General features: G+C 36.4%; 2 protein-coding genes, 1 non-coding gene and 1 pseudogene across 13 annotated transcripts; 2 read left to right on the top strand and 2 right to left on the bottom strand.

Moving 5' to 3' along the window:
* The first annotated feature begins 552 nt into the window (after positions 1-552).
* On the top strand, positions 553-41,470 carry SLC7A9 (solute carrier family 7 member 9). 3 transcript variants are annotated; one of them, XM_007474776.3, is made up of 14 exons: positions 593-946; positions 1,196-1,548; positions 2,342-2,443; positions 11,918-12,065; positions 13,778-14,020; positions 15,766-15,891; positions 16,622-16,721; positions 28,170-28,214; positions 29,670-29,793; positions 32,116-32,219; positions 34,523-34,619; positions 35,227-35,376; positions 36,538-36,712; positions 41,067-41,470. In XM_007474776.3, exons 3-14 carry the CDS (start codon positions 2,357-2,359, stop codon positions 41,129-41,131), a joined length of 1,464 nt encoding a protein of 487 aa, XP_007474838.1. In that variant the 5' UTR covers positions 593-946; positions 1,196-1,548; positions 2,342-2,356; the 3' UTR covers positions 41,132-41,470. The 3 variants fall into 3 exon arrangements, 2 of the variants coding, with proteins under 2 accessions (XP_007474838.1, XP_056668183.1); XR_008915289.1 differs by lacking the exon at positions 41,067-41,470 and having other exon boundaries at positions 553-946; positions 34,523-34,722; positions 36,538-36,673; XM_056812205.1 differs by lacking the exons at positions 593-946; positions 1,196-1,548; positions 11,918-12,065 and having other exon boundaries at positions 2,378-2,443.
* Positions 41,471-41,924: 454 nt separating this feature from the next.
* TDRD12 (tudor domain containing 12) lies at positions 41,925-121,109 on the bottom strand. Of its 9 annotated transcripts, none has more exons than XM_056812197.1 (33): positions 120,552-121,109; positions 118,986-119,048; positions 114,569-114,730; positions 114,081-114,217; positions 112,924-113,043; positions 108,292-108,347; positions 106,223-106,308; positions 103,048-103,234; positions 98,336-98,454; positions 91,019-91,095; positions 88,749-88,826; positions 87,587-87,647; positions 87,137-87,241; positions 80,869-81,054; positions 77,196-77,352; positions 76,635-76,762; positions 76,219-76,410; positions 75,840-75,968; positions 66,691-66,808; positions 64,177-64,316; positions 63,819-64,039; positions 61,508-61,607; positions 57,713-57,900; positions 56,521-56,731; positions 52,149-52,241; positions 50,337-50,509; positions 48,464-48,567; positions 48,035-48,202; positions 47,736-47,802; positions 46,699-46,812; positions 46,402-46,555; positions 46,187-46,253; positions 41,925-44,502 (listed from the first exon to the last, which is right to left on the bottom strand). In XM_056812197.1, the coding sequence occupies exons 2-33, from the start codon at positions 119,007-119,009 to the stop codon at positions 44,411-44,413; spliced, it is 4,014 nt and encodes a 1,337-aa protein (XP_056668175.1). In that variant the 5' UTR covers positions 119,010-119,048; positions 120,552-121,109; the 3' UTR covers positions 41,925-44,410. The 9 variants fall into 9 exon arrangements, with proteins under 9 accessions (XP_056668175.1, XP_016283518.1, XP_016283520.1 ...); XM_016428032.2 differs by having other exon boundaries at positions 48,464-48,591; positions 120,552-121,107; XM_016428034.2 differs by lacking the exon at positions 120,552-121,109 and adding an exon at positions 120,384-120,532 and having other exon boundaries at positions 48,464-48,591.
* On the bottom strand, positions 50,696-50,802 carry LOC130456819 (U6 spliceosomal RNA). Its single transcript, XR_008915840.1, has one exon. It is a non-coding gene; the product is annotated as a U6 spliceosomal RNA (small nuclear RNA).
* Positions 110,292-111,857, top strand: LOC100011838 (eukaryotic translation initiation factor 2 subunit 1-like; annotated as a pseudogene).
* Positions 121,110-121,786: the final 677 nt, after the last annotated feature.

Raw genomic sequence — 121,786 nt, forward strand, 5'->3', positions numbered from 1 at the left:
TGGCTTGTGAGCTGCATCATTGGAGGGAATATCGACATTGATGAGATCTTGGATCTGTTTGAGCAATTATCAATGCCATGTTGACCATCTGGCTCCCGGTGGGACTGGTTATTTGAGGGTATCATGCTTGGCAGTGCAAACTTCCAAATTATATGGACCCTTTGTCCTGAAAGCTCCCCCTGTGCTTTGCAAAGCTCATTCTCACGTTAATTTTTTGTTCAGAGTTCATGAAGAAAGTTCTCTTTTGCACCATGTTCCTTTACAAGAATATCCAATTTGAAGAAAGCCTCCTCTAGTGCTTAGGAAAGGCAGATAACTTCCCTAGTTGTGAGTATCTGTTTTACCTCCAAGATAATTTTGTAAATAGCTTTGTTCTGTGACCTTTTGTACCCTAATCTAATCTGTTTTACACAGTGAAACTTTTCCCCTAAGAATCATTGTTAATAATGATTAGGACCTTCCTAATTGTACTTTGATACCTTATCTCATTTGTTCTCCCAGAAATCCTCTTGAAAAGTCAGTGGCAAAAGAGGCTGAGACTTCAAGAATAGCCTTTCTCTTCATCTAAGGATTCCTTTCCTGAAGTCTCTTTCTTTGGTTTCTGAATCATTTTGGATGTTGACCTCCTTCTTGAACTTCCTCTGAGATTTTGTGCTGTGCAGCGTGTGGAGCTCTCTTTGAGAGAGGCAAAGGGGTCTCTAGGAACCATTCTGTGGTTTTAAAAAGGACTTTTCTAGAAAAGAGTTCACTTCGTAGCAAAACCTTGGAATTCCAGTCTTGCCCAAGAGCTGTGGTATCTTGTAGAATTCTAGAAGAGAAGGAAGATGAAGAGCTGCCATAAAAAGGGCACGTATAAGCAATCTACTCTAAATTTCTTGTGAGAAAGTCATCTCAAAATTACAAGTTCTTGATTTGGAGTGAAAAGGAAAAAATCCAATTGGAAATGGTAGGTGATCCAAAAAATCTCCTATCTTCATTTCACCTACTTGGAATTCAATCATATTTAAAAACAAACCAATAGCTTTGGGCAAACCTCCTGACCAAAGCAAGGAGGAAAACATCATCTTAACCAACGAATTTTATGAAATGCAGTTAATGTTTGTAGAATTCCTCCTGGGTGAGCTGTAAATAGTCTTTTAAAAAAACAACAGTGTAGTAATGAATGCTAATGTTTATCTTCATTTTATTCTTACAGATTGGGAAGACAAGGTATCTCCACTCTTTCTAATGAATCCTCACTAATGTGACTTGAGATTGTGGAAACTGGTAGAACTTTGGTTTGTATTCAAACCAAACCCAAAGGCATTTTTGGAAAGAAGCTATCTTGCCTCAGCCTCACATCTTTGTTTTTTGTGTGTATCTCAGCTTCCTTGCAGAAAAAAAATGTGTTTAATAATTACCTCTTGACGACCTCTGTACCTTTTGGCTTCCTCTACTTCTAAGCACAAGACATGGGTGTTCCCAAGAGAGTGATTTAGTGTAAAAGGAATCCAAAACCTTAAAGAAGGAAAAACTCAAATCCTAGATCTGTAAGGTCAAAGAGAGAAGGTAAGTGTGTGATGGAATGATGGAAGATTCTTTTCAGAATCAAGAGTCAGGAGGGGGTTTCTTTGGGGAAATGGGGAATTAAACTTTTAACTTTCAGCTGGTCTTCCTCAAACATTCTTCCATTTTATGATATATGAGTTTAACGAGCATTTTTCTGAGGATTTATGACGTGCAAAGTAAGGAGCACAGATAATGTGCCTTACCGGATTTCTGTAAGGCACTGTATACAGATTTAGCATTCAGTATTTTTTTACTTAGAAAGAACACAATTTGAAAATAGTGTCGAAAGTCTTCTTGGCAAATCAGGACTAGAAACCATCATGCTTTGCCAGAGGTATGTAAGGTACAAAAAGATTGTGGTCCCCCAAAAGGAAGCAAATCTGAGCTGATTTCATAACAAGTCTTGATAGGCAAGAAGGTCTAGCTTGACAGAGATAAATGAGTTTCTAAATATTTATGCAACGGATGCTTTGAAATTCTTGATGATCAGAATTGTTTCATTTCACTATTAGAATCAAGAGGTTCGCTTGTCAATGACAGAAAGCTGCATGGACCTCCCTAAAATCCTTTCATTTTGAAGTTAATTAGGATAATTAAACTTCCTACAACTTCACTGGAGTTTAATTCTCAAAAATGTTAGCAGAACCTCTGATTTTTGTCAAGTTGCCATTAGACAGTAAAAGGCTAAAGAAAACCTTGATGCTATTTGTGTTTGCTTATTAATCCTTCTTTAGTCAGTAGAGTCTGAGTTTGATGAATGGTCTATTTCTGTTCTCCTTGTATCATCCCAAAGCCTAGAGAAGTTAAAATGGAGGAAAAAAGCATAAGAAAAAGAAGAGAGGATGACCAATCAGTCCAGAGTAAAGAACCTAAATCTACAAATCTACAAAAAGAGGTGAGTGGGATTCATCCTTCTAAAAAGTTGATGCCGTCCTCTTTGGGACAGGCAGGAGCCAGTATAGAAAGAGCTGCAGACAAAATCCCATGGAGGAATGTTAATTAACCTTTTTTAATGTTTAATTAAAAAGTGCTGTGTTTTGGCCCCGCTCCTCTCTCCTATGACAAGAGCACATTATTTCCCTCCCAGGAAGTGCATGCTTATTGAAAATCTGTAATGGTAACAATTTCTTCCATCTTGTGGTCTTTACATGCATCTTTTCCTGTGATATTCACAATTACTCTATAAGAGAAACAGAACTTAGCCATCCCTATTTATAGATGAGGAAACTGAGGCTGCAAGAGGACTTAGGTTCTACCCCAGGTTATGTGGATAGGAAGTGGCAGGGCCATTATAACACCAGCTAATGGAAAAAGTGTCAAGAAGGAAATGGCAAATTCAAATGCAGCAGAATGAAGAAAACAGAGATAGGGAAGAAAGACCACTAGATTGAACCACAGAATTAATAGAAAACATTTTCTGCTGAGTGAAAAAGATAGAAGCCTGATTTGTGATGCCAAAGGTAGTGACTAGATAAGAGATGGAGGAAGAGGATATAGAATACCGATTTAGGTTTGATTGTGAATGGAAGCAGAAAGAAAGGATGGTTATCAAAGAGGGAACTTTTTTCAAGAGAAGCCATTTTCAAAATTAAAAAAAAGATCTGTGCATGTGGTGATCCCCAAATTTCCATTCAACCTCCTCATCCTTAAGTAAAGCCATACTAATGGCTTTCATCCTTTCCTATAGTTCACTTGACCCTGCCAAGCTTAAGTGGCCCATTATCTTATTCATTAGCTGCTCTAGAAAAGAAACAAAAACAGAAGAAATTATTTGGGGAATTCAAGCGTAAGTCCCATTCTCCTAAATTGGTTGTTTGCCATGCCTGATATAACTGGATTCAGAAAACATTATTATAATAGCAAGAGTAATGATCTAGAATTAGAATAGAAAATAGAATTCAAATAGAGACAGATCCCTGCCAGTTGGACTTAGAAAAGCACAAATTAACATCATCTATGTTGTATTGTATTTTTATTCATTTTGTTAAACATTGTCAATTACATGTTAATCTGGTTCCCCCAGAGTTTTGCTGGCTTTTTGTAGCCCATAAATTCTAGAGGAACTGAAATTCTAGAAGTTGAAATCCACTCTCTGCCACATTTGCCGCATGATCTTGGGCAAGCCACTCTTCCTCTACAGGGCTCAGTATCCCTCTGTAAAAGTATAGTCGTTTCTGAAGTCGTTTCAATCTTGGTAAAGCCTCAATATTCTAAATACTCGAAACTTAACTTCCATTTTCGAGAATCACTATTGAATCCTACAATCTGAGAAATGTTGGAGGAAAAAAATGAAGTTGTTTGGAGTTCAGTAGGGGGTGTGCAGTCCCTCAGATGAAAGAAATAGCTTGACAGTGAATAATCAGAAGGGCCATTACTTTCCCTTCGGACGCCTCTCTCTTGTCAGATATTGCAGCAAAAGTCATTCGGCCTTCTGTCCAGCCTAGGAACCTGAGGGAGAACAAAGGGAAGCCTGATTTCAGGGCTCAGGAGCTAAGACAGGGAAATCCCCAGCCAAAATGACAGCAAGTCCCAAAGCTGAAGACTCCTCCTCCCTAGAAAACGAAACGGCCAGGTTTTAGCCCTAAGAGACTCTCATATTGTTAGCGCGCAGGACAGAGGTCCAGCAGGGATGAGTAATAGATAAAACAGCCTTAGACGCCGGGCTAGAAACAATCGCACTGGCGCCTTCCACTCCTGATCCGGCGCTTTTATTCTGTGAATCCCCTCGTAGTATTCTTTCCAGAATCAAGTAAGACAAGGGTCAGGGACACAAGTCCCCAGCTCAGGAGTGAGAAGATTTGTTATCATCACTGGCTTTTCTAAGCATGCCATTCTCGCTACTCTTGGCCACAAACAGTGCCTGCAGAATATTTGGCATGAAAGACTGAAGAGAAATCAGGGAGGGCTCTTGCATTTGAGCGCTCTTAGGCTGCTCCGAGATTTTCCGGCATCTTAGCCGCTTCCCGTAACCATCAGCCTTGGGTCCCTTGGAGGCGCTGCCTCAGTTCCCGAATGGATTCCCAGGAGCCCTCCTTAGCAATAGGTTAATCACTTCCAAAACTGTCCTCTGTTTTTCAAAGCTAACTGGAGATCTTCCTAGCCAAGATCAGGTGAGACTGGCAGAGAGCAGTCAACCCTGAGAATTCCCCACAGACTTTGGCCATTCTGCCATTCTGAGGTGAGAGAGAGACAGAGAGAGACAGAGAGACAGAGACAGACAGAGATAGAGACAGACAGAGATAGAGACAGAGACAGAGACAGACAGAGAGACAGAGACAGACAGAGAGAGAGACAGAGAGAGACAGAGAGACAGAGACGGAGACACAGAGACAGAGAGACACAGAGACAGAGACACAGAGACAGAGACAGACACAGACACAGACAGACAGACACAGACAGACAGACAGAGACAGAGAGATTTGTTCTGGCTTAGTTCCGGGGGCTGAGGTTCAGGATTTCTGGGACATCTCCTGTCCAGAAATGGGCAACAACATGCCTTAGGGGGCCTCTGATAGCAGAGACATGATCGAAGAAGAATTTGGGGTTAGCTTAGGACACCTGTGGCCACCCTACCACGAGGACCCTACTAGCTCCAGCCTCATCCAGTCCCTTCAGAGCATTTCTCAGATGGCAATTACCCACAGGCCTTTTGGTTTTCTGGACTGCCCTTTCTGAGTAGTTTCATCACCCCTTCTTGACCCGTTGGGTCCAGTACATGAATTTGGCCTCCGCATGTTCCTTAGACCTCGGAAAGGGAGTGCCAGGCACTCCCTTCTCCAAAGAATTCTTCCAGATTCCAGACTCAGCAGTTAGGAGATTATATGGCCCACATTAAGGGCATAATTATAACTTGAATTCCTCTAAGAACTAAAGAATTCCCCTTATTGATAATAAATTTTTCACTAATTTATCTTTGTGACTCAAGAGTTCTTAGTGTCAAGGATATAGGATTTCAGTGACTCAACTTACAGTGATGTCCTTTTGGAACCAGAGGGCCGAACCTCCACTTTTTGGAAGTGAGGGCTGAATTGCTGTGCAAGGGACCTGTGTAGACACAAATCTACAGCTCTGCAGGGCATTTCTGAGACTCTTTTTTTCAAGCTTACTTTTAGTGATGTTGGCTTTTGTTCCTATCCAGATCCCTTTAAGATTCAGCAACAGAGAATCCTATAGCATCAACCAGAGAAACAATGTTGGGATAAACCCTCTAGGAAGATCACCTTTCCCCCTCCAGTTGTCAGGGAAAGCTAATTTGCTTTTAGCCTAGATTGCCAGAGGAAAGGAGCACAGGAAAGCTGGAGACCCCCTCTCCACCCTCACCCCACCCCTCTGTCCCCTACCCCCCCCCATCCCCAGTGTTGATATTCAGCCTCAAGTAAGAATCTCCCTGGGGAGGATGAATCTGTATTTATCGAAATGGGAGAAATTCAATCAGCCCCCTTCCCTCCCCACCCATCCTCCAGACTGTGCTATCTCTTGATGGGTGGGAACTAGCAACCATTTGAGAATTTTCACCAAAGATAAAGACTTTGCCCCCCTACTGCAGAGCCTTTTAATTGATGTCAACAAACACTCCCAGCCCAGCCCAGCCCTGTTAGGACAGCTGATATCTTTATCAGCCATTTGATCATTCTGATCACAGGATTTCTAGTAAAGGACAACATGGCCTTCCTGTCTGTCCCCAAAACAAAAGGAACCCCTGATATGCTACACTAGACCAGTGTTCCTCTGGCTTTTGCTTGAAGACCTCCAAGGTGGGGAGGGGACCCACTCCCTCTTTTTCTTCCTTTCTTTTGAAATTGGGTCTTTCTATCTTGCCCAGGCTAGCAGGGGACTCAGGGGCTCAATCCCACTACTCATTTGTTCAGAAGTCTTGACCTGCTCCATTCTGATCTAGACTGCTTCCGTTCCTCCTTAAACAGTCTGGTGGTGCTCCCCATCTCCCCTCAGTTCTCAGAAGCTTACCCTATTGCTAGGTGCCTTAGTGTAGACACTCAGCTTTAACACTCCTGTAGCTCAAAACTCCTGGGATCTCGTGGTCCACCATTCTCAGCCTCCTCAGGCACAGGGATCACAGCCTTGGACCACTACCCTGTCCAACCCACCTCCTCTTTCTTTTTTTAAACCCTTACCTTCCATATTAGTTAGCATCAATGCTGTGTATTGGTTCCAAGACAGAAGAGGGATGAGGACTAAGCAATGAGGGTTAAGTGACTTGCCCAAGGTCATACAGCTAGGAAGTAGCTGAGGTCAGATTTGAACCCAGGAATTCCCATTTCTAAGCCTGACTCTCTGTCCACTGAGCCTCCCAGCTGCCCCCAACAACCCATCACCTCTAAGCTACTCCATTCCACTTTTGGACAGCTCCAAATGTTAGGAATTTTATCTTTGTCCTTCTTAAACTGTAGCATGCAAAATTAACCAAAATGCTGCCCATGTGTTTTGACCAGAGACAGCAAAGGGCAGTAGAATTGTGCCTTTCTGGAAGTTAGACTTCTCTTAATGTAACTTTAGTTTTTTTTGGCTGATAAAATCACTCTTATTTAGTTTGCATTCCACCAAACCCCTTAAATCCTTTCCAAACAAACTTCTATCCAGTTCCATTTGAACTCCTCCTATCCTGTACCTATGAAGTTGATTTTTAAAACCAAGTGTAAGACACTATATTTCTCTTTATTAAACTTCATTTTATTAGATTCAGCCAAATGCTAGTCTAGCCTTTCAAGTGACATTGGGAAAACCATTTAACTTCTCAGGACCTTAGCTTCCACAAAATGAAGGTAATTGGACTAAATGACTGCCAGGTTCCCTTCCAGTTCTGAATCTCAGATTCATTTTCATCCTGGATCACAACCAGTTATAGTTATCTATCCTGCCCAGTTTTATGCCAAATGGAAATATCACTAGCATACTATCTATGCCTTTATCTAAGTCATCCTTAAAAATGTTAAATAGTTTGCTTCCTGACTTTTTCCTGCTGACATCCATCTCTCAATAGGCACAACCCAGGGAAATCCATCCTGATTACCTTTGTGTTTACCACTCAAATTTCAGCTGCCACCAGTCTAAGTAAGAGTATAGTTTGTTGGGCTTTGTCGTGGGAGTTGTTCTTTGGTCAGTGTCACCAGTATTTGCACAAACTACATTGCATTCTAGGTATCTTATTTCTTGCAAACCCTAATGCAGGTACTGGGCTTTTTTAAACCCTTCCCTTCCATCTTAGAATCAATTTTGTTATTGTTTCCAAGGCAGAAAAGTGGTAAAGGCTAAGCAATGGGGGCTAAGTGACTTGCCCAGGGTCACACAGCCAGGAAGTGTCTGAAGCCAGATTTGAGTCCATGACCTCCCATTTCAGTCCACTGAGCCACCTAGCTGCCCCCCCCCCAACAAATATTCTTAATCCTTTTTGTGGCCCAAATCCAAGTCAAGACGCCTGTAGGACCTTTCTCAGAATAAAAACAAAATAAAATTAGAAAGGAAGCCAATTACATTGGCAATTACCACCACCAACACCACCAAGTTCATAGACTCTTGATCCTCCTCAAATGTTTCATCAATACCTCCAAGTTTGATGACCCTCCGACTTGAACACAAATATTGCCCTTATGCTGAATGTCCTTTTATTTTTGTCTTTTTCTAATGAAGTAACATGATGCTGCTCTGGCCTATGGCAGAGAAGTAGATAGGCATAATTACAGCTGTCTTACTTTGATATTTAATTTTATTTCTGTGGTTTAAAAACGAATTCTCTTTTGAGTAACCAGATGATAAGCTCCTTTGAACTTAATCTAGCCCTTAAACAGCCCAGCTTGGTAACATCTACAAAGACCCATATTCTGTTGGCACAGCCTTTGAAAAAACTAAGTCATTCTGTACCGTGATAAAGCATCAGAGAGAGACTTTAGTGGATGCCACAAGAATTCCAGAAGATCATCTACTAACTTTTATAAGGATGGCAGTCTGCATTAATGAAGACACTGCTCACACCCAGGAAATTACTTGTCTTTGTATATCTTTGTAAAGTATGTCCTCTTATGGACCATTGCTCCTCTGCTAGGTAGTGCAAATAAAAAAGAGCACAACATATGGAGTCAGGAGATATGGGTTCAAATCTCTGCTTTAAAAATTATTAACCATGAGAACGTCTCTTTCTCTAAAACTCAAATGTCTTATTTGGAAAATGAGGATAATCATTTTTATTCTATCTACTTCTCAGTATCATATTTAGCATTTTGTCAATTATTTTTAAAAATTAATTTAATAGAATTTATTTACAGGTATATTAACCCCTCTTCCCTCTTTCCACACCTTACCAAAAAAAAAATATATATATATATATATATAGTGGCTTTCATGTTTCTATTTTTCAGTTCATTTTCTAGAGGTGGACATTCACAGGTTATTTTTCAAAAATTAATTGTATGGCTGTATATATGCTCTTTCGTCTACTAGTTTCACTCCTTATTATCTCATATAGTTCTTTCCAAGTTTTTTTTTTAAATCAACATCATTGTTTTTTCTTATGGTACAGTGGTATTCCATCGCAATCACACAGCACAATTTCTTTAACTATTCCCCAATTGATGGCCATCCCCTCAATTTCCAGTTCTTTGCCACCACAAAGAGAACTGCTATATCATGGAACTTATTAGTTCTTTTTCTTTTCTCCTGATCTCCTTGGGAAACAGACCCAGCAATGTTCTAAGTCTATACACAGTTTTATAAGTCTCTGGGTGTAATTCCAAATTGCTCCCCAAAATGGTTGGATCAATTCATAGTTTCACAAGCAGTGCATTAGTGTCCCCATTTTTCTACATCCCTTCCAACATTTGTCACTTTGCCCTTTTGCCATGTTAGCCAGTCCGATGGGTGTGAGATGATAACTCAGAACTGTTTTGATTTGCATTTCTCTAATCAATAGTGATTTCAAGCATTTTTCATATACCTATGTATGGCTTTGATTTCTTCATCCAAATACTACCTGTTCATATCTTTTGTCCACTTTTCAATTGGAAGATGGCTGTCATTCTTATAAATTTGACAAAGTTCTCTATGTATTTTAGATATGAGACTTCTGAGAAACTGTCTATAAATTTTCCCTCCATTATCTGCTTTCCTTTTAATCTTGATTACATTGATTTCATTTGTACAGAAACTTTTTAACTTAACGTAATAAAAGTTATCTATTTTACATTTCACAATGCTCTCTATCTCTTGTTCACTCATAAATTTCTCTCTTGTCCATAAATCTGATAGGTAATATGTTCTCTTTTCTTGTAATTTGCTTATATCTCCTTTTATGTTTGTCATTTATCCATTTTGATCTTATATTTTGTCAGTTATAAAGTACTATAGAAATGAGAGTGATTATTATTATTTATCCTACTTTTTACTAAGTAGCTGTCTTGAAGAATGAAATACAAAAACATTCTATACATGGACTAAATTGTCCTTGTTTTGCTCTTTTATGGACTTAGGGAGAAGCTTTTGCCTTGTATGTGAAAGCTGTATTTGAGAGAGGAAGAATGAGTGCAAGGAAAACTTAATAATAATTTAAGCTATCCCAAAATGGAATGCTTCCCCAGGAGTGGGATCCTGCTTACTAGAAGTCACAGGAGGCTGGATGGCTACTTCTCAAGGATGCTATAGAAATGATTCCTGCTTCAGTATTAGGTGGATTGTCAATCAACATTTATTTCACACCTACCTTGTGCCAAACACTGGGATAGGGGATGGTACAAATATAAAAGTAAGACCATCCCTTCTCAATCTTTATAGGAATTTTGCTGTTCTTGTTAAGTCATTCAGTCCTGTCCAGCTCTCCATGAGTACATTTGGGGTTTTCTTGGCAAAGATACTGGAGTGGTTTGCTATTTCCTTCTCCAGCTCATTTTACAGATGAAAAAAGCTGAGGCAAACAAGGTTAAATGACTTCCCAGCATCACACAGTTAATGTCTGAGGCCAGATCTGAATTCAGGAAGATGAATCTTTTTTCTTTTATTTCTAGGCATTCTAGCCATTGTACCATTTAGCTGCCCCTTTATAGGAATATAAGATATCTTTAGGGAGTAGAAACTGTTATGGTAGGATTTGGGGTGAGGAAAAAAACGAGAGGAAACATATAAATAAATTCTGATTTATTGTTTGGGAAGGGTAGGAAGGAATAAGGGTTTCGGAATAAACTTATACTTAATTTAAAAGCTAATATCTGTAACTAACTAAACTATATTACTAAGGTAAACATTAACTTCTCAATATCCAAGTCTCACACCAGGAGCCCAATTCAAATAGGGCCAGGATCTCGAGTTGATAGCTGTCCAAAGTAGGTCCAGAGACCTTTTCACTGATGCTGCCAGCAGCCAGATCCAAAGCCTCCTTCCTCTGCTGGTCACAGGGAAAATCCTTTTCAAGCCTTGGGTCCTTCCAGGAGAGCAGACTATGAGATGAAAACTGTTGGGCAAAAGAATTTTGCCAGATCCCAAGGCTCAGGCTCCCATGTGACCCTAAATCACATGCTCCTGTCAATCAATCTCTAAGGTTTGCATCTCTCAGTTTTTGCAACAGTTTTTGGAAATATTTCATCGTTTTTCACATAGCCATGGAACGAACTTTAGTCAAGGCTGTCACAGGGACTGAATGGAGCAATACCACATGGAGGGAAAGATGAGTTAAGGTGGGAAGGGGGACAGCATGCCATCAAAGGACGGGGTAAACAACTGTGCCAGCTAGGTCTTGTTTCAGCACTAAAAATTCTGCCTGGCACAAAATAGGGCTCAGTAAATACTTGTTGAGGGGCAGCAAGATGGCTCAGTGGATAGAGAAACAAACCTGGAGTTGGGAAGCTGTGGGTTCAAATCTGATTTCAGACAGTTCCTAGGTGTGAGACTGAGCAAGTTACTTAAACTCCATTGCCTAGCCCTTACCACAGTCTGCCTTGGAACCAATACTTAGTATCAATTGTAAGATAGAAGGTAAGGTTTGGTTGGTTTTTTTAAAAATAAATAAATTCTTGTTAACCATTGGATCCTCTGGTAGATGGCTGCATGGTTTGGAACCTGCTAGCCTTAGAGGAATGAGAAAAGGATGGAGATGCTTGCCTTCTCCCACAGGGCAGTTCTCCTTGGCAGAGTCCTAAAGTGGAGGGGAACTAGATCCCCAGGGGTTTGGGGCAGGGGTCTCTGCAGGTCTGTCCAGAGGTTTGTTGAACCAGGATGCCTAGCCAAGCCCTGCAGTCCCATCTTGCCCTGGGATTCTGCCTGGATTCCTGATCCTGGCCTTCCTTTTCTAATCTTTCTAGGCAGCTTTTCCTAATAAAATCCCTTCAGGGCATCTAACATTAACAGTTCTTTTTCTTCTTCTCAATTCAAGGTGGGCCTAATTAGTGGAATTTGTATCATTATTGGCACCATAATTGGCTCAGGAATCTTCATTTCACCCAAATCAGTACTTAGCAACGTCAATGCTGTGGGACCTTGTTTGATCATTTGGTCGGCCTGTGGGATTATTGCTACATTAGGTAAAAAAATAAATCATCTCCATTGTTACCTGTGTGGTACTTAAGACATTTTAAGTACATGAAGTCACCTTGTGTTACCCCCATTCTGTATTGTCTCTCTTGTCGCTGACAACCCCCCTTTGAGGACTCTCCAAGTTAGCTCTATCGGTGATGGGGACTTCTGTAAATCAGTAGGTGAAGCAATAGCGTAGAATGTGAATTCTCAAACAGGAAAGATCTGAGAATGGGTGTTTGTGAAGTACCAGGAGCCCTAGGCTCACCAAGGAATAGGCAGTCACAGGAGGAGAGAGATACCATTAGGACAATCAATTTTGCATTTGGAAATAGACTTTGTTCCTAAGAGTTTCCTTTTCAGGTAATACCATACCTTCCTCTTTAAATGCTAGTCAGTCATCACAGCCATGCCATTAAAGCCTTTCTTCCTATTTTTTTGTCCCTGACATTTAGCTCTGTGAACATCTCTTTCCTTTCTAATCACGATCTACTTAAGATTTGCCAAAAATTTTCCCCAATTTAAAAAAGTCCGTGAGGACTAGGTCCTTTGTTATTTTCTCCATTTCACAAACAAAGAAACTGAGTTTCAGGGGATCGCACTTATCCCAGAGCTTGCAAATGTCAGAGCTTTAGCTTACTTAGGTTCAAGCCTTTCAGGTCTTCTCGAGGTCTAGTGATCTTTCCACCATCCCACAGATAAGAGAAAGCACTCACTAAGATTTACCAGAGAGGAGGCTGGCCTGTGTGCCCTCTGAAGACTTTCTGGAGTGATTTACCATGATTGAATCTGATGGCCCCATTCCAACTCTTTGGACAAAATTGCCAGAGGATTTGAAACATTTTTTCCAGAACTATTGTCCTGATCCAGGAGCGATGTAGAACTGGGAGAGCAGGAGGGGATTCAGATGGAGCCCAGTGATTGAGGAAGGAATAGTGGGAAAATTGAATTATAGAGAAAGGAGGCGAGGAGCAACAGATAGGGCCTGGTCCAAACTAGCCAGAACTCTAGCCAAGAATAGGGAAGAGGAGCCACTAGTACCCCAGGGGAATTTGGACTCCACTTTGGGGTGAATCGTCAAAGGATTTTGGATGCTGAGGAATTTAACATTTGTGACTCCATCCTTGGCCTCTCTATCTCATCTGTCCCCCCTCGAGTCCTTCCTACCTAATGCTGCCAAAATAACTTTTCTTAGACATGGATCTGACTGCATGACTCCCCTACTCAGTCAACCCCTGTGGCTTCTTATTGCCTAGAGAATAGAATAGAAAGAAACTCCTCTGTTTAACTGTTAAAACCTAGCCTCCACCGATCTTCTCAGTTTCATTGGATGTAAGGTCAAATTCTTTCCTACCCTGAGATCCCGTCAAACTGATCTCTCTCTTCCTCCCCTGTGACCCTCCATCTCCCATCTTGGTGCCTTTGGACTGCCTATTGCACATGTCTGCAATGCATTCTTTCCTTGGTTCTGTCTTCCTTCCTCTAAGATAACGCCAAGCCTCATCTTCTCTATAGTCTCTCCTGCTCCTCCTCCCCCAGTTCTAGTACTCTTCCTCCCAATCTACCTTCTATTTCTCTTCTTTCTCTTCTTTTTTATGTTCATCCGCGCTGTGCTACGTCTATTTTTATGCTGCACGTGCCTCTGTATTTACTGTCTCCTCCGTTAAGACGCAGCCTTCTTGCACACGGGGCCGTTTCATCCTCTGTCCTTATTGCTCAGGTGCTCTGTGTTTTGCGGAACTTGGCACGATGATCACCAAATCGGGGGGCGAGTACCCTTACCTGATGGAGGCCTTCGGCCCCATCCCCGCCTACCTCTTCTCTTGGACCAGCCTGATTGTCATCAAACCCTCTTCATTTGCCATCATTTGTCTCAGCTTTGCTGAATACGTGTCGGTCCCCTTCTACAGCAACTGTAAGCCTCCCGAACTCGTCGTCAAGTGCCTCGCAGCGGCTGCCATCTGTAAGTGCCCCCATCGCTCTGCCTCTGCCCCCATCGGACTCCGGAGCCTCCCAGGGTCTAGGATTGCTCAGGACCAAAGGACTGTCCTATAGCAAGTGATTCTTTCCCAGAAGAAATCCTCTAAGTTTGGCCTCCCTGGCCTCCCTGTTGCTTCCCTGTCATAGCCTCTAACTGGGTGAGGAACTCGGCAGAGGCTGGCTAAGGGATGGGGGAGATGGGATAGATGGAGTTTAAAAGGCCCGGACAGGGGCTCCACTCTTCCTCTTTATTTACTTCGGGCAAAGAGTTCCATTCACAGTAGACTACTGGTAGGGAGTTTTCCCCTCCTGAACACACCTTGTTAAACTTCCACTGAACGTCTGATGTCCGAGGCAGGCGTGGGTTCATTTTTTTTTTTCAGGAAAGAGATGGATATTATTTTTTATTTTTTATTTTTAAAGTGTTCAATTTTTTAAAAATTTATTTAGTCAATTTAGAACATTATTCCTTGGTTACAAGAATCATATTCTTTCCCTCCATCCCCTCTCCCACCCTTCCCGTAGCCAACACACAATTCCCCTGAGTATTACATGTGTCCTTGATCAGAACCTGTTTCCATGTTGTTGGTATTTGCATCAGGATGTTCATTTAGGGTCTACATCCCCAATCATATCCCCTTGACCCATGTGATCAAGCAGCTGTTTTTCTTCTGTGTTTCTACTCCACGGGTTCATTTTTAAATGAGAGATGTTTAAAATAATTGTTGCTCAGTCATTTCAGTCATAATCTCATTTGGGGTTTTCTTGGCAGATGGACTGGAATGGTTTGCCATTTCCTTCTCTAGCTCATTTGACACATGAGGAAATCCCGGGGTCACACAGCTAGTCAGTGTCTGAGGGTGCATTGGAACTTAGGTCTTTTGGATTCTAAGCCCAGTGTTCTCTCCCCTGGACCATTTAGCTGTCCTATGTTTAAAACAATCAAAGATATTTAAAATGTTCTCTTGCCCATCTTTTATATATAAATCTGTATAATTAAACATATATACACACTTATATACATGCTTTAAGATTTAAATTAATGCCCAATAACTCCAAGTATTATATTTTATAAGATTTATTAGTAGTCACTTTAGGTAAGATCACGTGAGTAAGCTTTCCTGCCAAGCTCTCCCCCAACCTCCACTGCCACGTTTCGGGAAGAAGAGAGAGCATAGCGGGGTTACATCAAAATATATCCTCCCTATGTAGGCACGCCATGTTCGCATTCCATGTGAGCCTGGGTAAGAGAGTTCTGGGGAGCAAATTCTAATGACATAATACATACATGCAGGTATATGGAGGTATATATTCCCCTCAAAACTAAATAGGTAATATAATTGTAGAGGATATTCCTACTCCTGAACATCAGGGTATTCTTTTTTTTGAAATGTATTTAATTAATTAATTTAGAATTTTTTCCATGGTTACATAATTCATGTTCTTTCTCACCCCCCTTCCAATAGCCAACAAGCAGTTCCATTGGGTTTTACATGTATCATTGTTGAAAACCTATTTCTAAATTATTAATATTAATAAATAAATAATTGTTAATTATTAATTAATATACAATATTTCTAAAATATTAATAAAGGGTGATCCTTTAGTCCTGTTCAGGACAGTCTTCCAGAATCTTCCCCAAATCACTTTCTACATCTTGAGATTAGATCAAGGACTTTGAAAAGTCTAGAATATCAAACTCTCTTCCTCGTCTGACTCTTCTTCCAGTGATCATCACAACGGTGAACGCCCTGAGCGTGAAGCTGGGCAGCTACGTACAGAACTTTTTCACTGCGGCCAAGCTGGTGATTGTCGCCATTATCATCATAAGTGGAATTGTGCTCCTCGCGCAAGGTAAATGGCATCCTTTCCTTCCCACTGCCGAGCATCAGCCGAGCTCGAGTACGGTAGTGTGTAGACCCTTTGAGGGCAAGGGTATTCTTTTTGTTTTTCCTTTTTACCTCCAGTTGGTAGCATAATGCCTGATAACATTTTGGAGGATTTAAGGGAAGACGTGGAGAAGCAGTTTGAACTGCTCAGCAGCTTATAGTCTTAGAGAGTTGCTTGGGGGAACTAAGAGGCTGTGACTTGCCCAAAGTCCGCCAGTCAGCAAGTGTTCGAGATGGGGCTTGAACTCAGGTCCTCTGACACCAATTACTATACTAACTTCTTCTCTTGGAATTGCCTTGGACATAGTCGGCACTTATGTGTTTACTGAATGAGAACCTTCTAAGGAACTGGAACAACTAATCTCTCAAGGGCAGAGGATTTGGTCCAAAGTGTCTTAATATGATAAGATATGATATGATAAGATAAGATAATATGATATGATAAGTATTGAATTGTTTGCTGGAATTGCTCAGTAGTTCTTAGATGTAATTTTTAAATTTTATACAGAAATAGGAAAATGTAAGAAATCAATCTAGCAAATGAGTTCACAAGAATCTTTAGCCTCTCATTTTATTGTCAAAGTATTTATTTTAAATCTGAAATCAGCGTTTAGATACTTCTTTCAAGTGGAAAATAGGGGTGGAACTCTCAGTTTTATCTGTCAACTCCCACCGGATCTATGTTTTTATTTCAGGAAAAACAAAAAATTTCGAAAATTCCTTTGAAGATGCCAGTGTCTCTGTGGGTGCTATCAGTCTGGCATTTTATAATGGACTCTGGGCCTATGATGGATGGTAAGTTATTGTCTGGGTACTAAAAGGCATAGAAATAGCAAACACTCCCGCCCACTGTAACCTGGACTTTCAAAAGTAAGCAGAGGACTGAAATCTTGTGGTTTGTTTCTCTTTTAAGCCTTCTGGTACTAGATTCTCCCTAAGAGTTTGGCTTTATTTTAACTCAAACTTGGGCATTTTGTCAAGTATCAGTTAGAGGTTTTCCTTAAATAAGCAGTTAAAGGTAGAATTCCTCATCTTTATGGGTTTTGACAAAGGAAGAAAAAAATGTTTTCACTAAGTTGAAATGACATTAATGGTGTGAGCCAAACAGGGTTGGCTCTCTAGCTAATTACATTCCATGTTCTCCGATTTCTCTCTGTTATCATTTAACTGGAAACTGTGGATAGGAGGGCTTCAAGTAATACCTTGCAGTTTTAACATCCTTTAATGCAAAGAAACAAGTTTTGCTTCGCCTATGTCATTAAACCAACAAGCATTTATTAAACACCTACTATATACTAAGCATTGGGGATATAAAGACAACTTTCTTTGCCCTCCAGGGTCTGAAGGAACAACATTCCAAATATATATATATACCAAATAAAAACAAGCTAATTTTGAGAAGGTGGCTGGTAATTTAGGGTGGGAGAGGACATAGGGAAGGCCTTTGTACAGCTCTTGAGCTTTGGAGATTCTGTGAGCCTGAGGTGAGGAGGGAGTGCCTTCCATCATGGAGATGGGTAGTCGTTTGTCATGTGTGAATAACAGTCAGTTTGACTGAGCTACAGAGTGTGTTAAGGGGAATTACTTATTAATAAATCTAGAAAGTAAATAAATCTGTAAAAAATAAAATAAATCTGTAAGTAAGAACCAGATTGTGAAGGGGTTTAAAGGCTACAAAAAAAAAGGAATTTACTGAGCAAGAAAGTGATGCTGTTAGCTGTATTGATTAGGAATATCACTTTGGCTTCCTTGTGTATAATATAGACTGTAGAGAGCAGACACTGGAAGCAGAGAGACTAATTATAAGGCTATTAAAGTAGCCCAGGCAAGAGGTGATGAGGACCTGAGCCTGGGTGAGTGGAGAGAATGGAATAGATGAAAGAAACGTTGTGGAGGTAAAATCAACAAGACATGGCAACTGATTGCAATTGGAGGGTGGGGAACGAGCAAGAATAAGGTGTTGAGAAAGACTCCAAGCCTTCAAATCTGGGTTATGAAAAGATGGCAGTTCTTTTCACAGAAACAGAGACGAAGGGGAGAGAATTGAGTTTTGGGGGAAAAAAAAAGATCAATTCTGTTTGGGGCAAGTTGCATTTTAGATATCTCAGGCAAATATCATTTGAACTGTCTGTCTGATGGGCAGTGGGTTATGCAAGAGTGGAGAGTGATGAGGACTAATTATATAGACTTGGGAGTTATCTGCATAGAGATGATAACATTCAGCTCTCAGCAGCAAATGTAGCCACCAAGAAAGAATATACAAAGAGAAGAGAAAATGATTCACTTGAACCTTGTGGTACACCTAACATTAGCAGGTATCCCATGAATGTAGCAAAGGACAATGAGAAGGAATAGTCAGATAAGTCGAAGGAAAACTAAGAGAAAGCAATAGGAGTTTATAGGAGAAGGTCAATTAGTATTTAGTGCTGCAGTGAGGTTAAAAAAAGATAAAGAATGAAGAAAGGTCACAAGATTTGGCAACTAAGGAATCTTTGGGATCTTTGGCATAGCAGTTTCTGTAAGTTATGAAATTGGAAGCCAACTTCAAAAGACTGGAAAATGAATAAGAGAAGAAGTAATAAGAGTAGATAGTTGTTGGGTTTTTTTCTAAGAGTTTAGCCAAGAAAAGAAATGTAAGATGTGGGATTCTTAGCTTAAGGGAATGATAAGGAAAGTGATGGCTTTTAAAGGGTTATGGGAGACCTGAATGTGTTTGTAAGCCACAGGGAATAAACAAGTAAATAGGGAAAAATTGAAAATTAGAGACACAGAGACAGACAGAGAAGAGAGCATCTTGATAGCATTCTTCTGGAGGTTACAGGAAAGGGTAGGATCAAAGGGACAAGAAGAGGAATTGGGTTCAGTGGTGAGAAAAAATAAAGGACAGAATGAGGGATGATATCAAAAGGTTTTGAAATATAGAGCAGGAGAGAAGAGGAAGTCCAAGGTAAATGACTAATTTTCTCAGTAAAACATGAGAAGAAATCCTCTGCTGGAAAGGTGGGGAGGGGAAGGTGCTATTTGAAATTTAAACAGAGAAGAAAAGATTTAGAATATGTTATTTTTGAATCATTTCAGTCATGTTCAACTCTTCATGGCCCCATTTGGGGTTTTCTTGGCAAAGATATTGAAGTGGTTTTTCACTTCTTTCTGTAACTCATTTTGCAACTGAGGAAAACCTGCCTTTGGCCATATAGCTAGTAGATGTCTGAGTTAAGAGTTAAAGTTGGCTCTTCCTGATTCCAAGCCTGGTACTCTATCCACCTAGCTGCCCCTTAAAATCTGTTAGAGAGGGCTAAAAGCATTGCTTTAAAAATAAATGGGGATTTGTCTGATATTAAATAACTTGCAGTGTAGGGGCTCCCAGTCATCACAGTGGAGTGGCCTCCTCCATGGAGGTAGGAAAGTGGGACTGTTGGGGCTTGGACTTAGTGTTGAAGAGAGAGGGGCAAAGGTTTATACAGTAAAGGATAATACAGTCTTGCATTACTTAACTATAAGGTCAAGCCTGAAAAGTGAGAAAAGTGAAATGACAGAAAAGTTGGTGGCCTGAGAGAGCATCACAAGGGAGACACAAGGGAATGCAGTGGAAAGGGTCCTGGGCTGGCTTTCAGGGGACCTTGGGTCTGCTTTAACTTTTTCTGCTCCTGTGATGAGTGAGCTTCAGCAAGCCCTCTCCTCTCTGCATCTCAGTTTCTTTACCTGAAAAACAAAGAAGTCCCTTCCAGTTGTAAAATTCTATAGATCTATGATTTGAGTTTGAATGTAAAATACCTGATTTCAGACTTACATTAGCCTGTTCAGGTGATACATCTAGCCATGGAAATAAGTTAAAAAAAAAAAGTAAACTCTATCTTGCAAATCTTGGTCATTACAGTGAATAAGCATGAGTTTATAGGTTAATCTCTTTCATTTTAAAATATGTTTTTGTTGATACTTTCTATCTCTTACATTACCACCACCTCCTCTCTTGGAGAGCCATCCCATACAACAAACTGTATTTTTTGGAGAGGAAAAAAAGACAGCACTAAAGTCTGAAAACATATGTAGTGTGTGGTACTTGTGGACCTTCCACTTCCACAAAGGGGTGGGTAGAGGGTATCTTCTTACATGTCTTCATTTGAGTCCCACTTGTCTATCATTTTGTTACATTTGATTTTTTTAGTGTGTTGTTCTTCCAATTTACATTGTTATAGTTACTATACTATTTTTTGAGTATTTTAAAAAGATTTATTTAATTAATTTAGAATATTTTCCTATGATTCATGTTCTTTCCCTCCCCTTCTCTCACTCCCTCCCATAGCCAATGAGCAATTCCACTGGGTTTTATATATGTCATTGATCAAGACCTATTTACATATTATTGATATTTGCATTAGGGTGATCATTTAGAGTCTACATCCCCAGTCATATCCCCATCGACCCATGTGATCAAGCAGTTGTTTTTCTTCAGTGTTTCTGCTCCCACAGTTCTTTCTGATGAATCCCTCAGAATTGTCCTGGATCATTGTATTGCTGCTAGTTACTGTATGTTTTTTCCTTGACTACTTACTTAACTGCATCAATTCATTTAAATCTTTCCATGCTTCTCTGAATTCATCACATACAAAATGTCTTACAGTACAGTAGTATTCCATTTTATTTATGTACCACAGTTTGTTTAATCATTCTCCAGCTTATGGGCATCTATTTTGTTTCCAATTCTTTGCTATCACAAAAAAGTACTGCTATAAAATATCTTGGAGTATATGGGCAATTTTTTCCTCATCCATGGTTCCTGTGGAGTATAACTGGAGTTTTTTGTTTTTTTAGTTCAAAGGGTTTGGATATTTTAGTCATTCTATTTGTATGTCAACCTTTAACCTTTTTTTCAATTAGGGCATGGCCATTGGTTAGAGACACATACATATATGCATATGTTTATGTATTTGGATACAAAACCATTATCAGAAAAATTAGATGCATTTTTTCTCATTTAACTACTTCCTTTCCTATCCTAGATACATCATTATTGTCTTTGCAGAAGTTTTTCAATTTTAAGTTCTCTCTTCTGTTGGTATTATGTTCCTTCAATTACTTTATTTTTTAAAAGATAACTTTTAAAGATATTCTTATTCCAACTGGCTCTCTCCCCTTCCCACTGATTTCCACTTCTTATTTGATATCCTATTCCCTTTAGGGATTTCCCCCCCTGTTTTTATCTGGTTATATATTTCTTCTCCTTCTTTTTTCCTCTCAATCAGTTAGATTCCTGCTTTCACTCCTCTTTAGCTTGTTCTGTTCATTAGTTTAAAAAAAATTTTTGCACCACTTTCCAAAAAAGTATTTCTCTCACTCTCTTCATTATCCATTATCTCCTTCTGTTTACTCTAGACCTTCATTCTCTGATTTATGACCCCAACACTTATCTAATGTCTCTCTTTTCTCTGTATTCTTCAGGTAATGAAAACTTCCAAGATATCCATTCTAGACTCTTCCCTCTAGGGGATTTTGGTCACTACTTTGTAGAGATTACTCCAAAAATTCCCTTTTCCATTGTGCCTTTCTTCCAGAACAATGCCAATTATTTCAAGGTTTCTGAGAAGGCCCCTCTCCAGCTAAGTCTGATCTGGCAGCCTTTTATTGACATAATACCTTATTGATATATACCTACCCTTGTTCACCTTTTTTTTCTATCTGTGTTTAGAAATATCTTTTCTGTATCCTTGTCAGTGGCCCCCAAGGTTCCAATTCTTTCCCCCTCCCTGGACAAGTAGACTCCTCAAGGATTTGTCCTGCTGGCCATATCCACTGAAAGGTCCTAAGGACTCTTTATCTTTCCTCATTTTTTCAGTCTTTTCCCCTCCTCCTCACTTATTCTCAGGTAGGTTCTTCTCTTTCTGATACCATAAAGGTCACTATTGTTAGCCCTGGATTTGATTCCAAGTTTTTCCAGCATTCCAGATTCTAGCATTACTCCTTCCTCTCTATCCCTCTGCTCCCCTCCCAGCCCTTTCATGTACCTTATGCTGTAATGTAGTTCCACAAAAAAGCATTGATTCCTCTATAGGTAGAATGTCACCAAGTTCTGTCTATAATGCTGCCTGCCTGCTTTGTCACTATTATTTTTATCAGATTTCCACCATCATTCATGTCTGTCCTTGTATACATAGAAAGAGGTCCTCTTACTGATTTTTTTTTTAATTTTATAGTATTTTATTTGATCATTTCCATGCATTTTTCATTAAAGACAAAGATCATTTTCTTTTCCTCCCTCCCACCCCCCGTGGCCGACGTGTGATTCCACTGGTATCATATGTGTTCTTGACTTGAACCCATTGCCATGTTGTTAGTATTTGCATCCCTCTTACTGATTTCTGCAGTCACTGTTTCTGTTGCAGTCTTTGCCTGCTCTGTTGTTTTTTCACTCCTCCCAAATTTCTGTCATTTAGCATGTAAGAGAGGCAAATAATTCTGGTTTCCTTTCTAAAAATGTTTTAAATTCTTCTTTATTATGGAATGTCTAACTTTTACCCTTTATGGTTAAACTCAGATTAGCAGGTCATCCTGATCTGTATTCAGAACTCTAGTATTCTTTGGAACCCATATTCTATTCTTTTCTTCTTCATCTAGTGGGTGTAGAATGTTACTTAAATGTATTCTCCATTGTATTTGAAGAGCTTCCTCCGGATGGCTTACAGAATTTAGTTCTGAATAGAATTGTTAAATTTAACTACTTTGCTTCTTGGAGTTTGGGTCTTTAGGTTTCTTCTGGAGACAATCTGTGAATTCTTCAATTGGAATTTCATTTTATATATATAGAAGTTCTGGACAGGTCTCTTTTATCATTTCCTTCACTAGTGTTAAAGTTTTTTGTCCAACTTGTCCTTTTGGGAGACCTATAATTCTTAAGTGGTCTCTTTGCATCCCAACTTTAAGTTCCATATGTTTTGCTTACATAATGAACATACTTTCTTTTAACATTTTTTGCTTCTTTTCTTCTAGATTGTCCTTCATTTCTGTATATTTGTATCTTTTGTTCTCCCTTTTGTTTCTTTGGTGAGGCTTTCCATTCCATATTCAAGCTTTTCTCTCCTATTCATTATTTTTGCCATACAAGACATGAATTATGCTCTAAAAATTGTTATTTCTTTTTTAAACTACTCTATAATAGTAGATTGTAGTCCCATATTTTCCTCAAATTCCCAAGGTCTTCTGTCTTGTCAAATGTTAGTTCATTTTCATTTATTTTGCAGTATTTATTCATAGACACCTGAACTCATTTGCTTGATTTAGAGGTCATATTTCCTTCCATTGTTACTGATTTGTCTGCTTATTTATCTGTTTGTTTTTAAATTTATTTCTTCCTGAAATCTTTGGTAATTTCAATCTTTCCCTAGCCTTCTTTATTTTCCTTGTCAGTATCTTCTAGACCTTCCATTCTTGGAAGGTGGTTTACCTTGGGGGCTAGTTTTTAAGATATCTCAGGCTCTACCCATACTGAGCACACAATCCCCAGGAACTGAATGGAGACTTTTTTAAAGAAAATAAAATGATCAGATAAAAATCAATGAAAAAGAAATAAAATAAATAATTAGGAACAATTTTCCTCAATTATATGCTAATAAGATAACACTATAAATGAAATGGGTGTAAAATTATAAAAATAAAAATAGCCCCAGATGAACAGATTAGGAAATAAAATATTTAAATAACCCTAATGTAGAAAAAGAAATTGAACAAGCCATGAATGAACTCCCAAAGAAAAAAGCCTCAGAACCATATAGATTTATAAGTGAATTTTACCAAAAATTTCATAAACAATTAATTATAATACTATAAAAATTGAAAAAAAGGAAAAGATCAGGTCCTGTCAAATTCCTTTCATGACACAAATATTATCTTGATACCTAATCCAGAGAGAATTGAAATGGAGAAAAAACTATAGGCCAATATCCTTAATGAATATTGAAGTAAAAATTTTAAATAAAATATTAGCAGGGAGACAATAGCAACATTTACCAAAGACTATAAACTATGACAAGACTGGATTTATACCTGGAACAGAGGAAATTTACAATAATGATCAACCATATTAGTAGAAAGAACAACAAAAATCATACAAATTTTTGAGATTATAATATCTATTCTTCTTGGCTAAAACCAATAAAAAAAGTGTAGGTTAAATGATACAAGTATTAGGAATCTAAAACCAAGAACTAATATGATCTTTAAGGTAGACAAACTAGAGAACCTTTCAATAAGATTAAGAAAAAGAAATCTTTATTTCTTTTCATTTGATGTCATTTGATATAGTGCTAGATATGAACTATAGAATTAAGACAAGAAAAATGAATGGAAGAACAGGCAAAGAGGAAACAAAATTATTATTTATTGCAGCTTAAATGAAGATTTACTTAGAAAATCCTAAAATCAACTAAAAAAACTAATTGAAATAATAACTGGCAGAGTGGCAGAATATAAAAATAAGCCCACACAAATCATCACATTTCTGAATACCAGCAAAATCCAGCAAGAAGAGAAAAAAAGAGAAATCCTATTAAGATAGCTTGAGAGAATAGAAAATACTTGAGGATTCTATCTGCCAAGACACACATGGGAATTATATGAACACAATTATGAAATACTCTACACAGATAAAAATAGATCTATTTTCTTGTGGTTAGACTGAGCCAATATGATGAAAATGGCAATATAATGGAAATGTAAATAGTTAATTTATTTATTCAGTGCCACATCAGTGGATTACTTTATAGAGCTAGAAAAAATAAGAAAATTCATCTGTAGGAACAAAAGGTCAAGAATACCAAAGGAATTTGTGAAAAAACAAAAAGTGGGTAACAGTACCAGTTCTCAAGTTGTACTTGCAAAGCTATAAACATTAAAACAATTTAATACTACATAAGAAATATAGAAGTTGATGAATGGAACAGAGTAGGAACACAGTATAAAGAAATTAACATGCACAGTGCCCTAGTATTTGATAAACTTCCAAATTCTAGTTATTGAGGCAAGAACTCATTATTTGACAGTAATTATTAGGAAAACTGGAAAGCAGTGTGACAGAAACCAATTATAGACCAACATCTCATATTAAATACTGAGACAATGTCTAAATGGATCTATGACGTAGACAGAAAGAGTGACATCGTAAACAATTTAGAGGTGAGTGGGAGAAAGTACATATCAGATGTAAAATGAATAATTTTGATTATATTAAATTGAAGAATTTCTGTACAAACAAAACCCGCGTAACCAAAATTAGAAGGGAAGTAACAAATTGGGGGAAATTTTTATAACAAAAACCTCTCAAATTTATAAGGAGCTAAATATAAAAAATCAAGCCATTCCCCAACTGACAAATGGTCAAGGGACATGAATAGGTAATTTTCAGATAAAGAAATCAAAACTATTAATAAGCACATGAAAATGTGTTCTGAATCTCTCATAATTAGAGAAATGCAAATCAAAACAACTCTGAGGTACCACCTCACACCTAGCAGATTGGCTAACATGACAGCTATGGAAAGTAATGAATGCTGGAGGGGATGTGGCAAAGTCAGGACATTAATTCATTGCTGGTGGAGTTGTGAATTGATCCAGCCATTCTGGAGGGCAATTTGGAACTATGCCCAAAGGGCACTAAAAGACTGTCTGCCCTTTGATCCAGCCATAGCACTGCTGGGTTTGTATCCCAAAGAGATAATAAGGAAAAAGACTTGTACAAGAATATTCATAGCTGCACTCTTCGTGGTGGCCAAAAATTGGAAAATGAGGGGATGCCCATCAATTGGGGAATGGCTGAACAAATTGTGGTATCTGTTGGTGATGGAATATTATTATGTTGTAAAGATTGATGTGATCTGGAAGCTTTCCATATGAACTGGGAAAACCTCAATGAACTGATGCTGAGTGAAATGAGCAGAACCAGGAGAACATTGTACACAGAAAGTAAAACATTGTGGAAAAATCCAATGTAATGGACTTTGCTAGTAGTAGCAATGTAATGAACCAGGACACTCCTGAAGGACTTATGTAAAAGAGTGCTAATCACATTGAGAGAAAGAACTATGGGAGTAGAAACACAAAAAGAAAAACATATGACTTATCACTTATCACATATAACTATGGTTATGTGATTTGGGGTTTAGGCTTTTAAAAAATTGCTCTATAGTAAAAATGAATAATATGGAGATGGGTATCAAGTGACAACATTTGTACCACCCAGTGGAATTGCTTGTTGCCTCTGGGAGTGGGGACAGAAGAGGGGAGGGAAAGAAAAGCCCCCAGCAGTGAGAGTAGATCCCAGTAAAATCACAGCCATGGTATAGGAACTGCCAAACATGTAGCCTGCTCCTAAACATGAGAAAAATAAACTTTTCCCTATCACAAATACTGTATGTTCTTCCAAGAAGTCACTGGTCAGCAAGAGGATTCCTGTGTGTCTGTCTGTCAGTCTGTCAGTTTGGTCCTCCTGTAATCCCAGAATCACTTTTCTCATCCCAGTTCATTGACTCATGAGTAATTTGTGGAGCTGGGCTCTACAGAAAATGAATCATGGAAACATGGAAAAATATTTTTAAAAATAAATATTTTTTTTTAAAAAGTAAGCACATGTCAGATCTATGAATTGGGAAGAGTTCTTGACCAAACTAGAGATAAAAGAATTTCACAGGAAGTTAAATGGTCAATTTTAATTACATAAAATTTAGAAGTTTGTGCATAAACAAAATCAGCACAGTTAAAATGAGAAGGAAATCAAGCAAATGGGGTAAAAATCTTTCTAACAAGTTTCTCTGATCAAAGTCTCATTTCTAGGATATATAGGGAACTGATTCAGATTTAGAGGAATTAAAATCATTCCCCAGTTGGTAAGTGATCTAAAGATATAATTAGACAATTTTCAAAAAATAAAATTCAAGATAGCAATAGCCATGTGAAAAGGTCTAAATTGCTGATAACTAGAGAAATACAGATTAAAACAACTCTAAACTGTTATGCTCATCAAATGGGCTAAACTGACAAAAATGGGAAATAACAAATGCTGGAAGGGCTGTGTGAAAATAAATATATTAAGGCACAGTGATGGCATTATGAACTTGTCTAGCCATCCTGTAAAGCAATTTGGAACTGTGCTGAAAAAGCTATTAAACTGTGAATATCTTTTGGTCCATTGATATTGCTACTGGGACTAAACCACAGAGAAATTAAAGAGGAAAAGACCCATATTCACAAAAGTATTGTTAGTAGCTCTTTTTATGCTGGCAAACAATTGGAAACTAAGCGAGAACCCATCAATTGGTGAATATTTTAACAATTTATGGCATATGAATAAAATGAAATACTCTTGTGCTGTAGGAAATGATGAAGTGGGTGGTTTCAGGGAAGCCTGGGAAGACTTGTAGAGACTGATACAAAGTGAAAATGAACAAAACCAGGAGAACAACTTATAAAATAACAATGATGTTATAAAGAAAGAGTTAGACCAAGGAATGTTCTAGATTGATTAAATAAATTAATTTTTTAAAAAATTGACTGCATAATAAAAAAAGTTTAAAAAATAGAATAAAAAAATACATTAAAAAAGAAAAAAGAAAGAGTTAGACTCTGATCAGCACAATGACTAACTACAATTCCAGAGTGCTCCAGGATGAAACTATCTCCAGATGGAGAAGTGATGGACTCAAAGTATAGACTGAGATATGCTTTTTTTGGATGTGGCTAATGAAAGAATTGGTTTTATTTGACTGTACAAGTATGAAACAGGCTTTGATTTTCTTGTTTCCCCATTGGAAGTTGGGGGGTGAATGGGAGCTGGGAAGGAGAATGTGGACCTGAAAATGAGCTAAAATTGAATGTTTAAAAATTGGAGCCAGATTGTGGAAGACTTTGAATATTTGGTTATTAAATTTGTTATTTTCTCCCAGAATCACTAGAGAGGCAATGAAGGTTTTTGAGCACGAGAGAACTTGTCCTTTAGAGCAGAGAGCCTGCAGGCGGGGGGACCAATCAGAAGCCATCTCTAGCAGAAAGGACCAGGAATAGCAGAGGAATATGGTAGCCTTTTCCACTGAGCAAAGGGCTTCCCAGGTTGAGCATTTCCTGAAAGGTTGAAAAATGGGTTCCTCAGTGAAGCTAATGTAGGAGACAAGAGGAGTGGAGTGCGTGGCATGCCATTTGTGCTTTGAGATCACAGCTGTAAACCCACAGACATACTAGACATGGCTGTTTTTCTTTTTCCAGGAATCAGCTCAATTACATCACAGAAGAACTTAAAAACCCCTACAGGTAAGTAAGTGCCTGCAGGCCCCGCCAGAGTAAGGAAAAGCAAGCTGTTGTGCCCAGTGTCATCTCTGTGGGAGCCACTCCTCTGCTGCCCCTCTGCTCTCCCTTTGCACCTCTTGAAGATGCTGGTTGCTGTTTTCTTTAAGAGACAGAGATCTCATTAGATAGCACCATATATAGGTTATGGTCTGATAAGGCTTAGGCTGACTATGGTAGACAGAGCTTTGATTTGTCATCTAGAAATATCCAAAAAGTAACTTTACTTTCTTTTTCTTTCTTTTTTTTAAACCCTTAACTTCCATCTTAGAATCAATATTGGGCATTGCTTCCAAGGCAGACAGGCGGTAAGAGCTAGGCCCTGGGGGTTAAGTGACTTGCCCAGGGTCTCACAGACAGGAAGTGTCCCAGGTCAGATTTGAACCCAGGACCTCCTGTCTCTCAGTGCACGGACCCCATCACTTTACTTTCTTTTTATTTATTAATAAACCCATACCTTCCATCTTGGAATCAATACTGTGTATTGGCTCCAAGGCAGAAGAGTAGTAAGGGCTAGGCAATGGGGGTTAAGTGACTTGCCCAGGGTCACACAGCTGGGAAGTGTCTGAGGCCAGATTTGAACCGAGGACCTCCCGTCTCTAGGCCTGGCTCTCAATCCACCGAGCCACCCAGCTGCCCCCCATCACTTTACTTTCTATAGTGCCATACCATTGATCCATATCTTAGCAAAACTTTTCACCTTCTATTTGGGCCAGTGGGTAGGAAAGCTAGATGGTACAGTGGCTAAAACCTTGGATTTAGAGTTAGGAAAACATAAGTTCAAAACCAACCTTAGATGCTTTCTAGCGGCCTGACCCTGGACAGGTCTCTTCACCTCCGTTTGCTTCAGGTTCCTCAAGTGTAAAATGGGGATACTATTCACACCCACCTCCCAGGCTGGTTGTGAAGATAAAATAACAATGATAAAGTGCTATGTAAGTGCTAGCTACTATTAAATAAATGCTAGGGGGGAGGGGGCAGAGCACGCTTTTCCCAGCATTTGCTTGCTGAGGTCCCGCTAAGGAAAGCCCGATTTGTCCCTTTCTGGACAAACTCTGGAGCCGTCTTGACACACAAGAGTGCCTGGACCAAGAGCTGACCCAGTGGAGGCCACACGGCCCTCGCTGCGGCAAAGAACAAATGTTTCAGGAGGTAATTCAGCATCACACACATCCGAGCACACCCACACACAGTCATAGCTCACAGCGCTTTCCGATGTGCTTTTGAAGGTGTGTCAGCTGACCCGCTACCTAAAATTGGATTTTAATGACATTTTGTAAGTTGAGGCAGAATATTATTGAGCCAGAATTTGAGTTTTCTGTGTATTGATTGTTAGTCATATTGAGGGAGACGTAGCCACGTATTTTGAGAAATACCAACAGCTTTGAACGAGACTGCGTTCTCCTGTTTCTGTAAACTTAGAAACTTGCCCCTGGCCATCATCATCGGGATTCCTCTGGTCACCGTGTGCTACGTCCTGATGAACGTCTCATACTTCACCATAATGACATCTACAGAGCTTTTACAGTCCCAAGCTGTGGCTGTGGTAAGTCGTCCAGAATGTTTGCCACAAATTGTCTCGCTTATCATCATCATTATTAATAGTGCTGTGCCTGGCAATGAAGGCCCAGAGGTGGCTGAATTCTTGAATGCTATACTGTCTGATTACCTTGTGCTCCCGTAACCTCTGATGGTTCCTTTCCTTCTCTTCATCGTGGGTAAGATTCAAGCGCCTAGTCAGTGCTAAACAGAGTTTGGTTGACCGCAAGTAAAAGTTTGCCCGCAACATTGCGGGGTGTCGGTTTCATGATCAGCCTCAACCTGAGCATCATGTCAGCCCCGGCATGGGTCTGGAGTCAGAGTGGGATCTGAATCCTGGATCTGTCGCTCCCTGTGTGACTTTGGATAAAATTCCTCCTTGATAAAATCAGGAGGTTGAACCTGACCTTCTCTAAGGTGCTTTTCAGATTTGAATCTGTGATCCCTGAGGAGGAATACATGCCTGTCTCCCTTGAGAATGAGATGACCCCCAACTCAGTGAAAGTGGGAAAACGAATTCTCTTGAATCCTGAAAGATGCTCAGATACTTCTTCACCAGAGATGGAGGCATTAGGGACCATTTCTCTTTCAACCGGACAGCCCTCATTTCTCATTCCCCCACCCCGCCACTGTAGAGCCCAAGTAGAATCAGAACAGCTCACCCACGGTGGTCGTGGCTCAGTGTAGGGGGCAGAAGTAGAAATCAGTGGTGTCAAACTCAGATAGAAACCGGGACCCTTTTAGAAAGCTACACATTAATATTATCTATATATTTCATTATTTTTTTACTTTTTTTGTTAAATATTTCCCAGTTACATTTTATTAATCTGGTTCTGGGCACAAGAGTTTTGTAGGTTTCATGGGCCTTGTGTTTAATATCTCTGGTCTAAATTACTAATTAGAAGAGGGTTTTTTTTGAAAATTATTATTATTTTTTTAGTTAGTCCCTCTCTCCTTTCCCTAAAGCAAATTTTATGGATGATGTCTTTTTGGGTTTCTGAAAGGAACAATCTCCTACTCAAAAAAACCCAAAATCTTGAACTGTGTGGCCATGTGTCAAAGGCTCTTTTATTTCATTTTCAGAATGGGCACTCACGAGATAGTGGTCCAAGTGTTAGCCAGCCAGGGAGAGCAAGATCTAGGAGTGGAAGGCCTCCCTTTTATCCTGGTCCCTGATGCAAAGATGGTCCCTCCCCTCATTCCCCATTGGCTGGTTACTAGAATGTTAAAATTTATATATGGAAGCTTGCTAATCAGAACCCAGGCCAGCAAGACCTAATTATACTCAATATTCATTTGGTTCTAGCCAATCAGAACAGAGTACATTTCCTACTTGTCTGCATAATGTTTTCAACCAATCAGAGGAGGAGAAGATTCTATACTGCTCCTAAGCTGCTGGACAGCCAGATGTACTTCCTGGAGAGGAGGCCATGCTGCCTCTCTTCCCAGCATTTCCACTGCTCAGCTCATTCACAAGTTATTTTTTCATTGATTAAATCTGCAGCTCTATATAATGTTCTCTTGGTTCTACTCATTTCACTTTTGGTTATCCTATCAAGTTCTTAAAAAATTAAATGCACTCATCATTTCTTATGGTGCCATAGTATTACATCAAGAATAGGGGTTCTTCTTACCTTCTGTCTTAGCATCAGTTCTAAGATAGAAGAAGGGCAAGGCCAGGCAAGCCAGGTTAAGTGAATAGCTGGGAAATGTCTGGAGTCACATTTGAATTCAAGTCCTTCTACCTCCAGGACTGGAAATATATCTACTAGCTGCTCCTAGGAACTCAATTAAAAAAAAATGATTGTTTTTTTTTAATTTATACATAACTGGAAAATATTTAATGAAATAAATAAAAAATAATTTAAAAATGTAAAAAACAGGTCTCCTTAAACTGGGGTCCATGAACTTGATTCTGTTAACTATTTTGAAAACTACAGTTCAATATATTTCAATTTCTTTGCAAACCCATGTATTTTAATGTATACATCTAAAAACATTAATCAGAGAAGAAATTCAGAGGCTTCGTCAGGCTACCAAAGGAGTACATGACACAAAAAGAAGTTAAGAATTTCTGAGTTTGAAGGAAAAGATTTCACTGTCCATTAAAGACAAACCTAGTATTATAGTAGTTTTACCTAGTATAAAGAAAACCCTTAAAACTTTAAGATCACTGCAGCATGTGTCAGGCACAAACACACAACAAATACAGAACTGGCTTTAATTTGCAGACCTCCAGGATCTGAAATGAACCAGAATCAAACCAAGTTTGTTTCCATGTCCAAAGAACCTTTAATTTCCTCTGGAGCAACTTCTTTTCTTCTCCTAGACTTTTGGTGACCGGGTTCTCTATCCAGCTTCCTGGATTGTTCCGGTCTTTGTGGCATTTTCAACGATTGGCGCTGCTAATGGCACCTGTTTCACCGCTGGGAGGTAAAGTTTCATGACAACTAAATGAATTAGGCATGGGCAGAGCAAATTAGCTTTGGAATTAAATATTCCACAAATGAGAAAATTAAGGTTATTGCAATAAAACCTTTGTTAAGTACCTACTCTGCAAGACATGATATGAAGGGGAAAAAATGAACTCTACAAGTCCCTGCCCTCAAGGAGCTAATAATAGAATAAGGGAGTCTAGAAGGCATGAATGCAGCCAAATAATAAGATGCTATAGGCAGAAGAGACCCAAAGGGTTAGGAGATTTGGGTGGTACCAGAGGGAATGGGGGGAGGGAAAGTCACTTCCAGGTAGGGGGGATCAGAAAGGCTTCATGGAGGATGTGAGCTGGACCCTGGACACAGAGAAGGCGTTCATTGGGTAGACTGAGGCCAGAGGAGCAGGGTAATATTAGTAAATACATAGAGGGGCCAAGATAAGATCAGGGAAATCTAACTAGTTCAGTTTAGACAGAGCATAGAGTATGTGAACAAATGTGATGTCAGACGAGGGTGGAAAAGTTCAATGAGAGCCAAACTGGGGAAAACCTTCAATATTTTACTGGATAATACAGTTTATTTCTTTCTGCTCAGAATGTAATTAATAAAAAGAGGCAAAATAAATCATAGGAGGGTAATACACTCTGCATTAAAGATCCATTCATCATCCCCCCACCCCAGTTTATCAATAGAAAACAAATTATATGTTTGGCTGAAGTTTGCATCCTTGGACTGTTGTCTATGCTTATACCATCTCAATATTTTAATAAGAAGGTTGAACTTCTATTTAGAAGAGAATGAGGGAGCAAATAGGTGTCTGAATGGTTAGAGCGCCAGGCACAGAGACAGGAGGTCCAGGGTTCAAATGTGAGCTCAGATCCTTCCTAGCTGTGTGACCCTGAGCAAGTCACTTAACCCCAATTTGCCCAGCCCTTACCATTCTTCTGCTTTGTAACGGATATTTAGTATCAAGTCTAAGACAGAGGTCAGAGTTTTTTTAAAAATAGAATGAGCAACTAAAGATTTTAAAGAATAGAGTAACGTGATCAGAATTGCACATTGGGAAGATTATTCTGCTATAGTTATGAAGAACAGTCAAGAGGAGATATTAAAGGCGGGGAGATCACATTGGACATGGTCATCAATTCAATTTCACTCTTAATAGGTTAGGTAGAGGGCCACAAAATGATCATGAGGAAATGGCATTAGCTAGCATTCTCCAGAGACAGAACTGTTAGAGTGGGATGGATGTGGATCGGAAGTTTACTCTCACAAAATCAGTGTATTTACGGTTTGGTTTTGGGCTTTGGCTTTGAATGAGTGTGCTCTTACAACAATGACCAATATGCAAGTGTATTTTGCATGATAATACCAAACACAGTAATTAAAAAAAAGAAAGCCACTCTTTTCACTTCAAATAATTTCTACCTAAGAGCTTGATATAAAATACTCAATTTAGCCCATAGAATATCTATAAACTTTTTAATTTCCCAAGTTCCACACTCTCCCCTTTAGGGAAATTTGGTCATCTTGGTAGTTTTCTGATTATTAGAAAAGATAAATAAGACTACACTTGCCCCATTTTCTCTTAAGGGTCCTGGGAGTTTAATAATTACATTTACAGAATATAGAGTTCACTTTTCCAAAATTCACCTCCTCATACTGTCATGAAGTTGAGATCTCTACTTATTTATCTCTAAATTCAACAGTGTAGCTAAAAGAAATATTCTATTTCTTTGAGAAAATTGCATTATGGGGGGCAGCTAGATGGCTCAGTGTATTGAGAGCCAGGCCTAGAGATGAGTGGTCCTGGGTTCAAATATGTCCTCAGATACAAATCCTAGCTGTGTGACCCTGGACAAGTCACTTAAACCCCCATTGCTTAGCCCTAGCTGCTCTTCTGCCTTAGAACTGATACACAGTATTGATTCTAAAACAGAAGTTTTTATTATTTATTTATATGTTAAGATATTCATATTTATATATCTATTATTATATCACATATTTATTGTTATATTTATTATTATACTATTACCATGATAAATATAGTATTATATTATTTTCATCTATGTTATGGTTATATTTATTTTATTATATTTATGTATCATAACTATGAAAATACATTACATTATATTTATTTAATATATTTATTATAAATATATCATTGTTATATTATTCATTATAAATAGAACATTTATTATATTATGTAAAATGTGTACAAACAGTAAATATGAAAACATTTCTCTGAGGGTCCGTGCAGTCCTTTCCTGAGCTTCCCAACCCGTATTCTGATTTTGGCAGATTGGTTTACGTGGCGGGACGGGAAGGTCACATGTTAAAGATGCTCTCTTACATCAGCGTGAAGCGTTTAACTCCAGCGCCCGCCATCATCTTCTACGTGAGTACGGATTATTCAGGGCCAGCCTCTTGGACAGAACAGTGCCTATCGTCCATCACAAGGGTGTCCAAATACACCGCATTCGCTTCTTTGCGCCTAGGAGGTGGGCTGCGTTCAGGGTTCGGTGGTTCACCCACTTCTCCGCCGCCTCAGTGACTCTCAGCCATTGCCCGCGAGTCCGCCCGAGCCTCGTAACCCGGGTTACGCTCTACTTGAATTTTTTTATTTTGATTTGCGATCACGGGACAGATTCTCTATCTGCAGAGCGAGGGGGGAGTGGGGTTTCAGGCAAAGGTTAGCCTGCGCACTGGAGACCCTCTCTGCCCGGGCCGAGTGACAGGAGTAAGGAATGAAGTGGAATTAAACTCTGGAGTTGATAAGGCGGGTCAGGACGTTGGGTGGTTTTTATCCCTCCCTCTACCGTAGCAACACCAAATCCGTACACATTTGTTGGGCGGCCATTGACGGACGGAAGCCAGCCACGGAAGCCGCTCCCCAGTTTAGGAGGTCCCTCGGAGCACCCGCTTCTCACCGAGGGCTGATTGCAAAAGGAACTTCCAAAACTTGGGTTCTAGTCAATCAAAATTGGTTCTTTCCATTTCTTTAGGGCATCATTGCTATTCTGTACATCATTCCCGGGGATATAAATACATTAATTAACTACTTCAGCTTTGCTTCATGGTTCTTTTATGGCCTGACTATATTAGGACTGATTGTGATGAGGTTTACAAAGAAAGACCATAAAAGACCTATCAAGGTAGGTACTGGTGTGTGTGTGTGTGTTTAAATGAACTAACCCATCCCTCTCCTTCCTTCGGAGTTCCGCTCAAACTCTGCCTCCTTTTAGGTCTTGCTTTTCTTGAGAGTTGTTTGTTTCCTTCTTGCTTCATTTCCGGCTGTCTTCCTTTTGTGGCGATATTTAATCTTGGTTGGAGGGGATTCTCGGGGCCCTCTGAGCTTCTCTGCTTTACTCCCCGCCCTGGCTCCCTCCTGATGACTTGTTCATGGTTTTGTACATACTTTAAATGCATTTACATGCATATGGAGAGTGCGGGGAGGGTGTAGAATGTAAGATGGCTGAGGGCAGGCTCGGCCTTGTTTCTGGCCGCGTGTCCTCGGGGTCTCGTGATTTATTAGCTGTTTCTTCATGGACGGGTCAGTCTTGTAGGTCCCCAGCTTTTATTTTGACCATTTTCTAACTTGAGCCCTTTACTAGTCGGATTTTGTGGCTCAGTTTTTTTCAGTGGTCGTGACTCCATTTGGGGTCTTCTTGGTGAAGATTCTGGAACGATTGGCCATTTAGTTCTCCAGCTTATTTTATAATGAACGGAGACAAATGGGGTTAAATGGTTTGCCCAGGATCCCGTAGCTTTTGTCTGAGGCCATATTTGAAAACAGACCCCCCTCCCTCACTGGGGCCTCGGGCTCTACTCATAGGGCTACCAAGTACCCTCGAGCCTGGAATGCCGTAAGAAGCACGCACCGGCCTCGGGACTGAGAAATGGTAGCCGCGGCGCCCAGAGGGAGACACGTAGTTTTAGGACTCCGTCCCTGTGTGAAACTTTTCTTTGTCCCTGGCCCCACCTTGCCAATAGTGGATGAGCCTGTTGGAGAGGGAAAAATCTATTTTTGTCAACCAAAAAAAAAGTAATAAAAAAAAAACAAATAAAAATGAGCGTTGTTAGGGCTACTAATAAGAGATTTAGAGTTTTGTTTCAGAAAGTTCCTGTCGGCCCAGAACAAAATCTTAACCTCGGTCATTGCAACCTGGTGGCAGTAGTGGTTGGGTACTGGATACAAGCTGAACATGCATTTCACAAAGTCATGCATTTAGCATCTCTTCTATGGGGAAGGCTTCCTTTAAAGCTCACAAGGAGATGCGCCCTAACCAGCCTCAGTTGGCTGCTTTGTTTTACAGGTGCCAATTGTTATTCCCATCTTGGTGACCGTCATTTCTGCCTACCTCGTGTTGGCACCAATCATCAGCAAGCCGGAGTTACCCTATCTCTATTGCGTGCTGTTTATACTGAGCGGACTTCTGTTTTACTTTCTTTTTGTCCACTACAAGTTCAGCTGGGTCCAGAAAATTTCAAGTAAGTAGAACAGATTTGTGAATATTCCACAAGTAAAATAGTGATCGACAATTGATTATAAAGCTAATTGCCTGCAGGAAGCAACTGTTTATTGAAACACATAGAAGGGAGAATTTTAGCATCGCCATTAAATAAAACTTCCACCTAACACTCAAAGGCAAGAAATTCTCCTTCCAATCATTGAATTGCTGCCTTTGGGCAATCACTTGGCACCTATTATGTGCCGGCTACACTGTGCTAATAGCAGTCACTTCTGGCTGCAAATGTAACTAAGGAGGGGCAATTAAAATGGCCCAGTGGTTTGAGAGCCAGGTCTGGAGATGGGAGGTCCTGGGTTCAAATCAGACCTCAGACACTTCCTAGCTGTGTGACCTGAGCAAGTCTCTTAGTTCCCATTGCCTAGCCCTTACCTCTCTTCTGCCTTGGAACAATACTTAGTATTGATTTGAAAGTAAGGGGTTAAAAAAATTACAACTGAGATAATACTAGCACTTGAACCCCTAGTACTATAAAAGTTGACCACTCCAAGGAGGCTTTGGTTTACTTTTTATTTTTCATATATTGAATTTTCTGGGTAGAATTTTGGTGTATGGGATATTATGCATATGATATTCCAATGAACCTTCTTTGGAGAATTTAAAAACTAAGTTGCAAAAGTTACAAAAGATAAGTCTTTGCAGAGAAATCACAGCTGAATTCAATTTATAAAACTTTTTTAAAATTTCAAATACAGGAGATATAAAGTTTACAATGTAAAAATATTAATTTGTTGGCATTGAAGTACATAACACTAATTCCTGCTCTCAAGCTCTATATCTGTATTATTTCTGATATATTTTGTATATTTGTTCATGTAGTTAAATATATTTCTTCAGAACTATCTCTTCTTTAAAAAAATTTTTTTAAAGCCTTACTTTCTGTCTTAGAAGTGCAGTAAGGGCTAGGCAGTGGGATGAGTGACTTGCCCAGGGCCACATAGCTAGGAAGTGTGTAATGCCAGATATTTGAACCCAAGACCTCCCATCTCTAGGCCTGGCTCTCAATCCATTGAGCCACCCAGCTGCTCTCCTTATCTCTCACTTTAATAAAAAAAATATTGATACTTTCTGTCATTATATTATGACCATTTCAGGAAAGTTACCCTTTTCCTTGCAAATTAAACTTCCCACCATAGCCAGGAAAAATAAGCAAAGACACCAGACATACTGACCCAGTCTGTTTACAGCATTCTGTTGTTACTCCCCCTTCTCTGTCCTAAGGGTGGTTTGTGTCCCAGTGTGTGCTCCATTCCGGTCTTTCAGTTAGCTTTCTTCTGGTGACCACCTCATTTACACTGTTGTAATTACTGTGAATATCGTACCTTTGCTTCTCATTTCACTCTGCATTTGTTGTCCAGTTATTTTCAGCCATGTCTGACTTTTCATGACCCTATTTGGGGTTTTCTTGGCAAAGATACTGGAGTGGTTTGCCATTTCCTTCTCCAGCTCATTTTTACAGATGAGGAAACTGAGGCAAACAGGGTAAAGTGACTCTACATATCTAGTAAGGGTCTAAGGCTGGATTTGAACTCAGGGAAATTCTGACTCTGGGCCAGCTCTTGAGCCACTTGGCTGCCCTAAAAGTAAGGTTTATCAATCCAGAACCAACTCTTGTCCTATGTTTCATCCTCCCCAATCTGTGATACATGAGGTCAACTTTGCTTCTTTGCATTAGAATCTCTCATCCTTTTAGCTTGTTTAAAGTTTTGATATCCATGTAGGTCTGTTTTCCTCCCAACTTTGTATTTAATTGCTCATTTTTCTCTTTTGTGGTGGCTACTTCTCTAGTGTACTCTTATCCAGCTTGAGGAATATACATAGGGGGACTTCTTTTTTAAATTGAAAGCCCTTTTGATTAGATTTTCAAGATGCTAAGGCAAGGAAACTTCCCAGCCTGTTAGCAGCCTCCCTCCTTGCCCAAGAGATTGTCAACCATATATTTTAAGTTATCTTTCAGAAATCCAAATTCTATTTTGCCTCTTATAAGGAGTGTGCTTCTAATTTTTTTTCCTTTTGCATTCCCTGCCTTTATTGGGGGAGCAGCAGTGAAGAAAATCTATCTTGCTTCCTTAATGGTCTTCAATTTCTCATTGGTGACTTCATAACCTTTGGAAAGAGTTTCTAGGCTCGTGATAGTATCACTAGTGCTCATGTCAATCACCAGAAGTGTGACATATTAGTGTTTTGACAACTCTTGGGAGGCTTCCATTGTTGTTTTGGACATAATGTGCTCCAGGAAATGATATAAATCTTGGAAATATGACCACTCTTAGGATTTATGACAGAGAGAAAACTGGACAAAAGGTCATCCTTTATGATTTCATAGATTTCCAAGGGTTCAAAGAAAGAATAGATAGGATCTCAGGAACTAAATTCTGTAGGATGTCAGCTTGAAACAATGAGAAGCTATGAAGGATTCTGAGGACAGGAGCAGGAAAAAGGGAAACTGTCTAAATGTCGATATATAATTAAAAAAAAATCTGAGTTGGTCAGTGACTTCTACCTGTAAGGTCGAACCACTATAACCATTCTTTTGATTTTAGTTTTCTTTTTTCCTGGCAAAGAGAATAATCTCTAGATTGGAAAGGACATACAAAAATTGCCTAAGAGAGAACTGAAATCCAAGATTGTGGGTAGAAAATGCTTGGCTGCCCTTGATTAATTCAAGTCACCAGGCCGCATGAATTGCATCCTAAGATATTAAAACCATTTAGTGTTAAAAAGAGGAGCCATAAGATAGGAGAAAGGATCCTTGCTTGGCTGGCTCTCACTATATATTTTTTTCATTTTTGTCAGTGACTTGGATAAAGGTATAGATGGCATAATTATCAGATTAGAAGAAGATGGTACAAAGCTGAGACAGATAGCTAATAGGTTGGTCAACAGTAAGAATCCCAAAAGTTCTTAATAGTCTAGAACAATTAGTCTGGTAACTAATTATGGATTAATACTGCATCATTAAGGAGGGATGAATACAAAGAGTCAGGCTTAAAAAAATCAGTTTGACAAATATGAGATGGAATAGTTCTGACCATACAGAAAACAGCTCATCTAAAAACAATCTGGAGGCTTTTAGTGAACCTCAAGATCGATAGGAATCTAATGCAAACACCAACAACATGGAAATAAGTTTTGATCAAGGACACATGTAATACCCAATGAAATTGTGCGTCTTCTGAGGGAAGGGTGGGCAGAGGGGAAGGAGGGAAATAATATAATTCTTGTAACCAAGGAATAATGTTCTAAATTGACTAAATAAATTTAAATTAAAAAGATTGATAGGAATCAGCAGTATGATTGGAAAGTCAAAACTAAATCTGATATGAAATCAGATTGCATTGGCAAGTACAGTGGCAAGAGCATTGTGCCCTTATTAGATCTATTATCTAGAATATTGTTTTCAGTTCTGGGTATCATTTTAATTAATACAAAACTAAAAAAGATAAGGATAAAGACAGGGTAGAGTTTAGAGATACCTTAGCACAGTGATGGCATACCTTTGAGAGACCAAGTGCCCAAAGTGGACCCTCACACCCACGTGAGCCTCCCCTTTACCCCAGAGGAGGGTAGAAGTGCTCCCATTGGGCAGGGGAATGAGAGAACTGTCCTCAGGCATGAGTGGAGAGGGGGAGGGGGAAGCAGTCCCCTCCAGCATGTGTGCCAAAGGTTCGCCAACACACCCATAGGAGGATATGAAGAAAACATGGATGTTGAGCCTGAAGATGACTTAGGACCCTAGGCTTCAGGTTTGAAGGTTTGAAACAAGAGTGATTGGAGGAATTCTGTTTGAACCCAGAAGGCAGAGCTAGATTTAGGATTGATTTAAGGAAAAACTTCCCAAAAATTGGAGCTAGCCAAACATAGAACAGGCTGTATAGATAGAAAAGTGTAAAATCTTTGAGCAAATATGAAATGACTTTTGGGCAGCTTGTATAGCAGGAATTAGTTTTTCCGTAGAGGTTAGACCAGATAATCTCAGATCCTTTCCAAACTGGGTTTCTAGGAAATGACATCTTGTTTCCTAATACTTTTGAGAGCCTCAAGTAATTGTTATTATCCAGGGAATAGTGTATGCTGGGGACAGTTCTGGTTTTTGGCAATCTGGATGGAGAAGATGGTAAATCAAGGGGTAAGGGCATCCTGAAAGTCATAAGCTCTTTACGACTAATGCTTAAAACTAGTTTGACTACTAAACCATCAGTCTGCACAAATTTATACCAAGACTTTTGGGCAGGAAACAGATTAAAAATCAAAGTCTTTATGGGCAAAATACTACTTATATAGATTTCTAATTATATATCATCTTTGGATTTCAGAACCCATGACCATGCACTTACAGATGCTTATGGAAGTTGTCCCACCAGAAGAAGATTTCAATTAACATTTGATTTCTAGTGCATCAAGCCACGTAACAGATGTATTTTTGTATGGAATATTTGTGATTATGTTGTCTTGATGGGCATGGGGTTCCCCCCCCCCCCAAGAGAATTTTTACAAATACTTGTATCTTTTTTAAGAGATCCACAAGTCTCTCTTGGCCTGGAGTTTACAGCTTAGAGGTGATTGGGGTTTGCTAAAATTAGCAGCTACTCTATCTTATTGAAAATTAGGAGAGTGGCAAAGAAAATACCACAGTTGTGGTGGTGACTTATTTAAGGACAAGAACAATACATTTATTTAAAATGACAATTGTCAATAAAGTATATTCCTTAAACTCCAATGCTTTTTGTATCTTATTTAACTAAATTTTATCTTCTATGGCATCTAACATTGCATTTTGCATAACTGATCCCATCTCAGTTGGGGACATCACTGACTTACAGATCACATCAATTTGAAATCTTGTTATCAACTTGGCAGTCTCAAGTCATTGGCTATTGGGGGTACCCAAATGTTAGCATTTTAGAACAGAAGGGGAAAATTCCCAGGAATAAAATTTGACCCTTTATTCCACTCCCCCTCCCTTTCTGTGCCCCTTCTTATAGTTAGTTATAGCAGTGAGGCCAACTCCCTCGACCAAAGCAGATCAGCAATGGTTCTTAAACTTGCCCTCCTCCAGAGACCCAAGCAGTAAGAATCAGGTGTGACTTGTACAAAGATCTGTTCTTTATTCACTTCACTTTGTCATTAGTCAATGTAAATATTGTAGAAAAAAGAAAACAACGGGAGACCCCTTTTGTAAGAAAACAAGTATATTTTATTGATGACACATTTCCATTTCCCATTACAATCAAGTGAATAAGAGCATAGGCAACTGACAGAAGAAGCCATAAGAAGAAATATGCATGTTATTCACAACACCAAGAAAACTTTTATAGGAGAACTTAAAATGTAGAAGAAGCCTTGTTTCCATTATAAAAAGTTGTAACATCATAGTTTACAAGTCTTAAGTTTGTCAATACTACATGTTCAAATACAAAAATGTTGCACATTTGATACTTTTAAAATAAAATTAAATAACTTAAAAATTCTAATGAACACCGGTGGCTTTAAAATTAAGATGTTTGAACTTAAGAAAAACAACAAATTATATTACCTTAACATTGATTTTGTAAAATGATCATCACAACTTAAGCTACCCATTTGCTTGGTTTTTCTTAGGATTAAACATCTTTAGGCAGTTCTATTACTGGCTTCCAAAAAATGTTTAGTAAAGAATAACCAAAAAAACAAACAAAAAGCAGGCAAGCTAAAAGAGAGAAACTACTGACAGAAAGCAATGAAATCCTATACACACTGGGGTATCACTGGGTACACGACAAGAAAATTCACTGAACAAAGCTTCTATTGTCATGGGCTGCCTGTTGTAATCTGTATATGTATAAACGAATTTGAAGATAAATATTGAAGGACATGATGATACTGGTACATTTTACTTAGTTTTAATTCAAGAAAATCTAATTTCATTTTGAATTCTATGTACTTGCCTCCTTGACTCAGCTCCATCCCCTAATGTATAATATCACATGTAGGGGCAAAAGTATATTCACTGAACTTTAAGGTTAACAAGTGGCCAAAGGGAGGAGAACACACACATGAACGACAGACCTACCTATATATACAAAGTCAGAAAACCCCCACCTATTCTGGCAAAAAGGGTAACCTGTCACTTGATCTTGTCATGGGAAAAATGTCCTCACTTTTTTCTTAGAAATACTCCTTTAAAATGGTGCTGTGATTGTCCCCTTGTGTTCTCTCCTTCATAAGTAGCCCATTTTACAGATGAGAAAACTGAGACTCAAAGTTTAATGTCACTCCACTTCACAAAACTGAATGGAAGAGTTTTTTTATCAAATGTATACAAAATATGTATTTCTATGACCAAATTTTATCAAGACAGGACCTTTTCTTTCTTTTTGCTAAACAAAAAGGAGAATGCCCAAATACTATCTAGTGGTTATCTAAATAGCATACTAGTGTAATGCACCATTCACTAAGTCACGTCTACCTTATAAATTTTAAATTTGTCTTCAATTTGAAAGGTCTATTTTTCTCTCTATGTTCAGTGTGTTCTATTAGTAAACACAAATAACTTTAAGTTTGGTGATTCCAATAAAGAGAAATTTTACAGCTTAAAAAGAAGTCCGTGGTGTATGTACATATTAAGAAAGGGTTTCTGCATACATTTCAACCAAGTATGTGATTTTGATGACTTCAATATAATGCTTTGCCAATTGGTTAAGAACATTCTGATATTCCCAGTATTCCTGAGGGCTAAAATTAGGCAACCCTACTGTGTTTGCAATTTCACTAAAAAAGCAACTTTTGTTTCGCATGTTGGGGTTACTCTATGATACAGAAATACCCGGAGTCCCACACCCGAGTGGTACAAAGGGTTACTGGAAGCTATAGCTTCTGCATTCAGAAATCTCTACAAGTTAGGCCCAAGTATTTTTCTTTCTGGAGATCATAAACTTTCAGCCAATCGCATTCCATCAGTGTATAAGAGATTAATTTAAAATTAGTGATGTCACGGTCAATAGTTATACTGATTCTTCATAAAGTGTGAATTTAATACCACCAGAAAACTGTCTAAACCAGTTATTTTAAGACTATTAAACTATTTAGTATATGCTTATTAATGCAAACCGATTCAAACATCTATACCCATAACAACAATAGGGAGAAGACTCTATATCCCTAAGGCCTAATTAAGGAAATAATGGGATCAATAAACCTGGTTAAAGTATAATTTTATGAGGTGAAATCTGACTCCATTAGAATAGAATTATAAAATCCAATAATTTACATAGGTCAGTGAATCATACAATTTTTAAATCACTTGTTTTACAACTCTGACCTAAAGTAAAATTAATGGACTCAGATTTTTTATTTTGCTACCGGGGTGGGGGAAGGGGTGTCAAAACTTGCTATTTTCCAATCAAATTTAAACCTTGCTATAGCTAAATGACATCGAGGAGGAGAAGAAATTATTACAATACATTACATTAGTACATTATTAGCTGGACATGTATTTTTCAAATAGGGAACCCTTAATTTTGGTCACTTTATATAAACTGGCAACCAGGTAATTCTTACCATCAGTAAATGAAATGACTACTTTTATAGACAAGATGATTTTTCTTCCCTGGCATAAAAAAGGTTAGGAGGTGTCCATGTGTATCTCTGGAAAGCTTCCAACCAGAATTCAATGGGCTTGCTATTCACTATCAGTTTCACTGTCCTCAGAAGAATCATCGAGATCTTCGTTTATCTGCATATCAGTGTTGACTACTTTTCGAGAGCACACAACTTAAAAGAAAATGACACATAATTCAGTAACTCGGCAGTTAATGGGAATTTCAGATTAGGGAGCCAAGCAAGTTCAGTCAATGCTTTTCACATGAAAGCATGTAATAGAACAACATTTTTATTCAGAGGCATATTTTGTAAAGAAATGGTTTATTATATTCCCAAGAACTTTTTTCTGTGTATGATTTCGTGTTCAATTAAAAAACTAAAAGAGCTGGTTAATGTTATGTCCAAAACATGGAATTTCCTATCACTGTACTCTCAGTGAGCCAGAGGAACAGGAAAGCTCCCAGTTTTAGACATGAGCAACAGAGATGGCAGCATTTCTTGTGCCAAAACAAGTATGTCAAATAGCAGGCTGTCCTTTACTTTTCCAATTCTTGAACTCATGTTAGTCCTCTTTTTGAAATGTTTAAATTCAGCTGAAGAATTCTAGCAATTAGCTCCTTATAAGCCATCAGAACCAGCTTTTTTCTCCAAAGGCACATTATTTTCTAGACTAAACAGTTGCATGTTTGTGACTGGACATAGAACACAATTTATATGTACACAAATGTGGATATGCAACAGATTAATAAACAAAGCATGCTTCTAAAGCATTATTATCTATTTTTTTTTAAACCCTTACCTTCTGTCTTAGAGTCAATACTGTGTATTGGCTCCAAGGCAGAAGAGTGGTAAGGGCTAGGCAATGGGGGTCAAGTGACTTGCCCAGGGTCACACAGCTGGGAAGTGTCTGAGGCCAGATTTGAACCTAGGACCTCCTGTCTCTAGACCTGGCTCTCCATCCACTGAGCCACCCAGCTGCCCCCATTATTATCTATTTTAAGAGGCCTGCTAAGACCTTTTTTAATAGCTTACAATATGGTTCTCTAATTGCTCAACTGAGCATTGAGGAAAAAAGAAAAGGTCTCACTACGCTGAACTAAACAGACTTTTATTTTAGTGGCAACAGAAGTGAGAGGTCTGTAGTGCAGTTAGGCATGACATGGATTCGAATTCCACCCTCAGCCCTAACTAACTTTGTAGCTGTGGATAAATTATCCTCCTCATTTGTAAAATGGAGATAATGCCACCTGCACTAATTCCCCGACTGGTTTGTTTAGAGGAAAACTTTTGTAGAAATCGGAAATATTCTTCAAAAGGAAAAGATTCCTCTGTTAAAACCCCAGGCAGTACATAAGAAATAAGGAAGGTACACTTGTCTAAGTCTTGCTAAAAGGCTCAGAATTATCTACATGATTAACAGAAAGCTTTCCAAACATGTTCACAACAGAACGGATATAGAGAGAAAAATTCATATGAACTCTCTAAATAAAATGTCTCAGAGATGAGCAGCTAGGTGCCATAGTCCAGAGTGCTAGGTCTAGAGACGGGGGGCTTGGGTTCAAATCTAGCTGTGACCCTGGGTACATCATTTAATCCCATTAGCCTAGCCCCTGTCCTTCTGCCATAGTGTTATTACTAAGACAGAAAAGCTTAAAATAAAATAAACAAAATGTCTGAGAAATTTTAAATTCCAGAAAGACCACACATATCAAATATATTAACATGTGACTATACATATAATTCCTGAACTTGATTCTTTGTTTTATTTTGCTTCAGTCTCACTCAAGCCCTAGCTAATGAATACTTTCCTCCCCCTTTAAATCTTTTCTTCTTGTTTCCAATAATATAGTCTTACCATTAGAAAAGGGACTTATATCTTCACATTCCTCCCAGTGATCAAAGTCAAAAGACACATTAGGATTCTGTTGAATATAAAATGTAACATGAACTGAGAAAATGGTATTTCTTTCTATCTTTCTATCTATCTATCTATCCATCCATCCATCCATCTATCTATTTATCTATCTACACCAACGATTGATTCAACAATTGTTAAAACCTACTACTTACCCTTTTCTTGAGTAAATTATGCCAAGATCCTTTTTTCTCTTTTACAAGAGTGATTATAGGTTCTTCATTCTTAATTAAACATTTGGATTCTTCTTTTAATATATTTGCATGCAGGTCCATATCAGCCAAGTAAAATTTATCTCCTACCCAAGCACTAAATTAAAACAAGTCAGATTAGCCTTTTAAACACAGTCAAGTGGTTCCAGTTTTATTGGCTAAGATCTCACACACACACACACACACACACACACACACACACACACACACACACACACACACACACACACGTAGGCCTACCTGAAAACCACCCTTTCTCTAAAAAATTTACATTTCTGATCTTTTACATTTCTTAGTCTTATCTTCAGAATTACAACATCTTCTTTTTGAAACCATTTTATTTCTGGGTGGAAACTGTGAGAGAAAGAGAGAGACTCCCAATCAATCAATAGACAAATATTTGTTAAAATTATATCCCAGACACTGTTTTAGCTAAAAAGTGAAATAGTTCCTGCCCTCAAGGAGCTTATAAGTGTGTATGTGTATATATACACACACACACACACACACACACACACATATATATATATATATATATGCACAAAATAAATACAAGGTAATTTTTTAGCATTGGGGAAGGGGATCAAAAAACCACTGATTTTTTGGGAAGGAAACAACTGAACTGAGTTTTTCAAGAAAACCAGCGATTCTAAAAGGAAGGAGAGTAAAGTGTATTCCAAGGCAGCCTGTGTGAAGGCTCCTATCATTAAAAGATCATTTGTGACTTTGGAGATATCAGGTTCAAGCAAGTGCAGAGGGTGGAAGAAGAGGAGGAGGTGTATATGGCTTTTTCTGAGACTCTGGCTATGAAGGTGAGAAGACATATAGGAATGAAGGTCCAAGATCAACGGAAGTGTCTACTGAGGATTTTTATAGAAGAGGGAGAGGAATCAATGAATAGGACTGAACTGAAGGGATGACTGTAGGGGTGATCTACTGGACCACACAGGAGGGGATTGGACCAAAGACATTTGGAGACACTTGTTGGCTGTCATGAGAAGAGTCAGCCCAGGGTCAGAATACAGGAGAGAGAACATGCTCAAGAAGTTTAAGGTGAAGAGAAAAGGGAGCTTACAGGGAATGTCTTCCATTTTTCTCAGTAAAGTTCAGGTCTTTGAGACCCTAAGGGGAAAGCATGGGGGAAGGAGGAGTGTTGGCAGCTTGACAAGAGGGATAACATGTCAGAAGGAAGGAGGAGAGCCGCCGCAGTATATTTATGGTAAAATTACCTAAATAAACTTATTTGTAAAAAATCCTTTCAAATTATGGAGTCATACCTTTTCTGCTGCTGTTGCTGTGTTGTTTCTTTAATACAATGATCTCCACTATTTTCTGATATCACTTCTATGAAAAAAGAAAAGTTTCAGGCTAAGCTTATCTCTGACCTTAACTTTCACTGCATGGTATGAATATTTCCTAACCCTGTTATTTACTGAAGTGCAATGCAATGGCAACGTTCATCAAGGCTACAGACAATGAAATGAAGGGATAAACTGATGGCTCAGGTTTCTTGGGTTAAGTATCAATATGCTTATTAATAATGAAAACTAAAAACCATCAAAGGAAAAAAAATTACCCAGTTCTGAAGCAGCAGCATGATACAATGAAAAGAGACTGGCCGAGTCCTGGGTAATTCCAATTCCCCCTCTGATATTGGACATGTGACTGGGAGCAAGTCTCTTACGTTTCCTTAGCCCATTTCCTTTTTTGTCAAGTAGTGAGAATAATTTTAAGAACCTGCATCCTATATATATTTAGAGGGTCAAATTAAGAGAATTTTTATGTAAAATGTGATAACAGAAGCTATTACAATGCACTAAACCCCCTATGGGTCATTTTAAGAACCTTTGGTAAGATCATGATTTAACAAGTAAAATTGACTATTAAAGTTTACAACCCCTAGTGTAAAGTCTTAGGGCATGACACAAATACTAGCCTTATTTTTCAAAAAGGAATATATTTGAGATAGGAAATTGAAATAGTTGATTCAGTATTAAGTGCTTACCAGACTTTTGATTTTCTTTATTAACTTGTAAGGAAATATTGTTTTCTGAAATTTTGTCATCGTCTGATATTGAACCTTGCAGGCCTCCTGTATCCTCTCTTGTTCTGTTGGGCGTTAAAGGAGGTATTCTATATAGAACACATTGCCATTAATATCATGCAGACATTTACCAAAGGTTATTAATACACAGATTTTTAGAAAGGCAGTCAAGATAAAACAAGAGATGAAGAATGCACATGAGGTATATCATAACGTGTAGCTGGATGACTAGCTCAGAATTCCTTCATCAGTACATGTTCTAAAATTAGTCTAAACTGAGCAAGATATCTCATTCTCGTATTCAGCCTTTACTATAATATGGATGAGATACATTTAACTTATGAAGCTCAGACTAATAGAAAATTACTAAAATGAACCTTTTCCAATACCCCATTGTTTACAATAAAAAGGAAAATAATATTGGTATAAATTCATTTCTGGAAATGTAGAGGCCTAGAAATTTATTCAGATCCTTCACAGTTTCTAGCATATCACTGCCTTGCAAAGAAAAATCTTTTTTCTTTAAAAAGTTCAATAGCAGCAACTAGGTGGCTCAGACGATTGAGAGCCAGGCCTAGAGATGGGACATCCTGAGTTCAAATCTGGCTTCAAGCCATGTCCTAGTTCTATGATGCTGTGTGAAGATGGGATTAACTCTCCCCCCAACCACTTTTAGATTTAATCACCAAAAGTTTATACTCCACTTATCCTTAAGTATGGGGAGGTCTGTGACCCATGTGTGCTATAGTAGGTGATGAATCAAAATTGACTGACTGCCCCTGGGCAGTCCTAAGCAAATCTATAGCTGCAATTGGTCCACATAAAGTGGAAGGAAGGCACAGGAAGTGATGAAAGGAAAGGTCTTTAAAAGTGGGGAAAACTTCCTGTGACCAGCTCTTTCGCTTTCGAACTGGACCTTGAAGAAGCTCCAGCTTGGGACCTCAGACTGCTCTTGGATTTTCCTTTAGAAATACCACATGGGTGAGTGGAAAGGCTGACTCCTTTTCCTGGCTTTTCTGGAGGTACTAGCCTCCAGAGAGGTCCCTCATCTTGGAGGTGGCCTTGTGGCTACAACCCTTGTTTAATTGACCTCTGGACCCCTCTTTGCTTGGACCTCTGAAGCCCTGCCTGGTTAGGACCAGGCCAGAATAATTATCTACTCTCTATTTCCTTACTTTCACTCTTTCTTTTATAAATAAACTACCATAAAAAGTCATCCTGACTTGAGTAATATAATTTCAGCAACTGCATTTTTATACATTTAGTCCAACCTTTTTATTTTAACCCTTACACCTGGCCAAGTCATTTAACTCCAACTGCCTAGTCCTTACCATTTTTTCTGGCTTGGAAATAATACTAAGACAGAAGTTAAAAAAGAAAAAAGGCTCAATGAATACTGTATTTTATGATGGAAACTCTTGCCAAGTTTTGCATTATGAGTTCAGACTAATGTCAAATCTCTTTAATCTTTTAGTTAAAAAGTACTTACCCTGAGCGAATAACAGATCATAGAACTGGATTTAGAGCTGAAGGGGACCTCAGATGTCATCTAACCTCCTCTTTTTCATTTGAAGAAACTGAAGCCCACAGAGATGAAGTGACTTGCTTTGTGAGCAGTGAACAAATAAGACTACCTTGCTCAAGGTTCCCCACATAGGTAGCTGAGCTAGGATTCAAATCCAGGGTCCTAGACTTAGACCCTAGTACTCTTTCCACTGTATCACACACTGACTTGGTAGGATAACTGCAGAAGCACTCCAATATCTTAGTTATCAAAACATAAAGGAGGGATTCAAGCAATAAATGCATAGAGAAAGTTACAATGTTAACTCACATGGTTTGGAATGTGTTCTCTTGCAGGGGAAACATTTTCCCTTCTTGGCACAGTTTTTTAAGTTGATCTATATGTTCTGGATTATCAGTACCCATTCCCATTGATAATATTTCAGCTCGTACATTATATTCAATTACAGAAGTTTTCAAATCTGAAAGCTTGGTGAGATGGACCTTGAATTGGAAAGCCAAAATATAAGCACATATGCCAGAAACACAATTAAAAAATATTTAAAATTACTTTAGTGTATTTACTGATTTTAACAGAGATGACTTATATGAGAAAATATGTTCTCCAAAAATAATGCTCTAAGTTTAGCTTCCTCATTCACAGAGGCAAAGTACAAAAGATTTTTTTTTTAATATATGGAATGCTTCACGAATTTGTATGTTATCCTTACACAGGGGCCATGCTAATCTTCTCTGTATTGTTCCAATTTTAGTATATGTGCTGCTGAAGAGAGCACCAAGAGATTTCTAATAGACAAATTTATTCATTTGTTGACTTTTCAAGAACTTCTTTTTTGATCACCTTTCAATTTTTCTGATTATACAATCATGGAGAAAGCTATAATTAATTTCCAATAGTTTTTGCAATTTGTTCACACACCAGATAACCTACATTTTTTTTTTAAACTCTTACCTTCCGTCTTGAAGTCAATACTGTGTATTGGCTCCAAGGCAGAAGAGTGGTAAGGGCTAGGCAATGGGGGTCAAGTGACTTGCCCAGGGTCACACAGCTGGGAAGTGTCTGAGGCCAGATTTGAACCTAGGACCTCCAGTCTCTAGGCCTGGTTCTCAATCCACTGAGCTACCCAGCTGCCCCCCCCCCCCCCCCCGATAATCTACATTTTTAACAAGTCAAATGCAAACTACCTGGGCACTCTGGCAGCAGCAATAATGGATAGTGATAGAGTTAAGTTAGAAACCAGTGCCAAGAAACAGAAGAAATGCCAATGGAATCTCTGAATCTCTGGGAATTAGTCTTTTCTAAATCTCAAATACAAAATGCAACATAAATCAGTCTTAGGGACAATTAATTTTCCATTTCTACATTATTTTAAGGACAAAAGTCAAAAGATTCACATATTTCATGGTTTCAAATGTGGTATAATTCCCAGAGTTTGATGCAAGGAATACATTTGTAAACAAACCTGGATAAGAAGACCTAAATTTATTTCAAGAGAAAAGTCATTCCTCAAACACCAGTGAGCACAATGTACACTGGGATCTGAGCTAAGAACAAAATTAAGGACGCTGGAAGCAAAAGTCCTTAGCTTTCTAAGTAAAGGTTATTTGGGAATCTGTAGTAGATGGCAGCTAGGTGGTGCAGTGGACAGAAAGCTGGATCTGGAGTCAGGAAGACATTTCTCTGAGTTCAGATCTGACCCCAGACACTATCTGTGTGACTCTGGGCAAGTTCCTTAACCCTATTTGCCTCAGTCTCCTCATCTGTAAAATGAGCTAGAGAAGGAAATGGCAAACCAGTCCAGTGTCTTTGCCAAGAAAATACAACATGGGGTCACAGAGAGTCAGACAAGCTTGAAAAATGATTGAACAACACTGACAATTCATAAAAAAAATTATTGACTAAAATTTTGAATGACAATTTCAGTCCAAATGAATAGTGAAGGAGTGAATAGAGGGAGGGTATTCTCCCCTTTGCAGTTCTAATGGGCATACTGGCATGTCCTTGAAACTAAAAGTACTGTAAAAAAAAAGTCTACTGAAACTGAAGTGAATTAAGATTCTGATTCATATTGGTTCCCTTGTAAATACCAATTATATATTTTTAAGAAAATAGCAAACTTACCATTGGATCAATCCAAACTGTATTTCCCAAAGACAGTACTACTTTTGCCTCATGAAGTTTTCCTATAATTTTATGGTGAATATATCTAGTAACCTGAAAAATTTTAAAGTTCTTTTGTTACATATTGCTTTGAAAGACTGATTTATAATGAGCAATTACTAGAAAAATAAAAGTCATATCCATTCAGAAGATATATAAGTCAACTAACCATACTCTAAATCCATTTAAAAGAAAGTGATATTACAAATATATATATGTATATATATTTTGATCACCACAGTATTAATTTGAAATTATTATTTTTCATCAGAAGTTTTCAATATTGCCAAGTATATTACCTTAGTACTCTTATTTTTACATTGGTCATTATCTCCTTAGCCTATCATTTTTTAACCTTCTACCACTTTTTAAGTCAGCATGGTACCATGAAAAAAGTACTTGCTATGGAGGAAAATAAACCTGGGTTCAAATCCCATCTTTGGTGCCAAACTGGGTGGCCTTGTACAAGTCATTTGGCTTTCCCTGCATCTCAGTTTCCTTATTTATAACATGAGAGGATTATACTAAATACTATCTACAATATCTTAAAGATCAAAAGCTATGAAGACATAAAATTTTCACTATCAGGCAAATAGCATCATTGACATTTATAAGAGTAAACTTTGACTTCTTCAAAATGACATTGCTTATTTAGCTTATTAGGCAACTAGCACCCATGAATCACATATTCAAATATATGAAACATAGTATTCATTTATTCTACTGGGTTACTCTCTCTCTGCTCTTCAAGCAGGCTGATAATAGGAGACCAAAATCACACTGTTGTCAGCATTTGCAGCATTTCATAATAAATGTCAAGATTTGATGTCTGATCAAGATGGCTGCCAGAGCAAAAGCAGATGTTTCAACATGAGTTTGTTTTATTTTTTTTATTTTTTTAACTTCAGAATAACAATAGCTCAGTACAAGGAAACACAGGGCATTAAAACCAGTTCCCATTTTTTATTTAGGGGACATAAAATAAAAAAGGATAATCAGAGAAGATGGTGGAAACAGGTCAGGTCCACTGGGGACCTACGTGGAAGTGGGCACCCTTTTGACAGGTGGAACTGTGAATCCCCAAACAGTAAAGTTTGGTGACTTTTCATACAGTTAACTGTGTTAAACAAGACCAAGTATTGAATGGAGGGAACAAAAAGCTTGGACTGGGTGTTTATTCATACTAGTCAAAAGAAGGAGAGTGAAGACATTAGAGATATTGCAGCTAGCTAAGACCAAAACTCTCTGCCAGTGGGAAAGGGTCTTTTGGCTCTTACTACTCATCTCAGAGAGCGCGACACAGGGAATTCAAGCTTCCCTGGGTTTTGTTTACTGAGGTGGAAAAGCTACTGAGGACTTTACAGCAGACCACACAACTCTTATATACTTTCACAAGCAAAAAAATTGAAATTTGTTCCAGGTCAAAATTATCAAGAAATTCCAAGACAAACTATAAAGTGACTTTCTACCCCTGAAGTTTTTTAAAAAGTCAGCCAAAAGCCCCAGAACAATTTAAAATTAAAAAAGAGATTGCTAGCAAAACCAGAGTCCATTTACAAAGGCAAACAAGCTAGTAATTTTCCAGCAGAAGAAGAAATTATAAAGGGATAGTTTCATAAAAACCTGGAAAAACTTATATGAACTGATGCAAAGAAATGAACAAAACCAGAACACTGTACATAGTAACACTAATATTATAATGGTGATCAACTGTGAAAGACTGAATTACCCTCATCAAAACAATGGTCCATGACAATTCCAAAGGACTCATGATGGGAAATGCTACCTAATTGCATCAGATGAACACTGAGTGTAGACTGAAGCATATTTTTTTCATTTATTTTCCTTGCTTTATATTTCTTTTTTTCTTAATGGGTAGGAGAGGAAAGAGAATTTGGAACTCAAAAATTTTTAAAAATGTTAAAATTTTAAATAAAAGATGGGGGGGGGGAATCTCAGATGTTTCAATGTTTCCTTCCCCCAACCTCCCAACCTCCCCACCCCATCCTATTTCCTATTCCCTTTTACAATTCTCATTCACCACCACTTAGAGGGAAAGGAAAACAAATCTCCTATAACAGATTTAGTCAAGCAAAAAGCAAAAAATTCTCTATTGGCCATGCTAAAAAATGTTATTTTCTTCTTCACACTGAGTCTATAACCTTTCTTTCATTAAATAAGTTGGCATCATGCTCCACCATCAGACCTCTGGAATCACCACTGGTCACTGTTTTGATCAGAATATCTAACTCTTTTGAAGATACTTTCTTTAAGATGTTATTTAAATTGTTCTTCTGGTATTGCTCATTTCACTTCAACTGGTTTATCCATATCTTTCCAGGTTTCTCCAAAACCTTTCGTAATTTCTTAAGACATAGTAATATGATGTTCCATTCCTGTATCATAAGTTGTTTACTCATTCCCTTTAGTTTCCAGTTCTTTGCTATAAAAGAGCTGCTATAAATATTTTTGTACACATGGGTCCATTTTTTCCTCTGTCTTTGATCTCTTTGGAATGTTCAGATCTCTTTGGAATGTTCAAATTGCCTAGCTTTCTCGAATACTGAGCCAAAATTTGCCTCTGGGAAACTTCTACTTGTTGTTCCCTATTCTTTCTTCTGGGTCCAAGGAGAACACATCTAACTTCTATCCATGTAACAGACATTCAGACGTTTGGAGATGGCTATGCACGTCCCCTGATCCTCACCCATTCTTTGCTCTAAACCTTTTTTTGACCAGGCCAAATAATCCTAATTCTTTCAACCAAGGCCCTTCAGCAGTACCATCTATGTCCTTCCATGAATGCAGTAGTCAGGAAGCTGAACACAATACTCCATATGTGATCTAAGCAAGTCAGAGCATAGAAGAACTATCATTTCCCTTACTCTCAAGGGTTGACTTCTCATGTAACCTAAGATTACAATAAATTTTTAGCTGTCATGTTATATTCTAACACAGGACTTGAGCTTGACTAAAATGCCCAAATCTTTCTTAGATGAACTCTCCCATCTTTGTTGAAGTTCATTTTTTAAAACTCAAATTAATTGTGTATTTACATTATTAAATTTCATTTTAGATTCAGGCAACTATTCTGGCATGATGAAATTATTTTAGAATCTGACTCTTTCATTCAACATATCTATTATTTGACTTTGTGACACCTATAAAACTAGAACACACACTAGTTCTTTTTTTTCTCCAAATCAATGATATTCACCAGCATAGGCCAAAGGGTAGATCCCAGGGACAGTGTCTATTGGCAGCCTCTTTCCATTGTGACACCAACTAATTAATGATTACTCTTTGAGTCTGGCCATTTATTCAATACCCAAATCCATCTAAGTATACACCTCTCTCCATGTTGACCAAAAGGAGAGCATGAGAGGCTCTAGTCAATTACCAGGTATTCAACCTTCTATTAAGCCTTTACAAACTTATTCTAATGTAGTCAATCACTGTAGTCTCAAATGTGGTTTAATCACCCGACTGTTACTTAAAGCATTTCTGATTTGGTAGGACTGGATTAACTTTAGACTGATATAACCTGACATAACCATGGGATATGGGAGGGAAGGAAGAGCTGGGGGGTGGGGGTGGGTGGGCAGGGGGAAAGTAACTACAGTTTGTTCTCTATAAGTGCCAAACTATATTTTATTCTTGAAAATCCTTCTGATTACTTATTTTTTTCTTCTGATTACTTATGAAAAATTAAATGAAAAAAATAAAACCAGACACTTTCCTGTCCCTAATTAAATAGCACATTGGACAAATTTTAACATCCTAATGATTCAAACTTATTATGTTAGAGTATAATATAGGTACTGTGCTTTGCTGTTATGAGACGTGTGAATGACAGCTCTTCAACTATCTGTGGGGATTTTTAAAAAAAAACTCTTACCTTCCATCTTAGAATCGATATAGTAAGGATTAGACAATAAAGGTTAAGTAATATGGCCAGGGTCACATAGCTAGGAAGTGTCATTCTAGCTACCCCTTGGGACCTTTTTATAAACCGAGTTCAGAGATGTTTTCTGGATGGCAGAGGTTGCTAAAAATACAAATAATTTAATTGGCATTTTAGTGTATAATAAAAGGATCAGCTTTTATTTTAGCTTCATAGGAATGAGATAACTGATAAAACACTATCAAAATGCATTTTAAATTAAATCAGCTTATACAAAATGGAATTTCATATATATTCAGCTACAAAACTTGTTTCAAACATAGATTCCAAATATTACCTGTACATTTTTAAATCATGTTTACTATTCCAGATTACTAAGTACTTCTATTGGAACTTTAAAAACAAAAAACATGAAAGTATGGAACTTACCTTTGGGTTCCATTCAACTTCATTATCGATAGGTTTTACTCTACAAACAATAAATTCTACTGCTTGAGGAGGCAGATTCTGGAATCTCTGGGGTAGATAAAGCAGCTGATGATTTTTAGTATCACTGGTTCTGCCTTCATCTATAAATTTTATGTGGACATTAAAAAAGACACAATTTTCCTCTTTGGGGCTCATTTCCAAAACTTGAACCCTAGAGAATAAAGAATAGCTAAGTATATTTTACTCTAAGATTCAAAAACTTTTGCCCCAACTTAAAATATTGAGAAGAAAGATTCTTGAATTTCACAAATTTTATCAATATTTTCAAATATGTTATAAAATAACTATGTACTATCTAATTATACTTTACATATTAATATTTAAAGCAAACACAATAAATTCTGAAAAGTCCTATATACTAAGATGAATATGAAAGTACTAGATCTTAAGTTTTCAATGAGCTTCATTATTTCTAAACTTTTTCTAAATACATACTAGAATCCAAGATATATATATATATATATATATATATATATCCAGCCCTGGCTCTCTATCCATTGAGCCACTTGTTTCTACTTCATATATTCTTGAATTCTTTGAATGAAAAATAAAACAGAAGTGTTTTCTCAGTTGTAAAAGAGCATGGTGTTCTCTTTGTAAGGTTAATCTGCTCTCATAGAAATCCTTGTAAAGTTTCTTGTTTTTTTCAAAACTTACCAATGCCACTATTGATAACTCCTGCGTTTAGAATAGGAATTGAATATTACCTTTGCTTCTGGAAAGGGAATGATAATCTACCACACTATGGCTCCATCTACCATTTCTGATAACTCCTCTGACCAAAATTGCTTTTGTGAAGCACTATTCCCTTATTGCTATCTTTTCCTACTAGGATATAAGCACCACAAAGGCAGGAAACATATCTCTGATTTTTGCATTTGTGGTCTTAGAACCTTGTACAGAGTACACCTAATAAATTCCTTTTCATTCATTCAACATGCAGTCATCCAGTATAGAAATTATCTCTTTCACGGTATATTTGTTGTCCCAGTGCCTAGGACATGATAATGCAATTAATCTGTTCCATGAATTCAACAGCAGTAGAGTTGTGATGATATAGTTAGTTATCTAACATAGTTTAAACATCAGCTTAAATTTATCATGCTTTTCAACTCCTTTGTTAGGATCTTACCTGTGAAAAATTGCTTTTTCATATAGTCCATACAAGGCAAACTTCTCAACTTTTTCAACAGACATTTTATTATTGGATTCCTTAAAATACTCCTTCATTTCCACATTAAGGGCTGCATATAGATCCTCATGTTTATCAATTATGCGTCCAAAATAGTTTGTTGCATTCATAATATAGAAAGGTATTATCTGTAAACATAATATATACTTTAAAACATTTGAGATTGCCTTTGTGTGGCCACTCTATAATCTCTCTATGCCTTAAATAGATGATTTCATAGGTTGTCCCTCATGAAATCACAGAAGCCCCCCTTCCCTATAAAAATCACCTGGTGGCAAACCTTCTGGTGATCAGCATTAGCGAGGCTAGTCTTTGAATGACATGCAGACAGTGAGTCCATTATCAGATATGTAAAACCTTTCCAGCTTGAAGCTCCTGTTGGAGCTTCTGCAATAGTTTTCTAAAGCCCAGGACCATCTGCATGCCACATTGAGGTATCTGAATAGGGTTTTAATGGAGGAAAAAAAAACACATATTAAATGTTGACTGGAAAACTGGATAATTTAAAGCAAATGATATGTGTGTGTGTGTGTGTGTGTATTGTAAACCTCAAATTTCCTTAGACTTAAAAATGTTGGAAATTTCACCAATGGGGTTCTCATTCCAATAGACTATCAGTAAGAAATTTTCCAAGTATGAAATATCCCAATGGTGAAATTCAAACAAAGTCAAATCTTTGAAATTTTTTATAACAGTATGTATATATATATATATATATATATATATATATATATATATATATATATATGTTTAAATCATGTACAAAAACTAACACCTTTATAGACTGCTCAATTGCAGAGATAGTATGACTGATGCATTTAAATTTAATTAGGTGATTTAAAAAAAGAAAGATCCTCTGTACTATATTCAAATACAATAAAAAGGGTTATATTTCATTGGAAGATTTCTGCCAATTTCATTTACAGATGACAAAATCCTTTTTTAAAAAGTCAGCAATGAAACTTATGGCCTTGGATACGTATTCACAGCAAGAAACATTAAAAATCTCAACTTAAGAATAAAAATGTGACCTCCAAGGATTCAATGAGACTGAGTGGGTTAGGACCCTTTCATATGGCTATGCATTAGTACACTTTAAGCAGAAAGAACAGGATAAAAGAAACAGTGGAATATAGTACTCATATGAATGAATATAACTAGAGTAGAAGGAAAGATGGAAGAGGAACAAAAGGAGAAAATGAAAGAATAATGTCATTTGAATAAACCACAGACCACAAAGAGGAGAGAGTCAAATGCTTAAGATCAGGGACTATTTTTTTTTTGTTTTTGAATCCTCAGCACCCAATGATGCCTTGCCCAAAATGTAGGTGCTTTAATAAGTCAATTAACCAGGATTTATTGGCGTTTTTTTGTTTTTTATTTTGTTTTTTTATTTTGTTAATTGTCACATAGATGATGATGTATAGATTTCATCAAAACTGGTTAAATGGTATGCAACCTTTGGAGAATTTAATGAGCTAAGAATTTAAATGGTAATTCTAAGGGGTCTTCAGAAATAATTTAAATTAACTAGTGGTTTCTGAATGGATGATTCTTTTAATATTTATGTTATAAAGAATGCTGTAGTAAAGGTAGTAAAGGTAGAGAAACACAGAAATGTTCCTACCAACGTGTTTTTAAGAAGCAGGAAGCCAGAAAGAGCTCCTGCAAAACTATTCAGTTTAATTTATTTCCATCAGAACAATCTAGATTTCTTAGTAATGTTCTAGATTGAAATAAGTTTTACTTTGTTTAAAAATATATTTTACAAGGTTGAAAGATTTGTTACATCTTTAAAAATTGTGACAAATATCCATCAGTTCATAGGTTTTATTTTTGTCATACAGCAACTTATGTGAAATATGATAGTGCACTTGTTTGCTATTGTAATTAACTGGGCTATTGTGAATTTTGGGGAATTTGGTACTTCTTTGAATGTGCATTATCTACTGTGTTACTGTTTTATTCTGAAAATCATTTGCACTCACACATGGCTGACACAGTGTATCACTGATTTTAAGCTATATATTTTTGATTTTAAAAAAATTTTTATTATTGTTTTTCCTTGCATGTGCAATATAGTATCTGAGTTTTATTTTTTCTCTCCTTTTTGTATTTGAAGCACATGTCAACAGTATTGAGATTTTTCTTTAGTTTTTTAATTTTGCAGTAATATAAGTTTAAAATATATTTGTTCTAATATTAATGCATATCCCCAAAACTTTAGACTATAAAATTGATGCCACTGATTGTTTAAAAGAATTATGGGACTTTGGTTCCTGATTCTGTCTGATTCCAGAAGAAGGGAATATACAAAAGAACCACTGTACAGTGCTAAAGAAGCACAGAGCACCTGCATAGTGCCTATGGAGCACAAGGTCAAAGAGACCAGATTCCCAATGGGATTGATGTAATTTTGAGCCAAGACACGAGGGCTTGAACTTGTTTGGGGTTTGAGGTTGCAGCTGTTTAATATGTGTATTTATCTTCCTTGAGTCACATTCTATTAAGCACCTCCTTTTCCCTGCTATCTAGGTTCCCATTTGCTACTGAAATCTAGTCCCTTTTCTGTCTTTCATGGTGTGGCAAACATTCTATAGTTTGGGTAAATTGATTGGGTAAATGCATAATTGCTTAAGGCCCAGATTCAAGGACCTGTTATAGATTTGTTTTTTCTTTAGATTTTTTTAGACATAAGCCTTTTACATTTTCTATTTCATCCACAAGTTATTTTTCTCTTTTATTTGGATTCTTTCATGTTTTTGATTTTCTTTTGCAAATTGATTCATATACCTCATAACTCAGCCATGTATCCCTGAGTGATCCCATTATTATTCACCTCAGGGGGGGCCAAGTTATTGTTGTGAACTTTGATTTAAATTTGAGCAATTTTAGGATAAGAAACTTGCTACCTCCCAGAATCCAGAATGCGCCATGAAGATAGATGTCTGCAGAGACCAAATGCTGCACCAAAAGATCCAGAGTTGAAATGTCTTTGTTTTGAATGTATACTCTTATGCCAAATGAGACTGCCCCAAAATTGGCTTTTTGTCAACCTAGTAATCACTGCTTTTGTTCTTCATTTTTCCCCTTTCATCCACAAATTATTGCAATTTTTAAGTTGATTATGTTTCCATGATCCTTTTGGGGAAACCAATTTCCCAATAGGATCACAGGGAGGTATGTATAAATGGAGATTTTTGAACCTTTGACTTAATTCCCCAGAAGTCCTTAGTATTTCCCCAAATTCCCTATAATCTCTCCTGCATCTCCACGTTGATGAGATCACATTATAGGTATTTAAATGGATGTATGCTCCTCCCATGCTCTCTTTCTGACCTGCGACCAGGCTGAATTCAGGCAGTTCTTTTCATTTAGTTATTAATAAAACTTCATGCAATATAATATTTAATTATTGTATATTAATTTTAATCTTTATAGATACCAAAAAAAATGGAAAAAACTGCTCCCAAGGAAGACTTAAGAGTCTAATGAAGCATGTAAGATGAATATAAAATAGGCAAATATGAGATACAAAGCAGATGCAAGGTAGAATTTAGAGAGGAAGGCAAGGAGAGAGGGGGGAGCAGGAGTTATGAAAATTTGAGAAGACAGGGTCGGTGTCCTGATAAGCTGAACTGAGAATCAATTAGGAAGAAGAGGAATATATCAGGAATTGAAGGCAGGTGAAAACAAAGATTTTTTTTAAATCACTGGTAAAGTTTTTAGGCTTACCTTAATATATCCAGCTGTTGGTAGAGTTTGGTCAGTTAATTTCCTTGGCATGTCTATTTCTGGGTTAATATGATGTCGATCTGGGCATATCCTTTTATCTCTAAAAAAATCAAGATTACATTCTTCAAATACAAGAATAAAAGTAATCAATTAAATGGACATACATGCAAATGCCATTTGGAATAATTAATTGGGATAATTACAAGTGAGGAAAGTATTTGTTTTAAAATCATATAAAATAGGTTATCTGTTAGATGCCTTCAAAGAACTTAGAAATCTAGAAATAAGATTGTTACCTAGTATGACAATTTGTGAGAATTTATGAGAAAAAAGGATAAAATTGCTTTATTCTATTTGTGAATATTCTAATATCTGAAATCTTATGCTGACAAAAATATACAGCCACAAAGGAACCAATGCAACTACAAATAACACCCTAGATATCATATGTTATTAGTTATCAGTTGCATAGAACTGACCTTAGGTTTTCAAATGCTATACTGATTATCCAAATACCTTGTATCTCCTACTTCTTTTCTTTTTCTTTGCCAAAGGCCAAAAACAAGTTAACTGTTCTATTTCTTATGGCTACCTAGAAAATATCTGTTGAAAAGGTAGTAGAGATTTTCATAGTTTTTTGGCTTTTTTTTTTATGGATTTGGTTTTTTCTCTCACAACCTGATACAGTGAAAACAGAAATGGCTCTGGAGTCATATCCTTATTTCACATGTGACATTAGGAAAGTCATTTAAGCTCCCTCAGCCTCAGATGCCTCCTCTGTAAAATGAGAGTGGTAGACAACAGTGCCCTTATAGCTCCAGCTATATCATTCTATAAATATCAGCAACTGGGCCCTGAAACCCAGCTGAGAGGGCAATTAGCCACTAATCTGAGTGTCTTTGTTTAGGCTATTAATTTTAAAAAGAAAACCTTTAGTTTCTGTTTTAATAACAATTTGAAGATAGAAGGGCAATGACAAGGCAAATGGGATTAAGAGATTTGCCCAGGACCACACAGCTAGAAAGTGTCTGAGGCTAGATTATACTATTAATTTAAAAAAGAGAATGAGGAAAATAACACTTTTAGTAATCATTATGAGATAAAAATTAGTAAGACACTGTGGCAGAATAGGAAGAACACCAGTATATGTGAGGTCATGCAAACTCTGGTCCCTATCACTTCAGATAAGTCACTTTAACCTTATGAATCTCTTGTTTCACCATCTTTTAAAAGTGTGCATCAAAGTTTATCTGCTTTACAAGTCTACTATTAGATTGGTTCAAATTAAATAATGAATATAAGCAAGGGTTTTGTCAACTATAAAATACTATACAAATATAAAGTATTTCCATGCAAACATATCACCTACCTATCCAATGTAATAACAATAAAAGATTATGTTAATGCTAACAATTATCTTTATATACTCCATATACTAAAATATCTGAAAATACTGACAAAGATTAATAAAATAGGATGTATCTAGGATCCCATAAATGTTCAATATTATTGTAAAAAATGGTGACCTAAAAACTCAATTACTTTGATCCTAAACTTATTCACAGTCTAACAAACTAACATCTATTAAGACCTAGTTTAAGTACTTTGCTAGTCTCCATCCTGAAATTATTAGAATTTGTGATATAGGTGAATTGAATCACAACTTAGCCAAATTCCTTTTACTGGCTCTTTACAATATAGCCTGTGTTCAGATAAATGCAAAATATATAAAAAATCAAAACCAAAAAGTAAAATAAATTCATTAAAGTAGTTGTGACACACCTCCATCTTCAATTCTCAAACTGCTGGTTTAAATGCATACCAAGTGACAAAGGAATTAAAAATTCAACTAAGTCCCTAAAACTGTTAGTAACAAATACTTCTGAAATCAACCTACCATCTATTTTCCTTACACTCAAAGCTCTGTCTTAAGCCATGTCTAAGAACTTTATTTATATTTTAAAAAATCCAACAGAATGAATTAATGCTTTTTAAGCAGAAGCAGAGTGAAAGGGAAGGGATCTGAGAAGAATAGACAAATAATTTTCTGGTCACAATGAAGAAAAAATGCTGATAATAATCTCATTCATCTGTCCCAGATATGTAATTTCTGACATGTAGAGAGAAAAATGCTTTGTGCGTTACTAATGTTGAAATGTGCTACAAAATTACCTCAATTAAAAATTATCCTTTCTGTAACTTTATAATTTCACTTTTTAATTAACTGTCTCACTTTTGAATGCAATCATTTGATATACAGAGAATAACCAACTTGGAAAATTCATCACTACTAAACTGTGACCCATCTTACTTGCAAAACCCAGAAACCTTAAAATAATGACAAAGAGGTCTTCTGAGCTTCTTATCTTCCTTAGCTTCCAAAACACCTGCAGTGAAGTCACATAGCTCTGGTGGAATTTTAGCATCTGTTCGTTCCAAGTAACGCAATACACCAACCGCACAGCACGCACTTCTCTCTGTTAGTAGCAAAATAGATTTTGCCTTTTTATTTCCTTGCTCTGAGGAAGTGCCCTTAAAATTGAGGAAAACAAGAAGGAAAAGTTTAATTCAGATCAGTCTCAATTGTGGTACCCTACAGCTTTTAAGTATATCATCATTTTTTAAGGTGAATAGTAATATTCAAAGACTATATTAAAAGTGATTCAGACCTGTTCAATTAAACTTTGGAAATTATCAGACATGCAATATAGACGTCCTCCAAAAATTTTTGGAGAACCAGGAAAACTAAAATGAATCACACAAGTTGCATCAGTTATAGCCAAAGGAGGTATGCAGTCATCAGTTAAAACTGAAAAGAAAAAAAAAAAGCAGAGTTAAACAACATGATAGAAAACTGAATTTTCAAAATGGTTCACATTTTACCATTCTTCAAGAAAATTCCTTACATTATATTTTTACACCAAGAAATCTTTTAGCCAAATTTCCCTAGCCCTTTCCCACTAATTGTGCAATCTCCTTTACTCTCAAAATGTTTCTTCTACTTATTGTAAATCCAGACTCATCAAATTTTGACACTTCTTTAGATTTTGTACTGTCATAATATATTTGCCAGTGACTTTACCCTTGAATGCATGTAAACTCTTGTAGTTGGCACAAAGAAGGCAATTAACAAATATCACTGTATTACTGAAATAATTCAGTATTATATTTCTCTTATCTCTAAAACTGAACCTTTTAAAATAATGGCTAAATCTATGATTCTACCTATAAGAGCATTCTTAACCTTTTGTGTCCTAGACTTCTTTATGTTTGTTGAAACCTGTAGATCCCTTCTCATAATATTATTTTTATTTAAATATATAAAATATCATCAATGAATTAACTAGTATTAAAAATCTACTATGTGTCAGGCACTGTGCCCTAGGGATATAAAGAGGCAAAAATACAGTCTCTGCTTGCAAGGAGCCTATAATCTAGCAGTGGAAGATGTGAGATTGGAGACCAGCAGAGAAGTTAGGGCTAGACAAGATGATCTGAAAAACACCTACATAGACATAATAACTGAACCCACTGGAGCTAAGAATACCAAGTAAAATTGTAACAGAGGGAGAAAAGGGTCCAGAACAGAACATGGTTCATAGTTGAGATATGGATAAAGATCCAGTAAAGGAGTCAGAAATGGAGAGAATCAGACAGGTACAAAGAGACATCAAGCAATGTAATGAAGACCCATAGAGAAGAGGATGAATGACACTGTCAACGACTTATAAGAGAGGTCAAAGACATTAGATCTGACAATTAAAGAGATAGTAACTTTGGGAAGAATATTGGAAATCAGACTACAAACAGACAAGAAGAGAATAATTGTGTAGGCAGCACTGTCAAATTTAGCCACTAAAAGGATAAGTTTTGGAATGACAGGTAGCAGGGATGAACAGTTATCAAGTGAGACTTTTTTGAGGAAGGAGGAGACATGAAAATGTTTTTAAGTAGGAAAGCAACTCTCCTAAGAAAACTGTAAGGATGAAATTAGAAAATAAGCATTATTTTATTAGTTTAGAGATAAGAAGTAAAGTGGCTGGCTTGAGAAAAGAATTGGAGTTTGAAGCAGAGCTGAGAGCGCATATTAATTTCAATTATTGACAGTTATACCCGTTTTTCTATGTCAGTTACTCTCTCTGGCAGTTGGGAGTTGGTCTCTGGCAGGTAGCAGAGATACTCACTGAGAGACTCTCAGAGATGGAGGAGGTAACATCTTTGCCTCTCTCTCTGTCTGAGGGAAAGACCTGAAGGAGCTCAGTGTTTTCCTAAAGGAGCTCAGGGTTTTCCTTTCCCAACTTGGGAAACACTATTGACTATCTATTACAGTTTTTTTAGATTGATTTAATTCTGAGAAGACCAAAGAAAAACCTGGTCTTTGGTTTGGATTCCGAGTCTATTAAGGCTCAGAGTCCTAACTTGATTCTTGTTGAGGCTCAACCAGCTAGCCTTTGTTATTTTGTAACTGTAAGGCGATGTTAAGAATTTTAAGGATAATAGTGGTAGGTTTTATTTAGATAGTATAAATTTGGGTTAGTCAGATCAAGGAGGATTAGTGTAACCTGTGAAACACAGGAAGTTTATTTGGGTGGATTTAGAATCCCTTAGAATTAGAAATCCTTGTTATCCTTATATATTTCAATAAATATTTCATTTTTTATAATAAGAGTCCTTCTGCCTGGCCCTGAACCCTGAAGGGAAGTTCACATTTGAGTTTCTCCTCATGACTGAAGATATTTTTTATTACATCTATCAAAAGTATCTGAACAGTTTTGAATCTGTATTGGTATAGTTTTAAAATTTATGTTTATGTAGCTCACCATTTATTATTTTTACAAAACCAATTATGTTAAAATTGAGATGTGACTTCCTCCCCCATTGAAAATCATGGACCCCCTACAATCTATCCACACAGCACTTTGAGAGGGTATAACTTTTGGATCACAATATTTGAAGGCTTTTCAAAGTTCTAATTTGTTTCAGGACAGGACCATTTGCTGACCATATTCATATTCAGTTTGTAGCTCCAAGTCAGAAGTTTTGTAAAAATAACATTTCATTTTAGAAAGTTATTATATAAAAAGCTTCACATGTTTTGAAGATGTAGTAAAATTGCTTCACAAAAGCATCAATGAGTGATCCTATCTATATTACCACTCTTAACAAATAAAAATAGCACTTACCCAATACAATATGAGACCCAAGACTTAACTTCTTTTTCCATTGTTCTAATACATTTTTAAAATTAGCAGCAATTTCTGTGTGCATTTTCAAGCAAAATATTGAACTGCTTTCCACTACCTGAAGAAATAAAAAAATCCTTAAGGTAGAATTTCAATAAGTATAAATTTAAAATATTCAATAAAGTTTAAACTATACCTATAAATGATCTCAGTATAATTAAGAAGAATTGCTGAGATAATCTATTTTTAAGCCAACCTACTTTTCTAGAATTTTGGAGAATGATTTAACCAAATAAGTTTTTCAGGGTTACTAGCCTATAATTCCTTTATATTATGAAAAATCTTTTTCTGGGAATGAAAATCATTCCAATTTCCTACCTTTGAAGCACAGGAAACAAATATAATTACATTTTTCCTCATGACTCAGTCTTGATTATGTTCATTTTGACTATTATGATTAATTTAATACTTATCTTTCAAGAATAGCAAAAGTTTACCCTCACATGAAATGGCCCTAGACTGTTATACTTTTATACCTTTTTCTTTGGTTTGTATAAATCTTTTGATATCAAAAAGACTCTCTAAATGTGTTATAGTACTGGTTAATATACTTTCCTAGACTGGGAGAGACAATTAAGTTTTTGGTTTATATAACCACAACATAAGTGCAGCTCAGTAGATACAGCACAAGGCCTGGTGACAGAAAGACTCCTCTTACTGAGTTCTATACTAGTTTTAGATATTTAATAGTTCTGTGTCCTGGAAAAGTCACTTAACCCTGCTGGCCTCAATTCTTCATCTATAAAATGAGCTGGAAAAGAAAATGAATAACCATTGTGATATCTTTGCCAAGAAAATGCCAAATGGGGTCATGAAGGGTTAGACTCTACTGAAAAATGATTAAACAAGACAAAAAAGGATCTTATCTTTAAAGACTGAGAAAATAAAATTGTTGTATTCAGCAAATAGCTTCCAGAGGATCTGTTTGTTCAATTTATTCATTTTTTAAAAAATCCTTGGGACTAGACAGACTTCCGGGTAAACATGGTGGCAGTATAGACTCAGGACCTACCAATATAGACTACCTACTACAGTACTACAGCCAAAGCAGTACTGTAAAAGTTAAAATTAAATCTCAATACTAATACCATACTTTAAGAGATTTATTAATGATCATTAGAAATCAAGGAATAAAGATACAAAATAAAGACCATGTGCCCATGGCTGGTTAGCCATTTTTTAGTCAACCCCATTCACCACCATCAATGCTGATTCTACATCAGAGAATAGAAGCCTCCAAAGCCCACACCCGTTATCCTCTGTCTACAGGAAGTATGTAATGACAGGAAGTCAGTGGGCTCTTGGGATATGTAGTTCTTTTTTTGGGTAACAGATTTACAATCATACATTTCCCCCCCACCCCAAGACCCACAGAAGACTAGTCTCTCCAGTGGGTCTTATAAACATACCAACTTTGAAATTGCAATAATTTGAGGATAAGAAGAAAAGAGACAAAACCAATAATTGCTAGGTGCACTGACAAAAATCCAGTTAGGGGGCAGTCCCTTCTTGGAATAAGAGTATACATTCAAATTAAATGTTCAATCAACCTTCAGTTCAATCAACCACACACAAAGTTCATTCTGGATCTTCTTGATGTAGCTTGTGGTCTGTGGAGGCATCTTCATGATGCCTTCTAAGAAGAGTTCATTTTCTGGATTTGGAAAGGTAGCATGTTTCTTAACCTAAAATTACCTCAAAAAGAATTTAAAATTTGCTATTTAAAATAATAATAATACATTCCTTCCTGAAAAGGGTGTTGAAAACCATAGGGATCACTTAGGGATATATGGCCGAGTTATGAGGTATATGAATCAATTGGCAAGGGAGAGAAAAAATATTTTTTAAAATCCAAATTAAAAAAATAAGATCTGGATGAAATATAAACTATCAAAGTCTTATGTGTAAAAATTCTAAATAAAGGAAAAATAAATCCATAACAGGTCCTTGAATCAGGGCCCAATTAAAATGATTTAAGCAATTATGCATTTACCCAATCAGTAGCCAAGACTATAAAATGTTTGCCACACCATGAAAGACAGAAAAGAGACTAGATTATAGGAACCAGGTAAGAGCCAAATTTGAGATACTTGGCAGAATGTGGGACAAGGAAGACCTGCCTTTAACACACATTAAACAGCCGCAACCTTGAACCCCAAACAAGTTCAAGTCCTCTTGTCTTGGCTCATAATTTTCATAAATCCCATTGGGATTGGTTGGTCTCTTTGACTTTGTGCTCGATTGGCACTATGCAGTTTAGCTTTGTGCTTCTTTGGCACTGTACAATGGTTCTTTTTGTATTCTCTTGTCCTGAAATCAGACAGAATCATTAAGCAAAGTCCCATAATTTTTTAACAATCAATAGCATCATTTTTTTATAGTCTAAAGCTTTTTGGGTATGCATTGACATTATAGAAAATATATTTTAAACTTATATTACTGCAAAATAAAAAAAGTTAAAGAAAATCTTCTCAATACTGGTGACCTGTGCTTCAAATACAAAAAGGAGTGAAAAAATTAAAAAAAAAAACTGAAATAGTATATTGCACATGCAACCAAAAACAATAATAAAAGGGTTTTAAAAATAAAAAATATATAGCTTACAATCATTGACACTCTGTCAGCTAAGAAAATGTAGAATACAAAAGGTTTCTCATAGAAAATGAGATCCTTATCTCTTTAAACCTGACCATGATCCACTGTGAGTACAAGCAAATGGTTTTCACAAAGTAACAGTTTTTTATAAAGAACAATAGTACAAAATGTAATGCACATTCAAAAAGTATCAAAATCCCCAAAATTATAATGCCCCTTTTAATAACAATAGCAAACAAACCCACTATCATATTTCCTATAAGTTGCTGTATGCCAAAAAAAATAAATAAAAAACCAACCCTATGAACAGATGGATATTTGTCACAATTTTTACAGACATAGCAAACCTTTCAACCTTGGCATGTATATTTTTAAACAAAGTAAAACTTATTTGGGTCTAGAACATCACCAGAAAATCTAGATTGCTCTGGGGGAAGTAAATTAAACTGAAGAAATTTGCAGGAGCTCTTTTGGCTTCCTGCTTCATAGAAATACCTTGGTAAGAATATTTGTTTCTCTACTTTTAATACAACGTTCTTTAAAATATAAATTTAAAAAAACATCCATTCAGAAACCACTAGTTAATTAAAATGATTTCTGAAGACCCCTTAACACTACAATTAAATCCTTAGCTTATTAAATTCTCTAAAGGTTGTTAGCCATGTTGAGTCTGTCCATCATCTATATGACAATTAACAAAGGCAAAATGGAAAAAAAAGGCTGTTTATGGGCTTTTACAATATTTTACAATATTTTGTTCAGTAGTCACAAGGGAAAGGTAACAAAATATATGTAAGAGTTAAAACACAGTAGATTAAAATGATTCAGTGTAACAGAACAGTATTGAATACATTTAATATATGAACTTAAAACAACAAAATTAGATCTTAAACAAAACAATCAGCAAAATACAAGATACAGAGACTTTCATTAAAAAAAAAAAGGAGTCTAAAAAGGCTTAAAATTTCACCTCCAGACCCTTTAAAGTTCCTTTTTCTAAAATTCAGATTCCTACTGTCAGCACTGTAGTATCTCCCATAGTGAGGGAGAATATGGGTTTTAGGAATTTCAAACTGAGCAGGCCCAAATGGCAAAGAGTTGTAGGGGGGTGAATTTCTCCCCTGAATCTCAGGCAAAATAATTGAAAGGATTGTGGTAGAAAGAAAAAAAAATCCTAAAGCTGGAAGCTGTTTGAAATGGGTAATGTGGTGCTCTTTCATAGAATACTTCATGATTGTAATCAATTTCCTGTTTGGAAGAGTCTCTTCCTTCTTCCTGTCCCCCCTGAGGTAAAATGCTAGTTTCCCCAGAGGGAGTAAGGAGGCAAATCATTGCCTAAGGAAAAAGACATCCTGTTTTCTTTCTTTTTTTTTTTTAAACCATCTGCCGGGAGGAGTGACTCTAAGGACTCCTAGCTTCTCGGTGGCAGCAATCAGCCCAGCAGAGGCAGCAACAGTGATCAGGGTCAGGGCAGAGACCGATTTAGGATCAGAGCTGGAGATCAGGAGGAGGATTTCTGGAGGCCAGGACTGGGGCCAGATCAGTGATCTGGGTCCAGAAGATCAGGAGGAAGCAGTATCAGCAACACCAGAGTCAGCAGGGAGGAGGAACGAGGAATAAAGGATGCAAGCAGTTGGACAAGAGAAGTGGTTTATTCCTTTTAATCCAAGAGTCTGCCTGCTAAAAATAGCCTGGCCAGTAGGGAGAGCAAGCAACCCGGAAAAAAGTAGTAAAAGAAAAACATAGCAGCTCCAAAGAGAGTTGGAATTTGCGAGGGTGGGTGGGGTGGGCAAAAAGCCTTGGCTGGAGAAATGTGGCTTAAAAAAATGTTATCTAGGATACCTTAAAAATTTGAGAGGTTCTTCTCCGACTTGAAGGTAAAAGTTATAATTTAATCTCAATAATAATATCATATTTAAAGAGATTTATTAATGATCATTAGAAATCAAGGAATAAAGAAGATAGAAAATAAAGACCACGTGCTCATGGCTGGTTAGCCATTTTTTAGTCAACCCCATTCCCCAGGATCAATGTTGATTTTATATATATATATATATATATATATATATATATATATATATATATATCAGAGACTGGCAGCCTCCAAAGCCCATGCCCTTTATCCTCTGTCTACAAGAAGTACGTAATGACAGGAAGTCAGTGGGCTCTTGAGATATGTACTTCTTTTTTATGGTAACAGATTTTCAATCATACAGTACTCAGGAGGAAATTTATATCTTTGAGTTCATATATTAACAAATTAGGGAGGGCAGAGGTCAATGAATTGGACATGCAAACCAAAAAACTTGAAAGTGAACAAATTAAAAATCCCCAGTTGAAAACTAAATTAAAGATCCTAAAAATTAAAGGAGAAATTAATAAAATTGAAAGTCAAAGAACTATTGAAATAATAAATGAGACTAGAAGCTGGTATTTTGAAAAAACAAATACAACAGACAAAGTATTGGTCAATCTAATAAAAAAAGGAAAGAAGAAAACCAAATCAACAGTATCAAAGATGAAAAGGGAGACTTCACCTCTAATGAAGAAGAAATTAAGGCAATCATTAAAAACTATTTTGCCCAATTATATGGCAACAAATATGGCAATCTAGATGATATGGATGAATATTTACAAAAATATAAATTGCTTATATTAACAGAAGAAGAAATAGAATACTTAAACAATCCCATATCAGAAAAAGAAATTAAACAAGCCATCAAAGAACTCCCTAAGAAAAAATCCCCAGGGCCTGATAGATTCACAAGTGAATTCTATCAAACATTCAAAGAACAACTAATCCCAATACTATACAGACTATTTGACAGAATAAGCAGAGAAGGAGTTCTACCAAATTCCTTTTATGACACAAATAGGGTACTGATTCCAGGTCAAAAACAGAGAAAGAAAACTATAGTCCAATCCCCTTAATGAACATAGATGCAAAAATCTTAAATAAAAATACTAGCAAAAAGAGTCCAGCAAGTTATAAGGATTATATATATTTACTATGACCAGAAAGATTTATATTAGGAATGCAAGTCTGGCTCAATATTAGGGAAAGCATCTGCATAATTGACCATATCAACAACCCAACAATAGACATCACATGATTATCTCAATAGATGCAGAAAAAGCCTTTGACAAAATACAATACTCATTCCTTTTGAAAACACTAGAAAATATAGGAATAGAAGGGCCTTTCCTAAAAAATATATAAACAGTATATCTAAAACCATAAGCAAACATCATCTGCAATGGGGATAAACTAGAAGCCATCCCAATAAGATCAGGAGTGAAACAAGGATGCCCATTATCACCTCTATTATTTAACATAGTACTCGAAACACTAGCAGTAGCAATTAGAGAAGAAAAAGAAATTGAAGGCATTAAAATAGGCAATGAGGAGACCAAGCTATCACTCTTTGCAGATGATATGATGGTCTACTTAAAGAATCCTAGAGAATTAGCTAAAAAGTTAGTGGAAATAATCAACAACTTAAGCAAAGCTGCAGGATACAAAAAAACCCCGCATTAAGTCTTCAGCATTTCTATATATCTCTAACCCATTTCAGCAGCAGGAATTAGAAAAGAGAAATTGCATTTAAAATCACCCTAGACAATATAAAATCCTTGGGAATCTATCTGCAAAGACAAACACAGGAACTATATAATTATATAAACGCAACTACAAAAAGCTTTCCACACAACTAAAACCAGATCTAAATAATTGGAAAAACATTAATTGCTCATGGGTAGGACAAACTAACATAATAAAAATGACCATCCTACCCAAATTAATTTACTTATTTAGTGCCATATCCATTGAACTACCAAAAAACTTTTTTACTGAATTAGAAAAAAATATAACAAAGTTCAAACTTTTGGGACAAAACCCCACTATTTGACAAAAACTGCTAGGAAAATTGGAAGACAGTACGGGAGAGATTAGGTTTGGATCAATATCTCACACCCTACACCAAGAAATTCAGAATGGGTGAATGACTTGAATATAAAGAAGGAAACTATAAGTAAATTAGGTGAACACAGAATAATATTTGCCAGATCTTTGGGAAAGAAAAGATTTTAAGACCAAGCAAGAGTTAGAAAAAATTCTAAAATATAAAATAAACAATTTTGATTACATTAAATTAAAAAGGCTTTGTACAAACAAAACCAATGCAACCAAAATAAGGGAAGCAACAAATTGGGGGAAATCTTCATAACAGAAACCTCTGACAAAGGTCTAATTAGTCAAATTTATAAAGAGCTAAATCAATTGTTCAAAAAATCAAGGCAATTTTTAGATAAAGAAATCAAAGCTATTAATAAGCACATGAAAAAGTGTTCTAATCTCTTACAATCAGAGAAATGCAAATTAAAACAACTCTGAGGTATTACCTCACACCTAGCAGATTATATAACATAACAGCAAAAGAAAGTAAAGAATGTTGGAGGGGATGTGGCAAAATTGGGACATTAATGCATTGCTGGTGGAGTTGTGAATTGATCCAACCATTCTGGAGGGCAATTTGGAACTATGCCTAAAGGGCGCTAAAAGACTGTCTGCCCTTTGACCCAGACATAGCACTGCTGGGTTTGTACCCCAAAGAGATAATAAGAAAAAAGACTTGTACAAGAATATTCACAGCTGCATTCTTTGTGGTGGCAAAAAACTGAAAAATGAGATGATGTCCTTCAATTGGGGAATGACTGAACAAATTGTGGTATATATTGGTGATGGAATACTATTGTGCCCAAAGTAATTATATTATATGTGAACTGGAATGACCTCCAACAATTGATGCAGCATGAGAGGAGCAGAACAAGGAGAACATTATACACAGAGACTGATAGATACACTGTGGTACAATTGAATGTAATGGACTTCTCTAGTAGTAGCAATGCAGTGATCCAGAATAATTAGGAGAGACTTATGAGAAAGAATACTATCCACATCCAGAGGAAGAACTATGGGAGTAGAAACACAGAAGAAAAACAGCTGCTTGATCACATGGGTCGATGGAGATATGATTGGGGATGTAGACTCTAAATGATCACCCTGGTACAAACATCAACAATATGGAAATGGGTTTTGATCAAGGACACATGTAAAACCCAGTGGAATTACACGTTGGCTACAAGAGGGGACCGGGATGGGGGAGGGAAAGAACATGACTCTTGTAACCAAAGAAAAATATTCTAAATTGACTAATTAGATGAAAATTTCAAAATTACTAGACAAAAAATGTAAAAATAAAATAAATAAATATATAAAAATCCTTGGGGGCAGCTGGGTGGCTCAGTGGATTGAGAGGCAGACCTAGAAATGGGAAGGCCTGAGGTGAAATCTGGCCTCAGAAACTTCCTGTGTTGTGTGACCCTGGGCAAGTCACTTCACTCCCATATTCTAGCTCTTACTTTCCATCTTAGAATCAATACCAAGGCAGAAGAGTGGTAAGGACTAGGTAATGGGGGTTAAATGACTTGCCCTTATCCTCAATCCATTGAGTCATTTAGGTGCCCTGATCTGCTGAAATGCCTCTTATATGGTTGTGACATGATTCAGTAGTTACATGTTTTAGTGACAAGTTTAAACGAAATGAACACATTAGACCTCCAGGACATACACCGATGGAGAATGAGATGTTTATATCTGAACCTCAGGTTTTAATAGTTTAAGGCCACAGATCTATGTAAGGTAACATAACAAAATTTATACCTGTGACTTATGGATCAGTTTAAAGGTCTAAACTACCTTACCACCCTTCTAAGTCTGGACTACGCTGAAAATTGAAAAATCTTGTAGGGATTAAAAACCTTTACCCTAGAAGACAAAGACTAAGGGGATAATTGGGGGGGGGGAGGGGATCTTGGTTTTGTACTATGAGTATAAAGAATGAAAAAAGAGAATGACCCAGCGATGGGGAGTAGAGGAATTTGCCAGGTCACTTGGAATAAAAGAATCACTGTAAGGGAATTGAGCTTAGTATACTAATGAGAAATTTATTAGCTAATCTGTAGTTTGTATTTTAATACTTCCATATTTTGTGGCAAAGTAATTTTGTACTTAAGATAGTTGACTGTACACTGCACTATTCCAAATTAACATTGTACTATACTTCTATGGGAGAGGGATATTAAAGGAGGGAAAAAAAGAAGAAAGCTGGGACCTGAAGCCAAAGTCTTTGGAGGTGAAATATTCTATTTCTTTCAGTGGTGGCAAAAGAAAATTAGATTGACTTTTCTGAAAAACTAAATTCTCAATTCTGGAAACAATATATAATGAACATAAATTATATTTATTCTAACCATGTTCTGCTATAACTCAGAATACGAGAATCATTGTTTGTTTTTAATTCTTTTTTTACCTTATAATCTTTGCAGCCAATATTTACCTCGCCTGAGTTCTCAGGACCAAAGTCACTTTTATATGGAGGCATAGAAACTCTTTTGAGAACATAATGAATTTGTCTTTCACTAGAAATTCTTACCTTACAAACTATTTCTGCTTCAGCCACAGAACCTGTGAATATCAAGGTCTTCTGAGCATGACTTGGACTGAACTCAAGCATTCGAAGTAATGTTGAGGTTTTTTCACAATCTAGACAAAGTTGCACTACCTAGTAATAGAAAAAAAGCATAACTGGAATGAAAAAACTTCTGTATTCTTTATTTTTATTGACAGTATTATGAAATCAAATGGATGAAAATGTCTAGTTTAAATACTAATATGGTAACTCTATAGTCTCAAACTCTTAAAAATATACTTTGAAATATTTTTTAAAATTTAATTAACATTTTCTAAATTAAACATTACAACATATAGCTTAAATTTCTGCAATAAGAAAAAAATATATACTCATGGTTTACCTGCTGGACGTTTCCATAAAGAGCAGCTTCTTCCATGGCTGTTATAACAATGTAAGGATCATTCATAAATTCTTTGGTTAAAAGTTCTATATGTTTGCTCCAATGAGCTCCAACAGCTACAATCTGATGAGGTGCAGATTCCCTTTCTTCAATTATAATAGTTTTCTTGAAATAGTCTAAAATAGTAAGCATCTGTAAAAACAATTATTTGATTTAATGAAATATGGCTTGTAAATACCACCTAACAACATGGATAAACATGCATAAACCCTAACTTAGAATATGATTATTTGATTCTTGCAGAATGAGTAATTAGGACTACCTTGAAACAAGTCTTCTATTAAGGTCTGGGATCTCTATATACTATGGCACTGCCAAACCATCTACAATGGCATTTAAATATACAATATACTTACTTGCTCACCAGCTTCAGAGAACAACACTTCAACTTCATCAAAAATAAGATGACAAAGTCTGAGAAATAACAAGCTATGATACTTCAGAAGTCTCAAGAGGCTATGGGGTGTTGTTATAATCACTTCACCTATATTTGAGAAGAAAAAATGATTAATTCATCTTTTTTCCAATTGTTCAAACATTTCCATAACTTAGATATTGTTGCAGATTTTAGGAATAATTTTTAAGTGATTTTTGAAAAAAGCTAATCAGTCTAATTGAGAAAAAAATTGCTAATATATTTAGTGTCAACCTGAAATTGGATTCAGAGTATCATAGATTAAAGCTAAAACCAAAATACAAAGGCTTGAGCTTTTTATATTTGGAAACTTTATTATATTCACATTAATGAAGTGGATAATTCTTTTAGTAAACCTTTTTGCTCATCACATTTGCTGTATTTCACATAGTCCAAGAAGCTCCATTAAAAGATTGTGCAGAGTATATTCCTACATAAAACTATACTTGACACAGTATTATTTTCTTTTATGTGAACCAAAATCTCCATTAAAAATGCTTACATCCCCTCTGAAACTTCATATTTTGAGCTTCTTCTTTGTTAAGTCCAATTATTAATAACATAGGATGAAGAGGCCTTGAACATCTCCCATATTCTTCTAATAGTTCAAATATGTGCTGAGCTTTTTTCCATCCAGGGCATACAATTACTGCTAATGGCTGAAAAGACAAAAAAAGAAATATTTAATTCTGGATCAAAATTTAAAAGAATACACCTACTAGCTGTAGCAATTAGAGAAGAAAAAGAAATTGAAGGTATTAAAATTGGCAATGAGGAGACCAAGCTATCACTCTTTGCAGATGATATGATGGTCTACTTAAAGAATCCTAGAAAATCAACCAAAAAGCTAGTGGAAATAATCAACAACTTTAGCAAAGTTGCAGGATACAAAATAAACCCACATAAGTCATTAGCATTTCTATATATCTCCAATACATCTCAGCAGCAAGAATTAGAAAGAGAAATTCCATTTAAAATTACCCTAGACAATATAAAATACTTAGGAATCTATATGCCGAGACAAACACAGGAATTATATGAACACAACTACAAAACCCTCTCCACACAATTAAAACTAGATCTAAACAATTGGAAAAACATTGATTTGCTCATGGGTAGAACAAGCTAACATAATAAAAATGACAATCCTACCCAAAATTTAATTAATTAGTGCCATACCCATTGAACTCCCCCAAAAACTTTTTTTTACTGAACTAGAAAAAACCATAACAAAGTTCATTTGGAAGAACAAAAGATCAAGGATATCCAAGGAAATCATGAAAAAAATGCAAAGGAAGGAGGCCTTGCAGTCCCAGATCTCAAACTATACTATAAAGCAGTGGTCATCAAAACAATATGGAGGTGGCTAAGAGACAGAAAGGAGGATCAATGGAACAGCCTTGGGATAAGTGACCTCAGCAAGACAGTCTGTGAGAAGCCCAAAGATCCCAGCTTTTGGGACCAAAATCCACTATTTGATAAAAAACTGCTGGGAAAATTGGAAGACAGTATGGAAGAGATTAGGTTTGGATCAATATCCCACATCCTACACCAAGATAAACTTGAATATAAAGAAGGAAACTATAAGCAAACACAGAACACAGAATAGTATACATGTCAGATCTTTGGGAAATATTTTAAAACCAAGAGCTAGAACAAAACACAAAATATAAAATCAATAATTTTGATTACATCAAATTAAAAAGGTTTTGTACAAACAAAACCAATGCAACCAAAATTAGAAGGGAAGCAACAAATTGGGATACAATCTTCATAACAAAAACCTCTGACAAAGGTCTAATTAGTCAAATTTATAAAGAGCTAAATCAATTGTACAAAAAATCAAGCCATTCTCCAATTGATAAATAGGCAAGGGACATGAATAGGCAATTTTCAGATAAAGAAATCAAAACTATTAATAAGCACATGAAAAAGTGTTCTAAATCTCTTATAATCAGAGAGATGCAAATCAAAACAACTCTGAACAACACATAGCAGATTGGCTAACATGACAGCAAAGGAAAGTAATGAATGCTGGAGGGGATGTGGCAAAGTCAGGACATTAATGCATTGCTGGTGGAGTTGTGAATTGATCCAACCATTCTGGAGGGCAATTTGGAACTATGCCCAAAAGGCGATAAATGACTGTCTGCCCTTTGATCCAGCCATAGCACCGCTGGGTCTGCATACCAAAGAGATAATAAGGAAAAACACATGTACAAGAATATTCATAGCTGCGCTCTTTGTGGTGGCAAAAAATTGGAAAACGAGGGGATGCCCTTCAATTGGGGAATGACTGAACAAAATTGTGGTATACGTTGGTCATGGAATATTATTGTGCTCAAAGGAATAATAAACTGGAGGAATTCCATGGGAACTGGAACAAACTCCAGGAATTGATGCAGAGCCAAAGGAGCAGAACCAAGAGAACATTGTACACAGAGACTGATACACTGTGGTACAATCAAATGTAATGGACTTATCCATTTGTGGCAATGTTATGACCCTGAACAACTTGGACGAATCTACGAGAAAGAACACTAGCCACATTCAGAGAAAAAACTGTGGGAGTAAAAACACCGAAGGAAACTACTGCTTGAATACATGGGTTGAGGGGACATGGTTGAGGATGTAAATGAACATCCTAATGCAAACACCAACAACATGGAAATAGGTTTTGATCAAGGACACATGTAATACCCAGTGAAATTGCATGTCAGCTACGGGAAAGGTGGGTGGAGGGGAGGGAGGGAGATAATATGATTCTTGTAATCAAGGAATAATGTTCTAAATTGACTAAATAAGTTAATTTAAATTTTAAAAAAAGAATACACCTATAGATTTGAGGGAAAAATCACTTCTAAGGAACAGGAATTAGATGTAGTAAAGTAAAATAAATCTAGAATCTGAATATTCTTTCATAAAGTAGATACAAATGAAAATAAAGTTTAAAGGGATCTGCATGATCCCATAGTACAACTCACTTGTTTTAAAGATGGAAGAAATGGAGGTCCAAAGGGTTATCTTGACCTGCTTCATGCTACAGAGATATCAGATATGAAATCAAGCCAGGTCTGAAGCCCCCTTACTATATCCATGTCTCTTTTCAACATAGTTTTTTGAACTAACACATAAACTTCTAATAACTATTTAGAAAATGATTAATGACAAATAACCAAATAGTCCTCTGAAAGGAGCATTCCTACTGTACTTTCTCTATTTCAAACCTCTGATAAAAAGCCAGAAATAAGCTTCTTCCACCCCCCCCCCCCATCCCACTCAAATTCCAGTGTTAAAGCTTCACCACATTTTCACTAGGGAAAGACTAAGAAAGACTTAACCTCAGGAGAATCACAAGAGGCCTTAGAAGCAGAGGTATAGATAAAAAATAATTTAAACCTTAAGAATATTACTTCAAATCTTTCCAATTAATTTTCTGCATATTAGATGGACAAACTTTAACAACTCTTTACAAAATATAATTTGCTAACAATTCACAATGTCAGTTATACTTGGTTACTACTGCCTGTCAAGCCTTTCTGCTTTAAAGATATGGGTGCCTACTACTGATGCCAACTGCAATATTTTGGAGAGTTGTGCCTTAAAAATCCCTGACCTATAATCATCATAGTAAGTAAGATAAACCTCTTTGAATTTCCCTGGGCTCACTGCTGGGCTTCTCTCTGAACCTTTACATATTTAGCACCCAAAGCTTGGGATCTAATGGCATAGTCTCTGGAACCAAAGGTCACCCTCCATACCAGGATGAGAAACTGAATCAGTACCTCCATGACATTTTTGGGAAAGATCCCAATTAACCTGGGATGATCTCCAAAACTTCAATTCTTCCACCCAATCTCTTTATCACCTCTGCCTACAGACTTTTTCGTATTGCATACTCTTCCCTCTTTATTTTTCCCAGTGATTTTCAATTCCATGACACCTCAGGCAAACAAGAGCCAAAAATTCCACAGGCAAAGCAGATCCCTAGCAAAGAAGATGAGTAGTAGTGAAGAAAATAAAAAGTTGGAATTATGTCAAAAGTGAAAGATATAGTCCTAGATGGGTTAGGAGTAAAGTTTGTTTAGACTTAACTTGGGACTTTATCAACTCCGAACCTGAATTTTAAAATAAACATTTAATTTTTAAATCGTAAAACAAAGTTTTCAACTCACTCCATTTCTACTTGGTAATGACTTGTAGCAGCCTCCAGTATGCAAAAATGTAAGCATTGGTGGAATATATAAGAGAGGATCATTTCCATGATGAGATACAACAACCACATCACATCCACGAGCTATTGGAGGCCAGCAATAAGACTCAGTGTGATTAGGTCCCAGAAATTTATTTTTTCGAAGTGTCTAGAAAAGAAAAATAAAAGCCAATTAATGAAAACAAAAAGCTATAGTATAGTATAGTATAATACTGATAAAATACTTTTTACTCCCTCTTTAAATATTCCAGTATCATAAAGGTAAGATAAAGATATGAATTTAGAACCAGAGACTTCATTAGGATGTACAAATTTTTCAAATTTAACTGATGGACTGAGGGGTCAGCTAGGTGGGTGAGTGGATTGTGAGCCACTACCAGAGATGGGAAGAATGGTTCTTATCTGGCTTCAGACATGTCCTGTGTGACCCTGGGCAAGTCACTTAACCTTCATTGCTTAGCCCTTGTCACTCTTTTGCCTTAGAACCAATACACAGTATTGATTTTAAGACAAGAAAAGGGTTTAAAAACAAACAAAAAACCCACACAAAAAAAGGACTGAAAGGGAAAATTTGACCAAAAAGGGTATTCTTTTTTGAGGGAAAAAAAAAGTTTAGATAAATGGTTAATTGTTCATCTTAATATATGCTCCAGCACTCTTAAGCATAAAAGAAACATTTTAAGAATGTCAGTGAAGTTCAATATTTGTCCTAACTGTTCCTACTTGTGTGATCTTTAACAAATTATTCAATCTCATGAGTCTGGATTTTCTCACTGGTAAAACAGAGGAATTGGATTAAATGATCTTGAGGGCTGTCTTAAATTCCCTTAAAAAAAAAAAAGCAACTGATGAAAAATATTTTGCCTATTTCAAAAGCTCTATTTTTGCCCGAAAACAATCATTTTAAATACACTACTGCTTTACCTATATGAATTACATATTTACAAATGCATATATTTTATATGCTTAATTTGTTAATTATCAAATTACATATTTTCAAATTACATACTTGTAAAAAATAAATTTCAATTTGTTAATATGAATTAAGAGCTACTTTGAGATTTGTATTTTGGAGTGTAACGTGTAATTTCTATCATTCTTCATGTTATCCTTCATAATTAAATTGGACTGCTATCACAGCTTAAAAACTTCTACTTCAGTTTTAATATAATGTATCTTAGAAATAAGAACAAGATAAGTTCATTTGAACCCTCACAATTAGAATTCCCTAGAATGTTTGAAAGAAAGTTATGTTCTATACCACAAATCTCAGAAACTATCCTAGGAAATCACAATTCTAGAAAGAAAGAAAAAATCCAGAAAACAAACAACATGCAAATGAGAAAAAAAAACACCTATTATATGAACATATATAATTTTCTAACTCAGAAACAAATTCATTGTTATAGAAGTAGCTATTTATGCTAGAAATCATACCAACAATCACTAGAGGTAGGAAGAAGGTATGACAACCTCAATTAAGTGACTATATTTTGAAAGACGATAATCCTTCTAACTTTATCTCAGATCATAAAAATAAACTTGTATTGTAACCAAGAGAAATTCTGAATTAGAAACAAAACTGATTTTACTGATTTGCACTACCCAAGCTCTTATCATTAGGATACCTAATATTTGCCAAAGCCAAAAAGACAAGCTTAGACAGAATGGAAAAACTACTATACATACTATGCTTCTGATTACTTTTTGACTATGAAACTACCAAATACTTCAGTGACACCAACAGTATTGGCAGAGGAGGGATCTGACACTGTAAGAATAGTAACACTGTACTTTGTCCTCTACTAAAAAAAAAAACTTTTCAAAATAAAAATGGGAAAATTATAATGAAATGAAATTAAGTAAGTCAGATAGTAAAAAAGGTACCTTGGTGATCTTCAAAGAGGTCAAGCTATCTGACCCAGACTAATAACAACCTAGGATATGGAAAGAACTTAAGTTTGTGAGCAACTGTTGGCCATCAATGTGGAGGATGTTCATACCACCCTAGAGAGAGTAAGCAGTCCAGTGATGAAGCTATATGATTAAAACATGGCAGCCTCATTAAAACAAGGCATACCTCAGGTGACAGACTATTTCAGCCTAGAAATAATAATAAATAAGCCCTATTTCTATAGCACTTTAAATTTATAAAGTATTTTTCTTATAAGGCTAGAGGTTAGTAGATATTAACCCCATTTTATACAGGGAAATGAAGCTTCAAAGTTAATTGATTTACTCAAGGGAATACAGTGACAGAGGTGAGATGCACTGCCATCTTTTCCTCCTTATCCAATGAGAATGTTAGAAGTAACTTGTTCACCTTAATGTTCAACAATCACTATATATTCTAAATATAATATTTCTTCAATATTGAAGATGCAGGCTCATTCTGAATCTTTTATTATTTAAGAGCAATATTAAGGACACTGATGCCCTGTTGGAGCCGTTGTGAACTGATTCAAGCATTCTGGAGAACAATTTGGATCAAAGCCCAAAGAGCTATAAAACAGTACAAAATCTTTGACCCTGTAATACCATTACTAGGTCTTTAACCCAAAAAGATTAAAAAAAAAAAAGAACCTATAAGTACAAAAATATTTATTGTGGCATATGATTGTAATAAATATCATTGTGCTATATAAGCCAGTACCAGATTGTTTCGACAATTATTGCTTTATAGTACAGTTTGAGATTTGGTACTGCGAGGCCACCATTCTTTACTTTTTTAAAAATTAATTCCCTTGACCTTCATTTCTTGTTCTTCCAGATGAATTTTGTTATTTTTTTTTAGGTCTATAACCTAGAAAACCTATATTTTTTGGTACTTTGATTGGTAAAATCATCATTTTTATTATATTAGCTTGGCCTGCTCATGAGCAATTAATGTTTTTACAATTGTTTAGATCTGACTTTATTGTGTGAAAAGTGTTTTGTAATTATGTTCATATAATTCCTGAGTTTGTCTTGGCAAATAGATTCCCAAGTATTTTATATTGTCTGGTGTCATTTTATTTTATTTATTTTAATTTTTTAAATCCTTATCTTCCATCTTGGAATCAATACTGTACATTGGTTCCAAGGAAGAAGAGCATTAATGGCTAGGAAATGGGGGTTAAGTAACTTCCCCAGGATCACACAGCTAGGAAGTGTCTGAGGACAGATTTGAACTTAGGACCTCTCATCTCTACGCCTGGTTCTCAATCCATTGAGCCACCCAGATGCCCTCATCTTGTGTTATTTTAAATGGAATTTCTCTTTCTATCTCTTGCTGTTGGACTTTTCTTGGCAATATATAGAAATGCTAATGATTTATGTAGGTTTATTTTGGTATTCTGCAACTTTGCTAAAATTATTATTTCAACTAGCTTTTCAGTTGATTCTCTAGGATTCTTTAAGTATGCCATTGTGTATCATCCAAAAAGAGTGATAGTTTAGTTTCCTCATTGCCTATTTTAACTCCTTCAATTTCTTTTTCTTCTCTTACTGCTAAAGCTAACATTTCTAGTACAATATTAAATAACAGTGCTGATAATAACCATCCCTGTCTGTTTCACCTATTATCTTACTGGGAAGGTTTCTAACTTATCCCCATTACAGATACTTGCTGATGGTATTAGATAGATACTACTCATCATATTAAGGAATGGTTCACATTTATTCCTGTGCTTTCTAGTGTTTTTAATAGAATTGGGGTGTTGTATTTCATAGAAGGCTTTTTCTACATCTACTGAGATAACCATGGATTTTGGTTTGTTTGGTAACTGGTAAGGTCAGCCATGCTGATAGTTTTGCAAATATTAAACCAGCCTTGCATTCCTGGTATAAATCTCATCTGGTTACAGTGGATGATTGTTGTAGTCTCTTTGCTGGTATTTTATTTAAGATTTTTGCATTGATATTCATTACAGAAATTGGTCTCCAATTTTCTTTCTGTCTTTATTATTCTGGGCTTAGGTATCAGCACCATATCTGTGTCATAAAAGGGATTTGGTAGGATTCCTCCTTTGCATATTTTGTCAAATAGTTTGTAGAGTATTGGTATTAGTTGTTCTTTAAATGTTTGATACAATTCACCTATGAATCCCTCTGGCCCTGGTGATTTTTTTCTTGGGAATTCTTTGATGGCTTGTTCAATTTTAAAAATTGTTTTGTTTTAATAAATTTCCACATAAGTTTTCTGAAGTTATATGATCCATATTCTCTCCTACCCTCTCCTTCCTCCCTCACCCACCCTGGAGTTAGCAAGCAATTCAATCTGGGTTATATGTGTGTTATCATGCAACACATTATTTCCATATTATTCATTTTTTACAAGTGAATAATCTTATAAAACCAAAACTCCCAAACATGTACTCAAATAAACAAGTAATAAATAATGTATTTTCAACTGCATTTACACTCCAATAGTTTTTTTTCTTCTGTAAGTAGACAGTATTGTTTTTAATAAGTCCCTCAGAATTGTCTTGGATCACTGTATTATTGTTAGTAGCAAAATCTATCACATTTAATCATTCCGCAATATTGATGTAACTCTGTACAGTGTTTTCCTGGTTCTGCTTATTTCACTCTGCATCAATTCATATAGGTCTTTCCAGTTCTTTCTGAAATCATCCTGTTCATCATTCCTTATAGCACAATAGTATTCCATCACCATCATATACCACAATGCAGTCATTCCCCAATTGAGAACATCCCTTTAGCTTTCAATTCTTTCCCACCAAAGAAGAGGAGCTAAAAATATTTTTTAATAAATAGGCCCTTTCCCATTTTTAAAAATCTCTTTGGGATACAGACCTAGTAGTGGTATTACTGGATCAAAAGGTATGCATTCTTTTATAGCCCTTTGGCATAGCAATTTCTTTTTTGAGATGGGATTATTTCCTCTTTTGTTAATCTAGGCAATTTATATTTTTGTATTGTGCTATATGAAATGATGAGGAGTGCTCAGAAAAACCTGGAAAAAACTTATACAAACTGATGCAGAAGGAAGTATGGAGTACCAGGAAAACACTGTACACAGTGAGAACAATACTGTTCATTGAACAACTGTGAATAAATTTGTGATTCTCGGCAATGAAATGATCTAAAATAATGCCAAATAATAAATAATAAAAAATGCCATCTCCTTTGAAAGAACTGATGAAGTCTGAATCCAGACCACTTCCTTTTTCACTTCCTTAATTTTTTTTGTTCAAGTTTCCTTCCATAAAAGGATTAATATGGAAAAATATTTTACATGATTGCATATGTAAAATCTATCTCAGCTTGCTTACCATCGGAGGTGGTAGAGGGAGTAGAGAGTGTTAAAAATTATTTTTGCATGTAATTGGAGGAAAATATATCTTTCTTGATCTTTCATCAAAAAAATTATAACTGGAAACTTAAATGTGATAAATAACTTTTACAAAAGAGTATTACTAAAAATAACTCTTTTAATATGGTATTTATCAAATTTTTCACTCACAACTACTCTGAAGTAGTAAACAGTACACATATCCTTATTTTATAGTGCAAATATTATTTTCCTCATTAAATAAATAAGGAGACTCAAAGAGGTCAAGTGATTTGTCCATAGTCACACGACTAATGCTAAAGATGGAAGTCATTCAACTATACTTTTTCTAGCATATCTTAATGCTCTTTTCTAAGGTTTCCCACACTCACATCATTTCTGGGTTATATTTCTTTCTCTCACCTCTGTGTTAAAAGAGGTTCACTATGCAGGTGAGCTTTTATCTAGACATACATTTTTAGTAGAATAATGAAATAACTTAAGTTCTTAATCTTAATTTGCTTTGGAGTATATCACTTCCATACCATCTACCCCTCTGCTTCAAATAGCTTTTTTCTTGTTTGCTTGTCTTTACAGGGCAGGAAAGAAAAGCAGAGAAAATTCAATCAGGCTAGGAAACTTTCTTGAGGTCAAGGAGAAGAATCTGTGTCAATTTGTTTCAAAGTCTTCCCAGGAGAGTCAACACACTTAGTTCTAGTCTATTCAAACAAACAGTAAAAGATTCCCAAGAACTGTAGCTTTTGATCTGGCTTCTAATTAACTCATTATATATACTAAAAAAAAAAATAGCAACTCTTGCTCACACATATATAAGGTTTAGAAAGCACTTGGCAACTCTGAAGCATTGATGGAATAAAAAATTAATCATGTAAAAAGTCATGTAATGTCATCTAAAGGGCTAAATACCATTACAATATAACACTGTTGTGTTTACCTTTTTCAAATCTACTGAAAGTGGTGCAGTTTCAAATGAACAGGGTTCAATTTTGTTTCTCAGAACAACAGAAGGCTGCAGGATGCCAGATTTTGATTTCTGCAACTGATGAAAGTGAACAAAATTGATAATTAGCTGTTTTTAAAGATGATCACAAATGAAGATGCACAAAAAAGCCATATTTTTTTTAACATCAAGTTTACATGGATACATTTACCACTACTTAGAGAAAAAACTGCTTTAATCAAATTAAATTAATATTACTGCTCCATAAAGTAGAAAGGGGGAGTGGAGCTCTGGATCTTTCATGTTGAATGCTGATATCCACCCTTCTTTTTAAAAAAACCATAATGCTTTCTCTCATGTTCTCAAGTCTAAAAGTAAAGAGGTGATGGCAATATAAACACGAGCAAAAAAATATTTTCATTGAATTTTGAAGCCTTGGAGTACCTGCTGTATGTCATGGATACCATCAGTTTTCAAAGGATCTGGATTTAAAAACTGCAGCAACCTATAAAATATTAAATTAAAATGATAATTTAAGACTATTCTTGTGTTTTTAATTCAATTATTTTAACACCAACTAAATAGCATTCAAAATGATCTTTATATCATAATAAAGAATCATAGACTCTTTGGAAGTAGAAGGGTCCTTAGATATTATATAATCTATTTCCCTCTTTTATAGATATGAAAAATGAGGAACGGGAAGGTCAGTTATTAAACTGTCAACCAAACAACCCATTCTTGTGGGGACCTTGAAACTATGTCACCTAAGGAAAGAAGCAAAGAGAATAAACTTAAAGAGCACAGACACATCATGACAAAGGTATATTCATTCCTCCCCCCAACCTGGATCCTCACTCAAACAAAAACGCATCTTTAAATTATAGTTAACCTGCAATAAAGTGTTTTTTTTTTAAATATCTGGCTAGCTGATAAAAATGTAAAACTTTCTTTTTCATAAGAAAAAAAATGGTTATTTTCAAAAGGTAAATTGTATTTAAGTCATTTCCAAATAAGTATTTTGAAGAGATGTAGAGTTATTACAGCTCCAAATTATGAGGAATTAACTTCACCATAAGAGAGCCTTTAGATAATACAAGTAGTAGAATTTATTATCTCAGTGATCAATTCTTTTTTGCTCAAGACAACCTGGGGGGGAAAAAGCGAAAGCCTAATAACCACAGAAATCAATAGCAAAGATTACCATGTTATACTGCTGCTGAAAAAAAAAATCCCAAAGAACCAACAAATGAGCTACACTTAATTAACAGTTTTGCAACTGCACATTTTAGCACATTCATCCATTATAGAGAAACAACTCATAACTATTCTACTCAAAGAACTTAGAAATAAGAAACAGAATTAAAACAAAGCAGGAGAAAAATGGCTTAACTATGGGGAAAAACCAGAAACCAAAATTATTACATGTTCTGTATATAGTAGGTACTATTGCTCCCAATAGAAATATAGTTGATTTTCAGTGTTAAACCATGTGCAAAATTCAAGTTTTTATGCCATTATTAAGCTTTAAATCTGTCTAATCTTTAACTTTAAACTGTCTAATCTAAATTTTAAAACTGTCTAGTCACTAGAGAAAATTCCTTACTTTACACAGCCATTTTTTTCATCATATTTCTTCTTTAATGTCAATTTGAATTGTTTTTCATTTAACTTCTGACATGAACTAGAAATTTAAAAAAGAAAGTTCATATGAGAACATTTTATAAATATACATGTCAAAAACTGAAATATAGCTTAAAAAAAAGTCACCACCTCATTTATCTGATAAAACTGATAATCCAGCTAAATCAGACAGTGACTGCTCCTCTAAAGTGCTTTCTTACACTCATGCCATCCAAAATTTCCACCAAAAAATGTTCCTCCATCTTTCTAGGCCTTGTTCAAATGTCACTTCTGCCATGAAGGCTTTGCTGGCTACATCTGACTCTGTAGGATCTCTCCCAATTTTTTATGTACTTCTCTCATAATAGATGTGCTATAGTGATTTGTGCATGTGTCTTTTGTAGAGTAAATAATGTTAATCCCTTCCATTTTTTCCAGTATGGCTTGCTTTCTAATTCAGTTCCTTATCATCTTCATCACCATTTGAACTCATTATCATTTGTTAATAGCTCTATCATAGTAAGACACTGAACCTCAGAGGCACTACAGGTAGCACTGAACTGTGTTAGGGATTAAAAAAAAATCTCTACCTTCTGTCTTAAAAGCAATATTAAGCATTGGTCCTAAGGATAGGTAATTGAGGTTAAATGAATTGCCATGGGTCACATAACTAGAAAATATCTAAGGCCGGATTTGAACTCAGGTCCTCCTGTCTCTAGGTTTGGGGCTGTATCCACTGAGCCACCTAGTTGCTCCAGATATGGATATTTTACTTCTATTAATAGTTTAAGATTATGCCAACTTTTAAAAGCATATATCAAGAAATAGTGGCTCATAATCAAAGTCTGAGATCAACTGAAAACTTTGACTTCTATTACATTATCTTTGTCAAAACAGATAGATCAATAGTGAATATTTATTGCTTTCTATGTGACATCTACTTTTGTTCCCATGGGCATTATGTCTATATCCATTATAACATTTAACTTGTTTTACAGTCATTTGTGTCTCTTCTTCACTCCCTCCAACCCACCTTCAGAGGAGGATCATGGAGACAGGAACCATGTTGTTCATTTTTATATTACCCCTCAACACCTAACAGTACAAACCTTTGCTGAATTACATTATGAAGTTCTAGTTTAAGAATTCATGTATCTTTTGTATTTATATTTCATTTTCCTGGCTTTAGCACACAGTTCAAACTTTCAAATTTTAAAATCTTGACTCTATCTTTGATCCTATTATCCTTTCCTGCTTTGAGTGTTATCTGCAAATTTATTAAGGACCCCAATTATGTGTCTGTTGAAGGCACTGATAACAATAATATATTAACAATAATAATTATTAATTAATTAATATTATTATTTTATAACCAATAATAACTATATTTATAATATATTATATATAATAAATAAATAATAAAAATATAATTATAATTAATATTAATTAATAATAATAATAATAAAATAAGGACAGGGTCAAACCTAGAGCCATCTAGCATCCCTTAAATAAAGACTGAAGGATCTAAGAACATATAGAGCCATTAATTAATACTCTTAGTTATTCAATTAATTGCTAATCTGTTTAATAGCACTTATATAGATTGCTCAAGAGACTGTCATTTGTTTTACTGCAATCAATATAAACTAATGCTTTATATGTACTAAGCATTATAAACATATCAGCTATTATTTTATCTGTGGTATTCTATGAATGTCCCAACTTATTAAACTCATGAGAAAGTGAAAAGTTTGAATGAGATGATAGTAAATTCTCTGGTTTTCTAGTGATCATTACAAGTTTTTCTAAATGCTCACAAAATACCTATTTATTAATCTGTTTGAGAATTTTATTGAGCATCAACACTAAGCTTACTTACTAGTCTATAGTTACTAGAATATATCCTTTATCACAGTTTCTTGTATAGTCATCTAGTACCTCTTAAGAGATTTTTTGGTTGTTCAGTTCTTTCTGTTGTGTCCAACTCTTTGCATCACCATTTCTTGGCAAAGACACTTGGAGTAGTTGCCATTTCATTCTCCAGTTTACAGTTGAAGAACTGAGGCAAACAGGGTTAAGTGATTTTTGCCCAGAGTCCCACAGCTAGTGTCTAAGGTGAGTTTTGAACTCATAAAGATGAGACTTCCTGATTCCAAGTACAGTGCTCTATCCACTGCATTACCTACCCACTTATGAGATTAAGATAGCTAAAATTAGTTCTATAAAGAAACTTTACTGAATTGTCAATCATACCTTTCTGTTTGTACATCTGGCTCAGCATAAATAGTTATGCCACCTTTTCTAGGACAATATGCTGAAGTTGCAACAGTCTGCACAAAAACAAAAACATTTTCATTTTTCCAAGTGCATATACTATTAAGAAATATCTGAGTATTTCATACTGCTAAACTATCTTTTAAAACACCAGAGCTTTAAAAATCACTCAAAATTTAATTTCACATATTAAACAGAGGTTATTTATGATAAATAATAAGATATTTATTAAGCACTATGGGCCATGCACTGTGCTAAGTGATAGGGATCCAGATATAAGCAAGATAGTCCCTTGCCCCTGAGCTACGTTGGCTAAGATGGGAGGGGGATGAGGCCACTTAGAGTGCAAAGACTGAGGAAGTCAATTAACATACAAATAGGCAAGGTGAGAAGTGATGCTTCAGTTGTGATTTGAAGAAAACAGACAAAAACAATATGGGGAAGGTAGAAGTGGCACTGACCCCACTCTGGTCTATCACCTATGATCTGGACGACTGCAATAGCCTGTGAGTAGGTCTGCAGCCTCAAGTCTCTCCCTCCTCCAATTTATGCCCCTTTCATCCACTAAAGTTCTTTTCTTTTTAAAACTCTTATGTTCTGTATTGGGATCGATACTAAATATTGGTTCCAAGGCAGGATATTTAAATAGTTTAAAATATTATTTCTTCAGAACTATCTCTTCCTTTAAATTTTTTAAACCCTTATTTTCCACCTGAGAATTAATACCATGTATCAGTTCTAAGTCAGAACAGTAAGGGCTAGGCAGAGGGGATAAAGTGACTTGCCCAGGGTCACATAGCAAAGTGTCTGAGTTATCACCTAAAGTGATTTTACCAAAACATAGGTCTCACTATGTCATCCCACCCCCCTCCCTCCCTCCCTCTCCCTCTCCCTCTCTCTCCTTAAGTAGTACATGAGAGGAGGAAACCCAGACTTTTTTGGACATGGGAAAAGCCTGGAGTGGTTCCAAAGATTCCAGCAGCAACAGCGGGGGATGGGCAGAGATTTGGAATCCTGGGGAAAGGAACTCGGAGAGAGAGCAGGAGTGTCAGAGTCAGTGACTCTGACTGAGACAGCAGAGGTAAGAAGGTCCAGTCTGGCTGGGTCTTGATCCCCAAGAAACCTTTCCTTCCTTGAAATCCTGATCCCCATCCCCTCAAAACCCCAATAAGTGGACAAAGACTGAAAAAAACAGAGTCCACCAGAAGAATCACCAGTCTCCACCCCTGAACTGAGGCTCCTGCTGGACAGGGCTAAAAGTCAGGGTTAATCACTGTGAATCCCTCAGGGGCTTGGGGCCATTAAGCCCAAGTCCCCTTAACTTTGGGGGGGGGAGCGGTTTAGACAGCTAGGGACTCCTCCTCCCTCTTCCCATTTTTACCTCAAGTTACCAGCCCTTCCCAACTTCATTCTGTTTCCTTACTATATTTAGAATAAACTTGTGATTTACTACAACTGGCTAAACTGAGTAAGGGCAGTTTACAACTGAGAGGGGAGTGAAGGGATCTCTTTCCCCCTAGGAAGAAGAACTTGCTGGATAGAAACAATGTAATATTGGGGAGTAACTTGACAGGCTTAGTGAGGAGCCATATTTAGTCAGTGCTGAAGGGGGAAAACACAGACTCCTTCTCCCTTTTAGTCAAACTTAATAATAGATGCCTCTCCTTTGCTTTGCCTTGAGGGGGAAGAGTACGCCATTCTCTCTCTCCCTCTTATACCATCAAATACTCTCTGTTACAGTGGTTCTCTATCAAAATCCAAGCAAGCCAAATAAATTCTCAACAATCTCTTCTCACATTTAATTTGGTCCTTGACCATAGTCTGATCATAAGCAAGCACTAAGGAAAACATATTACAAACCATCCTTAAATGAAGTTCTAGAAATGCTAAGATTATATGAAACTTAAATATGTTCTCATTGAAAAAGATCTGAGCATTTTGGTGCTTTTTAAAAACTCAGTCTGAGTCAAAAGTATAACATTACAAAAAAAGTAATGCTATCAGAGTTCATTGAAAGGAAGACTATAAAGAATAAGAGATGCCATTTCTGGGGTGTTTTTCCCTGGTTAGAATAACCTTATTTCTTCCAAGAGTACTGGGATACTCTGATTGATGCTGAGTGTCCTATTTTAGAAAGAAAAGTAGCAACTAGATGGTGATCAGTATGATAATAGCAATGTATATCATCTGATACAAAGATGGGTTAAAGTAAATAAAAGGTTTAACTTGTAGAATAATAATACATTAAGGACAAATGGGGGCAGTTTGGTCTTTAGAAGAAAGAACCCAAAATAATTACTAGAAGTTTCAAACAACTTTTTTTCACTATAAGGAAAAACTTCCTAATAATTAAAGTATACAAATAAGAATGTGCTCTCTCAAGAAGTATTAAAAGGGGGAAGCTGGGTGGCTCAATGAATTGAGAGTGAGTTCTAGAAATGGGAGGTCCTAGGTTCAAATCTGACCTCAGATACTTCCCAGCTGTGTGACCCTGGGCAAGTCACTTGACCCCCATTGCCTAGCCCTTACCACTCTTCTGCCTTGGAATCCAATACACAGTATTGGATTCCAAGACAGAAGATAAGGGTTAAAAAAAAAAAAGAAGTATTAAGACTCAGGGAAAGCTAGGTTGCTCAGTGGATAGAGAGCCACACTTAGAAATGGGAGGTGCTGGGTTCAAAAGGGTCTTTAAAAAAAAGTAGTAGTATTGGACTCCCTTCACCAGAGGTCTTCAGGAAGAAGTAAGATGTCAGCTTGTGACCAGTATTGTAGATAAAATATGTAGACTGAATTTTAGATCTCCTAAAAGTTTCCTGAGGTTCTCTCATGACCTTAACAAAGGGCAATAACCCTATAAATGGAGAGAAGGGGACACATGAATAATATATAGAAATGACAGAACTTGTCAACTGCCTAGATACATAGAGTGATAAAGTGAGGATGACTCCCAAACCTAGATGACTGGGAAGAATAGAAGTGTCCTCAACAGAAATAGGGATATATTTGGGAGAAAAATAATGAATTCTACTTTCAATATATTTATTTTAAGTTGTCTATGTTTACTTGAAAATGCCCAATGGAAAAGTAGTAGTGTGGGCACCTTGTGGGAGACATCAAGGTTGGAATTAAAGCCTGGGAAGTCGACAGTTAAAACTAATAGGAGCTGGTAAAGTTACCAAAGGAGAGTAGAACAAGAAGGGCATCCAGGAAAAGTCCACTGAAGACATGATGAGAATGATGAGCCAAAAAGGATGATTGAGAAAGGTAAGACAGGCCAGAGGTAAAACCAAGAAAAAGCAATGTCATGAAAACCCAGTGAGAAGAAGGTGATCAATATTATTAGATGCTACAAAGAAGTCAAGAAAGATCCAATTTGAGAAAAGGGCATCAAACAAGCAAAAGAATTCACAAACCTGGTATAGGCACATGACACAGTAGAGAACCTAATGTCTACTGAAGCACTCTTTTCCAAAAGCAGAATTGGTCATTGTACAAAAGTTAGAACAAGCAATGAAGGAAACAATTAGCACCTTTGAAACCAGAAAGGGCTGGTCACTCAAATGCAAGTCTGTGAAATCTTGGGAAGGAATGATCATTCCACCTTAGATTCAATAAACTACTATTCTTTAAGAGCCTACTACATGACAAGCACTGTGGTAGATGCTAGAGACATAAGTTCAAAGAAAGGAGTTCCTATTCACAATGAGCTTACTTTCTAATAGAGAAGATAAATACATGTAAAAATATATATAATATTTACATTGAAAGAGAATAAATACAAAATTATACAAACTAGCTCAACACAAGGTAATTTGGAAGGACACTAGCAGTTGGGGGGATCAGCTGACACTTTCCAAAGATGGAGCCTAAAGAGAGAGACTGCAAAGTTTGTAAAAGGAGGAGTTTACCATGTAGGTTGGCCAATGAAAAGGCACTGCAATAGGAGATGTAATATCCTGTGTGAAGAATAGAAAAAAAGACCAATTTGATTGGACTGCAGAGTAAAAGAGAGAGGAATAATGTCCAGTGAGGCTGGAAAGGGATTTGGAGCCAGATTGTGATGGTATTCAAAATCTTAACAAAGGATTTTATATTTGATCCTAGAAAACTGAAGTTGGCTGAATCCCATGGTTACAGCTGTGCTTGAGGAAAAATAGTTACTCTGGCAGCAGTATATAATAGGAGGCTAGAGTGATAATGCAAATTCCAGCTATACCAAATTGCAAAACAAAAAATTTTTAATTACTAAAAGGTTAATTTAGGGGATATTGTTACTACAATTTAGGCATTGCTGGGAATTTTACTTCCAGAATCTGGGTTCACTGGAGCATTTTAACATTATATGTAGAACTGTGTGCCATGGTGTTAAAAGTTGGCACATAATACCATTTAAAAACAATGACACTTTCTGTATTAGCAAAAAACTAGAAACCAATAGGTGTCTTATCAATTGTGTGGTGGCTGAACTATGGTATATGAACAGGGAATATTATTGCACTTCAAGAAATGATGACTGAAGAATTCAGAGAAATTTAGAACAACTTGTATACACAAATGTAGAAATAAACAGCACCAAGTGAACAATTCATACAATGGCCACAATCACATAAAGAGAAATAAGCAGAACTCTGATCAATGTACTGACTGATCTTCAATCCACTGCTTATTTTTTCAATAAATAGGTAGTGAACTATAGGTATAGAAAAGTCATGCTATCAAGGAGGACTGATGGTAGTTTCTTTTCTCTAAAAACACAGTATCTTTTTGTAGTTTTAAGCAAAGCTATAATATAGCAATAATTTTCCTTTAGTTCAGGTATTCCTTGATAGATGGGCACTCACTTAAATTTCTAATTTTTTTGCTACTATAAAATGCTACTTTGTTTTGCTATTAAAGTTTAAGATTGCAATAAGACTTTTAAGACACTAATTCTTTCCTCCAGGGGAAGAGTTATGCTGGACTTTAGTCTTTATAAGAAAATCACAATATATTTTAAAAGATTATTAAAACATTTATTAAAATAAATTAGATGTGATCACAAACCTGTTGTCAATCTTTTGTGGAAAAAAAATTATTGGAGAGATGGGAAAAGTCCTGATTTAAAAAAAACAACAACAAACTTTTGAGTTTAGAGTCTTCCAATTCAGAGATGCAGAGATTGGTTCATAGTAAAATTCTGGTATATGTTATTGAAAAGATGGTTTGTGGGCATGTAGAGGAAACTGTAACCACTAACCTGCAGCACAGTATTATTCAGAATTAGTCATGCAAACTAACTTCATTCTCTCCCAGGAAAGGTCATGAGAGATGTAAATCAGGGGAATGCTTTAGACATAGTACTCCTGGATTTTAGGAGAGCAACGGGTAGTTTCTTGTGTGAGTCTTGAAGATAAAATGCAGAGATGAGGGGAGAAAGGAAGGGAAAGGAAATCCTTTATCAAGTGATTACTATGTACCAAGCACTCCATGCTAAACATTTTACAAATATTATCTCATTTGACCCCAAGACAATCCTGAAAAGTATGTGCCATTCTTATCCCCATTTTAAGGCAATGTGCCCAGATCAATGTATCTAGTAAGATCTAAAATTTTGAATTTCTTGACTTAAGCTTTCTTGACTTCAAGCCTAGCGCTCTATCTACTGTGCTATACACCTAATAGCACGCTATTATAGTTAAGTGGATTCAGAATTACACTAGTACTTAGCTGTCACCTGGTCCGAGCCTCTCACTTTACAAACTGGGAAACTGAGATTCAGGGAGGTTACAGAGCTTGCCTAAACACAAGGGAAGTTTCTAATAGAATATTCCAGAAATGTGTGCTTGGCCTTTTGTTCTTCTAGCAGTTTTGTTAAAGAGGTGGATTACTACAGTAATGACCTGCTTATCAAATCTGCAGATGGCACAAACCTGAGACAAATAGCCAAGACAATGGATGACAGAGTCAGGATTGAAAAACAGCTTCACAAGTGAAAATAAATTCCAAGGTTTAAAATTGCTGCAAAAGTTTAAGACATGACTAGAGAATTTTTTTTTTAATAAAAAATGTCAACAAGCTCAAAGATGTCATGTGACAGAGAATGTAAAAAAAAAATCCAAGGTAGTCATAACATCAATATATACTGTCTAAGAGGGCAACTATCATGGTAAGGTACCTAAAAATCTTGCCACAAAACAAGGGTGTCACCTTTCTCAGTCTGGACAAACATATAGACTCAATGTCAGAATAATGCTTTTAAATGCAAAAAATAAGAAACACAAGGTTACAAAGAAAACCAATTATATTCAAAAATGGTTATGAAAAGATTTCTTAAATATATGTTTAAAGAACTCAAGTTAAGTATTCTTGTCAAAGAAAAATCAGTTGAGGAAACCAGAAGCATTAGCTTGGAGAATAGAAGAATCACATGATAATAGCTGCCTTCAAGAATCTGAAGGGCTGTCCTAATAGAAACTAATTCTGCTTGACTCCAAAATGCAGGGCAGTGGTTTTAAGTTGAAGAACCCTAAGAGTCTAATTTTGGATAGATAAAAAACAAAATTTCAAAATGACTAGAACTTTCCAAAATATAGTAGGCTCCCTCAGAAAGTACTGGCATTCTAGTCAGAGGTTCTCAAGCAGAGGCTGGATAATTATTTGTTGGCAATACTGGGGTATGTCTTACTTCGCACTTTTATTTCATATCAAGTGGTGGGTAGTATACACGAGAGTCCTTTGGAATCAGGGCTAGATATTGTATTGATAAGAGTTAAGTCTTCAAAGTGGTTTATTTTTACAATGTTGTCATTACTGAATAAATTGCTCTCCCAATGCCTCTCATTTCATTACACGTCAGTTCATACAAGTATTCCCAGATTTCTATGAAAATGTTCCTTTTGTCACTTCTTAAATCAATATTTACAATATGCCATTATATTCCTATGCAATGTGTTCAGCCATTCATGGGCACTACCTAATACATTCCCAAGCTTTGCATTGATAAAAAGAGGTATTATAAATATGCTCATATATCTGAATCCTTTTTCTTATTTTTCTGATCTTTTTTGGAGTTTTACAAAAGCTTAGTGTATTAAGAGCAAAGATTTGCTACTGACAATCCAACTCAAAGAGTCTATGATTTGACAGGATAGTTGGATCTCAAAATATTTATTCAAACGACTGTTAACATTCATTATGTATGAAATGGGGTCAGATTAGATTTGAGTACCTATGAAGAAGAAAAAGTACTGTCCTTATTATGAATTTTAAAAAAGCAAGACTATGAGCTTTTCTATTCATTCAATTTTAAATACTTACAATTTTATTTATTTCTTTTAAGGAGATACAGTCCTTTTCTTTATATATTTTCTCTATCTTCTCACTGATTTTTTTAGAGGGAAAATGTAATGAAAGACCATTACGTTGTAAAATCACACCTGCAAATTAAAAAAAATCATCAGATAAAATATTAAAAAATAACAGTTCATAGATGAGCAAGGGAGGGAAAATGAGGACTTAAAAATACTGTAAAACCCTGATAGATGGAATGCTCAGGAAATGTGGAGTTCAATTTAACTCAATTTTGTTAATTGCACAAATTTAAGCCCCAACCCCTTTTCCAACCTTTTATTTTTATAACTTTTGGGAATATCTTACCATAGTTTCTTTACTTTTGTTTCCCAAATATTATATATTTAATATTTCTCTTTAATGACAGAGGATCCTACAATCATCCAGAACATTCATTCTCACTATACTATGTTTTAGTTAGAGAAGATGCAAGTAAGGGGTTGACCACACTAGAACTTATTGTGAGCTAGAGGCAAGTTTTCCAGCATATCTTTAAAGGTGGAAAAACTCTTTATTCTTCTTGAGGCTAGATTTTAACTTCTGAAAGTAGTCTAAGCAATATTGTGCAATGATTATCTATGAAAAATTGGCTACTCTCAGCTATGCAATGATCTGGGACAATCTTTAAGGGGAATGTTATGTACCTCCAGAGAAAGAACTGTTGGGAGCCATACAGCAGTGTACTTATGGTTTTACTTTGGGGTTTTGGTTGTGTATGATTTTGCTCTTACAACAAAGACCAACATGGAAGTATGTTTTGTATGACAATAAAATTTTTTTAAAAAGAAAGTAGTCTAAGATTAAAGGAAAGGCTAGTGGGTAAGGAACTGAGTAATGTCATTTTCGACTTAAAAAGACTAAATTTTCCTGTGTGATTAGTAAATTGAGAATTCTAGAAGAAGAATGCTCTTAACTGTATGAACAATGGTAATATTATTGGACTACAAGTTAGGTCTCCCAAAACAATTGCTATGAAAGTAAACTCTCTTATGACTTTCATATAAGCCTGCTTCAATGTAAGAAAATTTTGCATATGAATATCTGAGAGTACAAAATAAATCAGGCTTGACTTTTGCATTAAAATGAATTTCCAGAGTGAAATAAATAATTAAATTTATAGACATTAAATTTGAAAAGACCTTTTCAGGAACACAGCTAACATGTAAAACAAGTGAGGGGAGGTTTTCACTTATTTTCAGGACATATGAATAGAGAAGCTGTGAGACTGCATTCTGCAACAAAGCAGAAAAAGAGAAAAACTCTAGTTTGTCAATTCAGTAAATGCTTATTATACATCTATTAAATGTCCACACTATTGTGCAGGGGTTAGTTATAAAAAGACAAAAATGAATCAGGTTTCCCTCTCCTATCCCAACAACTTTATGTTTTACCAGAGTGGATGGAAGGATAAAATAGGGGCTAATAGTGAAAAGAGAAGCAGGCTAAGCAGTCCTTAGGTCTTCAGAAAATAGTAATTGGTAAAGAATAAGGTTTAACATCATCTATACCTTCTCCCCAGGACCCAGGCTGCTTGAGCTCCTACCTCAGACCCAGGAAACCACTGCTAGTGTTTTGAGCTTATTAAGTCCCTGTCCCTACTGTCCGGATGAAGCAAAATTCAAATCAGAGGAAGATTCACTTTGGATGATGGAGGTTAAAAGGAGGCTAGGTCAGTCACCTAGTAAAAAGGCACCACTGGTGCCCACACAATGACAAGATAAGACAAGGATAAGGATGCAGGGCACACCAGATGGGCCTCTGTCATGGATTTTTGTGGTAGGACATGGGCAAAAGCTTAACAAGTCGAAAAGGGTGTGGATCCTATTGGGTTTGTACCCCAAAGAGATAATAAGGAAAAAGACTTATACAAAAATATGTATAGCTGCACTTTTTGTTGTGGCAAAAAGCTGGAAAATGAGGGGGTATCCATTGATTGGGGAATAGCTAAATAAATTGTGGAATCTGATGGTGACGGAATGTTATTGTGCTCAAAGGAATAATGAACTGGAGGATTTCTATGTGAAATGGAATGACCTCCAGGAATTGATGCAGAGCAAAAGGAGTAGAACCGGGAGAATGTTGTACACAGAGACTGATATATTATGGCACAATCGAATGTATTGGACTTTTCTAGCAGCAATGCAATGACCCAGGACAATCCAGAGGAACTTTGCTATTCACATCCAGAGAAACTGTGGGAACAGAAATGCAGAAGAAAAACATATGATCCATCACATGGTTCGATAAGAATATGATTAGGGTTTTGATGTTAAAGGATCCCTCTACTGCAAATATGAGTAACATGGAAATAGGTTTTGAACAATGATACATGTATAACCCAGCGGAACTGATTGTCAGCTCTGGGAGCGGGGGAGGGAAGGGGGAAATCATGAATCATGGAATCATGGAAAAATAGTCTAAATTTTTTTTTTAAAGGATCAGGTGCTATTTGCAAGTGGATGAGATCACAGACCCAGCAAAGCATGTATAACACATTGTATTAAGCTCTGGGGTAGATATAACAATAAAGAAAAGGTTTTAGGGACAGCTAGTTGGCTCAGTGGATAGAGTCAGGACTATAGACAAGAGGTCTCGGGTTCAAATTTGGACTCAGACACTTCCTAGCTGTGTGACCCTGGGCAATTCACTTAACCCCAATTGCCTAGCCCTTAGTTCTTTTCTGCCTTAGAAACAATACTTAGTATGGATTCTAAGTCAGAAGGAAGAATTACTAAAAAAAAAAGTTCCTATTCCTAAGGTGTTCAATATCTAATTATACACACACATTTAAAAACCATTAAAATGGAGACAAAATAAGTCTAACCAATTTATATTACTATATCCAGGCATTTCCTTCAAGGATCTGCAGTTCAGTGAGTATGCTTCCATCTCAATGCCTAAATAATAGCCTCTTAGATTAATCCCATTTAAATTAATAAGTATTTAATCATCTTCTAGGTGCTAGGCACTGAGAATACAAATACAAAGACAAAATGAAGACTGTACCTACCTCCAAGAGCTTGCAGTCCCTCATCTCTCCTCATGAGGGCCCTCTCTCCCTTCTGAGGCCATGATCACCTCTCATCTGGATGCCTGTGACAGCCTTCCCCTGCTTTCTCTGCCTCAAGTCTTACTTGACTTCAACCCATCCTCTACTCATTTGCCAGTGATTTTTCTAAAGCACACATCTAACCATGAAATGTTCCTGATCAACAAACTCCAATGACTTCCTATCATCTCATTATCAAACCTAAAAATCTTGTCTCCCATTAAAACTCTCTCTGTACTTTGCTCCCCACTCTATTCTCTATGATCCAGCCACATTAATCAGCTTATTTGTTATTGCTCAGATGGGCACCTATCATTCTTCTCCATGCCTTTCCACAGGCTCTGCTGATGCTTGCAATGTGCTGCTCTCCTTCGCTTCCAACATTTAGATTCTGTGGCTTCCTTCAAGGCTTAGTACAGGGAGAAGGAAATGGCAAACTACCCAAGTATCTTTGCCAAAAAAATCCAAACAAAATGACAACAACAAAAAACCCAAATGGGATGAAGAGAGACATGACTGAAAAATGACCGAACAAGACAACTTTTATACAGTACTTATGTGTCAAGCATTATATACTAAGTGCTTTATAAATATTATCTCATCTGATCTTCACAACTCTGGGAGGTAGGTGGCTGTTATTATCTTCATTTGACAGTTGAGGAAACTGAGACAGAGGTTAGGTCACTCATCTATTTTGTGTCCTATACCTATTAATGTGCATGTTGTCTCCCCCATTAGAACAAACACTTCTTGGAGGTACTGCCTTTCACACTTAGCATAGTGCAGGGTACACTATTAAGTGCTTAAAGTAGTTGCTGACTAACCGAAAGCAGGTAGGGTTCATATCTTGGCTCTGCTACTTATTGCCTGTATGGCCTTGGACAAATCCTTCCATTTCTCAGCCTCGGTCCCTCCTCTATCAGGGAGGTAAAGTAGATCCAGTGTCCAACTGGAGGCCAAAGCCCCCCAAACCCAGTGCCATCCTGAAGCCCACTGAGTGCCATACTAATATGTAACTGGTAAATGTTTAACAAAATAAGAAAAAATATAATATATCACAGATGTTAGTGTGTGGTTTTCCAAGTTAAGATGCAACTTGCAGGGATCCATTTCTTTTTGAGTTTGACACCACTAGACTAGATGATCTCTAAGGTCCTTTCTGACATTGATTCTATGATCCAAGTAGAATTATTTTGGATGAAAAAAAAAATCTTCTTTTAGCCTGTTGATTTAGTTAGGTTGGTCCTCAGAGAAGTATCTATCAGTGGGTCTGTTTTCAAAAATTTTCTTTGCCAGATTTATTTGCTCATAGTCTGAAAGGGTAGATTTCATGAAGCAATTATCATGCTATTGTTGAATCACAGATCTATACCCATATCCCACCCTTGATGCCATCTAGTCCAATCCTTTTTTGGGGGGTGGGAAAACTGAGGTCCAGGGACAATACATTAATAATTGCCCAAGGTAACACAGGTAGTTAAGAATCAGAGATAGGAATGAATCAAAGGCCTAATTCCACAATAGGATATTGGACTTTGGTGGCATTTACCTCTGAGCTAGTTTTCTCTAAAAGAGATGACTGAAAATATAAAGATATTGAAAATATATTAGCATGTGAAGTAATACATACCCTTTTCAAGTTTTTCAGGATTCTTTTCTTGCAACAACATTGGCCAAAGAGCAAGTGCAGGATTGATTTTATCTGGAGAGGATTCTAAACTCTTTGTTGTAGATTTCTCTGAACAATCAATTTTCTTTTCTTTGGGTGTTACATAACAAGCAAAGTTCTTTGCAACCAGATCATCATTAACACATACCTTTAAAATGAAACACATGCGTATGAGAAAGAAAGAATAAAGTTAAATGACAATTATTCTGCTAAATGGTACCAAACACTTTAAGCAGCATTTGGCACAGTGCTTAATGTTAAGGAATGGCCTGCCTCACCCCAATGCCACAGTCTAGGGAAGAGTTACATCTCTATCTCCTGAGATATCCTTAACTTCCTTGGTCCCACCCATTTCTAACTTCAAGACTCTTTATGGGCCATTCTTTCCTATCAGATAACTTCTTTAATTTACATCTAACATATATCTTCTTATCCTCCAAAAACTATCTGAAGTCCCACTCAACACCTGACCTAGTCTTTCTGAGTGGTACAGAAAGAGCGCTGCATTTAGAGCCTGAGGTCTGGGTTACAATCTTGCCTGTGGTCCACTATTTACTATTCCCTCTGTCATTTTGGGCAACTCACTTCACCTCTCTGAGTCTCAGTTTTCTTCTTCTGTAAAATGAGGGGCTTGAACTAGATGATCATCTCTAAGTTACCTTTTGCTCAATGTCTATGATCCTCCATCCACATTCTAAAATCCAGCATCATTTCAGGCACAAAAGGACTTATGTGAGTAGGGAAAACCATCCCCATTTTCTCTTCTGAAAGGGAATATGAAGGGATTTTTCCATATAATGCTTTAGACCTATTTGAGGGAGATAAAAATGTGGGGGCAAAGGGCCCTCTTCCTGAACATTAAGAGGGATATCTTATATTATATAATGGCATGGTAGGATGCAGAAGGACAGTGTCTAGCCAGATTTGGGATAACTTAAAATTCTTTTTTTAACCATTTTTATTTTGAATCTTCAAAAGTTATTTTTGCTGAATAATCCTAATTGATCGAAAACTACATAGTCTCTGAGAGCACACCCCATTTAAGAACCATAGTAATAATAAAATGTCACTAATGTGAATTATATTAATTCAGATTTGGGGGGCTAATTTCAACAGGAACTGGACTTTTTATCTCAAATTTTTCCTTTTATACTCTTAAACATTACTGAGGATCCCAAAGAGCTTTTGTTTATGTGGGTTATATGTATTGATATTTACCATGTTAGAAATGAAAATGCCTTTGTTTTATGAAAAAAAGTTACAAACCCCCCAGAAAGGGTCTTAGGGAACTTGGAACTACCAGATCATGCTTTGAGAAACATGGTTTTAACAAACTGACTATTAAATAATTGAGGTTTGCACTAATGATTTTATTATTATAGAGAATTTGGGTATGAAACTTCTCTCCATCTATAAAGCTGTAGAACTTTAAAAACTTATGGCTTTTGAAAATTGCCTAGGGCACTGAGAAGCAAAATGATTTGTTCCTGATCTCACTGTATGTGTCAGAGGCTTGACACAAGCCCAGGTCTTCTGATTCTATCTACTCTACCACAATAAGTATCACTCTTCATAGACAATTCAAATTAATAGCACAAACAAAACTGATGCATAAATAAGTATTTAAAATACTGCATATAAAGGGAAAAAACTTTTAAAACATCTTCAAGTGTGTCTGAAGATATATACATATGAGTTAGTTTATATATGTACACAATATGAGTTAATCTATAATATAAAGTAACAAAATTGTACTTTAAAAAAATATTTTATAATTCATATTGGTGCTATTTTAAATTTTTTATGTTATGTTAATATAATTTTCTATTTGAGAAAAGTCAGTTTCCAATTAACTGTCTTTGGAACATTCATCTACCTAGGGTCAAATTTCTAACTATAACTTGGCTTTGCTTTCCTCTTCCACCCAACATGTTTTTAGGTGGCCAACTCTTTGAACAATGAGGGCTTAGTTGACAAGAGAAGATATGTTCTCTTAGTTCCTTTTTGTCCTCCATGCCACGATTCCAATTTTTTAATATTTTTTTAAAAGTGAAAGATAATTTGTCAACCCATCATAAAGTTTAGAAGTATATAAAAGTCAGTTAAGGCTATATTTCAAACACTGCTCTCAACTAAGACCAAATTTTACTTTATTGTAATTATAAAAACTATCAATATAAGCAACAGAGGCAGCTAGGTGGCTCAGTGTTCAGAGTGATAGGCCTGGAGTCAGGAGGTTCTAGGCTGAAGTGTGACTGACACATCCAAGCTGTATGATCCTGGGCAAGCCATTTAACCCTAATTGCCTAGCCCTTGCCATTGTTCTTAGTCTAGAAACTGATACTAAGACAGAGGGTAAGGGCTTAAAAAAAGTTTATATATATATTAAATTGAACAAAATGGTGACAAAACTGTTTTCTGTGTTTCCCTCTGTCTTTGTTTTTCTTCCATACACTGAAATGTGATAGTATATAAATGCATATTTGGGAATCTTCCCTTCAAAAGATCTGAGGATTTTAGTGCTCAATACAAGTCTATACATTAAGTAGTGGCTAAGAAAACTAATGTGATTTTAAAAGGGAACTCAGAAATAAGAAGGTGGCAAGCTAATATTTCACTCTACCCTGAGTAGTACACATCTAGAAAACTATGCTCAGTTCTAAGCACAGTATTTTAGGTAAGACAAAGCAGGGTAACCAAGAGAATAAAGTGACTCAAGTTTCAGCCACAGGAGGATGGAATGGGGATGTTTTGGGGGGAAAAAGAGACTTAAGGAGAGCAATAAACTATTGTTTAAATATTTTGAGGTATTGTCCTTTAGGAGAAAGATTAGGCTTCTCCCCTATGGGCAGGGGTGGATATGGGTGTTAAAGTTGGCAAGAGGCAAGTGTAGGCTTGATATAAGAAAAAAAAATTCCTAACAATTAGATCTATTCCAAAGTGGGCTGGGCTGGCTGCTTTGGGGAGGGTAAGGTGTTTCTCCCTCATAGGAAGTATTTCTAAAAGGGCTGGACCTGCTCATAGGAAAGGATCCTTTATTGAGTTATAGCTTCAGATATTTCTTCTAACTTTAAATTTCTGAGATTCTATGATTCCAAATATAGCATTTTTCCAGTACAAACTGATATTCACTTACCTTTTCATTTTTAATAGTTACATAAAGGTAAACATCAAAAATATCTTCTTCTACACCACATAATTTTGCTTCAATCTGTGTGGTTGCTAAATATGAATAATGAAAGTGTCATTTTTATGGCATTAAAACAAAATGTCTTTGAAACTTAGCACTAACTACCATTCACCTTTTCATTTCTTAGAATTTGGACTATACTACTTGGCATTAAAAAGAACAATCTAACATTCAGATAATTTTTTTCTGAATGTTTCTTTATACATCTATAATCTGGTGCCAGGTTTCATTTGATTTAAATGTTCCTTATTCTTCCCAGCAACAGATGTCCTAACAACCACCTTGCTGTATCCCTCTACCCCCAAATCCTAGGAATGGGAAAAAAATTGAATGAGTGAAGTTTAAAATCAATGCAAGGCATTTCAGAAATTAGAGAGATTAGGTCCTTGATGGCAAAGACTGTTTTATTTTTGACTTTGTACCCTCAGTGCACATAGAAAACATTCAGTAAACCAAATGTCAAGTCTGAGGATTCTGAGTGAATGATTTTTAGCATAAGTAAGCTTCCTGTATGGGGGAAATTTTAACAAAGAAAAAGGCAATTTATACTGAGGGTGTGAAGATGGACTTGTATAAATGGAGATTTTGAGCCTTTGGACTTTATCCCTCAGAAATCCCTTAGAATTTCCCCAAATTCCCTTTTCTTGCATCCCTGCATTTTGTGTGATTGTATTTAAGTGGCTGTGACTCCTCCCTCGTCCTCTCTTGGACCTGTGACCGGGCTGAAATCAGGCAGTTCTTTTGATTTAGTTATTATTAATAAAACTTTATAAAATATAATATTTAGTTATTGATTGTTAATTTTAAAATCCACAGACTCCTTTCATTGTCAAATTATGGGGGTTTGTATCCTTGGTTGGATCTTTACTTTATTCAGTTGAGTCACAAAAGCTCAATTCTTTTACTATATGTTTCTACACTCATTTCCTCAGAGAAATTATCCCTTTTTATCTTACTATTTTGTTAGCTAAGTCAAGTAAATGACTCCAACCTCAATTTCTTGCCTGAGATCCAAGTCTCATAAAGCCAAATGCCTCTGCAGGACAATTCTCCTAAAATACTTCCTCATAATCATTAGATGTGACTAAAACTAAACTATTTTTCTAAATTCTGGGCCCAAATCAGTATCTTTCAAAATTAACACTACTTCTGGTAATGACAACTTCTAATCCTTCTCCTAAAGGAAAGTACTTCAAAATACTTCTTCTCCAGGTCAGAAATCTCCAATTCTATCCTCATCTGGCTAGAACTTGAGACACTTCACATTCCTGGTTACCCTACTTTGTCTTTTGGTGGTTGTCTTTGAATTTTGCTTGACTGGTCTTCAGACAGCAGTGCATTCCCAGGCCTGTTCGTGTAACATATAAACACACATGTGTCATATGTGTATGTGCATGTGTATATGTACACCTATACCCATACTTATTATTCCAATATCTACAACTCTGCTCAGAATTTCCTACCAGCTCTCCTTCCCACCTCTCTTACAGAATTCCATGCATCTCCTTCATCCATCCAAACAAATCCTATCCCCATTCACCCAAGACAGTTCAAGGCCTATTTCTTCCACAAAACTTTTATTCCCATAGAATTCCTATAGTATTTATAGCCTATAATATATGGTTGACAATTTTGTTGTATCACGATATCTTATTTCTCATCTAACAACCAGACTGAGAGAAAATATCAACTGACATGGACACCCAATATAGTACCTGTCACAAAAGAGGTATTCATAGTCATACTAGGTTTATTATTATTACTAGTATGCCTTTAACTATTAATGAAATCAAGAGGCTAACTATAATTTTAAAATTCAGACATATTGAAAATTTTAGCAGGAAACACAAATTATTATAAAATCTTTAGTTATCCACATAGAAGCCCTTCTCTCTCTTCCTTTGGTTCATCCAGTGTTTGCAAGAATGCCTTATCAAATTAACAGTAACTATATGAAACACAAAAAAATAAGAATGCATAAAGCTAAAGTCAGGTCTTGCTTTTCTTTGTCTTACCTTTTAGAATATTCTGAAAGTATTGAATAGCAGCACTATCCCATTTCTTAGCAGGTCTGGTAAAATATTGAACACAAATTAATTAATTCATTGAAAGTATTAAATAAGAATCCTACTTTTGGGGTTTTGTATATGTTAAATTTTAACATAATGATTTACTTTGCTTGACTGTACTTGTTATGGCAGAGTTATTCTAGAATGGGGAGTCATAGGGAAATTACAGTGCTGTTAAAAAAGTGTCGGTTGGGGGCAGCGGAGTGACTCAATGGATTGAGAGCCAGGCCCAGAGATGGGAGGTCCTAGGTCCCAAACTGACCTCAGACACTTCCCAGCTGTGTGACCCTGGGCAAGTCACTGCCTAGCCCTTACTACTCTTCTGCCTTGGAACCAATACATAGTATTGATCCTAAGATGGAAAGTAAGGATTTTTGGTTTTTTTTAAAGCATCAGTAAACATTTAAAAAGAAAATTTTAATTATAACTAGAATAGGATGATAATAGAGGATATACTAAGATGGATCTATACTATGATACTATCTGCATTAAAGAAGAATGAAACAGTTATTTGCCGAGAATAAAGGTTAGCGCCTCAAGATAACCTTCTGTTATCCCAGTCACCTTCCTCTAGCTAACATCAGCTTGCCAATTATGGCAGTTGGAACTAAAACACAGAATTCCTGAATATGGTTTACCAGTGAAGGGGAGATTAGAACTAGAACTTCTAGTTCCTATTATTTTGCTAAGTATTATTGGAAATGACCTTAATTTGGATAGCAGAACTATTCATGTTTCCCTTAAGTACCTCTTTGTCTCATAAGAAATTTCTAAACATTTATTTAAGCTTTAATAAACTTAAAGTTGTACTTAGGCTATGGGATACTCTGGACATGCATGTGTATATATGTGTATGTATACATTATATCTAAGATAAAAGTAAAATAGCATATTTTTGTCTGTGAAATAAATGCACAGGAAAGATTTTATATGTATGCTGAATATATGCCAGAGAGACAAGCCTAGCTAGTCTATGGAAGAGCAATGGATATATACCAAGTCAAGAAGCATTTAAACAAAATAATGGATGAAAAATCAATAGGATTTCTAAAGGAAAATTATGTACATTCAGGGCACACTCTTACTCATTGATGCTGATTAGAGGACAACAACCATGTATTTCTCTAAAATATCCCTAGTTAAGGAAAGAATAACAAACCAGATGATAGGCTGTGTCTATGACTTGAAAGAAATGATGACAGCTCCCAAAGCAAGTAAAATTGGGAATAAAAAAGGCAGATTGAGATGAGGGGTCAAAAAAAAAAAAGAGAGGAGATGAAGTTGTGATACAACTGAAAAGAGAAAGAATTAAATCTGTTATATCAGTTAAGGAATAAGAAAAGGTAAGAAGTAGAGCCTTGCTAAAGAAAGGCAAAGTTCACTATGACAGAGACATAAAGGAAAAGTGAGAGTTAAAGGGCAAAGAAACTAATCCAAGGAATCATGTGAGGAAATAAGCAAGGTTAGAAGACCAGCTAACATAACATTAGAAAATAGCTGAGTAGTGCAAGAAGAGGATGTCATGGCATGAACAGATAAAGAATACATGGAGTTTAGGAGGCAAAAGGTCAAAGGAAAGTGAACCAGGAAGGATTCAGATGTGAAACAGAGTCAAAACATCTGACTTCAATCATGCAAGGGATTAAAGGGAGATGAGGTGGAGTGGAAGATAGAAGCTGTGAGCAGCAAAGCTGGAGAGGGAAACATAAGTGACAGAAGGAAAGTTGCAAAGGAGGCTGTAATGAACAGATATAAACTATTTCCCTATCTTCCATCTCCTTGTATAGAAAGGGAACAACAAAAAAGATGGACAGTGGAACCCATAAGAGTTAGTTAGAAAGGAAGTAGAAGGGCAGTGGTGACTGTGGGCTCTAGTGAGGCCTGAGGTCTGGGCATCTCCCAGAGGGTAGAGAACAGTGCAGGGTCCCATATGTAAATACTTCAGAATGCCAGGATTAAGTTGTAGATTCTATCAGCACAAATTTCCTGAAGTAGAAAATGTCATAATGGTAAATGTATGTATGGTCCATTGTTGAAACGGGAGCTTTTGTCAGTCTACTGGAATACAATAATATTGAAGGCATGATTCTTCTAAGTGAGCTGTCTAGAAGATGTAACTGCTCCATTAATAAACTCATCTAAATTGACAGAAATGAATGTGTGGTTGTCATTAGAGTAGACAAGGAAAAGGCTATATCTATTTGTCAAAAAGAAGTTTCTCCAGAAGAAGCAATCAAATGTGAAGACAAATTCAGCAAATCCAAAACTGTTTATAGCATTCTTCGCCATATTGTGTTAGTGTGAATTTTATATTTACTCCACCCTGCTTAGTCTTTAGAATTTTAGCAACCAAGGAATATTATACACCCCCACTTATAGGGGAGGATGGCCTATAACCGGCATGTGCTAGCAAGTGACAAATCACAAACAACTGACTGACCCCCTGGGCTGTCCTAAGCCAAGCTTAAGCCACCATTGGTACATGTTAGACAAAGGAAGTGATGTAAAAAACGGCTTATATATTTCGGGTCACTTCCTGTGATCGTGCTCTTGGCAGCATTGGGAGCTCTTAGTGGCATTTGGTGGGCTTGCAGCTTTGGTGGAGTTGGCCTTGGAACTCAAGCCTGGAGGAGCTCATCAGACTGCTTACTTTTAGATGGTGACATGTGAGTGATAAGACTGATTCCCCTTTTCCTTGGCTTTCTGGAGAGGCCCCTTGGCTGAGGCCTCTGAACTTCTGCCTGGCTCAGCCTGGGCTGGAGCAGTTTTAATTCTCCCTTCTATTGTAATTATACCACCATAAAATCCCAAACTGACTTGAGTATGTCATTGGGATTGAATTTTAATCCCCGGCGACCACTAATAATATATATTCAGTCAACAACCCTAAATTTATCCTTAACAGTCTTGGGAATTTTACCTTAACAGTCGAGTGCAGTAAAGATGAGCAGTTGGAAAGCTTGTTCCAGAGAACTGCCTGGGTCTTTGATGACAAATAAAAGAGACTAGGATATGGTGCCTATGATGCATTTAAACATGCAGGCTCAGACCCTTAAATCCTGGATGGGCTAGATTTGAATGAAGATGAGAGGTGAGTGCTTATTGATAACATAGATGCCTGACACCACAAGCTGTCAAAATTCAAACTGATATTGAAGTAGCTTGTTATGGTTATAAGGGTATTGATGCTGTAAAAGAGGCTCTGGAAGCAGGTTTGAATTGTTCCACAGAAGACATGCCTATCAAGATTAACGTAATAGCACCTCCTCAATATGTTATGACTACAACAACTCTAGAGAGAACAGAAGGTCTCTCTATCCTCAATCAGGCTATGGCTGTTATCAAAGAAAAGACTGAAGAAAAGAGGGGTGTCTTCCATGTTCAAATGGAGCCCAAGGTTGTTACAGACACATGAAACTGAGCTTTGAAGACAACTGGAGAGGTTTGAGAGGGAAAACGCTGAGATGGATGGAGATGATACTGAAAAAATGGAAACCAAAGCTAAAGATTAACTTTTTGGGTTAAAAAGTCCAATTGAAAGGAGGAATGCAGACCAGCCCTTCCTGGCTTAAACACCCTAGACTTGGAAGTTTTCCAATATTGAATAAAAACTTCAAAGCTGAATATTTTGTATTTAAAAGTATTTAAATGTTTCAACAGGCCAGCATGCAAAATGCCCTCCCAAAATGCTGGCTACCTTAACACATTGAGCTCTTTTAAAGGGAGCGGCCTAATTTCACTAGAGATTAAAACTTCACAATCTGAAATCAGCCACACAATCAGGTCTGAAGTTTTCCATCTCTACTTCCAACTGGCAGCCCCTCATATTTAGTGCCTCTTTAAAACTTACCAGGAGCACCAAAAGCATACACTAATCTTTCTACATTCAGTGTATTCAAACAGAACATACAATAAATTTCTGATCTATTTAAAAAAAAAAGAAATAAAGAAAGGAAGCAGAAGAATAGGATGTCCATGGGAGTGAGAACCACAAGGGGAATAGAAAGGAAGTGGAGAAATCATGGGAAAGGGAAAGAAAGTGAATAGCAGAGAAGATGACAAATGGGGACTTGATAAATGTTTGTTGAATTAAATAGGAAGCAGAAAGGAGTAAATGTTAAAATGAGAGAAGAATCAACACAAGTAGTAGATAGAGTGAAAAGAAAGAGTAAGAGGAGCCCAGAAAAAGACGTATTTACATTACAAATGTCTTATAGTTATCAGTTATTCATAGTAATTAAACAAACTAGAAAGAATGTCAAGAATATATTCTGGCAACCATAAACTCAGTTATAGGCAAATAAAATCTTAATATTTTGAAAAAGGTTCATTCTGCCAAATTTTTGAGAATATTTGTTCAACTGAAATATGAAAAAAATTTTTTTTTCATATTTATATATATATATCCTGGAAAAATCCAGGATATATAAATATGTTAAATATATAAATATTTTATATTCATTTATTCCCAATTATATTTATATTAACTATATCATATACAAATATAAAAATATAACATGCATTTAATTAATGTAAGACATCACACAATATTCAATATTTCTAAGAAATCACACTTACACAATTTCTGCATTATCTTCACAGAAGTCAATATGTAACGTGACAGGTTTGGTGCAGTATAGTCGAAACTTTTTTGCTCTATAAGGAAGCTGCATGAAAGCTTCTACTGCAACTCGGATGCTTAACAATAGTGAAAAAGACAAATATTAATTACAAAATGCCTAACACAAAGCACTTAATAAATGACATTTCACTCATTTATAAAAAGGTGATAACACATTGCTCTTGAATTTGACTAAGTAATTCAGGGCATTTACTTTTATATAAAGAACTCATAAATAAACCAGTACTTTCACTTGTCAAATTAAGTCCCAAACAGCTAACAAAGAACTCAGATTCATAATATCTAAAGTATATTATTAGGTAGACATACAAAATGGCAAGCTTAGTACCACTAAAAACTAGAGGGTTCATTGATTATTATGGGGAGCTGATGATACATTTTAATCTCAATTCTTCTAAAACTCATGACAAACTGTTTTCCAACAAAAAACAGTCCCTTATCATTTGCAATATCATCATTTGAATGAATAAACTACTACCTACCTAACAGTTATTGAACCTCCTTAAACACTGAGCAGACCGACTATGTCTTGGTCAATTTAGGTACTCTGTTGTTTGGAGGTTTCATATTAGATACCAAGTCAGGTGCTTTCAACTAATTCCATCATTCTTTTGCTTGGAAGCTAACTGAATTTATGGTGTGACAGTTTTCAAAAGAGCCAAATGCTAAAAGAAAATTTAAATTATCCATAAATCTGTTAACAAAACAGTTCCCATAAAAGCAAAACAGAAAAAGAAGGTTCTAGCAGGGAAATAGACCATTATAAAAATCACAGTGGTAAGAGAACCCCTCTCCCAAAGTCCACATGGACATTCTTTTTTTACAACCTCCTTATATGCACAATTCCAGAAACTGCCTTTTTTTAGGTCCAAGTTTTGTTTTAAGTATAGCCTATTGGAAGATGGGGAATAAAAGACAAGTGTCCTTCATCTGATCCCTATAACCTACTTTTCCCTTCATTCACAGAGTATAGAATTGAGTCAGCAGGTACTAGCTCTTTTTATCTTTTCTCCAAAGTACTTGTACTCTAATACTTCAAGTTGCAAATTAAAAATTTCTCAAAAAAAAAAAAAAGCTCACAATGTCTACATACTTTTTTGATTTTACAGGAACATATCTGGCAAAATCCACCAGGAAGCATTCTGCTAAATAATGATCTGCAGAGGACATGATTGACTTAATAACTGCTCTACACCAGCACTTCAGTTCCTGACAGTAAACCACACAAGCCTGCAAAAACAAACAAGTTTCCTAATTAACATTACAGAAATCACAGAATCATTGAATTAGAGAACAAAAATGGATACAACTTCAATTCAATTAGGTTATTAAGTGACCTTTATCAGTGGCACAACTGATAGAAGCCAGATCTTCTCACTTCAAATTCTGTGCTCTTATCTACTAAACTTGGTTGCCTCTTAATTTGGGGGGGAGGAGGGGAGGAGGAGGAAGGGGAGTAAGAGGGGGAGGAGGGGGAGGAAGAAGACAGGAGGAGGAGGAGAAAGAAGAAGCTTTTATTTTTAATTTAAAAAGAAAAAACATTTTAGCGTATATTTCAAAATTCAAAATAAGGATATTTACCTGTCCTTCTTCCAAGAGTAATGGCTTTACTTTTTCTACATCTTTATATACACTATTATAGAAGTTATTCATTTCAATATTTAGCTTTTGGTATTCTGTTTCATGATCTAAAAAGGTATCACATCCTTTTATAATAACCCAGAAGCATCCGGGATCTTCAATCTAATTTTAAAAAGAAACAATTAGTGATCTAAAGGACAACAAAAATAAATACAATTTTAGTATCATAACATATGTTTCTAAAAGTCTTCAAAATACAAATTTGCTTATAAATCTTATAATATATATAATAACACAGGTGTATAAAATAAATAATAGACTATGAAATTTTATTTATTTCTTAAGGGAAAAGACTTAAAAACTTAATAGAGCAAATTGGAAAACTGAACTGGAGAAGAGGGCTTGAAAAGTATGTGAGGTGACATATGAGTGTATTCTAAAGCCAACTATAAATGACTTCTTCAAGAACTGCACCTTCTCTCCATTCCCTTTGGAAGTATCAAGCCAACAATATAAAACTAAAGCAATCAACATCTTAAGAGAGATTTCTTTTATCTCTTGACATTTCTTGAGGTCCCTCTTAATGAAGCTCTGAAAACCACACAATTCTAAATAATGACATATGAATTCAGTAATCAAAGAAGTATCTGATCAAACTTAGGTGATATATCCTGTTTTTTATCTGCCAAGATTATGCTACTAAACCCAGGAATGGCTAATAACACACTGTAGATACATTTAACCAGTCCCCCTTAAGACAAAGATAAATTAAGAAAATGGGTGACTAGGAAACAGTTTTTCTCTAATGAAGATATGGTACCTAATCCACAATATAGATAGACTTTAAACAATTTCAACTGGTACAAATCACTGAATACACTAAAATTTAAAAATTATTTAGAAAACATTTTAGCCCATATTTTAAAATTATGTTGATAAGAATATCTACCTCTCCTTCTTAAGAGTAATGGCTTTACTTCTTCTACATCTTTGGGTCTAAGATCAATACACTGCTTATACACACCCTTAAATACATAGGATTATAAAAAATATTCTACCAATTCATGTAGTTCACTCCATATTATTAAACTATATACATAGCTGCTTTTCCATTTAGAAACATTTAACATTAGCAAAAGCCCATTTCAGAATCCTGCTTGAGCAAAATAAATTATAAATAAAAGATTGACTAAACAAGTTGTGGTACATGAATGTAACATTATTATTGCTCTGTAAGAAATGATATTAACATGGAAATATTTTCTTCATGACTTCATATGGCAAACTGATGTCAATTCTTGCCTTCTCAATGGGTAGGAGAGGCTGAATGGAAAGGCAAAAAGAATTTGGAACTCAAAATTTTAAAAAATGAATACTAAAATATAATTATAAAAATTGAATATAGAGAAATATTTTTTAAAATCTTGTATGAATGCCAGGTGAAATAAATAGGACTGGGAAAATAATATATACAACTAAAACAGTATCATCATGAAAAACCACAACAAAAACCAAATCTGAACTATGTCATTACAATTATAACAACTAAGCTTAGACCCAACAAAGGTGTGTGTGTGGGGGGGGGGGGGGACGACTTTCTTTTTTACAAAGGTATGGACCTATGAAGCCACTGTCCGAGTTAGCTGGAAATGTTGGTAAACATCAATAAACTACTTTTACTTACTCTACCTCCTCCATCCTTTAAAATTCTATTTATTACAAGGAATATCTTTCTAGGTAGATGAAAGATATAATCAGAAATAAAGGTGTTTAAAAGATATTAATAAAAATGTAATATGACATTTTAAGGCATCAATAAATGTTAAGTGTCTCTCCTCCCCAAGCCCAGAATAAGCATCATATATAGGTTGTGGATTTGCAAGCAATAAGAGGATACCAGCTTATGTAGCCTGATAAGCTTGCTTTTTCTCCTACCTTCATGACCTTTGGGAACACCTCACTTATCCTATGGCTTAAAGGACGTGCAGCTAATTCTCTACAGAAGCAAATGCTGTTCCTAGGAATGATGACCTTATTGGAGCATATGACTAACAGAGGGGTTTCTGAGAGTACAAACATTTTATTCACTTTTCAAAATCATTATTCCAAATTGCTCACCAAAATAGTTGGACCAGTTCACAAACGAAGCTGTTAGTCTGTGATGAGTAAAAATGATGAGCCTCTACCAATAATCACATGAAAAAAAGTGTTCTAAATCCCTAAATAGAGAAATGCAAATCAACACAACTCTGAGGTACCACCTCACACCTAGCAGATTGGTCAATATGACAGTAAAGGAAAATAATAAATGTTGGTGGGGATCTGGCAAAATTGGGACACTAACGCACTGCTGGTGGAGTTGTGAATTGATCCAACCATTCTGGAAGGCAATTTGGAATTATGCTCAAAGGGCTTTAAAAGAACATGTGTCCTTTGATCCAGCAATACCACTACTAGGTTTGTATCCCAAAGAGATCAAAAAAAATGAGAAAGGTTCTGTTTGTACAAAAATATTTATAGCTGTGCTTTTTGTGGTGGCAAAAAATTGGAAAAATAAGGGATATCCCTCAATTGGGAAATGGCTGAACAAATTGTGGTATGTGATGGTGATGGAATGCCATTGTGCTATAAGAAATGAACTGTTTGATTTCTATTAGAACTAGAAAGACCTACATGAACTGATGTGGAGTGAAATGAGCAGAACCAGGAGAACATTGTACACAGTAACACTGTGGGATGATCATATGTAATGGACTTTGCTACTAAAAGCAATGAAATGATCCAGGATAATTCTAAGGGACTTATGAGGAAGAATGCTATCCACATTCAGAGAAAGAACTGTGGGAGTAGAAATCCAGAAGAAAACATGATTTATCACTTCTATGGGCATATGATTTGGGGTTTTGGTTTTAAAAGATTACTCTCTTACAAAAATGAGTAATTTGGGAATAGGACTTGAATAATAATAATATATGTATAACCCAGTGAAATTGCTTGTCAGCTCTAGGAGGAAGGAGGGAAGAGGGGGGATGGGTGACAACAAGAATCATGTAACCATAGGGAAAATTTTTTTTAATTAAAATTTTTTAAAAATTGTAGCCTCTGCCTACCCATTAAACTTTAAAAATTTCACTATGGAAATATAATAGGTAATATTTATATAGAGCTTACTACATGCTTGGCACTGTGCTAAATACATTACAATTATTATCTTATTTGATCCTCATAATAATCCTAAGAGAAGGTGCTATTATTGTCCACTTTACAAGATCACCCTAAGTGCCTGAGGTCAGGTTTGAATTCAGGTCATCCCAATTCCAAGATCAGTACTCTATCTACTGTGCCACCTATACTGAAGTAGGCAGTAGAAGCACCACATTCTTGATCATAGGATTGTAGATTAAACAAAAAGAAACTTTCAGGCCTTTGGGTCTGAAGAGAGAAACAGTTAGGTGGCTAGTCCAAAATCAAATAAGTTAATGCTTGATTTCAGGTTAGGTCTGCTAACTCAAAACCCAGGACTCCTCCCACTATACAAGACCTTTTGTATATTAACAATCTTCAAGTCTCTTCTCCCTTTGTAAATAAAAAAATAACCCTAAATTCATCTAAATCTGGTGATATGACACTGGCTTGTCATGTACAAATTGACTTAATTAGTTGTAGTTCTTTTTTTAAACCCTTACCTTCTGTCTTAGAATCAATACTGTGTATTGGTTTTCAGGCAGAAGAACAGTAAGGGCTAGGTAAGGAGGGTTAGGTAACTTGTCCAGGGTCACACATCTAGGAAATGTCTGAGGCCAGACTTAAACCCAGGTCCCATCCCAGTTTCCTTTCCATCCCCTACCTTACCACACCCACAGACTCCTGGTCTGTTATCCACTGAGCAACCTAGCTTCCCCACTTGTAGTTCTTTATAGAAGTGGTATCAAACTCAAAATTGGGAGGGGGGGAAGCATGAAATTCTATGGAATGGTCCCGGTGTACCTTGTTAGGGTACATATTGCCTTAGAAAAACCACACATTAACATTATTTACATTTTATTTTATTTTATATTTCCCAATTACATTTTAATATAATTTCAACAGGTATGGCTCTGTTGGACACTTTTGCTTTTATAACAGTACATTTTTAGACACAATTTCTATCCAGGGATTAGCTCAACTAAAATGGCAACAAAATTAGCTCACCTAAAAACTAAACTTTTATCCCAATTTGTAACAATAGTTTGGGTCAGCTAGGTAGCACACTGGATAGTGGGCCCAAGCCTGGAGACCAAAGGACCCACATTCAAATTTTGAATTTATAGCAATACTTTATGGAAATCAAGGGTCATTAAAAACATAAAACAGTAGATTGCAAAAAGACTGCAATTTTATAACTACAAAAACTTTAAACTAGCTTTAAAATATTTACCTTAAGTATGAAAACTTCAATCATTTTCAGCTACTGAACTATTCTTCATCTGCACAGCTTACCCTAGCAAAAAATATTATCAACTATTAGAAATAAATTAAGTCTGGATTAAAGCCCAAGTTTTTATTCCTCAACCTGAAGGAATTCTAAATATCTCCATAGCTATAATTATTCACAGAGTAAATAAATACCCTTTCCTCTCTGCCCAAGTCTTTCATGTCTTGCTCCTCTGGGCAAAAAAAGAGCTTAAAAAGTTATTGCTTTTGTAGAAAAAATATTTCAAACCAAAATTCACAATGTCATTAGTGTGGATTCTCCTGTACAGATCCTAACCATGCTGTGCATCTTGTCGTTTAGAGAATGCTCTAAAGGATCCTTTAAAAATGAGCCAATAGAAAACCAATAGGAAGCAATAGAAGCCCTTCTCTCTTTCCTTAAGTATTTCATAGACACAACTAAAAATTCTTTTGCTGCCCAAGAGTACATTATTTATTCAAAGAACTGGACATCCAGTATTATTCTTACATCTACCCAGAGTACATAGAAGCCTTTTAAAATGAACAATGGACATTATAAAATTATAAGCATTACATAAATGCTATAATGGATTTAATATAATTGTAAAACGGGGATAAAACGTGAATTGGGTTGTTTTTTTTTTAATGCCTCCAATGATTACTTAAGGAATGTTTAGCTACTTTAGTTTTATAGTTATACCTTTTTTTGCTGGCTAATCAAATTTAAAAAACAACTAATATTTCTATGCCTTGCAAATGGCTTTGCATTCGATTCCCCATTTATCAATATGGAAAAGACCTAGGACATTACCTTGTCCCATCCTCTAATTGTGATGGGGCAATGGCTCCAAGACACCAAGGAGCAAAGGCTGGAGAGATAGAGTGCTTCTCTTAATTAGCCAAAACACACTCCATCCTAACCAACTTTCAGACAACAAACTCAGAGCTCCTTCCAAAACACTATAATGCTAAAATGTTAGGCATTCCCATCAAAACAACAACAACAAAGCAGCCAAGGGAGACTCATAGCCGATCCTGCCCTAAGCCACCCCTGCCACATTCCTCTATGCACGTACAGCTCAGGTAGCCTTCTAGGGCCACTCTCGAAGGTTTACAGAAACCTTGTAACCCCAACCAAAGGGTCACTGCCCCTCAAAACCTGCCAGTCGGTTAGCTGTTGGAGCCCCCTCCCAGGATGCACAGACCAGTCCTCATGTAGACAAACACAACCTCGAAGGTCTCCCCCCAACCCTTTCCCTCGGGGACTTCCAGCCAGAGACAACTTCCCTCCCACACCTCCCGAGACCATATACCAGCCAACAGCAATGTCCCGGCCCAGCAGGGTCTGCGCCCCGCTCACACCCCCCAGACCTCTCTCTACCTCTCCCCAGCCTTGCCCAGCAGACCATCGCACCCCGTGACGTCGGCTCGCAATCTGAAGCCAGTTCTGCACAAGCCCCAGAGGACTAGGGAATTCTCCCTCTATTCCGTACAGCCTCCTGGGGTCCTTACTGCCACGCCCCCATCCCCCACACCGGCCCTGCCTCACCTCCACGAGGTGGCCCCTGGGTCTCAGCCTCTGGCTTGCCTCGACCTACGGCCACCCGCCCTCCAGATAAGCAAACGGCCCAGGTACCAGCCCGGGATCCCAGCTCCAAGCCCCACGTGGACAGTTCTAAAAACCGCCACCTCCCAACGGCCCTTGGCCCTCAACCGGGGCAACCGCGGGTAGAGTTCACCCCGACCCCAACGGCTAAGAGCCGACGGGCGTAAAGTAAAACATTCACACCTGCGCAGCCGGCCCCTAGACGCGCGGGGGAAGGGCCTTAAAAGGGCACGAGACTATGCGGGGGAGGAGCCAATAAAAAGAATGAGGGGACAGGCCAGAATATGGGAGGAGCTTGGAAGGAAGTTGGCTGCAGCCAGTAAGGGGGTCGATACTGGAAGAGTCTGGAGTTGTTAAAGGGAAAAGACAGGAGCAGCTGGGTGGTCCAGTAGATAGAGGGCCTGGCCTGAAGATGGATGGTCCTGGGTTCAAATGTAACCTTAGATGTTTCCTAGGTGTGTTATTCTGGGCATGTCACAACTCCAATATCCTAGCCCTTACTCTGCCTTGGAACCATCTAAGACAGAAGGTACAAGGGAAGGGTGAGGCTCCTGGAAAGAAGGGTTGCTGGTAAAGGGAGTGAAACCAGCAAAGGAAGTAAAAGAAAGGAATGACATATAAATGCCTATTATGTGTTAGGTATTGTGCTAAGTGCTTTTTTAAATAAAGTACCTCATTTCAATGAAGTTTATTAAGCACCTACTATGTGTCAGGGAACGATTCTTACAACCCTTGAGTGGGTGCTATTACTATTCACATTTTATAGTGGAGGAACTGGAGGCAAACAAGTTAAGGGACTTGCTTAAGGTCACACAGATAGTCACTGTCTGAGGGCACATTTGAACTCAGGTCTTCCGGACTCAGCCTTCTACCTACTTGGACACAATAAATAGGTGAGGATGGGTAAAAAGATGTCTGGTAAAAGGGGGTGTTTTGGGGATAAGTGAAGAGAAAGAATCAGAACCTTATCACATGAATTCATATGGGAAAGTTTAGGGTCAAGGAGAAGGAATGAGATTGAAGGACCAAATGAGGAACTGATAATGTGTTACCAATTAAATTTTGGTAAACAATTACACTTTTAATAATAATAATAGGTAGCATTTATATATGTCTTTAAAAGGGTTTGGAATACAAAAATATAAGATAGGGTGTCAGCCTTCAAAGAGTTCATAGGC

The sequence above is a fragment of the Monodelphis domestica genome, chromosome 1, assembly GCF_027887165.1.
Source record: "Monodelphis domestica isolate mMonDom1 chromosome 1, mMonDom1.pri, whole genome shotgun sequence".
Lineage (NCBI taxonomy): Eukaryota > Metazoa > Chordata > Mammalia > Didelphimorphia > Didelphidae > Monodelphis > Monodelphis domestica.

What these genes read in the sequence shown, in the direction of transcription:
- SLC7A9 (XM_007474776.3), top strand. Translation starts at nt 2,357, where the DNA reads ATGGAGGAAAAAAGCATAAGAAAAAGAAGAGAGGATGACCAATCAGTC. An exon ending in CTCTGGGCCTATGATGGATG is followed by an intron (nt 16,722 to 28,169) that starts GTAAGTTATTGT and finishes TTCTTTTTCCAG; the next exon opens with GAATCAGCTCAATTACATCA. An exon ending in ACCTGTTTCACCGCTGGGAG is followed by an intron (nt 32,220 to 34,522) that starts GTAAAGTTTCAT and finishes TGATTTTGGCAG; the next exon opens with ATTGGTTTACGTGGCGGGAC.
- TDRD12 (XM_016428032.2), bottom strand. Translation starts at nt 119,009, where the DNA reads ATGATTGAAGTTTTCATACTTAAG. An exon ending in GAAAAAGCAATTTTTCACAG is followed by an intron (nt 56,732 to 57,712) that starts GTAAGATCCTAA and finishes TTTATTCTCTAG; the next exon opens with GGTTCAAGTTTTGGAAATGA. An exon ending in TATAAGTCCCTTTTCTAATG is followed by an intron (nt 44,503 to 46,186) that starts GTAAGACTATAT and finishes TTTTCTTTTAAG; the next exon opens with TTGTGTGCTCTCGAAAAGTA.